Source organism: Dermacentor variabilis, chromosome 9 (assembly GCF_050947875.1).
Source record: "Dermacentor variabilis isolate Ectoservices chromosome 9, ASM5094787v1, whole genome shotgun sequence".
Taxonomy (NCBI): Eukaryota; Metazoa; Arthropoda; class Arachnida; order Ixodida; family Ixodidae; genus Dermacentor; species Dermacentor variabilis.
Genome location: NC_134576.1, coordinates 76,766,334 through 76,910,512, shown reverse-complemented (window position 1 = coordinate 76,910,512; position 144,179 = coordinate 76,766,334). Strand labels below are relative to the sequence as shown.

The following is a 144,179-nucleotide window of genomic DNA, read 5'->3' as shown; positions in this document are numbered from 1 at the left end:
ATTTTTTGACATCCCTGGGGCAAAATTTTAGTGGGCTATAGCGTTACTTTTTTTCATTTTTTCACGCAAGCCAATCAATGCGTATCCGTTTCAACTTCGCGTCAGTGGGCATGATTACGCTCAAAGGAAGTTATCTATGCGACGTGCCACCGATTTTGAAAAAATCTTTCGACATCCCCTCGGCAAAATTTCAGTGGGCTATAGCCTTACCTTTTTTTGTATTTTTTCACGCAAGACAATCGATGCGTATCCGTTTCAACTTCGCGTCAATGGGCATGAATACGCTCAAAGGAAGTTATCTATGCGACGAGCCACCGATTTTGAAAAAATCTTTCGACATCCCTGGGCAAAATTTTAGTGGGCTATAGCCTTACCTTTTTATTTCATTTTTCTCGCAAGCCAATCGATGCCTATCCGTTTCAACTTCGCATCAATGGGCATGAATACGCTCAAAGGAAGTTATCTATGCGACGTGCCACCGATTTTGAAAAAATCTTTCGACATCCCTGGGGCAAAATTTTAGTGGGCTATAGCCTTACCTTTTTATTTCATTTTTCTCGCAAGCCAATCGATGCGTATCCGTCTCAACTTCGCATCAATGGGCATGAATACGCTCAAAGGAAGTTATCAATGCGACGTGCCACCGATTTTGAAAAAATCTTTCGACATCCCCTCGGCAAAATTTCAGTGGGCTATAGCCTTACCTTTTTTTGTATTTTTTCACGCAAGACAATCGATGCGTATCCGTTTCAACTTCGCGTCAATGGGCATGAATACGCTCAAAGGAAGTTGTCTATGCGACGTGCCACCGATTTTGAAAAAATCTTTCGACATCCCTGGGGCAAAATTTTAGTGGGCTATAGCCTTACCTTTTTTTCATTTTTTCTCGCAAGCCAATCGATGCATATTCGTTTCTACTTCGCGTCAGTGGGCATGACTACGCTCAAAGGAAGTTTTTTATGCGACGTGCGCCGATTTTGAAAAAATCTTTCGACATCCCTGGGGCAAAATTTTAGTGGGCTATAGCCTTACCTTTTTTTTCTTTTTTTTCTCGCAAGCCAATCAATGCGTATCCGTTTCAACTTCGCGTCAATGGGCATGAATACGCTCAAAGGAAGTTTTTTATGCGACGTGCGCCGATTTTGAAAAAATCTTTCGACATCCCTGGGGCAAAATTTTACTGGGCTATAGCCTTACCTTTTTTTTTCATTTTTTCACGCTAGCCAATCGATGCGTATCCGTTTCTATTTCGCGTCAATGGGCATGGATACGCTCAAAATAAGTTATCTATGCGACGTGCCACCGATTTTGAAAAAATCTTTCGACATCCCTGGGGCAAAATTTTAGTGGGCTATAGCCTTACCTTTTTTAATTTTTTCTCGCAAGCCAATCGATGCGTATCCGTTTCAACTTCGCATCAATGGGCATGAATACGCTCAAAGGAAGTTATCTATGCGACGTGCCACCGATTTTGAAAAAATCTTTCGACATCCCTGGGGCAAAATTTTAGTGGGCTATAGCATTAACTTCTTTTTCATTTTTTCTCGCAAGGAAATCAATGCGTATCCGTTTCTACATCGCGTCACTGGGCATGATTACGCTCAAAGGAAGTTATCTATGCGACGTGCCACCGATATTGAAAAAATTTTTTGACATCCCTGGGGCAAAATTTTAGTGGGCTATAGCGTTACTTTTTTTCATTTTTTCACGCAAGCCAATCAATGCGTATCCGTTTCAACTTCGCGTCAGTGGGCATGATTACGCTCAAAGGAAGTTATCTATGCGACGTGCCACCGATTTTGAAAAAATCTTTCGACATCCCTGCGGCAAAATTTTAGTGGGCTATAGCCTTACCTTCTCTTTATTTTTTCACCGACGCCAATCAATGCGTATCCGTTTCAACTTCGCGTCAATGGGCATGAGTACGCACAAAGGAAGTTATCTATGCGACGTGCCACCGATTTTGAAAAAATCTTTCGACATCCTCTCGGCAGAATTTCAGTGGGCTATAGCCTTACCTTTTTTGTATTTTTTCACGCAAGACAATCGATGCGTATCCGTTTCTACTTCGCGTCAATGGGCATGAATACGCTCAAAGGAAGTTATCTATGCGACGTGCCACCGATTTTGAAAAAATCTTTCGACATCCCTGGGGCAAAATTTTAGTGGGCTATAGCATTAACTTTTTTTTTCATTTTTTCTCGCAAGCCAATCAATGCGTATCCGTTTCTACTTCGCGTCAGTGGGCATGATTACGCTCAAAGGAAGTTATCTATGCGACGTGCCACCGATATTGAAAAAATTTTTTGACATCCCTGGGGCAAAATTTTAGTGGGCTATAGCGTTACTTTTTTTCATTTTTTCACGCAAGCCAATCAATGCGTATCCGTTTCAACTTCGCGTCAGTGGGCATGATTACGCTCAAAGGAAGTTATCTATGCGACGTGCCACCGATTTTGAAAAAATCTTTCGACATCCCCTCGGCAAAATTTCAGTGGGCTATAGCCTTACCTTTTTTTGTATTTTTTCACGCAAGACAATCGATGCGTATCCGTTTCAACTTCGCGTCAATGGGCATGAATACGCTCAAAGGAAGTTATCTATGCGACGAGCCACCGATTTTGAAAAAATCTTTCGACATCCCTGGGGCAAAATTTTAGTGGGCTATAGCCTTACCTTTTTATTTCATTTTTCTCGCAAGCCAATCGATGCCTATCCGTTTCAACTTCGCATCAATGGGCATGAATACGCTCAAAGGAAGTTATCTATGCGACGTGCCACCGATTTTGAAAAAATCTTTCGACATCCCTGGGGCAAAATTTTAGTGGGCTATAGCCTTACCTTTTTATTTCATTTTTCTCGCAAGCCAATCGATGCGTATCCGTCTCAACTTCGCATCAATGGGCATGAATACGCTCAAAGGAAGTTATCAATGCGACGTGCCACCGATTTTGAAAAAATCTTTCGACATCCCCTCGGCAAAATTTCAGTGGGCTATAGCCTTACCTTTTTTTGTATTTTTTCACGCAAGACAATCGATGCGTATCCGTTTCAACTTCGCGTCAATGGGCATGAATACGCTCAAAGGAAGTTGTCTATGCGACGTGCCACCGATTTTGAAAAAATCTTTCGACATCCCTGGGGCAAAATTTTAGTGGGCTATAGCCTTACCTTTTTTTCATTTTTTCTCGCAAGCCAATCGATGCATATTCGTTTCTACTTCGCGTCAGTGGGCATGACTGCGCTCAAAGGAAGTTTTTTATGCGACGTGCGCCGATTTTGAAAAAATCTTTCGACATCCCTGGGGCAAAATTTTAGTGGGCTATAGCCTTACCTTTTTTTTCTTTTTTTTCTCGCAAGCCAATCAATGCGTATTCGTTTCAACTTCGCGTCAATGGGCATGAATACGCTCAAAGGAAGTTTTTTATGCGACGTGCGCCGATTTTGAAAAAATCTTTCGACATCCCTGGGGCAAAATTTTACTGGGCTATAGCCTTACCTTTTTTTTCATTTTTTCACGCTAGCCAATCGATGCGTATCCGTTTCTATTTCGCGTCAATGGGCATGGATACGCTCAAAATAAGTTATCTATGCGACGTGCCACCGATTTTGAAAAAATCTTTCGACATCCCTGGGGCAAAATTTTAGTGGGCTATAGCCTTACCTTTTTTAATTTTTTCACGCAAGACAATCGATGCGTATCCGTTTCAACTTCGCGTCAATGGGCATGAATACGCTCAAAGGAAGTTATCTATGCGACGAGCCACCGATTTTGAAAAAATCTTTCGACATCCCTGGGCAAAATTTTAGTGGGCTATAGCCTTACCTTTTTATTTCATTTTTCTCGCAAGCCAATCGATGCCTATCCGTTTCAACTTCGCATCAATGGGCATGAATACGCTCAAAGGAAGTTATCTATGCGACGTGCCACCGATTTTGAAAAAATCTTTCGACATCCCTGGGGCAAAATTTTAGTGGGCTATAGCCTTACCTTTTTATTTCATTTTTCTCGCAAGCCAATCGATGCGTATCCGTCTCAACTTCGCATCAATGGGCATGAATACGCTCAAAGGAAGTTATCAATGCGACGTGCCACCGATTTTGAAAAAATCTTTCGACATCCCCTCGGCAAAATTTCAGTGGGCTATAGCCTTACCTTTTTTTGTATTTTTTCACGCAAGACAATCGATGCGTATCCGTTTCAACTTCGCGTCAATGGGCATGAATACGCTCAAAGGAAGTTGTCTATGCGACGTGCCACCGATTTTGAAAAAATCTTTCGACATCCCTGGGGCAAAATTTTAGTGGGCTATAGCCTTACCTTTTTTTCATTTTTTCTCGCAAGCCAATCGATGCATATTCGTTTCTACTTCGCGTCAGTGGGCATGACTACGCTCAAAGGAAGTTTTTTATGCGACGTGCGCCGATTTTGAAAAAATCTTTCGACATCCCTGGGGCAAAATTTTAGTGGGCTATAGCCTTACCTTTTTTTTTCTTTTTTTTCTCGCAAGCCAATCAATGCGTATCCGTTTCAACTTCGCGTCAATGGGCATGAATACGCTCAAAGGAAGTTTTTTATGCGACGTGCGCCGATTTTGAAAAAATCTTTCGACATCCCTGGGGCAAAATTTTACTGGGCTATAGCCTTACCTTTTTTTTCATTTTTTCACGCTAGCCAATCGATGCGTATCCGTTTCTATTTCGCGTCAATGGGCATGGATACGCTCAAAATAAGTTATCTATGCGACGTGCCACCGATTTTGAAAAAATCTTTCGACATCCCTGGGGCAAAATTTTAGTGGGCTATAGCCTTACCTTTTTTAATTTTTTCTCGCAAGCCAATCGATGCGTATCCGTTTCAACTTCGCATCAATGGGCATGAATACGCTCAAAGGAAGTTATCTATGCGACGTGCCACCGATTTTGAAAAAATCTTTCGACATCCCTGGGGCAAAATTTTAGTGGGCTATAGCATTAACTTCTTTTTCATTTTTTCTCGCAAGCCAATCAATGCGTATCCGTTTCTACATCGCGTCACTGGGCATGATTACGCTCAAAGGAAGTTATCTATGCGACGTGCCACCGATATTGAAAAAATTTTTTGACATCCCTGGGGCAAAATTTTAGTGGGCTATAGCGTTACTTTTTTTCATTTTTTCACGCAAGCCAATCAATGCGTATCCGTTTCAACTTCGCGTCAGTGGGCATGATTACGCTCAAAGGAAGTTATCTATGCGACGTGCCACCGATTTTGAAAAAATCTTTCGACATCCCTGCGGCAAAATTTTAGTGGGCTATAGCCTTACCTTTTCTTTATTTTTTCACCGAAGCCAATCAATGCGTATCCGTTTCAACTTCGCGTCAATGGGCATGAGTACGCACAAAGGAAGTTATCTATGCGACGTGCCACCGATTTTGAAAAAATCTTTCGACATCCTCTCGGCAGAATTTCAGTGGGCTATAGCCTTACCTTTTTTGTATTTTTTCACGCAAGACAATCGATGCGTATCCGTTTCTACTTCGCGTCAATGGGCATGAATACGCTCAAAGGAAGTTATCTATGCGACGTGCCACCGATTTTGAAGAAATCTTTCGACATCCCTGGGGCAAAATTTTAGTGGGCTATAGCATTAACTTTTTTTTCATTTTTTCTCGCAAGCCAATCAATGCGTATCCGTTTCTACTTCGCGTCAGTGGGCATGATTACGCTCAAAGGAAGTTATCTATGCGACGTGCCACCGATATTGAAAAAATTTTTTGGCATCCCTGGGGCAAAATTTTAGTGGGCTATAGCGTTACTTTTTTTCATTTTTTCACGCAAGCCAATCAATGCGTATCCGTTTCAACTTCGCGTCAGTGGGCATGATTACGCTCAAAGGAAGTTATCTATGCGACGTGCCACCGATTTTGAAAAAATCTTTCGACATCCCCTCGGCAAAATTTCAGTGGGCTATAGCCTTACCTTTTTTTGTATTTTTTCACGCAAGACAATCGATGCGTATCCGTTTCAACTTCGCGTCAATGGGCATGAATACGCTCAAAGGAAGTTATCAATGCGACGTGCCACCGATTTTGAAGAAATCTTTCGACATCCCTGGGGCAAAATTTTACTGGGCAATAGCCTTACCTTTTTTTTCATTTTTTCACGCTAGCCAATCGATGCGTATCCGTTTCTATTTCGCGTCAATGGGCATGGATACGCTCAAAATAAGTTATCTATGCGACGTGCCACCGATTTTGAAAAAATCTTTCGACATCCCTGGGGCAAAATTTTAGTGGGCTATAGCCTTACCTTTTTTAATTTTTTCTCGCAAGCCAATCGATGCGTATCCGTTTCAACTTCGCATCAATGGGCATGAATACGCTCAAAGGAAGTTATCTATGCGACGTGCCACCAATTTTGAAAAAATCTTTCGACATCCCTGGGGCAAAATTTTAGTGGGCTATAGCATTAACTTTTTTTTCATTTTTTCTCGCAAGCCAATCAATGCGTATCCGTTTCTACTTCGCGTCAGTGGGCATGATTACGCTCAAAGGAAGTTATCTATGCGACGTGCCACCGATATTGAAAAAATTTTTTGACATCCCTGGGGCAAAATTTTAGTGGGCTATAGCGTTACTTTTTTTCATTTTTTCACGCAAGCCAATCAATGCGTATCCGTTTCAACTTCGCGTCAGTGGGCATGATTACGCTCAAAGGAAGTTATCTATGCGACGTGCCACCGATTTTGAAAAAATCTTTCGACATCCCTGCGGCAAAATTTTAGTGGGCTATAGCCTTACCTTTTTTTTTATTTTTTCACCGAAGCCAATCAATGCGTATCCGTTTCAACTTCGCGTCAATGGGCATGAGTACGCACAAAGGAAGTTATCTATGCGACGTGCCACCGATTTTGAAAAAATCTTTCGACATCCCCTCGGCAAAATTTCAGTGGGCTATAGCCTTACCTTTTTTTGTATTTTTTCACGCAAGACAATCGATGCGTATCCGTTTCTACTTCGCGTCAATGGGCATGAATACGCTCAAAGGAAGTTATCTATGCGACGTGCCACCAATTTTGAAAAAATCTTTCGACATCCCTGGGGCAAAATTTTAGTGGGCTATAGCATTAACTTTTTTTTCATTTTTTCTCGCAAGCCAATCAATGCGTATCCGTTTCTACTTCGCGTCAGTGGGCATGATTACGCTCAAAGGAAGTTATCTATGCGACGTGCCACCGATATTGAAAAAATTTTTTGACATCCCTGGGGCAAAATTTTAGTGGGCTATAGCGTTACTTTTTTTCATTTTTTCACGCAACCCAATCAATGCGTATCCGTTTCAACTTCGCGTCAGTGGGCATGATTACGCTCAAAGGAAGTTATCTATGCGACGTGCCACCGATTTTGAAAAAATCTTTCGACATCCCTGCGGCAAAATTTTAGTGGGCAATAGCCTTACCTTTTTATTTCATTTTTCTCGCAAGCCAATCGATGCGTATCCGTTTCAACTTCGCATCAATGGGCATGAATACGCTCAAAGGAAGTTATCTATGCGACGTGCCACCGATTTTGAAAAAATCTTTCGACATCCCTGGGGCAAAATTTTAGTGGGCTATAGCATTAACTTTTTTTTTCATTTTTTCTCGCAAGCCAATCAATGCGTATCCGTTTCTACATCGCGTCAGTGGGCATGATTACGCTCAAAGGAAGTTATCTATGCGACGTGCCACCGATTTTGAAAAAATCTTTCGACATCCCTGGGGCAAAAGTTTAGTGGGCTATAGTGTTACCTTTTTTTCATTTTTTCACGCAAGTCAGTCAATGCGTATCCGTTTCTACTTCGCGTCAGTGGGCATGATTACGCTCAAAGGAAGTTATCTATGCGACGTGCCACCGATATTGAAAAAATTTTTTGACATCCCTGGGGCAAAATTTTAGTGGGCTATAGCGTTACTTTTTTTCATTTTTTCACGCAACCCAATCAATGCGTATCCGTTTCAACTTCGCGTCAGTGGGCATGATTACGCTCAAAGGAAGTTATCTATGCGACGTGCCACCGATTTTGAAAAAATCTTTCGACATCCCTGCGGCAAAATTTTAGTGGGCAATAGCCTTACCTTTTTATTTCATTTTTCTCGCAAGCCAATCGATGCGTATCCGTTTCAACTTCGCATCAATGGGCATGAATACGCTCAAAGGAAGTTATCTATGCGACGTGCCACCGATTTTGAAAAAATCTTTGGACATCCCTGGGGCAAAATTTTAGTGGGCTATAGCATTAACTTTTTTTTCATTTTTTCTCGCAAGCCATTCAATGCGTATCCGTTTCTACATCGCGTCAGTGGGCATGATTACGCTCAAAGGAAGTTATCTATGCAACGTGCCACCGATATTGAAAAAATTTTTTGACATCCCTGGGGCAAAATTTTAGTGGGCTATAGCGTTACTTTTTTTCATTTTTTCACGCAAGCCAATCAATGCGTATCCGTTTCAACTTCGCGTCAGTGGGCATGATTACGCTCAAAGGAAGTTATCTATGCGACGTGCCACCGATTTTGAAAAAATCTTTCGACATCCCTGCGGCAAAATTTTAGTGGGCTATAGCCTTACCTTTTTTTTTATTTTTTCACCGAAGCCAATCAATGCGTATCCGTTTCAACTTCGCGTCAATGGGCATGAGTACGCACAAAGGAAGTTATCTATGCGACGTGCCACCGATTTTGAAAAAATCTTTCGACATCCCCTCGGCAAAATTTCAGTGGGCTATAGCCTTACCTTTTTTTGTATTTTTTCACGCAAGACAATCGATGCGTATCCGTTTCTACTTCGCGTCAATGGGCATGAATACGCTCAAAGGAAGTTATCTATGCGACGTGCCACCAATTTTGAAAAAATCTTTCGACATCCCTGGGGCAAAATTTTAGTGGGCTATAGCATTAACTTTTTTTTCATTTTTTCTCGCAAGCCAATCAATGCGTATCCGTTTCTACTTCGCGTCAGTGGGCATGATTACGCTCAAAGGAAGTTATCTATGCGACGTGCCACCGATATTGAAAAAATTTTTTGACATCCCTGGGGCAAAATTTTAGTGGGCTATAGCGTTACTTTTTTTCATTTTTTCACGCAACCCAATCAATGCGTATCCGTTTCAACTTCGCGTCAGTGGGCATGATTACGCTCAAAGGAAGTTATCTATGCGACGTGCCACCGATTTTGAAAAAATCTTTCGACATCCCTGCGGCAAAATTTTAGTGGGCAATAGCCTTACCTTTTTATTTCATTTTTCTCGCAAGCCAATCGATGCGTATCCGTTTCAACTTCGCATCAATGGGCATGAATACGCTCAAAGGAAGTTATCTATGCGACGTGCCACCGATTTTGAAAAAATCTTTCGACATCCCTGGGGCAAAATTTTAGTGGGCTATAGCATTAACTTTTTTTTTTCATTTTTTCTCGCAAGCCAATCAATGCGTATCCGTTTCTACATCGCGTCAGTGGGCATGATTACGCTCAAAGGAAGTTATCTATGCAACGTGCCACCGATATTGAAAAAATTTTTTGACATCCCTGGGGCAAAATTTTAGTGGGCTATAGCGTTACTTTTTTTCATTTTTTCACGCAAGCCAATCAATGCGTATCCGTTTTAACTTCGCGTCAGTGGGCATGATTACGCTCAAAGGAAGTTATCTATGCGACGTGCCACCGATTTTGAAAAAATCTTTCGACATCCCTGCGGCAAAATTTTAGTAGGCTATAGCCTTACCTTCTTTTTATTTTTTCACCGAAGCCAATCAATGCGTATCCGTTTCAACTTCGCGTCAATGGGCATGAGTACGCACAAAGGAAGTTATCTATGCGACGTGCCACCGATTTTGAAAAAATCTTTCGACATCCCCTCGGCAAAATTTCAGTGGGCTATAGCCTTACCTTTTTTTGTATTTTTTCACGCAAGACAATCGATGCGTATCCGTTTCAACTTCGCGTCAATGGGCATGAATACGCTCAAAGGAAGTTATCTATGCGACGAGCCACCGATTTTGAAAAAATCTTTCGACATCCCTGGGGCAAAATTTTAGTGGGCTATAGCCTTACCTTTTTATTTCATTTTTCTCGCAAGCCAATCGATGCCTATCCGTTTCAACTTCGCATCAAAGGGCATGAATACGCTCAAAGGAAGTTATCTATGCGACGTGCCACCGATTTTGAAAAAATCTTTCGACATCCCTGGGGCAAAATTTTAGTGGGCTATAGCCTTACCTTTTTATTTCATTTTTCTCGCAAGCCAATCGATGCGTATCCGTCTCAACTTCGCATCAATGGGCATGAATACGCTCAAAGGAAGTTATCTATGCGACGTGCCACCGATTTTGAAAAAATCTTTCGACATCCCTGGGGCAAAATTTTAATGGGCTATAGCTTTACCTTTTTTTCATTTTTTCTCGGAAGCCAATCAATGCGTATCCGTTTCTACTTCGCGTCAGTGGGCATGAATACGCTCAAAGGAAGTTATCTATGCGACGTGCCACCGATTTTGAAAAAATCTTTCGACATCCCCTCGGCAAAATTTCAGTGGGCTATAGCCTTACCTTTTTTTGTATTTTTTCACGCAAGACAATCGATGCGTATCCGTTTCAACTTCGCGTCAATGGGCATGAATACGCTCAAAGGAAGTTATCTATGCGACGTGCCACCGATTTTGAAAAAATCTTTCGACATCCCTGGGGCAAAATTTTAGTGGGCTATAGCCTTACCTTTTTTTTTTTCATTTTTTCACGCAAGCCAATCGATGCGTATCCGTTTCTATTTCGCGTCAATGGGCATGGATACGCTCAAAGGAAGTTATCTATGCGAATGCCACCTTTTGAAAAAATCTTTCGACATCCCTGGGGCAAAATTTTAGTGGGCTATAGCCTTACCTTTTTAAATTTTTTCACGCAAGCCAATCAATGCGTATCCGTTTCAACTTCACCTCAATGGGCATGAATACGCTCAAAGGAAGTTATCTATGCGACGTGCCACCGATTTTGAAAAAATCTTTCGACATCCCTGGGGCAAAATTTTAGTGGGCTATAGCCTTACCTTTTTTTCATTTTTTCTCGCAAGCCAATCGATGCGTATTCGTTTCTACTTCGCGTCAGTGGGCATGACTACGCTCAAAGGAAGTTTTTTATGCGACGTGCGCCGATTTTGAAAAAATCTTTCGACATCCCTGGGGCAAAATTTTAGTGGGCTATAGCCTTACCTTTTTTTTTCATTTTTTCACGCTAGCCAATCGATGCGTATCCGTTTCTATTTCGCGTCAATGGGCATGGACACGCTCAAAATAAGTTATCTATGCGACGTGCCACCGATTTTGAAAAAATCTTTCGACATCCCTGGGGCAAAATTTTAGTGGGCTATAGCCTTACCTTTTTTAATTTTTTCTCGCAAGCCAATCGATGCGTATCCGTTTCAACTTCGCATCAATGGGCATGAATACGCTCAAAGGAAGTTATCTATGCGACGTGCCACCGATTTTGAAAAAATCTTTCGACATCCCTGGGGCAAAATTTTAGTGGGCTATAGCATTAACTTTTTTTTCATTTTTTCTCGCAAGCCAATCAATGCGTATCCGTTTCTACATCGCGTCAGTGGGCATGATTACGCTCAAAGGAAGTTATCTATGCGACGTGCCACCGATATTGAAAAAATTTTTTGACATCCCTGGGGCAAAATTTTAGTGGGCTATAGCGTTACTTTTTTTCATTTTTTCACGCAAGCCAATCAATGCGTATCCGTTTCAACTTCGCGTCAGTGGGCATGATTACGCCAAAGGAAGTTATCTATGCGACGTGCCACCGATTTTGAAAAAATCTTTCGACATCCCTGCGGCAAAATTTTAGTGGGCTATAGCCTTACCTTTTTTTTATTTTTTCACCGAAGCCAATCAATGCGTATCCGTTTCAACTTCGCGTCAATGGGCATGAGTACGCACAAAGGAAGTTATCTATGCGACGTGCCACCGATTTTGAAAAAATCTTTCGACATCCCCTCGGCAAAATTTCAGTGGGCTATAGCCTTACCTTTTTTTGTATTTTTTCACGCAAGACAATCGATGCGTATCCGTTTCAACTTCGCGTCAATGGGCATGAATACGCTCAAAGGAAGTTATCTATGCGACTAGCCACCGATTTTGAAAAAATCTTTCGACATCCCTGGGGCAAAATTTTAGTGGGCTATAGCCTTACCTTTTTGTTTCATTTCTCTCGCAAGCCAATCGATGCCTATCCGTTTCAACTTCGCATCAATGGGCATGAATACGCTCAAAGGAAGTTATCTATGCGACGTGCCACCGATTTTGAAAAAATCTTTCGACATCCCTGGGGCAAACTTTTAGTGGGCTATAGCCTTACCTTTTTATTTCATTTTTCTCGCAAGCCAATCGATGCGTATCCGTCTCAACTTCGCATCAATGGGCATGAATACGCTCAAAGGAAGTTATCTATGCGACGTGCCACCGATTTTGAAAAAATCTTTCGACATCCCTGGGGCAAAATTTTAATGGGCTATAGCTTTACCTTTTTTACATTTTTTCTCGGAAGCCAATCAATGCGTATCCGTTTCTACTTCGCGTCAGTGGGCATGAATACGCTCAAAGGAAGTTATCTATGCGACGTGCCACCGATTTTGAAAAAATCTTTCGACATCCCCTCGGCAAAATTTCAGTGGGCTATAGCCTTACCTTTTTTTGTATTTTTCCACGCATGACAATCGATGCGTATCCGTTTCAACTTCGCGTCAATGGGCATGAATACGCTCAAAGGAAGTTATCTATGCGACGTGCCACCGATTTTGAAAAAATCTTTCGACATCCCTGGGGCAAAATTTTATTGAGCTATAGCCTTACCTTCTTTTTTCATTTTTTCACGCAAGCCAATCGATGCGTATCCGTTTCTATTTCGCGTCAATGGGCATGGATACGCTCAAAGGAAGTTATCTATGCGAATGCCACCTTTTGAAAAAATCTTTCGACATCCCTGGGGCAAAATTTTAGTGGGCTATAGCCTTACCTTTTTAAATTTTTTCACGCAAGCCAATCAATGCGTATCCGTTTCAACTTCACCTCAATGGGCATGAATACGCTCAAAGGAAGTTATCTATGCGACGTGCCACCGATTTTGAAAAAATCTTTCGACATCCCTGGGGCAAAATTTTAGTGGGCTATAGCCTTACCTTTTTTTCATTTTTTCTCGCAAGCCAATCGATGCGTATTCGTTTCTACTTCGCGTCAGTGGGCATGACTACGCTCAAAGGAAGTTTTTTATGCGACGTGCGCCGATTTTGAAAAAATCTTTCGACATCCCTGGGGCAAAATTTTAGTGGGCTATAGCCTTACCTTTTTTTTTATTTTTTTCTCGCAAGCCAATCAATGCGTATCCGTTTCAACTTCGCGTCAATGGGCATGAATACGCTCAAAGGAAGTTTTTTATGCGACGTGCGCCGATTTTGAAAAAATCTTTCGACATCCCTGGGGCAAAATTTTAGTGGGCTATAGCCCTACCTTCTTTTTTTCATTTTTTCACGCTAGCCAATCGATGCGTATCCGTTTCTATTTCGCGTCAATGGGCATGGATACGCTCAAAATAAGTTATCTATGCGACGTGCCACCGATTTTGAAAAAATCTTTCGACATCCCTGGGGCATAATTTTAGTGGGCTATAGCCTTACCTTTTTTAATTTTTTCTCGCAAGCCAATCGATGCGTATCCGTTTCAACTTCGCATCAATGGGCATGAATACGCTCAAAGGAAGTTATCTATGCGACGTGCCACCGATTTTGAAAAAATCTTTCGACATCCCTGGGGCAAAATTTTAGTGGGCTATAGCATTAACTTTTTTTTCATTTTTTCTCGCAAGCCAATCAATGCGTATCCGTTTCTACATCGCGTCAGTGGGCATGATTACGCTCAAAGGAAGTTATCTATGCGACGTGCCACCGATATTGAAAAAATTTTTTGACATCCCTGGGGCAAAATTTTAGTGGGCTATAGCGTTACTTTTTTTCATTTTTTCACGCAAGCCAATCAATGCGTATCCGTTTCAACTTCGCGTCAGTGGGCATGATTACGCTCAAAGGAAGTTATCTATGCGACGTGCCACCGATTTTGAAAAAATCTTTCGACATCCCTGCGGCAAAATTTTAGTGGGCTATAGCCTCACCTTTTTTTTTATTTTTTCACCGAAGCCAATCAATGCGTATCCGTTTCAACTTTGCGTCAATGGGCATGAGTACGCACAAAGGAAGTTATCTATGCGACGTGCCACCGATTTTGAAAAAATCTTTCGACATCCCCTCGGCAAAATTTCAGTGGGCTATAGCCTTACCTTTTTTTGTATTTTTTCACGCAAGACAATCGATGCGTATCCGTTTCAACTTCGCGTCAATGGGCATGAATACGCTCAAAGGAAGTTATCTATGCGACTAGCCACCGATTTTGAAAAAATCTTTCGACATCCCTGGGGCAAAATTTTAGTGGGCTATAGCCTTACCTTTTTATTTCATTTTTCTCGCAAGCCAATCGATGCCTATCCCTTTCAACTTCGCATCAATGGGCATGAATACGCTCAAAGGATGTTATCTATGCGACGTGCCACCGATTTTGAAAAAATCTTTCGACATCCCTGGGGCAAAATTTTAGTGGGCTATAGCCTTACCTTTTTATTTCATTTTTCTCGCAAGCCAATCGATGCGTATCCGTCTCAACTTCGCATCAATGGGCATGAATACGCTCAAAGGAAGTTATCTATGCGACGTGCCACCGATTTTGAAAAAATCTTTCGACATCCCTGGGGCAAAATTTTAATGGGCTATAGCTTTACCTTTTTTACATTTTTTCTCGGAAGCCAATCAATGCGTATCCGTTTCTACTTCGCGTCAGTGGGCATGAATACGCTCAAAGGAAGTTATCTATGCGACGTGCCACCGATTTTGAAAAAATCTTTCGACATCCCCTCGGCAAAATTTCAGTGGGCTATAGCCTTACCTTTTTTTGTATTTTTTCACGCAAGACAATCGATGCGTATCCGTTTCAACTTCGCGTCAATGGGCATGAATACGCTCAAAGGAAGTTATCTATGCGACGTGCCACCGATTTTGAAAAAATCTTTCGACATCCCTGGGGCAAAATTTTAGTGGGCTATAGCCTTACCTTTTTTTTCATTTTTTCACGCAAGCCAATCGATGCGTATCCGTTTCTATTTCGCGTCAATGGGCATGGATACGCTCAAAGGAAGATATCTATGCGAATGCCACCTTTTGAAAAAATCTTTCGACATCCCTGGGGCAAACTTTTAGTGGGCTATAGCCTTACCTTTTTAAATTTTTTCACGCAAGCCACTCAATGCGTATCCGTTTCAACTTCACCTCAATGGGCATGAATACGCTCAAAGGAAGTTATCTATGCGACGTGCCACCGATTTTGAAAAAATCTTTCGACATCCCTGGGGCAAAATTTTAGTGGGCTATAGCCTTACCTTTTTTTCATTTTTTCTCGCAAGCCAATCGATGCGTATTCGTTTCTACTTCGCGTCAGTGGGCATGATTACGCTCAAAGTAAGTTATCTATGCGACGTGCCACCGATATTGAAAAAATCTTTCGACATCCCTGGGGCAAAATTTTAGTGGGCTATAGCCTTACCTTTTTTAATTTTTTCACTCAAGCCAATCAATGCGTATCCGTTTCAACTTCACGTCAATGGGCATGAATACGCTCAAAGGAAGTTATCTATGCGACGTGCCACCGATTTTGAAAAAATCTTTCGACATCCCTGGGGCAAAATTTTAGTGGGCTATAGCCTTACCTTTTTTTCTTTTTTTCTCGCAAGCCAATCGATGCATATTCGTTTCTACTTCGCGTCAGTGGGCATGACTACGCTCAAAGGAAGTTTTTTATGCGACGTGCGCCGATTTTGAAAAAATCTTTCGACATCCCTGGGGCAAAATTTTAGTGGGCTATAGCCTTACCTTTTTTTTTCATTTTTTTCTCGCAAGCCAATCAATGCGTATCCGTTTCAACTTCGCGTCAATGGGCATGAATACGCTCAAAGGAAGTTTTTTATGCGACGTGCGCCGATTTTGAAAAAATCTTTCGACATCCCTGGGGCAAAATTTTAGTGGGCTATAGCCTTACCTTTTTTTTCATTTTTTCACGCTAGCCAATCGATGCGTATCCGTTTCTATTTCGCGTCAATGGGCATGGATACGCTCAAAATAAGTTATCTATACGACGTGCCACCGATTTTGAAAAAATCTTTCGACATCCCTGGGGCAAAATTTTAGTGGGCTATAGCCTTACCTTTTTTAATTTTTTCACGCAAGCCAATCAATGCGTATCCGTTTCAACTTCACGTCAATGGGCATGAATACGCTCAAAGGAAGTTATCTATGCGACGTGCCACCGATTTTGAAAAAATCTTTCGACATCCCTGGGGCAAAATTTTAGTGGGCTTTAGCCTTACCTTTTTTTCATTTTTTCTCGCAAGCCAATCGATGCATATTCGTTTCTACTTCGCGTCAGTGGGCATGACTACGCTCAAAGGAAGTTTTTTATGCGACGTGCGCCGATCTTGAAAAAATCTTTCGACATCCCTGGGGCAAAATTTTAGTGGGCTATAGCCTTACCTTTTCTTCATTTTTTCTCGCAAGCCAATCGATGCATATTCGTTTCTACTTCGCGTCAGTGGGCATGACTACGCTCAAAGGAAGTTTTTTATGCGACGTGCGCCGATCTTGAAAAAATCTTTCGACATCCCTGGGGCAAAATTTTAGTGGGCTATAGCCTTACCTTTTTTTTCATTTTTTCTCGCAAGCCAATCAATGCGTATCCGTTTCTACTTCGCGTCAATGGGCATGAATACGCTCAAAGGAAGTTTTTTATGCGACGTTCGCCGATTTTGAAAAAATCTTTCGACATCCCTGGGGCAAAATTTTAGTGGGCTATAGCTTTACCTTTTTTTAATTTTTTCTCGCAAGCCAATCAATGCGTATCCGTTTCTACTTCGCGTCAGTGGGCATGATTACGCTCAAATGAAGTTATCTATGCGACGTGCCACCGATTTTGAAAAAATCTTTCGACATCCCTGGGGCAAAAGTTTAGTGGGCTATATAGCCTTACCTTTTTTTCATTTTTTCTCGCAAGCCAATCAATGCGTATCCGTTTCTACTTCGCGTCAATGGGCATGAATACGCTCAAAGGAAGTTATCTATGCGACTTGCCACCGCTTTTGAAAAAATCTTTCGACATCCCTGGGGCAAAATTTTAATGGGCTATAGCATTAACTTCTTTTTCATTTTTTCTCGCAAGCCAATCAATGCGTATCCGTTTCTATATCGCGTCACTGGGCATGATTACGCTCAAAGGAAGTTATCTATGCGACGTGCCACCGATATTGAAAAAATTTTTTGACATCCCTGGGGCAAAATTTTAGTGGGCTATAGCGTTACTTTTTTTCATTTTTTCACGCAAGCCAATCAATGCGTATCCGTTTCAACTTCGCGTCAGTGGGCATGATTACGCTCAAAGGAAGTTATCTATGCGACGTGCCACCGATTTTGAAAAAATCTTTCGACATCCCTGCGGCAAAATTTTAGTGGGCTATAGCCTTACCTTTTCTTTATTTTTTCACCGAAGCCATTCAATGCGTATCCGTTTCAACTTCGCGTCAATGGGCATGAGTACGCACAAAGGAAGTTATCTATGCGACGTGCCACCGATTTTGAAAAAATCTTTCGACATCCTCTCGGCAGAATTTCAGTGGGCTATAGCCTTACCTTTTTTGTATTTTTTCACGCAAGACAATCGATGCGTATCCGTTTCTACTTCGCGTCAATGGGCATGAATACGCTCAAAGGAAGTTATCTATGCGACGTGCCACCGATTTTGAAAAAATCTTTCGACATCCCTGGGGCAAAATTTTAGTGGGCTATAGCATTAACTTTTTTTTCATTTTTTCTCGCAAGCCAATCAATGCGTATCCGTTTCTACTTCGCGTCAGTGGGCATGATTACGCTCAAAGGAAGTTATCTATGCGACGTGCCACCGATATTGAAAAAATTTTTTGACATCCCTGGGGCAAAATTTTAGTGGGCTATAGCGTTACTTTTTTTCATTTTTTCACGCAACCCAATCAATGCGTATCCGTTTCAACTTCGCGTCAGTGGGCATGATTACGCTCAAAGGAAGTTATCTATGCGACGTGCCACCGATTTTGAAAAAATCTTTCGACATCCCTGCGGCAAAATTTTAGTGGGCAATAGCCTTACCTTTTTATTTCATTTTTCTCGCAAGCCAATCGATGCGTATCCGTTTCAACTTCGCATCAATGGGCATGAATACGCTCAAAGGAAGTTATGTATGCGACGTGCCACCGATTTTGAAAAAATCTTTGGACATCCCTGGGGCAAAATTTTAGTGGGCTATAGCATTAACTTTTTTTTCATTTTTTCTCGCAAGCCAATCAATGCGTATCCGTTTCTACATCGCGTCAGTGGGCATGATTACGCTCAAAGGAAGTTATCTATGCAACGTGCCACCGATATTGAAAAAATTTTTTGACATCCCTGGGGCAAAATTTTAGTGGGCTATAGCGTTACTTTTTTTCATTTTTTCACGCAAGCCAATCAATGCGTATCCGTTTCAACTTCGCGTCAGTGGGCATGATTACGCTCAAAGGAAGTTATCTATGCGACGTGCCACCGATTTTGAAAAAATCTTTCGACATCCCTGCGGCAAAATTTTAGTGGGCTATAGCCTTACCTTTTTTTTTATTTTTTCACCGAAGCCAATCAATGCGTATCCGTTTCAACTTCGCGTCAATGGGCATGAGTACGCACAAAGGAAGTTATCTATGCGACGTGCCACCGATATTGAAAAAATCTTTCGACATCCCCTCGGCAAAATTTCAGTGGGCTATAGCCTTACCTTTTTTGTATTTTTTCACGCAAGACAATCGATGCGTATCCGTTTCTACTTCGCGTCAATGGGCATGAATGCGCTCAAAGGAAGTTATCTATGTGACGTGCCACCGATTTTGAAAAAATCTTTCGACATCCCTGGGGCAAAATTTTAGTGGGCTATAGCATTAACTTTTTTTTCATTTTTTCTCGCAAGCCAATCAATGCGTATCCGTTTCTACTTCGCGTCAGTGGGCATGATTACGCTCAAAGGAAGTTATCTATGCGACGTGCCACCGATATTGAAAAAATTTTTTGACATCCCTGGGGCAAAATTTTAGTGGGCTATAGCGTTACTTTTTTTCATTTTTTGACGCAACCCAATCAATGCGTATCCGTTTCAACTTCGCGTCAGTGGGCATGATTACGCTCAAAGGAAGTTATCTATGCGACGTGCCACCGATTTTGAAAAAATCTTTCGACATCCCTGCGGCAAAATTTTAGTGGGCAATAGCCTTACCTTTTTATTTCATTTTTCTCGCAAGCGAATCGATGCGTATCCGTTTCAACTTCGCATCAATGGGCATGAATACGCTCAAAGGAAGTTATCTATGCAACGTGCCACCGATGTTGAAAAAATCTTTCGACATCCCTGGGGCAAAATTTTAGTGGGCTATAGCCTTACGTTTTTATTTCATTTTTCTCGCAAGCCAATCGATGCGTATCCATCTCAACTTCGCATCAATGGGCATGAATACGCTCAAAGGAAGTTATCTATGCGACGTGCCACCGATTTTGAAAAAATCTTTCGACATCCCTGGGGCAAAATTTTAATGGGCTATAGCTTTACCTTTTTTTCATTTTTTCTCGGAAGCCAATCAATGCGTATCCGTTTCTACTTCGCGTCAGTGGGCATGAATACGCTCAAAGGAAGTTATCTATGCGACGTGCCACCGATTTTGAAAAAATCTTTCGACATCCCCTCGGCAAAATTTCAGTGGGCTATAGCCTTACCTTTTTTTGTATTTTTTCACGCAAGACAATCGATGCGTATCCGTTTCAACTTCGCGTCAATGGGCATGAATACGCTCAAAGGAAGTTATCTATGCGACGTGCCACCGATTTTGAAAAAATCTTTCGACATCCCTGGGGCAAAATTTCAGTGGGCTATAGCCTTACCTTTTTTTTTCATTTTTTCACGCAAGCCAATCGATGCGTATCCGTTTCTATTTCGCGTCAATGGGCATGGATACGCTCAAAGGAAGTTATCTATGCGAATGCCACCTTTTGAAAAAATCTTTCGACATCCCTGGGGCAAAATTTTAGTGGGCTATAGCCTTACCTTTTTAAATGTTTTCACGCAAGCCAATCAATGCGTATCCGTTTCAACTTCACCTCAATGGGCATGAATACGCTCAAAGGAAGTTATCTATGTGACGTGCCACCGATTTTGAAAAAATCTTTCGACATCCCTGGGGCAAAATTTTAGTGGGCTATAGCCTTACCTTTTTTTCATTTTTTCTCGCAAGCCAATCGATGCGTATTCGTTTCTACTTCGCGTCAGTGGGCATGACTACGCTCAAAGGAAGTTTTTTATGCGACGTGCGCCGATTTTGAAAAAATCTTTCGACATCCCTGGGGCAAAATTTTAGTGGGCTATAGCCTTACCTTTTTTTTTCATTTTTTTCTCGCAAGCCAATCAATGCGTATCCGTTTCAACTTCGCGTCAATGGGCATGAATACGCTCAAAGGAAGTTTTTTATGCGACGTGCGCCGATTTTGAAAAAATCTTTCGACATCCCTGGGGCAAAATTTTAGTGGGCTATAGCCTTACCTTTTTTTTTTCATTTTTTCACGCTAGCCAATCGATGCGTATCCGTTTCTATTTCGCGTCAATGGGCATGGATACGCTCAAAATAAGTTATCTATGCGACGTGCCACCGATTTTGAAAAAATCTTTCGACATCCCTGGGGCAAAATTTTAGTGGGCTATAGCGTTACTTTTTTTCATTTTTTCACGCAAGCCAATCAATGCGTATCCGTTTCAACTTCGCGTCAGTGGGCATGATTACGCTCAAAGGAAGTTATCTATGCGACGCGCCACCGATTTTGAAAAAATCTTTCGACATCCCTGCGGCAAAATTTTAGTGGGCTATAGCCTTACCTTTTTTTTTATTTTTTCACCGAAGCCAATCAATGCGTATCCGTTTCAACTTCGCGTCAATGGGCATGAGTACGCACAAAGGAAGTTATCTATGCGACGTGCCACCGATTTTCAAAAAATCTTTCGACATCACCTCGGCAAAATTTCAGTGGGCTATAGCCTTACCTTCTTTTGTATTTTTTCACGCAAGACAATCGATGCGTATCCGTTTCAACTTCGCGTCAATGGGCATGAATACGCTCAAAGGAAGTTATCTATGCGACTAGCCACCGATTTTGAAAAAATCTTTCGACATCCCTGGGGCAAAATTTTAGTGGGCTATAGCCTTACCTTTTTGTTTCATTTTTCTCGCAAGCCAATCGATGCCTATCCGTTTCAACTTCGCATCAATGGGCATGAATACGCTCAAAGGAAGTTATCTATGCGACGTGCCACCGATTTTGAAAAAATCTTTCGACATCCCTGGGGCAAAATTTTAGTGGGCTATAGCCTTACCTTTTTATTTCATTTTTCTCGCAAGCCAATCGATGCGTATCCGTCTCAACTTCGCATCAATGGGCATGAATACGCTCAAAGGAAGTTATCTATGCGACGTGCCACCGATTTTGAAAAAATCTTTCGACATCCCTGGGGCAAAATTTTAATGGGCTATAGCTTTACCTTTTTTTGTATTTTTTCACGCAAGCCAATCGATGCGTATCCGTTTCTATTTCGCGTCAATGGGCATGGATACGCTCAAAGGAAGTTATCTATGCGAATGCCACCTTTTGAAAAAATCTTTCGACATCCCTGGGGCAAAATTTTAGTGGGCTATAGCCTTACCTTTTTAAATTTTTTCACGCAAGCCAATCAATGCGTATCCGTTTCAACTTCACCTCAATGGGCATGAATACGCTCAAAGGAAGTTATCTATGCGACGTGCCACCGATTTTGAAAAAATCTTTCGACATCCCTGGGGCAAAATTTTAGTGGGCTATAGCCTTACCTTTTTTTCATTTTTTCTCGCAAGCCAATCGATGCGTATTCGTTTCTACTTCGCGTCAGTGGGCATGATTACGCTCAAAGTAAGTTATCTATGCGACGTGCCACCGATTTTGAAAAAATCTTTCGACATCCCTGGGGCAAAATTTTAGTGCGCTATAGCCTTACCTTTTTTAATTTTTTCACTCAAGCCAATCAATGCGTATCCGTTTCAACTTCACGTCAATGGGCATGAATACGCTCAAAGGAAGTTATCTATGCGACGTACCACCGATTTTGAAAAAATCTTTCGACATCCCTGGGGCAAAATTTTAGTGGGCTTATAGCCTTACCTTTTTTTCATTTTTTCTCGCAAGCCAATCGATGCATATTCGTTTCTACTTCGCGTCAGTGGGCATGACTACGCTCAAAGGAAGTTTTTTATGCGACGTGCGCCGATTTTGAAAAAATCTTTCGACATCCCTGGGGCAAAATTTTAGTGGGCTATAGCCTTACCTTTTTTTTTATTTTTTTCTCGCAAGCCAATCAATGCGTATCCGTTTCAACTTCGCGTCAATGGGCATGGATACGCTCAAAATAAGTTATCTATACGACGTGCCACCGATTTTGAAAAAATCTTTCGACATCCCTGGGGCAAAATTTTAGTGGGCTATAGCCTTACCTTTTTTAATTTTTTCACGCAAGCCAATCAATGCGTATCCGTTTCAACTTCACGTCAATGGGCATGAATACGCTCAAAGGAAGTTATCTATGCGACGAGCCACCGATTTTGAAAAAATCTTTCGACATCCCTGGGGCAAAATTTTAGTGGGCTTTAGCCTTACCTTTTTTTCATTTTTTCTCGCAAGCCAATCGATGCATATTCGTTTCTACTTCGCGTCAGTGGGCATGACTACGCTCAAAGGAAGTTTTTTATGCGACGTGCGCCGATTTTGAAAAAATCTTTCGACATCCCTGGGGCAAAATTTTAGTGGGCTTTAGCCTTACCTTTTCTTCATTTTTTCTCGCAAGCCAATCGATGCATATTCGTTTCTACTTCGCGTCAGTGGGCATGACTACGCTCAAAGGAAGTTTTTTATGCGACGTGCGCCGATCTTGAAAAAATCTTTCGACATCCCTGGGGCAAAATTTTAGTGGGCTATAGCCTTACCTTTTTTTTCATTTTTTCTCGCAAGCCAATCAATGCGTATCCGTTTCTACTTCGCGTCAATGGGCATGAATACGCTCAAAGGAAGTTTTTTATGCGACGTTCGCCGATTTTGAAAAAATCTTTCGACATCCCTGGGGCAAAATTTTAGTGGGCTATAGCTTTACCTTTTTTTAATTTTTTCTCGCAAGCCAATCAATGCGTATCCGTTTCTACTTCGCGTCAGTGGGCATGATTACGCTCAAATGAAGTTATCTATGCGACGTGCCACCGATTTTGAAAAAATCTTTCGACATCCCTGGGGCAAAAGTTTAGTGGGCTATATAGCCTTACCTTTTTTTCATTTTTTCTCGCAAGCCAATCAATGCGTATCCGTTTCTACTTCGCGTCAATGGGCATGAATACGCTCAAAGGAAGTTATCTATGCGACTTGCCACCGCTTTTGAAAAAATCTTTCGACATCCCTGGGGCAAAATTTTAATGGGCTATAGCATTACCTTTTTCATTTTTTCTCGCAAGCCAATCAATGCGTATCCGTTTCTACATCGCGTCACTGGGCATGATTACGCTCAAAGGAAGTTATCTATGCGACGTGCCACCGATATTGAAAAAATTTTTTGACATCCCTGGGGCAAAATTTTAGTGGGCTATAGCGTTACTTTTTCATTTTTTCACGCAAGCCAATCAATGCGTATCCGTTTCAACTTCGCGTCAGTGGGCATGATTACGCTCAAAGGAAGTTATCTATGCGACGTGCCACCGATTTTGAAAAAATCTTTCGACATCCCTGCGGCAAAATTTTAGTGGGCTATAGCCTTACCTTTTCTTTATTTTTTCACCGAAGCCAATCAATGCGTACCCGTTTCAACTTCGCGTCAATGGGCATGAATACGCTCAAAGGAAGTTATCTATGCGACGTGCCACCGATTTTGAAAAAATCTTTCGACATCCCTGGGGCAAAATTTTAGTGGGCTATAGCATTAACTTTTTTTTCATTTTTTCTCGCAAGCCAATCAATGCGTATCCGTTTCTACTTCGCGTCAGTGGGCATGATTACGCTCAAAGGAAGTTATCTATGCGACGTGCCACCGATATTGAAAAAATTTTTTGACATCCCTGGGGCAAAATTTTAGTGGGCTATAGCGTTACTTTTTTTCATTTTTTCACGCAACCCAATCAATGCGTATCCGTTTCAACCTCGCGTCAGTGGGCATGATTACGCTCAAAGGAAGTTATCTATGCGACGTGCCACCGATTTTGAAAAAATCTTTCGACATCCCTGCGGCAAAATTTTAGTGGGCAATAGCCTTACCTTTTTATTTCATTTTTCTCGCAAGCCAATCGATGCGTATCCGTTTCAACTTCGCATCAATGGGCATGAATACGCTCAAAGGAAGTTATCTATGCGACGTGCCACCGATTTTGAAAAAATCTTTGGACATCCCTGGGGCAAAATTTTAGTGGGCTATAGCATTAACTTTTTTTTCATTTTTTCTCGCAAGCCAATCAATGCGTATCCGTTTCTACATCGCGTCAGTGGGCATGATTACGCTCAAAGGAAGTTATCTATGCAACGTGCCACCGATATTGAAAAAATTTTTTGACATCCCTGGGGCAAAATTTTAGTGGGCTATAGCGTTACTTTTTTTCATTTTTTCACGCAAGCCAATCAATGCGTATCCGTTTCAACTTCGCGTCAGTGGGCATGATTACGCTCAAAGGAAGTTATCTATGCGACGTGCCACCGATTTTGAAAAAATCTTTCGACATCCCTGCGGCAAAATTTTAGTGGGCTATAGCCTTACCTTTTTTTTTATTTTTTCACCGAAGCCAATCAATGCGTATCCGTTTCAACTTCGCGTCAATGGGCATGAGTACGCACAAAGGAAGTTATCTATGCGACGTGCCACCGATTTTGAAAAAATCTTTCGACATCCCCTCGGCAAAATTTCAGTGGGCTATAGCCTTACCTTTTTTTGTATTTTTTCACGCAAGACAATCGATGCGTATCCGTTTCTACTTCGCGTCAATGGGCATGATTACGCTCAAAAGGAAGTTATCTATGCGACGTGCCACCGATTTTGAAAAAATCTTTCGACATCCCTGCGGCAAAATTTTAGTGGGCTATAGCCTTACCTTTTCTTTATTTTTTCACCGAAGCCAATCAATGCGTACCCGTTTCAACTTCGCGTCAATGGGCATGAATACGCTCAAAGGAAGTTATCTATGCGACGTGCCACCGATTTTGAAAAAATCTTACGACATCCCTGGGGCAAAATTTTAGTGGGCTATAGCATTAACTTTTTTTTCATTTTTTCTCGCAAGCCAATCAATGCGTATCCGTTTCTACTTCGCGTCAGTGGGCATGATTACGCTCAAAGGAAGTTATCTATGCGACGTGCCACCGATATTGAAAAAATTTTTTGACATCCCTGGGGCAAAATTTTAGTGGGCTATAGCGTTACTTTTTTTCATTTTTTCACGCAACCCAATCGATGCGTATCCGTTTCAACCTCGCGTCAGTGGGCATGATTACGCTCAAAGGAAGTTATCTATGCGACGTGCCACCGATTTTGAAAAAATCTTTCGACATCCCTGCGGCAAAATTTTAGTGGGCAATAGCCTTACCTTTTTATTTCATTTTTCTCGCAAGCCAATCGATGCGTATCCGTTTCAACTTCGCATCAATGGGCATGAATACGCTCAAAGGAAGTTATCTATGCGACGTGCCACCGATTTTGAAAAAATCTTTGGACATCCCTGGGGCAAAATTTTAGTGGGCTATAGCATTAACTTTTTTTTCATTTTTTCTCGCAAGCCAATCAATGCGTATCCGTTTCTACATCGCGTCAGTGGGCATGATTACGCTCAAAGGAAGTTATCTATGCAACGTGCCACCGATATTGAAAAAATTTTTTGACATCCCTGGGGCAAAATTTTAGTGGGCTATAGCGTTACTTTTTTTCATTTTTTCACGCAAGCCAATCAATGCGTATCCGTTTCAACTTCGCGTCAGTGGGCATGATTACGCTCAAAGGAAGTTATCTATGCGACGTGCCACCGATTTTGAAAAAATCTTTCGACATCCCTGCGGCAAAATTTTAGTGGGCTATAGCCTTACCTTTTTTTTTATTTTTTCACCGAAGCCAATCAATGCGTATCCGTTTCAACTTCGCGTCAATGGGCATGAGTACGCACAAAGGAAGTTATCTATGCGACGTGCCACCGATTTTGAAAAAATCTTTCGACATCCCCTCGGCAAAATTTCAGTGGGCTATAGCCTTACCTTTTTTTGTATTTTTTCACGCAAGACAATCGATGCGTATCCGTTTCTACTTCGCGTCAATGGGCATGAATACGCTCAAAGGAAGTTATCTATGCGACGTGCCACCGATTTTGAAAAAATCTTTCGACATCCCTGGGGCAAAATTTTAGTGGGCTATAGCATTAACTTTTTTTTTCATTTTTTCTCGCAAGCCAATCAATGCGTATTCGTTTCTACTTCGCGTCAGTGGGCATGATTACGCTCAAAGGAAGTTATCTATGCGACGTGCCACCGATATTGAAAAAATTTTTTGACATCCCTGGGGCAAAATTTTAGTGGGCTATAGCGTTACTTTTTTTCATTTTTTCACGCAACCCAATCAATGCGTATCCGTTTCAACTTCGCGTCAGTGGGCATGATTACGCTCAAAGGAAGTTATCTATGCGACGTGCCACCGATTTTGAAAAAATCTTTCGACATACCTGCGGCAAAATTTTAGTGGGCAATAGCCTTACCTTTTTATTTCATTTTTCTCGCAAGCCAATCGATGCGTATCCGTTTCAACTTCGCATCAATGGGCATGAATACGCTCAAAGGAAGTTATCTATGCGACGTGCCACCGATTTTGAAAAAATCTTTCGACATCCCTGGGGCAAAATTTTAGTGGGCTATAGCATTAACTTTTTTTTCATTTTTTCTCGCAAGCCAATCAATGCGTATCCGTTTCTACATCGCGTCAGTGGGCATGATTACGCTCAAAGGAAGTTATCTATGCGACGTGCCACCGATATTGAAAAAATTTTTTGACATCCCTGGGGCAAAATTTTAGTGGGCTATAGCGTTACTTTTTTTCATTTTTTCACGCAAGCCAATCAATGCGTATCCGTTTCAACTTCGCGTCAGTGGGCATGATTACGCTCAAAGGAAGTTATCTATGCGACGTGCCACCGATTTTGAAAAAATCTTTCGACATCCCTGCGGCAAAATTTTAGTGGGCAATAGCCTTACCTTTTTATTTCATTTTTCTCGCAAGCCAATCGATGCATATCCGTTTCAACTTCGCATCAATGGGCATGAATACGCTCAAAGGAAGTTATCTATGCGACGAGCCACCGATTTTGATAAAATCTTTCGACATCCCTGGGGCAAAATTTTAGTGGGCTATAGCCTTACCTTTTTATTTCATTTTTCTCGCAAGCCAATCGATGCCTATCCGTTTCAACTTCGCATCAATGGGCATGAATACGCTCAAAGGAAGTTATCTATGCGACGTGCCACCGATTTTGAAAAAATCTTTCGACATCCCTGGGGCAAAATTTTAGTGGGCTATAGCCTTACCTTTTTATTTCATTTTTCTCGCTAGCCAATCGATGCGTATCCGTCTCAACTTCGCATCAATGGGCATGAATACGCTCAAAGGAAGTTATCTATGCGACGTGCCACCGATTTTGAAAAAATCTTTCGACATCCCTGGGGCAAAATTTTAATGGGCTATAGCTTTACCTTTTTTTCATTTTTTCTCGGAAGCCAATCAATGCGTATCCGTTTCTACTTCGCGTCAGTGGGCATGAATACGCTCAAAGGAAGTTATCTATGCGACGTGCCACCGATTTTGAAAAAATCTTTCGACATCCCCTCGGCAAAATTTCAGTGGGCTATAGCCTTACCTTTTTTTGTATTTTTTCACGCAAGACAATCGATGCGTATCCGTTTCAACTTCGCGTCAATGGGCATGAATACGCTCAAAGTCAGTTATCTATGCGACGTGCCACCGATTTTGAAAAAATCTTTCGACATCCCTGGGGCAAAATTTTAGTGGGCTATAGCCTTACCTTTTTTTTTTCATTTTTTCACGCAAGCCAATCGATGCGTATCCGTTTCTATTTCGCGTCAATGGGCATGGATACGCTCAAAGGAAGTTATCTATGCGAATGCCACCTTTTGAAAAAATCTTTCGACATCCCTGGGGCAAAATTTTAGTGGGCTATAGCCTTACCTTTTTAAATTTTTTCACGCAAGCCAATCAATGCGTATCCGTTTCAACTTCACCTCAATGGGCATGAATACGCTCAAAGGAAGTTATCTATGCGACGTGCCACCGATTTTGAAAAAATCTTTCGACATCCCTGGGGCAAAATTTTAGTGGGCTATAGCCTTACCTTTTTTTCATTTTTTCTCGCAAGCCAATCGATGCGTATTCGTTTCTACTTCGCGTCAGTGGGCATGACTACGCTCAAAGGAAGTTTTTTATGCGACGAGCGCCGATTTTGAAAAAATCTTTCGACATCCCTGGGGCAAAATTTTAGTGGGCTATAGCCTTACCTTTTTTTTCATTTTTTTCTCGCAAGCCAATCAATGCGTATCCGTTTCAACTTCGCGTCAATGGGCATGAATACGCTCAAAGGAAGTTTTTTATGCGACGTGCCACCGATTTTGAAAAAATCTTTCGACATCCCTGGGGCAAAATTTTAGTGGGCTATAGCCTTACCTTTTTTAATTTTTTCTCGCAAGCCAATCGATGCGTATCCGTTTCAACTTCGCATCAATGGGCATGAATACGCTCAAAGGAAGTTATCTATGCGACGTGCCACCGATTTTGAAAAAATCTTTCGACATCCCTGGGGCAAAATTGTAGTGGGCTATAGCATTAACTTTTTTTTCATTTTTTCTCGCAAGCCAATCAATGCGTATCCGTTTCTACATCGCGTCAGTGGGCATGATTACGCTCAAAGGAAGTTATCTATGCGACGTGCCACCGATCTTGAAAAAATTTTTTGACATCCCTGGGGCAAAATTTTAGTGGGCTATAGCGTTACTTTTTTTCATTTTTTCACGCAAGCCAATCAATGAGTATCCGTTTCAACTTCGCGTCAGTGGGCATGATTACGCTCAAAGGAAGTTATCTATGCGACGTGCCACCGATTTTGAAAAAATCTTTCGACATCCCTGCGGCAAAATTTTAGTGGGCTATAGCCTTACCTTTTTTTTATTTTTTCACCGAAGCCAATCAATGCGTATCCGTTTCAACTTCGCGTCAATGGGCATGAGTACGCACAAAGGAAGTTATCTATGCGACGTGCCACCAATTTTGAAAAAATCTTTCGACATCCCCTCGGCAAAATTTCAGTGGGCTATAGCCTTACATTTTTTTGTATTTTTTCACGCAAGACAATCGATGCATATCCGTTTCAACTTCGCGTCAATGGGCATCAATACGCTCAAAGGAAGTTATCTATGCGACTAGCCACCGATTTTGAAAAAATATTTCGACATCCCTGGGGCAAAATTTTAGTGGGCTATAGCCTTACCTTTTTGTTTCATTTTTCTCGCAAGCCAATCGATGCCTATCCGTTTCAACTTCGCATCAATGGGCATGAATACGCTCAAAGGAAGTTATCTATGCGACGTGCCACCGATTTTGAAAAAATCTTTCGACATCCCTGGGGCAAAATTTTAGTGGGCTATAGCCTTACCTTTTTATTTCATTTTTCTCGCAAGCCAATCGATGCGTATCCGTCTCAACTTCGCATCAATGGGCATGAATAAGCTCAAAGGAAGTTATCTATGCGACGTGCCACCGATTTTGAAAAAATCTTTCGACATCCCTGGGGCAAAATTTTAATGGGCTATAGCTTTACCTTTTTTACATTTTTTCTCGGAAGCCAATCAATGCGTATCCGTTTCTACTTCGCGTCAGTGGGCATGAATACGCTCAAAGGAAGTTATCTATGCGACGTGCCACCGATTTTGAAAAAATCTTTCGACATCCCCTCGGCAAAATTTCAATGGGCTATAGCCTTACCTTTTTTTGTATTTTTTCACGCAAGACAATCGATGCGTATCCGTTTCAACTTCGCGTCAATGGGCATGAATACGCTCAAAGGAAGTTATCTATGCGACGTGCCACCGATTTTGAAAAAATCTTTCGACATCCCTGGGGCAAAATTTTAGTGGGCTATAGCCTTACCTTTTTTTCATTTTTTCTCGCAAGCCAATCGATGCGTATTCGTTTCTACTTCGCGTCAGTGGGCATGATTACGCTCAAAGTAAGTTATCTATGCGACGTGCCACCGATTTTGAAAAAATCTTTCGACATCCCTGGGGCAAAATTTTAGTGCGCTATAGCCTTACCATTTTTAATTTTTTCACTCAAGCCAATCAATGCGTATCCGTTTCAACTTCACGTCAATGGGCATGAATACGCTCAAAGGAAGTTATCTATGCGACGTGCCACCGATTTTGAAAAAATCTTTCGACATCCCTGGGGCAAAATTTTAGTGGGCTTATAGCCTTACCTTTTTTTCATTTTTTCTCGCAAGCCAATCGATGCATATTCGTTTCTACTTCGCGTCAGTGGGCATGACTACGCTCAAAGGAAGTTTTTTATGCGACGTGCGCCGATTTTGGAAAAATCTTTCGACATCCCTGGGGCAAAATTTTAGTGGGCTATAGCCTTACCTTTTTTTTATTTTTTTCTCGCAAGCCAATCAATGCGTATCCGTTTCAACTTCGCGTCAATGGGCATGAATACGCTCAAAGGAAGTTTTTTATGCGACGTGCGCCGATTTTGAAAAAATCTTTCGACATCCCTGGGGCAAAATTTTAGTGGGCTATATAGCATTAACTTTTTTTTCATTTTTTCTCGCAAGCCAATCAATGCGTATCCGTTTCTACTTCGCGTCAGTGGGCATGATTACGCTCAAAGGAAGTTATCTATGCGACGTGCCACCGATATTGAAAAAATTTTTTGACATCCCTGGGGCAAAATTTTAGTGGGCTATAGCGTTACTTTTTTTCATTTTTTCACGCAACCCAATCAATGCGTATCCGTTTCAACTTCGCGTCAGTGGGCATGATTACGCTCAAAGGAAGTTATCTATGCGACGTGCCACCGATTTTGAAAAAATCTTTCGACATCCCTGCGGCAAAATTTTAGTGGGCAATAGCCTTACCTTTTTATTTCATTTTTCTCGCAAGCCAATCGATGCGTATCCGTTTCAACTTCGCATCAATGGGCATGAATACGCTCAAAGGAAGTTATCTATGCGACGTGCCACCGATTTTGAAAAAATCTTTGGACATCCCTGGGGCAAAATTTTAGTGGGCTATAGCATTAACTTTTTTTTCATTTTTTCTCGCAAGCCAATCAATGCGTATCCGTTTCTACATCGCGTCAGTGGGCATGATTACGCTCAAAGGAAGTTATCTATGCAACGTGCCACCGATATTGAAAAAATTTTTTGACATCCCTGGGGCAAAATTTTAGTGGGCTATAGCGTTACTTTTTTTCATTTTTTCACGCAAGCCAATCAATGCGTATCCGTTTCAACTTCGCGTCAGTGGGCATGATTACGCTCAAAGGAAGTTATCTATGCGACGTGCCACCGATTTTGAAAAAATCTTTCGACATCCCTGCGGCAAAATTTTAGTGGGCTATAGCCTTACCTTTTTTTTTATTTTTTCACCGAAGCCAATCAATGCGTATCCGTTTCAACTTCGCGTCAATGGGCATGAGTACGCACAAAGGAAGTTATCTATGCGACGTGCCACCGATTTTGAAAAAATCTTTCGACATCCCCTCGGCAAAATTTCAGTGGGCTATAGCCTTACCTTTTTTTGTATTTTTTCACGCAAGACAATCGATGCGTATCCGTTTCTACTTCGCGTCAATGGGCATGAATACGCTCAAAGGAATTTATCTATGCGACGTGCCACCGATTTTGAAAAAATCTTTCGACATCCCTGGGGCAAAATTTTAGTGGGCTATAGCATTAACTTTTTTTTCATTTTTTCTCGCAAGCCAATCAATGCGTATCCGTTTCAACTTCGCGTCAGTGGGCATGATTACGCTCAAAGGAAGTTATCTATGCGACGTGCCACCGATTTTGAAAAAATCTTTCGACATCCCTGCGGCAAAATTTTAGTGGGCAATAGCCTTACCTTTTTATTTCATTTTTCTCGCAAGCCAATCGATGCGTATCCGTTTCAACTTCGCATCAATGGGCATGAATACGCTCAAAGGAAGTTATCTATGCGACGTGCCACCGATTTTGAAAAAATCTTTCGACATCCCTGGGGCAAAATTTTAGTGGGCTATAGCATTAACTTTTTTTTCATTTTTTCTCGCAAGCCAATCAATGCGTATCCGTTTCTACATCGCGTCAGTGGGCATGATTACGCTCAAAGGAAGTTATCTATGCGACGTGCCACCGATATTGAAAAAATTTTTTGACATCCCTGGGGCAAAATTTTAGTGGGCTATAGCGTTACTTCTTTTCATTTTTTCACGCAAGCCAATCAATGCGTATCCGTTTCAACTTCGCGTCAGTGGGCATGATTACGCTCAAAGGAAGTTATCTATGCGACGTGCCACCGATTTTGAAAAAATCTTTCGACATCCCTGCGGCAAAATTTTAGTGGGCAATAGCCTTACCTTTTTATTTCATTTTTCTCGCAAGCCAATCGATGCGTATCCGTTTCAACTTCGCATCAATGGGCATGAATACGCTCAAAGGAAGTTATCTATGCGACGTGCCACCGATTTTGAAAAAATCTTTCGACATCCCTGGGGCAAAATTTTAGTGGGCTATAGCATTAAGTTTTTTTTTCATTTTTTCTCGCAAGCCAATCAATGCGTATCCGTTTCTACATCGCGTCAGTGGGCATGATTACGCTCAAAGGAAGTTATCTATGCAACGTGCCACCGATATTGAAAAAATTTTTTGACATCCCTGGGGCAAAATTTTAGTGGGCTATAGCGTTACTTTTTTTCATTTTTTCACGCAAGCCAATCAATGCGTATCCGTTTCAACTTCGCGTCAGTGGGCATGATTACGCTCAAAGGAAGTTATCTATGCGACGTGCCACCGATTTTGAAAAAATCTTTCGACATCCCTGCGGCAAAATTTTAGTAGGCTATAGCCTTACCTTTTTTTTATTTTTTCACCGAAGCCAATCAATGCGTATCCGTTTCAACTTCGCGTCAATGGGCATGAGTACGCACAAAGGAAGTTATCTATGCGACGTGCCACCGATTTTGAAAAAATCTTTCGACATCCCCTCGGCAAAATTTCAGTGGGCTATAGCCTTACCTTTTTTTGTATTTTTTCACGCAAGACAATCGATGCGTATCCGTTTCAACTTCGCGTCAATGGGCATGAATACGCTCAAAGGAAGTTATCTATGCGACGAGCCACCGATTTTGAAAAAATCTTTCGACATCCCTGGGGCAAAATTTTAGTGGGCTATAGCCTTACCTTTTTATTTCATTTTTCTCGCAAGCCAATCGATGCCTATCCGTTTCAACTTCGCATCAATGGGCATGAATACGCTCAAAGGAAGTTATCTATGCGACGTGCCACCGATTTTGAAAAAATCTCTCGACATCCCTGGGGCAAAATTTTAGTGGGCTATAGCCTTACCTTTTTATTTCATTTTTCTCGCAAGCCAATCGATGCGTATCCGTCTCAACTTCGCATCAATGGGCATGAATACGCTCAAAGGAAGTTATCTATGCGACGTGCCACCGATTTTGAAAAAATCTTTCGACATCCCTGGGGCAAAATTTTAATGGGCTATAGCTTTACCTTTTTTTCATTTTTTCTCGGAAGCCAATCAATGCGTATCCGTTTCTACTTCGCGTCAGTGGGCATGAATACGCTCAAAGGAAGTTATCTATGCGACGTGCCACCGATTTTGAAAAAATCTTTCGACATCCCCTCGGCAAAATTTCAGTGGGCTATAGCCTTACCTTTTTTTGTATTTTTTCACGCAAGACAATCGATGCGTATCCGTTTCAACTTCGCGTCAATGGGCATGAATACGCTCAAAGGAAGTTATCTATGCGACGTGCCACCGATTTTGAAAAAATCTTTCGACATCCCTGGGGCAAAATTTTAGTGGGCTATAGCCTTACCTTTTTTTTTTCATTTTTTCACGCAAGCCAATCGATGCGTATCCGTTTCTATTTCGCGTCAATGGGCATGGATACGCTCAAAGGAAGTTATCTATGCGAATGCCACCTTTTGAAAAAATCTTTCGACATCCCTGGGGCAAAATTTTAGTGCGCTATAGCCTTACCTTTTTAAATTTTTTCACGCAAGCCAATCAATGCGTATCCGTTTCCACTTCACCTCAATGGGCATGAATACGCTCAAAGGAAGTTATCTATGCGACGTGCCACCGATTTTGAAAAAATCTTTCGACATCCCTGGGGCAAAATTTTAGTGGGCTATAGCCTTACCTTTTTTTCATTTTTTCTCGCAAGCCAATCGATGCGTATTCGTTTCTACTTCGCGTCAGTGGGCATGACTACGCTCAAAGGAAGTTTTTTATGCGACGTGCGCCGATTTTGAAAAAATCTTTCGACATCCCTGGGGCAAAATTTTTGTGGGCTATAGCCTTACCTTTTTTTTCATTTTTTTTCTCGCAAGCCAATCAATGCGTATCCGTTTCAACTTCGCGTCAATGGGCATGAATACGCTCAAAGGAAGTTTTTTATGCGACGTGCGCCGATTTTGAAAAAATCTTTCGACATCCCTGGGGCAAAATTTTAGTGGGCTATAGCCTTACCTTTTTTTTTTCATTTTTTCACGCTAGCCAATCGATGCGTATCCGTTTCTATTTCGCGTCAATGGGCATGGATACGCTCAAAATAAGTTATCTATGCGACGTGCCACCGATTTTGAAAAAATCTTTCGACATCCCTGGGGCAAAATTTTAGTGGGCTATAGCCTTACCTTTTTTAATTTTTTCTCGCAAGCCAATCGATGCGTATCCGTTTCAACTTCGCATCAATGGGCATGAATACGCTCAAAGGAAGTTATCTATGCGACGTGCCACCGATTTTGAAAAAATCTTTCGACATCCCTGGGGCAAAATTTTAGTGGGCTATAGCATTAACTTTTTTTTCATTTTTTCTCGCAAGCCAATCAATGAGTATCCGTTTCTACATCGCGTCAGTGGGCATGATTACGCTCAAAGGAAGTTATCTATGCGACGTGCCACCGATATTGAAAAAATTTTTTGACATCCCTGGGGCAAAATTTTAGTGGGCTATAGCGTTACTTTTTTTCATTTTTTCACGCAAGCCAATCAATGCGTATCCGTTTCAACTTCGCGTCAGTGGGCATGATTACGCTCAAAGGAAGTTATCTATGCGACGTGCCACCGATTTTGAAAAAATCTTTCGACATCCCTGCGGCAAAATTTTAGTGGGCTATAGCCTTACCTTTTTTTTTATTTTTTCACCGAAGCCAATCAATGCGTATCCGTTTCAACTTCGCGTCAATGGGCATGAGTACGCACAAAGGAAGTTATCTATGCGACGTGCCACCGATTTTGAAAAAATCTTTCGACATCCCCTCGGCAAAATTTCAGTGGGCTATAGCCTTACCTTTTTTTGTATTTTTTCACGCAAGACAATCGATGCGTATCCGTTTCAACTTCGCGTCAATGGGCATGAATACGCTCAAAGGAAGTTATCTATGCGACTAGCCACCGATTTTGAAAAAATCTTTCGACATCCCTGGGGCAAAATTTTAGTGGGCTATAGCCTTACCTTTTTGTTTCATTTTTCTCGCAAGCCAATCGATGCCTATCCGTTTCAACTTCGCATCAATGGGCATGAATACGCTCAAAGGAAGTTATCTATGCGACGTGCCACCGATTTTGAAAAAATCTTTCGACATCCCTGGGGCAAAATTTTAGTGGGCTATAGCCTTACCTTTTTTTTATTTTTTTCTCGCAAGCCAATCAATGCGTATCCGTTTCAACTTCGCGTCAATGGGCATGAATACGCTCAAAGGAAGTTTTTTATGCGACGTGCGCCGATTTTGAAAAAATCTTTCGACATCCCTGGGGCAAAATTTTAGTGGGCTATAGCCTTACCTTCTTTTTTTCATTTTTTCACGCTAGCCAATCGATGCGTATCCGTTTCTATTTCGCGTCAATGGGCATGGATACGCTCAAAATAAGTTATCTATGCGACGTGCCACCGATTTTGAAAAAATCTTTCGACATCCCTGGGGCAAAATTTTAGTGGGCTATAGCCTTACCTTTTTTAATTTTTTCTCGCAAGCCAATCGATGCGTATCCGTTTCAACTTCGCATCAATGGGCATGAATACGCTCAAAGGAAGTTATCTATGCGACGTGCCACCGATTTTGAAAAAATCTTTCGACATCCCTGGGGCAAAATTTTAGTGGGCTATAGCATTACCTTTTTTTTCATTTTTTCTCGCAAGCCAATCAATGCGTATCCTTTCTACATCGCGTCAGTGGGCATGATTACGCTCAAAGGAAGTTATCTATGCGACGTGCCACCGATATTGAAAAAATTTTTTGACATCCCTGGGGCAAAATTTTAGTGGGCTATAGCGTTACTTTTTTTCATTTTTTCACGCAAGCCAATCAATGCGTATCCGTTTCAACTTCGCGTCAGTGGGCATGATTACGCTCAAAGGAAGTTATCTATGCGACGTGCCATCGATTTTGAAAAAATCTTTCGACATCCCTGCGGCAAAATTTTAGTGGGCTATAGCCTTACCTTTTTTTTTATTTTTTCACCGAAGCCAATCAATGCGTATCCGTTTCAACTTCGCGTCAATGGGCATGAGTACGCACAGAGGAAGTTATCTATGCGACGTGCCACCGATTTTGAAAAAATCTTTCGACATCCCCTCGGCAAAATTTCAGTGGGCTATAGCCTTACCTTTTTTTGTATTTTTTCACGCAAGACAATCGATGCGTATCCGTTTCAACTTCGCGTCAATGGGCATGAATACGCTCAAAGGAAGTTATCTATGCGACTAGCCACCGATTTTGAAAAAATCTTTCGACATCCCTGGGGCAAAATTTTAGTGGGCTATAGCCTTACCTTTTTATTTCATTTTTCTCGCAAGCCAATCGATGCCTATCCCTTTCAACTTCGCATCAATGGGCATGAATACGCTCAAAGGAAGTTATCTATGCGACGTGCCACCGATTTTGAAAAAATCTTTCGACATCCCTGGGGCAAAATTTTAGTGGGCTATAGCCTTACCTTTTTATTTCATTTTTCTCGCAAGCCAATCGATGCCTATCCCTTTCAACTTCGCATCAGTGGGCATGAATACGCTCAAAGGAAGTTATCTATGCGACGTGCCACCGATTTTGAAAAAATCTTTCGACATCCCTGGGGCAAAATTTTAATGGGCTATAGCTTTACGTTTTTTACATTTTTTCTCGGAAGCCAATCAATGCGTATCCGTTTCTACTTCGCGTCAGTGGGCATGAATACGCTCAAAGGAAGTTATCTATGCGACGTGCCACCGATTTTGAAAAAATCTTTCGACATCCCCTCGGCAAAATTTCAGGGGGGGTTAGCCTTACCTTTTTTTGTATTTTTTCACGCAAGACAATCGATGCGTATCCGTTTCAACTTCGCGTCAATTGGCATGAATACGCTCAAAGGAAGTTATCTATGCGACGTGCCACCGATTTTGAAAAAATCTTTCGACATCCCTGGGGCAAAATTTTAGTGGGCTATAGCCTTACCTTTTTAAATTTTTTCACGCAAGCCAATCGATGCGTATTCGTTTCTACTTCGCGTCAGTGGGCATGATTACGCTCAAAGTAAGTTATCTATGCGACGTGCCACCGATATTGAAAAAATCTTTCGACATCCCTGGGGCAAAATTTTAGTGGGCTATAGCCTTACCTTTTTTAATTTTTTCACTCAAGCCAATCAATGCGTATCCGTTTCAACTTCACGTCAATGGGCATGAATACGCTCAAAGGAAGTTATCTATGCGACGTGCCACCGATTTTGAAAAAATCTTTCGACATCCCTGGGGCAAAATTTTAGTGGGCTATAGCCTTACCTTTTTTTCATTTTTTCTCGCAAGCCAATCGACGCATATTCGTTTCTACTTCGCGTCAGTGGGCATGACTACGCTCAAAGGAAGTTTTTTATGCGACGTACGCCGATTTTGAAAAAATCTTTCGACATCCCTGGGGCAAAATTTTAGTGGGCTATAGCCTTACCTTTTTTTTCATTTTTTTCTCGCAAGCCAATCAATGCGTATCCGTTTCAACTTCGCGTCAATGGGCATGAATACGCTCAAAGGAAGTTTTTTATGCGACGTGCGCCGATTTTGAAAAAATCTTTCGACATCCCTGGGGCAAAATTTTAGTGGGCTATAGCCTTACCTTTTTTTTCATTTTTTCACGCTAGCCAATCGATGCGTATCCGTTTCTATTTCGCGTCAATGGGCATGGATACGCTCAAAATAAGTTATCTATACGACGTGCCACCGATTTTGAAAAAATCTTTCGACATCCCTGGGGCAAAATTTTAGTGGGCTATAGCCTTACCTTTTTTAATTTTTTCACGCAAGCCAATCAATGCGTATCCGTTTCAACTTCACGTCAATGGGCATGAATACGCTCAAAGGAAGTTATCTATGCGACGTGCCACCGATTTTGAAAAAATCTTTCGACATCCCTGGGGCAAAATTTTAGTGGGCTTTAGCCTTACCTTTTTTTTCATTTTTTCTCGCAAGCCAATCGATGCATATTCGTTTCTACTTCGCGTCAGTGGGCATGACTACGCTCAAAGGAAGTTTTTTTATGCGACGTGCGCCGATTTTGAAAAAATCTTTCGACATCCCTGGGGCAAAATTTTAGTGGGCTTTAGCCTTACCTTTTCTTCATTTTTTCTCGCAAGCCAATCGATGCATATTCGTTTCTACTTCGCGTCAGTGGGCATGACTACGCTCAAAGGAAGTTTTTTATGCGACGTGCGCCGATCTTGAAAAAATCTTTCGACATCCCTGGGGCAAAATTTTAGTGGGCTATAGCCTTACCTTTTTTTTCATTTTTTCTCGCAAGCCAATCAATGCGTATCCGTTTCTACTTCGCGTCAATGGGCATGAATACGCTCAAAGGAAGTTTTTTATGCGACGTTCGCCGATTTTGAAAAAATCTTTCGACATCCCTGGGGCAAAATTTTAGTGGGCTATAGCTTTACCTTTTTTTAATTTTTTCTCGCAAGCCAATCAATGCGTATCCGTTTCTACTTCGCGTCAGTGGGCATGATTACGCTCAAATGAAGTTATCTATGCGACGTGCCACCGATTTTGAAAAAATCTTTCGACATCCCTGGGGCAAAAGTTTAGTGGGCTATATAGCCTTACCTTTTTTTCATTTTTTCTCGCAAGCCAATCAATGCGTATCCGTTTCTACTTCGCGTCAATGGGCATGAATACGCTCAAAGGAAGTTATCTATGCGACTTGCCACCGCTTTTGAAAAAATCTTTCGACATCCCTGGGGCAAAATTTTAATGGGCTATAGCCTTACCTTTTTTTCATTTTTTCTCGCAAGCCAATCAATGCGTATTCGTTTCTACTTCGCGTCAGTGGCCATGAGTACGCTGAAAGGAAGTTATCTATGCGACGTGCCACCGATTTTGAAAGAATCTTTCGACAACCCTGGGGCAAAAGTTTAGTGGGCTATAGCCTTACCTTTTTTTCATTTTTTCTCGCAAGCCAATCAATGAGTATCCGTTACTACTTCGCGTCAATGGGCATGAATACGCACAAAGGAAGTTATCTATGCGACGTGCCACCGATTTTGAAAAAATCTTTCGACATCCCTGGGGCAAAATTTTAGTGGGCTATAGCCTTACTTTTTTTTCATTTTTTCACCCAAGCCAATCAATGCGTATCCGTTTCAACTTCGCGTCAATGGGCATGAATACGCTCAAAGGAAGTTATCTATGCGACGTGCCACCGATTTTGAAAAAATCTTTCGACATCCCTGCGGCAAAATTTTAGTGGGCTATAGCCTTACCTTTTTTTTTTCACCCAAGCCAATCAATGCGTATCCGTTTCAACTTCGCGTCAATGGGCATGAATACGCTCAAAGGAAGCTATCTATGCGACGTGCCACATATTTTGAAAAAATCTTTCGACATCCCCTCGGCAAAATTTCAGTGGGCTATAGCCTTACCTTTTTTTGTATTTTTTCACGCAAGACAATCGATGCGTATCCGTTTCAACTTCGCGTCAATGGGCATGAATACGCTCAAAGGAAGTTATCTATGCGATGTGCCACCGATTTTGAAAAAATCTTTCGACATCCCTGGGGCAAAATTTTAGTGGGCTATAGCCTTACCTTTTTATTTCATTTTTCTCGCAAGCCAATCGATGCCTATTCGTTTCAACTTCGCGTCAATGGGCATGAGTACGCTCAAATGAAGTTATCTATGCGACGTGTCACCGATTTTGAAAAAATCTTTCGACATCCCTGGGGCAAAATTTTAGTGGGCTATAGCCTTACCTTTTTTTATTTTTTCTCGCAAGCCTATCAATGCGTATCCGTTTCAACTTCGCGTCAATGGGCATGATTACGCTCAAAGGAAGTTATCTATGCGACGTGCCACCGATTTTGAAAAAATCTTTCGACATCCCTGGGGCAAAATTTTAGTGGGCTATAGCCTTACCTTTTTTTTTTACCCAAGCCAATCAATGCGTATCCGTTTCAACTTCGCGTCAATGGGCATGAATACGCTCAAAGGAAGCTATCTATGCGACGTGCCACATATTTTGAAAAAATCTTTCGACATCCCCTCGGCAAAATTTCAGTGGGCTATAGCCTTACCTTTTTTTGTATTTTTTCACGCAAGACAATCGATGCGTATCCGTTTCAACTTCGCGTCAATGGGCATGAATACGCTCAAAGGAAGTTATCTATGCGATGTGCCACCGATTTTGAAAAAATCTTTCGACATCCCTGGGGCAAAATTTTAGTGGGCTATAGCCTTACCTTTTTATTTCATTTTTCTCGCAAGCCAATCGATGCCTATTCGTTTCAACTTCGCGTCAATGGGCATGAGTACGCTCAAATGAAGTTATCTATGCGACGTGCCACCGACTTTGAAAAACTCTTTCGACATGCCTGGGGCAAAATTTTAGTGGGCTATAGCCTTACCTTTTTTCATTTTTTCACGCAAGCCAATCAATGCGTATCCGTTTCAACTTCACGTCAATGGGCATGAATACACTCAAAGGAAGTTATCTATGCGACATGCCACCGATTTTGAAAAAATCTTTCGACATCCCTGGGGCAAAATTTTAGTGGGCTACAGCCTTACCTTTTTTTTCATTCTTTCACGCAAGCCAATCAATGCGTATCCGTTTCAACTTCGCGTCAATGCGCATGAATACGCTAAAAGGAAGTTATCTATGCGACATGTCACCGATTTTTAAAAAATCTTTCGACATCCCTGGGGCAAAATTTTAGTGGGCTATAGCCTTACCTTTTTTATTTTTTCTCGTAAGCCAATCGATGCGTATCCGTTTCTACTTCGCGTCAGTGGGCATGATTACGCTCAAAGGAAGTTATCTATGCGACGTGCCACCAATTTTGAAAAACTCTTTCGACATCCCTGGGGCAAAATTTTAGTGGGCTATAGCCTTACCTTTTTTTTTATTTTTTCACGCGAGCCAATCAATGCGTATCCGTTTCAACTTTGCGTCAATGGGCATGATTACGCTCAAAGCAAGTTATCTATGCGACGTGCACCGATTTTGAAAAAATCTTTCGACATCCATGGGGCAAAATTTTAGTGGGCAATAGCCTTACCTTTTTTTCATTTTTTCACGCTAGCCAATCGATGCGTATCCGTTTCTATTTCGCGTCAATGGGCATGGATACGCTCAAAGGAAGTTATCTATGCGACGTGCCACCGATTTTGAAAAAATCTTTCGACATCCCTGGGGCAAAATTTTAGTGGGCTATAGCCTTACCTTTTTTAATTTTTTCACGCAAGCCAATCAATGCGTATCCGTTTCAACTTCACCTTAATAGGCATGAATACGCTCAAAGCAAGTTATCTATGCGTCGCGCCACCGATTTTGAAAAAATCTTTCAACATCCCTGGGGCAAAATTTTAGTGGGCTATAGCCTTACCTTTTTTCATTTTTTCTCGCAAGCCAATCGATGCGTATTCGTTTCTACTTCGCGTCAGTGGGCATAATTACGCTCAAAGGAAGTTTTTTATGCGACGTGCGCCGATTTTGAAAAAATCTTTCGACATCCCTGGGGCAAAATTGTAGTGGGCTATAGCCTTACCTTTTTTTTCATTTTTTCTCGCAAGCCAATCAATGCGTATCCGTTTCAACTTCGCGTCAATGGGCATGAATACGCTCAAAGGAAGTTTTTTATGCGACGTGCGCCGATTTTGAAAAAATCTTTCGACATCCCTGGGGCAAAATTTTAGTGGGCTATAGCCTTACCTTTTTTTAGTTTTTTCACGCAAGCCAATCAATGCGTATCCGTTTCAACTTCGTGTCAATGGGCATGAATACGCTCAAAGGAAGTTATCTATGCGACGTGGCACCGATTTTGAAAAAATCTTTCGACATCCCTGGGTCTAAATTTTAGTGGCCTATATTCATTACCTTTTTTTTTCATTTTTTCTCGCAAGCCAATGAATGCGTATCCGTTTCTAATTCGCGTCAACCTGCATGATTACGCTCAAAGGAAGTTATCTATGCGACGTGCCACCGATTTGAAAAAATCTTTCGACATCCCTGGGGCAAAATTTTAGTGGGCTATAGCCTTTCCTTTTTTTAATTTTTTCACGCAAGCCAATCAATGCGTATCCGTTTCTCCTTCGCGTCAGTGGGCATGATTACGCTCAGAGGAAGTTATCTATGCGACGTGTCACCGATTTTGAAAAAATCTTTCGACATCCCTGGGGCAAAATTTTATTGGGCTATAGCCTTACCTTTTTTTATTTTTTCACGCTAGCCAATCGATGCGTATCCGTTTCTATTTCGCGTCAATGGGCATGGATATGCTCAAAGGAAGTTATCTATGCGTCGTGTCACCGATTTTGAAAAAATCTTTCGACATCCCTGGGGCAAAATTTTAGTGGGCTATAGCCTTACCTTTTTTTTTCATTTTTTCACGCGAGCCAATCAATTCGTATCCGTTTCAACTTCGCGTCACTGAGCATGATTACGCTCAAAGCAAGTTATCTATGCGACGTGCCACCGATTTTGAAAAAATCTTTCGACATCCCTGGGGCAAAATTTTAGTGGGCTATAGCCTTACCTTTTTTTAATTTTTTCACGCAAGCCAATCAATGCGGATCCGTTTCAACTTCGCGTCAGTGGGCAAGATCACGCTCGAAGGAAGTTATCTATGCGACGTGTCACCGATTTTGAAAAAATCTTTCGACATCCCTGGGGCAAAATTTTAGTGGGCTATAGCCTTACCTTTTTTTATTTTTTCTCGCAAGCCAATCGATGCGTATCCGTTTCTACTTCGCGTCAGTGAGCATGATTACGCTCAAAGGAAGTTATCTATGCGACGTGCACCGAATTTGAAAAAATCTTCAGACATCCCTGGGGCAAAATTTTAGTGGGCTATAGCCTTACCTTTTTTTTTATTTTTTCACGCAAGCCAGTCAATGCGTATCTGTTTCAACTTCGCGTCAATGGGCATGAATACGCTCAAATGAAGTTATCTATGCGACGTGTCACCGATTTTGAAAAAATCTTTCGACATCCCTGGGGCAAAATTTTAGTGGGCTATAGCCTTACCTTTTTTTTCATTTTTTCACGCGAGCCAATCAATGCGTATCCGTTTCAACTTTGCGTCAATGGGCATGATTACGCTCAAAGCAAGTTATCTATGCGACGTGCACCGATTTTGAAAAAATCTTTCGACATCCCTGGGGCAAAATTTTAGTGGGCTATAGCCTTACCTTTTTTTAATTTTTTCACGCAAGCCAATCGATGCGTATCCGTTTCTACTTCGCGTCACTGGGCATGATTACGCTCAAAGCAAGTTATCTATGCGACGTGTCACCGATTTTGAAATAATCTTTCGACATCCCTTCGTCAAAATTTTAGTGGGCTATAGCCTTACCTTTTTTTTATTTTTTCTCGCAAGCGAAACGATGCGTATCCGTTTCTACTTCGCGTCAGTGGGCATGATTACGCTCAAAGGAAGTTATCTATGCGACGTGCCACCGATTTTGAACAAATCTTTCGACATCCCTGGGGCAAACCTTTAGTGGGCTATAGCCTTACCTTTTTTTTCATTTTTTCTCGCAAACCAATCAATGCGTATCCGTTTCAACTTCGCGTCAATGGGCATGAATACGCTCAAAGGAAGTTTTTTATGCGACGTGTGCCGATTTTGAAAAAATCTTTCGACATCCCTGGGGCAAAATTTTAGTGGGCTATAGCCTTACCTTTTTTAATTTTTTCACGCAAGCCAATCAATGCGTATCCGTTTCAACTTCCTGTCAATGGGCATGAATACGCTCAAAGGAAGTTATCTATGCGACGTGCCACCGATTTTGAAAAAATCTTTCGACATCCCTGGGGCAAAATTTCAGTGGGCTATAGCCTTACCTTTTTTTAATTTTTTCACGCAAGCCAATCAATGCGTATCCGTTTCTCCTTCGCGTCAGTCGGCATGAATACGCTCAAAAGAAGTTATCTATGCGACGTGCACCGAATTTGAAAAAATCTTTCGACATCCCTGGGGCAAAATTTTAGTGGGCTATAGCCTTACCTTTTTTTTCATTTTTTCACGCAAGCCAATCAATGCGTATCCGTTTCAACTTCGCGTCACTGGGCATGATTACGCTCAAAGGAAGTTATCTATGCGACGTGTCACCGATTTTGAAAAAATCTTTCGACATCCCTGGGGCAAAATTTTAGTGGGCTATAGCCTTACCTTTTTTTAATTTTTTCACGCAAGCCAATCAATGCGTATCCGTTTCAACTTCGCGTCACTGGGCATGATTACGCTCAAAGGAAGTTATCTATGCGACGTGTCACCGATTTTGAAAAAATCTTTCGACATCCCTGGGGCAAAATTTTAGTGGGCTATAGCCTTACCTTTTTTTAATTTTTTCACGCAAGCCAATCAATGCGTATCCGTTTCCACTTCGCGTCAGTGGGCAAGATTACGCGCGAAGGAAGTTATCTATGCGACGTGTCACCGATTTTGAAAAAATCTTTCGACATCCCTGGGGCAAAATTTTAGTGGGCTATAGCCTTACCTTTTTTTATTTTTTCTCGCAAGCCAATCGATGCGTATCCGTTTCTACTTCGCGTCAGTGAGCATGATTACGCTCAAAGGAAGTTATCTATGCGACGTGCACCGAATTTGAAAAAATCTTTCGACATCCCTGGGGCAAAATTTTAGTGGGCTATAGCCTTACCTTTTTTTTCATTTTTTCACGCAAGCCAATCAATGCGTATCTGTTTCAACTTCGCGTCAATGGGCATGAATACGCTCAAATGAAGTTATCTATGCGACGTGTCACCGATTTTGAAAAAATCTTTCGACATCCCTGGGGCAAAATTTTAGTGGGCTATAGCCTTACCTTTTTTTATTTTTTCTCGCAAGCCTATCAATGCGTATCCGTTTCAACTTCGCGTCAATGGGCATGATTACGCTCAAAGGAAGTTATCTATGCGACGTGCCACCGATTTTGAAAAAATCTTTCGACATCCCTGAGGCAAAACTTTAGTGGGCTATAGCCTTACCTTTTTTTTTATTTTTTCACGCGAGCCAATCAATGCGTATCCGTTTCAACTTTGCGTCAATGGGCATGATTACGCTCAAAGCAAGTTATCTATGCGACGTGCACCGATTTTGAAAAAATCTTTCGACAGCCCTAGGGCAAAATTTTAGTGGGCTATAGCCTTACCTTTTTTTAATTTTTTCACGCAAGCCAATCGATGCGCATCCGTTTCTACTTCGCGTCACTGGGCATGATTACGCTCAAAGCAAGTTATCTATGCGACGTGTCACCGATTTTGAAATAATCTTTCGATATCCCTGGGTCAAAATTTTAGTGGGCTATAGCCTTACCTTTTTTTATTTTTTCTCGCAAGCCAAACGATGCGTATCCGTTTCTACTTCGCGTCAGTGGGCATGATTACGCTCAAACGAAGTTATCTATGCGACGTGCCACCGATTTTGAAAAAATCTTTCGACATCCCTGGGGCAAAATTTTAGTATAGCCTTACCTTTTTTTTCATTTTTTCACGCGAGCCAATCAATGGGTATCCGTTTCAACTTTGCGTCAATGGGCATGATTACGCTCAAAGCAAGTTATCTATGCGACGTGCACCGATTTTGAAAAAATCTTTCGACATCCATGGGGCAAAATTTTAGTGGGCTATAGCCTTACCTTTCCTTAATTTTTTCACGAAAGCCAATCAATGCGTATCCGTTTCTCCTTCGCGTCAGTGGGCATGAATACGCTCAAAAGAAGTTATCTATGCGACGTGAACCGAATTTGAAAAAATCTTTCGACATCCCTGGGGCAAAATTTTAGTGGGCTATAGCCTTACCTTTTTTTTCACTTTTTCACGCAAGCCAATCAATGCGTATCTGTTTCAACTTCGCGTCAATGGGCATGAATACGCTCAAAGGAAGTTATCTATGCGACGTGTCACCGATTTTGAAAAAATCTTTCGACATCCCTGGGGCAAAATTTTAGTGGGCTATAGCCTTACCTTTTTTTATTTTTTCTCGCAAGCCAATCGATGCGTATCCGTTTCTACTTCGCGTCAGTGGGCATGATTACGCTCAAAGGAAGTTATCTATGCGACGTGCCACCGATTTTGAAAAAATCTTTCGACATCCCTGGGGCAAAATTTTAGTGAGCTATAGCCTTACCTTTTTTTTTCATTTTTTCACGCGAGCCAATCAATGCGTATCCGTTTCAACTTTGCGTCAATGGGTATGATTACGCTCAAAGCAAGTTATCTATGCGACGTGCACCGATTTTGAAAAAATCTTTCGACATCCATGCGGCAAAATTTTAGTGGGCTATAGCCTTACCTTTTTTTTCATTTTTTCACGCTAGCCAATCGATGCGTATCCGTTTCTATTTCGCGTCAATGGGCATGGATACGCTAAAAGGAAGTTATCTATGCGACGTGCCACCGATTTTGAAAAAATCTTTCGACATCCCTGGGGCAAAATTTTAGTGGGCTATAGCCTTACCTTTTTTTATTTTTTCTCGCAAGCCAATCGATGTGTATCCGTTTCTACTTCGCGTCAGTGGGCATGATTACGCTCAAAGGAAGTTATCTATGCGACGTGCCACCGATTTTGAAAAAATCTTTCGACATCCCTGGGGCAAAATTTTAGTGAGCTATAGCCTTACCTTTTTTTTTCATTTTTTCACGCGAGCCAATCAATGCGTATCCGTTTCAACTTTGCGTCAATGGGCATGATTACGCTCAAAGCAAGTTATCTATGCGACGTGCACCGATTTTGAAAAAATCTTTCGACATCCCTGGGGCAAAATTTTAGTGGGCTATAGCCTTACCTTTTTTTTATTTTTTCTCGCAAGCCAATGAATGCGTATCCGTTTCTACTTCGCGTCAGTGGGCATGAATACGCTCAAAGGAAGTTATCTATGCGACGTGCCACCGATTTTGAAAAAATCTTTCGACATCCCTGGGGCAAAATTTTAGTGGGCTATAGCCTTACCTTTTTTTAATTTTTTCACGCAAGCCAATCAATGCGTATCCGTTTCGCCTTCGCGTTAGTGGGCATGATTACGCTCAAAGGAAGTTATCTATGCGACGTGCCACCGATTTTGAAAAAATCTTTCGACATCCCTGGGGCAAAATTTTAGTGGGCTATAGCCTTACCTTTTTTAGAGCGCAGCTCTTTTGCGTCCGTTCCTGGGTTTCGCGTCGTCGTCGTCGTCGGCGTCGTCGTCGGCGTCGTCGTCGGCGTCGTCGTCGGCCTCGTAACCAGCTCCGCCCCCCTTTCATCCCCCCAGCGCTAGCAGCGACCGACTGATACCGCTGGATGCCGCTGACGCCGCTAGAGAGTCAAGATAACGTGACTACATAGAACACCGTCGCCGCCATGCAGAAAGAGGAGGAAAGGGTCCCCCCCCTGTTCTTATGTGGCGGATAGCTGGGGTTGACTCACTATCGCCGTCAGCGGCATCAGTCAGTCGCTGCTATCTCTTCCCTCCTCCCTTTATCGTTTTGTCCGCTTGCTGCGCGCGCTTCTGCCCCCATCGTTTGCCGCTGGGTGTACACGCCGCCCCCCTCCGCTTCCGCTTACTGCTGGTTGCTCTCGACGGCGGCGATGAGCCTCCGCTTCGGCGGCGCGAACTGCAGGGTCTTCTCGGCGGCGGCGATGAGCTTCTGCTTCAGCCTCGCTTACGGCTGGTTGCTCTCGACGGCGGCGATGAGCCTCCGCTTCGGCGGCGCGAACGGCAGGGTCTTCTCGGCGGCGGCGCTTAGCCTCTGCTTCCCCCACGGCTGTGACAACCTCGCGAGGCACTTGTATAGATTTCGTCTTTGAGAATCAAGCATTGGTGTACCAAGTCGAACATATATCAGCCTATTTCTCCGACCACAAAGCTTCCTTCATGACTGTCAAGAACTGTTAGTGGAGTCTTTGTTAAAGGAATACGTGTGAAAAATAAAAAAAAAATTATGTGATAGCGCATACATGTGTTGCTCGATTTCTTTGCCTCAATCTATCCAAAAGGTGAAACAGCTTATTTGCTGCGCTCACATTTCGCATTAGGAAGTAACGTAATCGTCGGTAATTTTTTTAATTTTTTCACGCAAGCCAATCAATGCGTATCCGTTTCTCCTTCGCGTCAGTGGGCATGATTACGCTCAAAGGAAGTTATCTATGCGACGTGCACCGAATTTGAAAAAATCTTTCGACATCCCTGGGGCAAAATTTTAGTGGGCTATAGCCTTACCTTTTTTTTCATTTTTTCACGCAAGCCAATCAATGCGTATCTGTTTCAACTTCGCGTCAATGGGCATGAATACGCTCAAATGAAGTTATCTATGCGACGTGTCACCGATTTTGAAAAAATCTTTCGACATCCCTGGGGCAAAATTTTAGTGGGCTATAGCCTTACATTTTTTATTTTTTCTCGCAAGCCTATCAATGCGTATCCGTTTCAACTTCGCGTCAATGAGCATGAATACGCTCAAAGGAAGTTATCTATGCGACGTGCCACCGATTTTGAAAAAATCTTTCGACATCCCTGAGGCAAAATTTTAGTGGGCTATAGCCTTACCTTTTTTTTCATTTTTTCACGCGAGCCAATCAATGCGTATCCGTTTCAACTTTGCGTCAATGGGCATGATTACGCTCAAAGCAAGTTATCTATGCGACGTGCACCGATTTTGAAAAAATCTTTCGACATCCCTGGGGCAAAATTTTAGTGGGCTATAGCCTTACCTTTTTTTAATTTTTTCACGCAAGCCAATCGATGCGTATCCGTTTCTACTTCGCGTCACTGGGCATGATTACGCTCAAAGTAAGTTATCTATGTGACGTGTCACCGATTTTGAAATAATCTTTCGACATCCCTGGGTCAAAATTTTAGTGGGCTATAGCCTTACCTTTTTTTATTTTTTCTCGCAAGCCAAACGATGCGTATCCGTTTCTACTTCGCGTCAGTGGGCATGATTACGCTCAAAGGAAGTTATCTATGCGACGTGCCACCGATTTTGAAAAAATCTTTCGACATCCCTGGGGCAAAATTTTAGTATAGCCTTACCTTTTTTTTCATTTTTTCACGCGAGCCAATCAATGCGTATCCGTTTCAACTTTGCGTCAATGGGCATGATTACGCTCAAAGCAAGTTATCTATGCGACGTGCCACCGATTTTGAAAAAATCTTTCGACATGCCTGGGGCAAAATTTTAGTGGGCTATAGCCTTACCTTTTTTCATTTTTTCACGCAAGCCAATCAATGCGTATCCGTTTCAACTTCACGTCAATGGGCATGAATACGCTCAAAGGAAGTTATCTATGCGACGTGCCACCGATTTTGAAAAAATCTTTCGACATCCCTGGGGCAAAATTTTAGTGGGCTATAGCCTTACCTTTTTTTCATTTTTTCTCGCAAGCCAATCTATGCGTATTCGTTTCTACTTCGTGTCAGTGGGCATGATTACGCTCAAAGGAAGTTTTTTATGCGACGTGCGCCGATATTGAAAAAATCTTTCGACATCCCTGGGGCAAAATTTTAGTGGGCTATTATAGCCTTACCTTTTTTTTCATTTTTTCTCGCAAGCCAATCAATGCGTATACGTTTCAACTTCGCGTCAATGGGCATGAATACGCTCAAAGGAAGTTTTTTATGCGACGTGTGCCGATTTTGAAAAAATCTTTCGACATCCCTGGGGCAAAATTTTAGTGGGCTATAGCCTTACTTTTTTTTAATTTTTTCACGCAAGCCAATCAATGCGTATCCGTTTCAACTTCGTGTCAATGGGCATGAATACGCTCAAAGGAAGTTATCTATGCGACGTGCCACCGATTTTGAAAAAATCTTTCGACATCCCTGGGGCAAAATTTTAGTGGGCTATAGCCTTACCTTTTTTTAATTTTTTCACGCAAGCCAATCAATGCGTATCCGTTTCTCCTTCGCGTCAGTGGGCATGAATACGCTCAAAAGAAGTTATCTATGCAACGTGCACAGAATTTGAAAAAATCTTTCGACATCCCTGGGGCAAAATTTTAGTGGGCTACAGCCTTACCTTTTTTTTTATTTTTTCACGCAAGCCAATCAATGCGTATCCGTTTCAACTTCGCGTCAATGCGCATGAATACGCTAAAAGGAAGTTATCTATGCGACGTGTCACCGATTTTGAAAAAATCTTTCGACATCCCTGGGGCAAAATTTTAGTGGGCTATAGCCTTACCTTTTCTTATTTTTTCTCGTAAGCCAATCGATGCGTATCCGTTTCTACTTCGCGTCAGTGGGCATGATTACGCTCAAAGGAAGTTATCTATGCGACGTGCCACCGATTTTGAAAAAATCTTTCGACATCCCTGGGGCAAAATTTTAGTGGGCTATAGCCTTACCTTTTTTTTATTTTTTCACGCGAGCCAATCAATGCGTATCCGTTTCAACTTTGCGTCAATGGGCATGATTACGCTCAAAGCAAGTTATCTATGCGACGTGCACCGATTTTGAAAAAATCCTTCGACATCCATGGGGCAAAATTTTAGTGGGCTATAGCCTTACCTTTTTTTCATTTTTTCACGCTAGCCAATCGATGCGTATCCGTTTCTATTTCGCGTCAATGGGCATGGATACGCTCAAAGGAAGTTATCTATGCGACGTGCCACCGATTTTGAAAAAATCTTTCGACATCCCTGGGGCAAAATTTTAGTGGGCTATAGCCTTACCTTTTTTAATTTATTCATGCAAGCCAATCAATGCGTATCCGTTTCAACTTCACCTTAATGGGCATGAATACGCTCAAAGGAAGTTATCTATGCGACGCGCCACCGATTTTGAAAAAATCTTTCAACATCCCTGGGGCAAAATTTTAGTGGGCTATAGCCTTACCTTTTTTCATTTTTTCTCGCAAGCCAATCGATGCGTATTCGTTTCTACTTCGCGTCAGGGGGCATAATTACGCTCAAAGGAAGTTTTTTATGCGACGTGCGCCAATTTTGAAAAAATCTTTCGACATCCCTGGGGCAAAATTTTAGTGGGCTATAGCCTTACCTTTTTTTTTCATTTTTTCTCGCAAGCCAATCAATGCGTAACCGTTTCAACTTCGCGTCAATGGGCATGAATACGCTCAAAGGAAGTTTTTTATGCGACTTGCGCCGAATTTGAAAAAATCTTTCGACATCCCTGGGGCAAAATTTTAGTGGGCTAAAGCCTTACCTTTTTTTTTCATTTTTTCTCGCAAGCCAATCAATGCGTATCCGTTTCAACTTTGCGTCAATGGGCATGATTACGCTCAAAGCAAGTTATCTATGCGACGTGCACCGATTTTGAAAAAATCTTTCGACATCCCTGGGGCAAAATTTTAGTGGGCTATAGCCTTACCTTTTTTTAATTTTTTCACGCAAGCCAATCGATGCGTATCCGTTTCTACTTCGCGTCACTGGGCATGATTACGCTCAAAGCAAGTTATCTATGCGACGTGTCACCGATGTTGAAATAATCTTTCGACATCCCTGGGTCAAAATTTTAGTGGGCTATAGCCTTACCTTTTTTTATTTTTTCTCGCAAGCCAAACGATGCGTATCCGTTTCTACTTCGCGTCAATGGGCATGATTACGCTCAAAGCAAGTTATCTATGCGACGTGCACCGATTTTGAAAAAATCTTTCGACATCCATGGGGCAAAATTTTAGTGGGCTATAGCCTTACCTTTTTTTTCATTTTTTCACGCTAGCCAATCGATGCGTATCCGTTTCTATTTCGCGTCAATGGGCATGGATACGCTCAAAGGAAGTTATCTATGCGACGTGCCACCTATTTTGAAAAAATCTTTCGACATCCCTGGGGCAAAATTTTAGTGGGCTATAGACTTACCTTTTTTAATTTTTTCACGCAAGCCAATCAATGCGTATCCGTTTCAACTTCACGTCAGTGGGCATGATTACGCTCAAAGGAAGTTATCTATGCGACGTGCCACCGATTTTGAAAAAATCTTTCGACATCCCTGGGGCAAAATTTTAGTGGGCTATAGGCTTACCTTTCTTCAGTTTTTCGGGCAAGCCAATCGATGCGTATCCGTTTCTATTTCGCGTCAATGGGCATGGATACGCTCAAAGGAAGTTATCTATGCGACGTGCCACCGATTTTGAAAAAATCTTTCGACATGCCTGGGGCAAAATTTTAGTGGGGCTATAGCCTTACCTTTTTTCATTTTTTCACGCAAACCAATCAATGCGTATCCGTTTCAACTTCACGTCAATGGGCATGAATACGCTCAAAGGAAGTTTTTATGCGACGTGCGCCGATATTCAAAAAATCTTTCGACATCCCTGGGGCAAAATTTTAGTGGGCTATAGCCTTACCTTTTTTTTCATTTTTTCTCGCAAGCCAATCAATGCGTATCCGTTTCAACTTCGCGTCAATGGGCATGAATACGCTCAAAGGAAGTTTTTTATGCGACGTGCGCCAATTTTGAAAAAGTCTTTCGACATCCCTGGGGCAAAATTTTAGTGGGCTATAGCCTTACCTTTTTTTAATTTTTTCACGCAAGCCAATCAATGCGTATCCGTTTCGCCTTCGCGTTAGTGGGCATGATTACGCTCAAAGGAAGTTATCTATGCGACGTGCCACCGATTTTGAAAAAATCTTTCGACATCCCTGGGGCAAAATTTTAGTGGTCTATAGCCTTACCTTTTTTTCATTTTTTCTCGCAAGCCAATCTATGCGTATTCGTTTCTACTTCGTGTCAGTGGGCATGATTACGCTCAAAGGAAGTTTTTATGCGACGTGCGCCGATATTCAAAAAATCTTTCGACATCCCTGGGGCAAAATTTTAGTGGGCTATAGCCTTACCTTTTTTTTCATTTTTTCTCGCAAGCCAATCAATGCGTATCCGTTTCAACTTCGCGTCAATGGGCATGAATACGCTCAAAGGAAGTTTTTTATGCGACGTGCGCCAATTTTGAAAAAGTCTTTCGTCATCCCTGGGGCAAAATTTTAGTGGGCTATAGCGCTACCTTTTTTTAATTTTTTCACGCAAGCCAATCAATGCGTATCCGTTTCGCCTTCGCGTTAGTGGGCATGATTACGCTCAAAGGAAGTTATCTATGCGACGTGCCACCGATTTTGAAAAAATCTTTCGACATCCCTGGGGCAAAATTTTAGTGGGCTATAGCCTTACCTTTTTTTAATTTTTTCACGCAAGCCAATCAATGCGTATCCGTTTCTCCTTCGCGTCAGTGGGCATGAATAGGCTCAAAAGAAGTTATCTATGCGACGTGCACCGAATTTGAAAAAATCTTTCGACATCCCTGGGGCAAAATTTTAGTGGGCTATAGCCTTACCTTTTTTTTCATTTTTTCACGCAAGCCAATCAATGCGTATCCGTTTCAACTTCGCGTCAATGGGCATGAATACGATCAAAGGAAGTTATCTATGTGACGTGTCACCAATTTTGAAAAAATCTTTCGACATCCCTGGGGCAAAATTTTAGTGGGCTATAGCCTTACCTTTTTTTATTTTTTCTCGCAAGCCAATCGATGCGTATCCGTTTCTACTTCGCGTCAGTGGGCATGATTACGCTCAAAGGAAGTTATCTATGCGACGTGCCACCGATTTTGAAAAAATCTTTCGACATCCCTGGGGCAAAATTTTAGTGGGCTATAGCCTTACCTTTTTTTTTATTTTTTCACGCGAGCCAATCAATGCGTATCCGTTTCAACTTTGCGTCAATGGGCATGGATACGCTCAAAGGAAGTTATCTATGCGACGTGCCACCGATTTTGAAAAAATCTTTCGACATGCCTGGGGCAAAATTTTAGTGGGGCTATAGCCTTACCTTTTTTCATTTTTTCACGCAAACCAATCAATGCGTATCCGTTTCAACTTCACGTCAATGGGCATGAATACGCTCAAAGGAAGTTATCTACGTGACGTGCCACCGATTTTGAAAAAATCTTTCGACATCCCTGGGGCAAAATTTTAGTGGTCTATAGCCTTACCTTTTTTTCATTTTTTCTCGCAAGCCAATCTATGCGTATTCGTTTCTACTTCGTGTCAGTGGGCATGATTGCGCTCAAAGGAAGTTTTTATGCGACGTGCGCCGATATTCAAAAAATCTTTCGACATCCCTGGGGCAAAATTTTAGTGGGCTATAGCCTTACCTTTTTTTTCATTTTTTCTCGCAAGCCAATCAATGCGTATCCGTTTCAACTTCGCGTCAATGGGCATGAATACGCTCAAAGGAAGTTATCTATGCGACGTGCCACCGATTTTGAAAAAATCTTACGACATCCCTGGGGCAAAATTTTAGTGGGCTATAGCCTTACCTTTTTTTTTCATTTTTTCTCGCAAGCCAATCAATGCGTAACCGTTTCAACTTCGCGTCAATGGGCATCAATACGCTCAAAGGAAGTTTTTTGTGCGACGTGCGCCGAATTTGAAAAAATCTTTCGACATCCCTAGGCAAAATTTTAGTGGCCTATAGCCTTACCTTTTTTTTCATTTTTTCTCGCAAGCCAATCAATGCGTATCCGTTTCAACTTTGCGTCAATGGGCATGATTACGCTCAAAGCAAGTTATCTATGCGACGTGCACCGATGTTGAAAAAATCTTTCGACATCCTTGGGGCAAAATTTTAGTGGGCTATAGCCTTACCTTTTTTTTATTTTTTCTCGCAAGCCAAACGATGCGTATCCGTTTCTACTTCGCGTCAGTGGGCATGATTACGCTCAAAGGAAGTTATCTATGCGACGTGCCACCGATTTTGAAAAAATCTTTCGACATCCCTGGGGCAAAATTTTAGTATAGCCTTACCTTTTTTTTCATTTTTTCACGCGAGCCAATCAATGCGTATCCGTTTCAACTTTGCGTCAATGGGCATGATTACGCTCAAAGCAAGTTATCTATGCGACGTGCACGGATTTTGAAAAAATCTTTCGACATCCATGGGGCAAAATTTTAGTGGGCTATAGCCTTACCTTTTTTTTTCATTTTTTCACGCTAGCCAATCGATGCGTATCCGTTTCTATTTCGCGTCAATGGGCATGGATACGCTCAAAGGAAGTTATCTATGCGACGTGCCACCGATTTTGAAAAAATCTTTCGACATCCCTGGGGCAAAATTTTAGTGGGCTATAGCCTTACCTTTTTTTTCATTTTTTCTCGCAAGCCAATCAATGCGTATCCGTTTCAACTTCGCGTCAATGGGCATGAATACGCTCAAAGGAAGTTTTTTATGCGACGTGCGCCAATTTTGAAAAAGTCTTTCGACATCCCTGGGGCAAAATTTTAGTGGGCTATAGCCTTACCTTTTTTTAATTTTTTCACGCAAGCCAATCAATGCGTATCCGTTTCGCCTTCGCGTTAGTGGGCATGATTACGCTCAAAGGAAGTTATCTATGCGACGTGCCACCGATTTTGAAAAAATCTTTCGACATCCCTGGGGCAAAATTTTAGTATAGCCTTACCTTTTTTTTCATTTTTTCACGCGAGCCAATCAATGCGTATCCGTTTCAACTTTGCGTCAATGGGCATGGATACGCTCAAAGGAAGTTATCTATGCGACGTGCCACCGATTTTGAAAAAATCTTTCGACATGCCTGGGGCAAAATTTTAGTGGGGCTATAGCCTTACCTTTTTTCATTTTTTCACGCAAACCAATCAATGCGTATCCGTTTCAACTTCACGTCAATGGGCATGAATACGCTCAAAGGAAGTTATCTACGTGACGTGCCACCGATTTTGAAAAAATCTTTCGACATCCCTGGGGCAAAATTTTAGTGGTCTACAGCCTTACCTTTTTTTCATTTTTTCTCGCAAGCCAATCTATGCGTATTCGTTTCTACTTCGTGTCAGTGGGCATGATTACGCTCAAAGGAAGTTTTTATGCGACGTGCGCCGATATTCAAAAAATCTTTCGACATCCCTGGGGCAAAATTTTAGTGGGCTATAGCCTTACCTTTTTTTTCATTTTTTCTCGCAAGCCAATCAATGCGTATCCGTTTCAACTTCGCGTCAATGGGCATGAATACGCTCAAAGGATGTTTTTTATGCGACGTGCGCCAATTTTGAAAAAGTCTTTCGACATCCCTGGGGCAAAATTTTAGTGGGCTATAGCCTTACCTTTTTTTAATTTTTTCACGCAAGCCAATCAATGCGTATCCGTTTCGCCTTCGCGTTAGTGGGCATGATTACGCTCAAAGGAAGTTATCTATGCGACGTGCCACCGATTTTGAAAAAATCTTTCGACATCCCTGGGGCAAAATTTTAGTATAGCCTTACCTTTTTTTTCATTTTTTCACGCGAGCCAATCAATGCGTATCCGTTTCAACTTTGCGTCAATGGGCATGGATACGCTCAAAGGAAGTTATCTATGCGACGTGCCACCGATTTTGAAAAAATCTTTCGACATGCCTGGGGCAAAATTTTAGTGGGGCTATAGCCTTACCTTTTTTCATTTTTTCACGCAAACCAATCAATGCGTTTCCGTTTCAACTTCACGTCAATGGGCATGAATACGCTCAAAGGAAGTTATCTACGTGACGTGCCACCGATTTTGAAAAAATCTTTCGACATCCCTGGGGCAAAATTTTAGTGGGGCTATAGCCTTACCTTTTTTCATTTTTTCACGCAAACCAATCAATGCGTATCCGTTTCAACTTCACGTCAATGGGCATGAATACGCTCAAAGGAAGTTATCTATGCGACGTGCCACCGATTTTGAAAAAATCTTTCGACATCCCTGGGGCAAAATTTTAGTGGGCTATAGCCTTACCTTTTTTTTCATTTTTTCACGCGAGCCAATCAATGCGTATCCGTTTCAACTTTGCGTCAATGGGCATGATTACGCTCAAAGCAAGTTATCTATGCGACGTGCACGGATTTTGAAAAAATCTTTCGACATCCATGGGGCAAAATTTTAGTGGGCTATAGCCTTACCTTTTTTTTTTCATTTTTTCACGCTAGCCAATCGATGCGTATCCGTTTCTATTTCGCGTCAATGGGCATGGATACGCTCAAAGGAAGTTATCTATGCGACGTGCCACCGATTTTGAAAAAATCTTTCAACATCCCTGGGGCAAAATTTTAGTGGGCTATAGACTTACCTTTTTTAATTTTTTCACGCAAGCCAATCAATGCGTATCCGTTTCAACTTCACGTCAATGGGCATGAATACGCTCAAAGGAATTTATCTATGCGACGTGCAGCGATTTTGAAAAAATCTTTCGACATCCCTGGGGCAAAATTTTACCTTTTTTTCATTTTTTCACGCGAGCCAATCAATGCGTATCCGTTTCTACTTCGCGTCAGTGGGCATGATTACGCTCAAAGGAAGTTATCTATGCGACGTGCCACCGATTTTGAAAAAATCTTTCGACATCCCTGGGGCAAAATTTTAGTGGGCTATAGGCTTACCTTTCTTCAGTTTTTCGGGCAAGCCAATCGGTGCGTATCCGTTTCAACTTTGCGTCAATGGGCATGATTACGCTCAAAGCAAGTTATCTATGCGACGTGCACCGATTTTGAAAAAATCTTTCGACATCCATGGGGCAAAATTTTAGTGGGCTATAGCCTTACCTTTTTTTTTTCACGCTAGCCAATCGATGCGTATCCGTTTCTATTTCGCGTCAATGGGCATGGATACGCTCAAAGGAAGTTTTTATGCGACGTGCGCCGATATTCAAAAAATCTTTCGACATCCTTGGGGCAAAATTTTAGTGGGCTATAGCCTTACCTTTTTTTTTCATTTTTTCTCGCAAGCCAATCAATGCGTATCCGTTTCAACTTCGCGTCAATGGGCATGAATACGCTCAAAGGAAGTTTTTTATGCGACGTGCGCCAATTTTGAAAAAGTCTTTCGACATCCCTGGGGCAAAATTTTAGTGGGCTATAGCCTTACCTTTTTTTAATTTTTTCACGCAAGCCAATCAATGCGTATCCGTTTCGCCTTCGCGTTAGTGGGCATGATTACGCTCAAAGGAAGTTATCTATGCGACGTGCCACCGATTTTGAAAAAATCTTTCGACATCCCTGGGGCAAAATTTTAGTGGGCTATAGCCTTACCTTTTTTTAATTTTTTCACGCAAGCCATTCAATGCCTATCCGTTTCTCCTTCGCGTCAGTGGGCATGAATACGCTCAAAAGAAGTTATCTATGCGACGTGCACCGAATTTGAAAAAATCTTTCGACATCCCTGGGGCAAAATTTTAGTGGGCTATAGCCTTACCTTTTTTTTTCATTTTTTCACGCAAGCCAATCAATGCGTATCCGTTTCAACTTCGCGTCAATGGGCATGAATACGATCAAAGGAAGTTATCTATGTGACGTGTCACCAATTTTGAAAAAATCTTTCGACATCCCTGGGGCAAAATTATAGTGGGCTATAGCCTTACCTTTTTTTATTTTTTCTCGCAAGCCAATCGATGCGTATCCGTTTCTACTTCGCGTCAGTGGGCATGATTACGCTCAAAGGAAGTTATCTATGCGACGTGCCACCGATTTTGAAAAAATCTTTCGACATCCCTGGGGCAAAATTTTAGTGGGCTATAGCCTTACCTTTTTTTAATTTTTTCACGCAAGCCAATCAATGCGTATCCGTTTCAACTTCCCGTCAATGGGCATGAATACGCTCAAAGGAAGTTATCTATGCGAGGTGCACCGATTTTGAAAAAAATCTTTCGACATCGCTGGGGCAAAATTTTAGTGGGCTATAGCACTACCTTTTTTTAATTTTTTCACGCTAGCCAATCGATGCGTATCCGTTTCTATTTCGCGTCAATGGGCATGGATACGCTCAAAGGAAGTTATCTATGCGACGTGCAGCGATTTTGAAAAAATCTTTCGACATCCCTGGGGCAAAATTTTAGTGGGCTATAGCCTTACCTTTTTTTCATTTTTTCACGCGAGCCAATCAATGCGTATCCGTTTCTACTTCGCGTCAGTGGGCATGATTACGCTCAAAGGAAGTTATCTATGCGACGTGCCACCGATTTTGAAAAAATCTTTCGACATCCCTGGGGCAAAATTTTCGTGGGCTATAGCCTTACCTTCTTTTTTCATTTTTTCTCGCAAGCCAATCAATGCGTATCCGTTTCAACTTCGCGTCAATGGGCATGAATACGCTCAAAGGAAGTTATCTATGCGACGTACCACAGATTTTGAAAAAGTCTTGCGACATCCCTGGGGCAAAATTTCAGTGGGCTATAAGCTTACCTTTCTTCAGTTTTTCGGGCAAGCCAATCGGTGCGTATCCGTTTCTTCTTCGCGTCAATGGGCATGAATAAGCTCAAAGGAAGTTATCTATGGGACGTGCCACTGATTTTGAAAAAATATTGCGACATCCCTGGGGCAAAATTTCAGTGGGCTATAGGCTTACCTTTCTTCAGTTTTTCGGGCAATCCCGTCGTTCGTATCCGTTTCTACTTCGCGTCAATGGGCATGAATACGCTCAAAGGAAGTTATCTATGCGACGTGCCACTGATTTTGAAAAAATATTGCGACATCCCTGGGGCAAAATTTCAGTGGGCTATAGGCTTACCTTTCTTCAGTTTTTCGGGCAATCCCGTCGTTCGTATCCGTTTCTACTTCGCGTCAATGGGCATGAATACGCTCAAAGGAAGTTATCTATGCGACGTGCCACTGATCTTGAAAAAATATTGCGACATCCCTGGGGCAAAATTTCAATGGGCTATAGCCTTACCTTTTTTTTCATTTTTTCTCGCAAGCCAATCGATGCGTATCCGTTTTTACTTCGTGTACATGGGCGTGCGTATGCTCAAAAGAAGTGGTCTATGCGATGTACCATCAATATTGAGAAAAATATTTGGACATCTCTGGGACATGATTTGAGTGGGTTATAGCTTTACCCTTTTTCAGTTTTTCGGGCAAGTGAATCGGTGCGCGTGTTTCTACTTCGCGTAAATAGGTGTGAGCAGGCTTATAGAAATATATTTATGCCACGTACCATCTATATTGAGAAAAATGTTTGGACAACTCTGGAACAAAATTTTAGTGGCCTGTAGCCTTACCTTTTTTTTCACTTTTTCGGGCAAGAAATTCGGCGCGTATCCGTTTCTACTTCGCAATAAACCAGCATGAGCACGCTTGTGGGGAGCGAGCCATGCGCCAAATCAGTGATTTTGAGAAAATTGTTTCATGTCTGAGGCAAAAATTTTTTGGGCCATTGACTTACCTTTTTTTCGTCTTTTTCGGGCAAGCCAATCGGCGCGTATCCGTTTCTACTTTCAGTAAATCTACGTGAGCACGCTCATAGGGTGCCATCTATGTGACGAACCAGCAATTTTTGAAAATTGTTTGGACATGTCTGGTGCAGGGTTTTGGGGGCTATAAACTTACCTTTATATTTTTGTGTTTCAGGCAAGGCAGTCGGCGCATATGCGTTTCAACTTACGCTAAGTCTGTGTGAGCAAGGTCATAGGAAGTGGTTTTTGATCGGATCCATCGATTTCGAGAAAAAAGCTTGGACCTGTCTGGGCCAAAATTTTAATGTGCTGTACTCCTACTAGTTGAATTAGGAAGGAACAGCGCCAGCTAGGACGATCACGAGAAGGATAACCACACAGAACAAGCGCCAACTTCATATATCTTTATTCAGCGAAAAATAAGAAAATATAAGGAAAATCACAGACATGCGCACAATGACCATAATGCATCATCTTCCAAACCGTTCTGTTCCTCCCTAATTCAAGTATGCACCATCTAGCCCAAATGAATGTTGTCCTACCCTTCTACCTTACCACTTACCGCGTGCTCGCTTACAACGCTACCACTTTCTTCATTTTTTCGGACAAGCCAATCTGCGTGTATCCGTTTCTACTTCACGTAAATCTGTGTGACCACGCTCACAGGAAGTGATTTATGTGCCAAAACATCACTATTGAGAAAAATGTTTGAACCTGCCTTGGCCAAAATTTTAATGCTCTAAAGCTTTACTCTTTCTTTTTCTGTCAAGCCAATCGGCGCGTATCGGTTTCTACTTCGCGTAAGTCTGCGTGATGACCCTCATGGGAAGTGATTTATGTGCCGATCGATCGATGTCGAGAAAAATGTTTGGACCTGTCGGCGGCAAAATTGTAATGGGCCTTACCTTTTTTTCATTTTTTCGGACAAGTCAATCTGCGCGTATTCCTTTCTACTTCGCGTAAATCTCTGTGAGGAGGCTCATATGGTGTCATGTAAGCGCCGTGGCATCGATTTTGAGAAAAATGTTTGACCGTCTCGGTAAAAATTTTTATAGATTTAGAAGAAAGTGGAAGAACGATGCAATCGATGCGTGTACATCGTTTTCTTTTTTTTATTGTGCCCACGCTACTTCCTTTTTCTTCTTCCATATGTGACATTCCTCGGCTGATAAAGAACATCTCTTGCATAGCGCGTAGTCGCTTTATTTTAAGGGCGTTTTCTTAACTCGAACGCTCCTCCGTGGTGTTGGGGCGGTCTGTTTTCATGCGGTGAAGAGGGCCCTGGACTTGATTCACTGTTGTGCGCTTGTGTTATCTCTTGCCATGATGTAAATGGATAGTCAGCAGGCTGCTCAGCCGGAGGCAAGGCGCTACCTTGAAGAGGCGGGTCGAGCAGAAGGGTCGAGCCCACTCTAAGAAACCAGGACGGTTCGTTGTGAACTTGACAGCTTCTGTGTGTAATTCTAGAAACCTGGAAGCATTCCATGCTCGACCATCTTCCAAAAGAAAGGACGCTGGTCCTCGTTGATGGATAATCCTCTTGGGGTGCGAAGAAATCTTTCCCCGAACAGAAGGTTTTCTGATTTTTTTAATGCGAGTGTTAATACCTCAGGGCATACAGGGGTATGGGATCCGGGCGAATAAGGATGATTACATGAATAAAAAAAATTGCGGATCTAATGCAGTCCAGGAGGGATCGATAATGTGGTCCATGCGTCCAAGCAGTGTCATCATTATCAACATCATCCTGGTTACGCCCACTGCAGGGCAAAGGACTCTCCTATACTTCTCCAACTACCCCCGCCATGTACTAATTGTGGCCATGCTGTCCCTGCAAACTTCTTAATTTCATCCGCCCACCTAACTTTGTGCCGCCCCCTGCTACGCTTCCCTTCCTTTGGAATCCAGTCCGTAACCCTTAATGACCATCGGTTATCTTCCCTCCTCATTACATGTCCTGCCCATGCCCATTTCTTTTTCTTGATTTCAACTAAGATGTCATTAATTCGCGTTTGTTCCTTCACCCAATCTGCTCTTTTCTTATCCCTTAACGTTACACGTATCATTCTTCTTTGCATAGCTCGTTGCGTCGTCCTCAATTTAAGTAGAACCAGGTTTCTGCCCCGTACGTGAGTACTGGTAAGACACAGCTGTTATATACTTTTCTCTTGAGGGATAATTGCAACCTGCTGTTCATGATCTGAGAATGCCTGCCAAATGCATCCCAGCCCATTCTTATTCTTCTGATTGTTTCAGTCTCATGATCTGGATCCGCAGTCACTACCTGTCCTAAGTAGATGTATTCCCCCGCACCTATCGTAAACTGATGTTCTCTTCCGAGACTGTTAAACATTACTTTAGTTTTCTGCAGATTAATTTTTAGACCCACACTTCGCCTTTGCCTCTCCAGGTCAGTGAGAATGCATTGCAGTTGGTCCCCTGAGTTACTAAGCGAGGCAATATCATCAGCAGTGTCAATATCATCCAAGCAGTGTAGTGGCTAGAATTATGCGGCGAAAGTCCCTTGCTCCGAGGTGCCGGAGCCTCGTCGGTTTCAACGCAGGGCAAAAAAAAGCAGCTGTTGGATGTAAACTTCAGCACTGCGTGACTTGCAGACTGGACACCCAGGGCGGGGATAAAACTGGCGAAAGTGCGGCCGCTTCCGAGTCGTGGCAGGAGTGAGGACAACCCCGACCCGGATCCTCCGAAACGCAACCTCCTCTGCACGGGTAAGACCGCGGGGCAGGGGAACGTACACGGAGGTATTATAGCACGTGTGCGGCGCCGGAGGTGCTCATTCTTGTTAAAAGGAAAGTAACATCATCTAGGTGAAAGAGTTGGGGCAATGACGATGTAGAGGTCGCTAGAGGAGTCGCCGAATCCGCACGCCTTTTGAAGCTCAGAATGTCGCGTGGGATCCACTCGATAGACATTAAGTGCGAGATGCGTGCTGCCAGAAGATGGATCTGCTGACAGATTTCAGGGCTGTGACTGATGCGTAGCAGGATCCGCGTCACCTGAAGGGCATCAGTGCTGATGACGATGCGGGCCGTGGGGACCATGGAACGGCGGCCAGAGAACACAGCGCTTCTGGAACAGCAAGGAGCTCAGCACAAAAGGTGGCTCTTGGATTTGAAACCGGCACGTCTGATTCAGGGCGGGTGCGCAAGGGCAATAAAGTGCAGTGGTCGTTTCGCAGTCCTGGATGCTTGCATCAAAGTAAATAACAATGGGGCAAAGCGCTAGGTAGGCGGCTTGAGATATGTCACGTAGCAACGCCGCCGCCTGAGTTGATGTCGGGCGACGTGTATCTGTTGGCTTGTTATCGCTCAGCTGTACAAAAACTCCAGCGAGGAAGAACTGGCAATGGCGGTGGTAGAAGGGAGTGCGATGAAGCGTAAGCCCTGAGAGCGCACGTTGCGTGCGAAAGGCTGGCGTTAAGCCTTCGAGCACCACGTTGCTGCTGCACCAGCTCATCTAGTGTGTTCAGCTGTGCATTCTCTTGGAGAGCCACGATCAGGGTGATGCGAGGAAGGCAAGTGATGACCCTCATTGCCTCATGATTAACAGCTTCAAGGAGATCCCATTGTGCCCTCGTCAAATGCTGGAATTGGGCTTGATAAACAAGGCGTCGTTGCACTACCGCCTTCACCAACTGTCGCGCAACATATGAGCGGGCGCCACCCGTTTTAGAAGCAATGCGTCTAATCAGACCCAAAGTGTGAATCGCCTGCTGCTTAGCGCTGGAGAGCAAAGCCGTTCCACTTCCCGACTCGTGGACCATCAAGCCCAGAATGCTTATAGTTGACCATTGTTGAAGTCGGGTTCCGGATAGATGAAGACGAATGGGTGTCGCAGAGAGTTTACGCCGGCCCCAGCGGTTGGCGACTGACATGTGAGCAGGTTTGCTGACGGAAAGCTTAAGGTCGACCGAAGAAGCGTAAGTCGAAGTGATATCTAAAGCCGATTGAAGGGCAGCGGCTCGAGTCTGCAGGTCACGATGAGTGTTCCAAACCATGATGTCATCAGCGTACAACAAGAACGTTATGTCAGGCACATCGTGTAAGCGCCATGCGAGCGGGATGAAATCGACATTGAATAATGTGGGCGACAATACCAATCCCTGAGGTACGCTGCGAAGAGGGACAAATGGGCCGATGGCGTCACCACTGAGGCGGACTGCAAAGTATCGGTCTTCAAGGAAGGATTTCACAAAATTCCGTACTCTAGGGGGAAAATGCACCATGTCAATTGAAGCCAATATGGTAGCATGACTGATGTTATCGTACGTCTTTCGACGTCCACAGCGAGGACAGTACGGAGAAGGTGGCTGTGAGTTGACGATAAAACTGAGGATGCCAAGTCAGTCAGCCCATCTTCAGTACCTATGGCTGGACGGAAGCCAATTTGAGCAGGGTGGTAGAAACCGTGGTGTTCTAGCCCCCACGACAGTCGTGCGGCTACCATTTTCTGAGCAAACTTGTACATTGTTGATGTTAGGGAAATGGGTCGGAAGTTGCCAAGCTCGGTCGGTGGCTTGCCCGGTTTCGGAATCGGGATCACCACAGCCGATTTCCAGCCCGGAGGGAGAATGACATCTAGCCCTACCTTGTTAATGGTGTCGAGGAGTTGAGGCAGTACAGCGCAACTCAGGTTCTTGTAAACCTCCTAAGTAATAGAGTCTGGACCGGGTGCTGTCTTGCGAATGGTGCCATTTATCGCTGCAAGCAACTCAGGCAAGGTGAAAGAGTTTGCAATTCCCTCCGCATCGGCTGTAGATGGTAACTTCTAGACATGTGCTGGAATGCCGGCCAAGAAAGCAGCATTGGTTGTTTGAGGCAACACGTCGTACTGGGGAGAAAACTGCCGGGCTGCTTCTCTGGCGAAATCAACCCGCGATAAGCAGGCAGCGAACAAGGCTGTGGCTGCCGCGTCGGGATGGCGCAAACCGTGTTCCATGGCACGGAACGTTCGCCGGAGAGACGCATTGGATGTCTTCGATGAAAACCGCTCGCACTACATATGCCATTGCCGCCGTGAGAGGTCGCGTTTATATGCGGGCCTTAGCAGCAACACGATTCAGTCTTGTACGTGCTTGTGCAGCAGTGGGGTCTCGGGATGCTGCCAGCTCAGTTTGCCTGGGAGCAGCCCGCAAGTTGAGCAGGCCGACATCCGTTGCCGGTAGATCGACGTCCACGCAGTTGATGATTGTAGTTTCATTGAGCGCACTTCGTGTGCGGTAAACAAGTAGTGGTGACGAGTCCACAGAGATGTCTTGGACAATGGCGCGAAAGGTGTCCCAGTTGACCAAAGTACACTTGCGGCGTAATCGGCGGGCCTGCGACGGATAAAGACCCATGATGATAGGGTGGTGGTCACTACCCCAGCAGTCAGGTTCCAGGTGCCAAGTGGGAGTGCCGGGACCCGACCACCACGTAAGATCCTGTGCGCATGCTGTACGTCGAGCTGGAGGCACAGGCCGCATTGCGGAATCAGGATGGTTCAGTAGAACAAACAACGCGTCCGCGAAGGCGTCCCTCACGCGCCTACCTCGTGGGCTAGAAGTGGGGTACCCCCATTCTTGGTGAGAGGCGTTGAAGTCAGCACCAACTAAAATAGCACACCTTGAGTATTGACGACGGACATTCAATAACCAGCCCAGCCACCGGCTGGCCTTACGTAGTACGACACTACTACAACAGTTGCCTTGGGCAACTTCACAGCTGCTTCCACTACGTCCTGATATGAGTTACACCAGGTTTCAAGAGAAAGGCGGACCTGAGGATAACACGTATCCACATACACTGCCGCCTTTCCTGCGGGACAGCCGTGAGCAGGCGACGGTCGCTCATCGAAGGAGACACGTATCCGCTGAAGCCCGGAATGGCAGACAAGGTGTTGGTCTCCTGCAGTAACAACGTCCACACCTGCTGCTTGTTCATGCGAAGACGGGATTCAAGCTCCCCCACTTTCGTGGTAAGGTCTCTACAGTCCCCCGGCAGCACACCGCAAATACCTGTACCCGCCATTTCTATTACGAGCCCAGGCGTTTTAATTCACAGATGTCAGGTTGGATAACTGGCTGACCATGAACCGCAGAAGGGATCTTGTGGAGTTATCCGGCAACGGAGCAGAAGACCTGATAGAATCGGTGAACGATACAGTGCGGCGCAACAGAGACGATGATGCAGCGGAATCTATATTTGAGGCGGCCGTGTGAGATACCACTGCTCGTCTGCGACGCGCAATTTGTTCACGGTGTTGTCGGAGCTTGGACGCCTCCGCTAAAAGGCGGGCAATTTGATTGTAAACTGCTGCGATATCATCACGCGGATGTTCCTGCGTGCTCTCCAGCGTAACCAGCTGGCGATGGCGGTCTTTGCGAGCTTTGTCATTGTAAGTCTGTAAGGCTTTCTTATGCGGACGTAGTCGCCGACGGCAAATTATCTTGCTCGAGCTCCGCGACGTCCATCTGTGTAAAGCTTTGAAGAAGCTTGTTCATGTCTGGCATGCTGACGCGGCAGTTTCGCTGCCTCTGCTGGATTTTCATGAAAAGAGTTATCCGGCAGGTCAACGATGTTTAATCGCGTTCGTAGTAGTCGTCCAATGCAACAAAACGGTGCGTGCAACTCCCGTTGTGGCCTCAGGTGTGCAGCGGTAGCCCCCAAGTAATCTGTGACGACGACGCGAATATCGCGCCGCTCATATACTGTCATCTGCACAACAGACTTCAGAACTCTGCTGAACCTTTCGACAAGACCGTTTGCATGGATGTGGTACACAGGCGAGAAACAATGGCGTATACCTCGTTCCTGAAGGAACTCTTCAAATTCAGCCGAGCCGAACTGCGGTCCACGGTCGGGAACTATCTCATTGGGGGTAGCCTTTACGAGCAAACACTTGTACCAGAAAATTCTTGACGTCGCTGTAGAAACTTGTCCTGAAAAATTAAATTCCAGCCATTTGCTGTGATAATCAATGTCACTGCATAAAGACAGTCGACGGGAGCTTGTTCAAAGGGTCCAATAATAATAATAATAATTGGGGTTTTACGTGCCAAAACCACTTTCTGATTATGAGGCACGCCGTAGTGGAGGACTCCGGAAATTTTGACCACCTGGGGTTCTTTAACGTGCACCTAAATCTAAGCACACGGGTGTTTTCGCATTTCACCCCCATCGAAATGCGGCCGCCGTGGCCGGGATTCGATCCCGCGACCTCGTGCTCAGCAGCCCAACACTATAGCCACTGAGCAACCACGGCGGGTAAAGGGTCCAATAATATCAATGCCAATCTTCTCCCAAGGTTTGTCCGGGAACGCTACTGGCTGCGTAGGCACTGCAGCTGGCCTCGTGGACTTATCACAGGAATGACAAACAAGACAGGTTTTAGTTGTTCAACGTGTTCATCCATTCGAGGCCGCCAGTACAACTCCCGCAGCCTACTTTTCATACGATTGACCCCCGGATGGGACTCGTGTGCAACTCCCATCAAACAACGAGTAAGTATGTTTGGAACCACTATCCTTTCACCATGGTAAAGTAAGTTGTGTGCAATCCACAGTTCTGCACATCGATAAAAATATGGTATTAGCGCCGCTTCCAGATCTTTTTTATGAGGCCATGGAGGATGACAAAGTCCATAAATTTTGCAATAGTACTGTCAGTTGCACCCGCTGCTTGGAGTTCTCTGATCGTTAGCATCGGAGAAAGAACGCCAATTCATCTTCAACAGCAAACCATCAGGTTATCCTTGCAAAGGAGTCGAGAGAGTGCATCAGCCACCGTATTGTCACTTCCCTTGCGGTATTGTATGGTGTAGTTACAACAAAGTAGGTGCGCTGACCAATGTGAAATACACATAGACCGATGTGCAGTACCTTTTGGTGGCAACAAGGTGACGAGAGCACTGTGGTCAGTTCGCAAGAGACGGCCCCAAGGATAGACATGCCAATATTCAGAGGCCCAAAGGCATGCTAAGGCTTCACGTTCGCCTGCAAAATATCTTCGTTCTTGTGGGCTCAATGTGTGGGAGACAAATAGTTCCCTTGTTATCTTGTTACAGCACCGCGCCGAGTCGTAATGATGACAGGAAGATTCGGATTAAAGAAATGTTGGATTTCGCAAGTTGTCAGTAGTGATTTCAAACATACAAAACTCTGTTCAGCAACTGGCATCCAAACAAATGGTTCGTTGCCTCGAAGAAATGCCCGTATAGGTTCCACAACATCTGAAAAATGCAGAACAAACCTCGAGTAAAATCCCCCCAGTCCTAGCAGAGAATGAAGTTCATTTACGCTTCAAGGTGTAGGAGCTTCTTTTTCTCTTGAAAAGATGACAGTGGAAAAAGCCGTTTGCCGTTCACAACATGCCCCAGAAATGCGACTTCTGTGACGTCAAAAACTCGCTTCTAGGCGAGTTTGAGGCCTGCTTTAGAAAGCCGTTGCAAGACGGTGCGGAAATTCGAGAGATGATCTTCTCGAGAATGGCCATAAGTAATAATGTCGGCTATGTTGAAAAGTACACCTTTGCATCCTCCAAGTATGAAATGCATTATCTTGTGAAATGCTGATAAAGCTGAAGCGAAGCCAAAGCACACTCTCTTAAAACGAAAGAGCCCATCATGCGTAATAAAGGTTGTCAGATCACGGCTCTCAGGATTGAGTTCCACTTGGTGGTAAGCAGACACTAAATCCAGCTTCGAAAAGCGCTGGGCGCCAGTTAAGCTATGCAGCAGTTCTTCTGTCTGTGGAAGTGGAAAGGTATCAACAATTTTAGCTTGATTTGGCTCTCGCAGATAATGCACATTCAAATTGATCCATCCTTTTTCCGAACCACTACTATTGGAGAAACCCACCGAAAGGCGTCAACGTGCTCAATAATGTATTGTGCTTCAAGTTTCTGTAATTCACCTGACACTTGCTCAAAAACAGTAAAGGGCAACCTTCGCAGCTTGCTGGCAACGGGTGAAACGGACTCGCGAACGTTAACTCTCTTTAAATCCATTGGCAAATCCAAGCTATTTGTCAAACAGATGTTTGTACTATGAACGTAGCTCAGATGGCAATACAGGAGTGATAGACGCCAATGCAAAACATTGAAACGATGTACATTCAATCTTCATTTGTAGTGCCGCGATGGCATTTAGGCCTGGAATAGTGGTGCCCTCAGACAACATACAGAAGAATGCAAGCATTTCTGTCGTGGAACGCAGCTGATGCAATAAAGCATCCTTGAACTCCTATTTCTGACTTGGAGTAGTCGAAAAGCTATACTGAGGTAGGCTTCAATAGGCAAGTACTTGCGAAATAATGGCGATGGAGTTCTGCTCGGATAGTGACAGACGATCCCGTATTAACCAGAAGCGAGATAGCCTCACTTTCCACGCAGACGGATGCGTAAATGCCGTGTTTGTGTCACTTAAAGGGACACTACAGGTTACTATGAAGTCAAGTTAAAGCAATGCTCTAGAACGTCTAAGGCATCAGTATAATCGTGAACAGAGCTTTAATAACCGAGAAATTGAGGTAAATGCATAACACGATTTGAGACCCCCCAGCGACATTCCGGTACTAGCCCGATGACGAAGGCACTCATCATAATTTGTCACTAGTACTGAACTACTCATATTAAAAAAATAATTTCATTAGGTTATAAGACGGAAGAAAATGCTACTTGTCTACCTCTGTTTGATTCTAAGAAAAAATAACATTTTGACGTTACCCTTCAGTAGTATGGGTGGTCGAAAGGTTTCGTTTTCACTCGACTCTGCGCGCTCGACTCTGCGCCGCGTGCGCTTTGGAGTTTCAGTTGTTTCGTTATCGCGTTGTGCTGCGCTGGTTCTGCTGGCTCGCGAATCTTGCACTTGGAACAAGCAGCAAGAATGCCAAGTCCATGTGATGATGTGGGATGCACGAACGGTGCTGAACGAATGCTGAGCAACAAAGAATGCCACATATGATACGTTCTTAGAACATTTAATGCAAAAAAGTTGCAGTAAGAAAGCTTACAGGTAAAAAAATATGGTATAAAAAATGAAAAACGCGTTGCAATCACATGATGATCTGCGGCTCTGTGACAGAGTCAGAGATGGCTTTGTGAGGCAGCACTTTGCCACCGTTTATGTAGATCTCGTCTTTGACGAACACATCTTCCCCTAGAACGGAGGTGTTCTCCATTCGAACCTGTGGGCAGGAAATGAAAGCAATTACTGTGAGCACGCATTCCCACAGGAACTGTAGCACACGTGACATGTGGCTAGAGCTTAGCATCTACAGTCTATTGTTGAACTGATGGCAACCTTATGTGCGAATAAAGGCTACGTAGAGAGCATTGTAAAAAACATACTGTAAGAGCACACTGACAAGTGTTACGTTAACCAGATTATGTGCATTTCTTTCCCTGCTATTTCACCTGGGTTATAAAATTCTATTACAGCTGTGAAAAGGAAAGAAAAGCAGCTTGCTTTTTTTTTTTTTTTTTTTTGCAACACATCTTTAAAGACAGCTGACATGAGAATGTGTACGAGGAGCGAAATTTAACACTTGACTTACAAGAATTTCCACTTGACTATAAATGCAGAGAATGCCGATTCCCAATTTTCACAGAACTATAAGTCTTGCCACTCATGTAGTACCAGTGATGAAAAGCAAAAACTTCTTGACAAACTGGCTGATGTAGGTCGGCAGGCTCACTTATGAGTCGACTCACTCAGACAAACTTCCGCTAATCTTCATCTTACCGCCTACCAGAGGCAATTAGATATCGCGAGTCTCCCCGAAAAAAAAGGAAACGCATGCACGCCGGCATCCTTCCTATGCACACCCCTGTGAGCACTAAACGAGTGAGAAACAGGCGGCCGCCCTTTGAGCAATTAGTAACAAGATAGCCACCAGTTTTGCGAGTGCAAGAAGCCGAAACAGCCTGCGGAACGAAACCGAAACCGTCGCCTGCCCGGTTCACCTTGCACACGAGATCGAATGTACGGGAAGGCAAAAAAGTTGCTCATGGTTGCCGTCTTTGCAACACACCGTATGGCGGCCTCTTGTTCCTGACGCCATGCTTAGATGCACATATTTTTGTAGCCTCGAGTCCCCCTTCACAAGACTATCTTTGGATTTAGGCGGCACATAAGTGTGATACGACTAAGGTGCACTGAACATTGGGCAGCAAGCATTTGCACGGATGGCAGATGGACGGGAGGGAGAAGGAAGCTGCCGATTTCAGAATATTTGACATGTGGCTAATCACACTCTGAACACGACAATCAAACGGCACCTGCTCTTTACCGTCGGTGCCAACCACAGTAGACCTGCACAGCGCCAACAATGGTTACACGCGGAGCGGTGGTTGAGTCGCATCATGCACAGTGCACGCTTTGGTCTGTTGTGTAGATTGACCTTAAGAGATGACCCAGCTGACATAAAGTTGAAATAGCCCTTCTGTATCTTGAAGAAAATGGAAAGCAAAATTTTCTATGCAACAAACCTTTATATACTAGAACTGAGCTGTAATCAGTGCTGGCATGCTAAGTACACTGTACTGTATACCTTCATTTCAATGTACCCAAGTTACTGATCACTTGTTACATTCACGTTGTGCAATGCTAGAAGATTCCCGAGCACCTGAAGTGCTTTCTTGGGCAATATCTGTAAGCATTAAATTTCTTGAAACGTCTTTTGATATTAGATTCGATATGCAGCTTTTCTTTTTTTATTGATTCAATTCGAAATCAAATTTGAAATCTTCTATTGGGTATTCACTCGCCCCTCATAAAGCCAGCAATGTTAAAGTGGGTTCTACTGTGCTTCTTTCTGTCTAAAAATGTCAATGTTCGTCCCCTAGGCTTTATTTTTGTGCAACCCAGTTGTAACAATTATTGGTTAAAAAAATGGGATCTTCTTGGCATTTGAATACTGTTATAAGTGAGTTCAACTGCAGCAACTCTTCCTCCAAGAGCTTGCGTAGACTGGAACCACCTTCCCAGCACCGTTGCTGCCATTCCAGACACTTCTCTAACTACAAGGCCGCTGTAGAAAATGTTCTTTATGTTGTCTCTATATGGTTTAGTTGTCTGTTGTTTCACTGTTTTTCTTGTGCACACTGTTGCACCAATGTTCACCAATGCAATTATGTATAATGCTGCTTCAGTGCATAATGTTGCACCATTGTCTACTTGATTAAAGTTTGTTGTTTCCTGCACTTACAAGAATGCCTTACTACTCCTTTTTGTAATGCCTGCAAGGGCCTTGAAGATATTTATATATAACGAAATAAATAAAATTCTACTGCTTATAGAATTGTCCATTCGTGTCATGGATGAGTTTGTTATAGTGAGGGTTTAAAACATCATGTAATCCTGACCAACTACCTCGGCTTCCCATCATCTTATGTTCTCTGCCCTTAATTAAGGTACAACACTGCAGGATAGCCAGCCCATTGTTCACAGCTTTGAAGCACTTTCCACACACGGTGCCACTGACAACTGTGGTCGCATGGAACTAAGGCGGCGAGAGGAGGACAGAAGCATCACTGACCCATTGTCCAACAGTGCAACGCCAACCAATGATGCAGGAGTCAAGCCACGAATGGGACTTGATCGTCGCCCCGTTGAGCAAAGTACATCGCTTAATGCATGCCCCGTCTTCAACCACCACGTTGGGTCCTATGGCGACGTTGGGACCAATGCGGCAGTTCTTGCCAATCTTGGCTGTTGGGTCCTGAAGCAGAAAATTGGAAGAGCAATGATATTTGGCTCCGAGGACTAGCTGGTCGTGGCATGCGAACTATGCATACACAGCTGAACCTCGATACAACTAAAACAGACATAACAAATGACCAACAACAAAGTAAATTTAAAAGTTCTCACCAAGATTAGAATGTATGAATATATGTTTATAACTAATATTGAATAAATTGAAGGTATTTTCATGATGAATGCGACTTTGTTGTAACAAGGTGTGACTGTACAAATTCCTGATGAACTGCTCAACTTGAGAAATGTCTCACTCACATAAGGCTCAACACTACTCAAGAACAGCCCTGCTGGAGTTTTACAGTGCAGTTCTTACATGCCCGTTTCTGCGGCAAGTGTCATTGGCATAACCGAGTTAACGAGCACAGTGAAAGATTAAAGCGAATGCAAAGTGCAGCGGGGGATGAAAGACGCAAGGAGGAAGGTGGTGGGATGGTGCAGGGGAACCACAAGGCAGAAAGCAAAGGAGGGTATGGCAAAAACGTGAGAAGAAAAACGCAATGCAGCAACGATGGTTATGAGATGGTGCCAGAGTAGCGCGTGTCATCTGGGAGGCCTGTCGGTGGCGGCAGCTGTAAATCGCACTGACATTTAACCCACACGCTGGCTCTCGGAATCTTCAGATTAGCAAGACAGTTGCGCCGCGCTTCGCACCATTTGTAACATGCCACACGAGACAGATTGTCCGCACCAGCCAATACAAAGTGAAATGAAAGCACGTATAGAGCTGCGCTCAAATTTTGCGGTCGAGAGTATCGTAATCATTAATCATTTGTCCAAGGGGGGACCCGGGTCTTTGGGACCGAAATAAAGGCCAAAATTCTTATCTTCAATTTTTATTTTCCATGTTCCTGACGCGAATCCGCACCTATCTCCGAAATTTGGTTACAAAATACCACTTAGTTCATTCATTATCGTGATCTAATGAGGAGAATTTGGAAGCGTTGTACTTTAAATTGGGGACAAATCACAGCCAATTTGCGTTGTGCACAACTCTATAACTATGTGCTCTGCCAGCACCGGTTTAGTATCATTCGAAAGCTCACGTTTCTGGTTTACTTTATTTGTCAGTTAGCAACATTGCCGCCACTGCGGTCATGAAAAAAACAACAGAAAAAGAAATTTGCGACGCATGCTGTTATTGGCCAGCTTGAGCATGTGACCAAGATGGCGAGTTGTGATTGGCTCCAAGGACCATGAGCACTCAAACGTAGAAAACATCTGCCATTTTATCTTAGTCTCGCGACTGCAACGCTGAATATACTGCGTTACGGGTGGAAACGTACAAGACGCAATAAACTTCCGAAAGCAAGTCCGTTGTCACAGTGAGCACAGAATACCCGGCAGCTCGCCGCTAAATTCGTACTGCTGCCGAACGTTGATGCCTCAACTGTTTTTCCGGATCACACATATCCACATGCCGGTTACACTCGCGTAAGAATTGAACATGGCTGTCATAACTGAAGAGGAAGTGGATAAGAGCACATGAGAAGGCTACTCTCGACAAGATCGCATTTACGACGACCGCAGAGCAAAAGATTCAGCGTTTTGTAAAGCCGACCGCCGATAGTGCAACAGCCTCAGTCGCAATACTACTCCATATGTTGTCATCCGACTTGCAGCAGTAAACAATCTTCTCGGTGTTTTCTCGTGTAATACTTGCATTAATTCTGCGTAGCTGGTGCGGAGCGATCAGGATTACAGCCTCACTACTAAACTGACTGGTTTGCAAGATCTGCAGTGAAGTTGTGTTAGGATGGAGCTCAGAGGGCCCGAAAACGTGTAATTCTTTTGAAGTGAACGTATTCGCAGTGCATGCTATGTCGCCAGCCGGCAACGGCCAAACAGCCATGAATTATGCCTAGTGCCTACTGATGGCCTTTGGTGCCATTTTTTCAAACTTTCTTTCAATATATTAGTAGCAAAATGTTTTTTGTTTTCTCAAAACCACAATTTTGATGATGCCATATTGGAGGTGCATTATCTCTGCTTCTAATTGTGCTATCACTTTTTCATTTTTCACTTTATCATTTTTTTTCAGAAAGGCAAAGCAGCGTAGAGTGCAAATATACGAAATAACAATTTATTTATCTTAAAAATTTTAACAATTTTTCTTTTTTTTTAGCAGTTAGATGGATTTCTCTCACTGAAGTTTGCAATGTTCTCATTTGATATAAAATTGGATTAGAACACCACACTTGCTTATTTGCTCTCTTCCACATCATTTTCGTATGTCGATATTTATAATGCCATGCATAGTTTGGTAGATAGCTCACCTCCAAGCAAATTATGCACTAAAGCTGAATTTCTTCAATTTCTGGAAAGTTATTTACTCTGCAAGAAAACTGGATGTATATTTAGAACTAGCACTTTGAAATACACAAACTCAACAAGTTTCATTAAATTAACAAAGAATTTAAAACAAAGTTTTCAGGCACAGGATCACCCCCTTATTGGAGCAAATAAACCCTCCAAGTGGATAGATACAGTGCAGTCCACTTATAACAACATCAAAAAGAATAAAAAATTCATTAGTTATAATCGATGGTCACTATGTCTGGACTGCCATAAAAAAAAAAGCTGTCAAACATACCTACGTAGCTCCGAACCCAAATTTGCCACTTGCGCTAAACAATAGACTTACTAGAAAGTATGCTTTGAAAAATAAAATTTTTATTTATACCTGTAAACAGCGTGTCAAGCGTTGGACGCGCTGAAATAGTCTGAAATCTGCATTCGCTTTTGCGGCATTTTCAGGTTTACAACCAGTGTGCGTCGCGTCCATCTACTGCGTGAACACTGGAGGCAATCCTTTAGCGTGCACGAAATCAATGAGAAACTCGATCGACAACAACGCACTTTGCGTGTACATCGGGTTCAGTGCCAAAGACTGGCTATTGTCAATCTCGTTACCACTTCCGCCGCTGCCATCGCCTCCATTGCTCAACGCTGCCGTCTGTCGCAACAATGATCACCTCATTGAAGGATGAGGCAGCACTATCTGCATTCAAGAAACTCCACCATCAAAGCACCAACCCTTTCATCGAGAGTAGCAATGTGCTCCCAGAGCTTGGTTAATACCAGCGGCTTCCACCCTGTTGGTTTCACTATCATGGAGGGTTTCGCCTTGGTGCACAAAGCCCACCTTTCCCGTTGATCAGCATGGCCATTGGTTCCAGCCGTCATGATCGTGAGACTCCTGGTTTTCAGAATTGTCGAAATCATTGACTGCACGAGCTCATACTTTAGTCTTGCAAAATTTGCAGCTTCATCTCAAGCAACTTTACACTTCGTCGGTGCCATCTTCTAAAACTGGGCTGTCTGCTGCTTTGGGACTGCTTCCACAGCATATTTCCACACCAGCTGAGAGAGAGAGATTGCAGAAAAAGCACGCAGCCACTGCCCCCTCTTGCTTTTCACTTCTTGCTTTCTCTAGACGATCATGCTCGTCCAGAGAAAGCATCGGAGAGCATCACATGTGGCGCGCTGCGCCAGCTTGCGATGCTCTCCCATGGGTTTCACAATTGGCGCACAAGTAGGACACGCTGCGCGGTAATGGTGGCTATGGCAACAATCACAGGAAATCTTGTCATCCCATCTCAGAATCATTTGTTTAAGGGGGAACTTAGCAACACAAATGTCATGCTCAGTCTGCATGGAAAACGCCATACAGAAGGCAAAATTATGATTATTGTATCCGATATGCGGTCAGAACATATAGTTTTATATGGTGTTTTTTTTTTCTCATAGCCCTAAAGTTCATGATATGTCAACTCATTGTTATAAAAGATATCATCACTATATGTGGTTTCATTGTAAGTGGACTGCACTTTAATGCTCTCAATTTGACAGCCTTGCAGTGTGGCAAGGTTGAGATGAATGAACTTGGTGACTGAAAATTCCAACAGTTTTAAAGGGACACCAAAGAGAAACAAAGAGAAACACCAATAAAGTATTCATTCAAAATTCAAGTATACCTTAATTTTGTGGCAACATGTTAATTCTTAGAACAGAAAATGCAAGTCAAAGTTCCATTTCTTCAATTTCACACCAACGACAAGAGCCGTTATGTTGGGGTGACATCATGAATTTCAAGGTGTTCTTCCGTATTTAGGTTGCTGTGAATCAGTAAAAGCTCTTGAAACTTGCTTAGTTCACTCTTTGGCTCCTTGAAAGTACAACAAAAAATTACCTAGGCCCTCGCAAATGCTGTCGAAATTCATGACATTACAGCGAGCTGGGGCAGAAACTTCAAGGCAGTGCCCACACTTGTCACTCATTTTCGAGTCTTTTATAGCTTACCAGGCCTCATCTCACAGTAAAAGTGACATTTCTGTTATCTTGGGTGGATAACCTACAACGATAGCTCAAATTATTGTTCTCTTTAGAGCCCCTCTAGACCAGCTAAGATTCAGTGCTGTCCTCATCTCTAACATTGTCTGAAGTCTAGTCTATGCGTTTTTATTTGTAATTGCTGTCAAGTGTTCCAAGACGTGCGGCCCCTTCGGAAAGACACCCACCATGAGCACATTACCAACGATGCCTGGCCCCTGCGGCAGCAAACTTCCGGGGCTCTTGACCCGCAGCGACTGCAGGTACATGCACATGCCGGTGAGAAAGTCCTTGGGCTGTCCCACGTCCATCCAGAAGCCCTGCAGCTCCATGGCGTACAGCTGGCCCTCTGCCACCATAGCAGGGAACACCTCTTTCTCTATGGACGTTGGCTTCACCTGAGAGGAAAGTACAAGGTCACCAGGCATAAAAATGTGTCTGCGCATTTCTATGGAGAAGCTGCGGCAGAAAAGCCTCCAAACATCTCTCAGCTCGTCAAACCTCCACCACAAATTAAATAAGCTCTGCTGCCAGATACTCAAGCTGAAAGCCATGGTACACTAAAAGGCCACGCAACATCTCAGTAAACTAAATTTACATGCAATTTACCGCACAAATGACCACATGTCTCCAGTGCACAGCAGTTGATGATGTCTTAGTGCTGTATTCTGTGTACCAGGTGGTACAGTCAAGTTCCGTTAATTCGATCTTCACAGGACCGACGAAGTTCATCAATTATCCAGTGGGGCGAATATAACCATAGGCGAAAAAATGGCAAAATACACCCCCAATCCATTCGGAAGTATTTGTCCAATTCTAACACACCCTCGAGTGAAACAAGCAACTCCTTTTTATGTGTTCAAAGTAGAACACAAACATAGAAATGGCAATACAGCTCATAAACGAAGTATGGACCTAATGCAAGAAAAATTTGCTAGCATGCATCCGATTCTGGCAACAAGAAAAACACGGTGTAGAAATTCATTTACACCAAATGTCGATCATCATTCTCAGACAGCACTTTACAGCTGTCTATGAACCACTACATGCCCTCTTTACAGTCATTGCATGTTTGATATTCTGCCCCTATCCAACGACTCCACATCACAAACGAAATGGTGATCCATGCTTAATTTAACCACTTCAATAGTCTGTTTAGCAATGCCTGCAATTGGTTGCTGTTGCTGCTGATGAAGACTATGTTGTTGTTAGGCTGTTTCAAACGCCGCAAAGACGGTTTTGGTTTCGTATTCAATGGCACCACACAGGCAATTTATTGACCAGTTCCTTTGGAAAAATTTCACTGACGGTTACAATACTCCCAAGTGTGAAATCTATGTGTTTTCATTTTGCGTGTCAATATTTTGTATTGTCATTATATAGGTACATTGTTCATATCAGGAAGAGAACACTACGAGTAGCGTAGCTGGCGCAGACAACCCGTCTCATGTGGCCCATTGCAAATGGAGCAAAGAATGGCACGAGTGCCTCGCTAACTGGGAGATCGCGAGAGGCAGCACATGGGGGACGCGCGGGCGCGATTCACAGCAGCCGGCGCAGACACAACCCATCTTGTGCGGCACTACACTTCTCACGCTTTCATTCCACCAACGACGATAGCGGCCCTTCGTTGCGGGGAAATCGTGCCAGCAGTGTCAGAGACAACAACAACAACCAAGGGAGTATCACATCAAGCCGCTCCACTCCACATCGCCCCCTGCAGGAGCAGTGATCACTGTCACACACGCTCGTACCGCGGACTGACTTCAACAGCTGGTGCCACGGACCAAGCGTAGCCCTCCCCACATCATGCCACCTCCCCACTCTGGAAGCGCAGATGAGATCGCCCACATGGCTGCGGATACCGTGGCTGCCAGCAACTCCTTGCGTACGCAGGCCATCTCCCCTCCGCTTCTCCTCCGCTTTCTGCCTCGTGGTTCTGCTGCACCCTCTTCCTGCCCAATCGCCTTTCTTCCATCTCCTGCTGTGCTCCACGTTCAGTTTCATTTTTCGCTGCGCTCAGTGCGAGGTACAACGCCAAGGCGCGCCGACACTCAACACAGAAATGGCCGCCCAAGAGCTGCACTCTAAAAAAGATGCATGCTAGGAATAGGGTAAATATTGTAATAACTCATGGTGAGATACCATTTCCACTTGAAGATCTGCCTAGGGCCAGCCGAAGAAAGGTGTTTTCGGGAGGAGACGACGTGTGTCCAAGGTATTTGCTGTCCCCTAAGCGCAGCCAAGACAAACGCCGCCTCTATAGGTGTCATTATTGGATCACCAATTGGGTCACCAATAAGGTCACGATAGGAGACTGGCGTGCGCATTGATGAGTCAAGTTCAAGTTACACGGCCAAGGTAAATTTTAAATCAGGATAATAAAACCTTGGGTTTGTATGGCCCAACCTTTCCTTGCCTGTGTGTGGCTGCTGGCCTAGACCACCAGCCGAAGTAACTGAGACATCTAATAAACCAGAATAAAGTTCCGAACACTACTTTAGAGAGCTTTCCAGGTCTAATTGTTTACTTGAGATGGAGAAATATCCAAAAACAGCATAATTTCAGCAGTGAAAAAAAGTCGCAGTTTTGTCCGAAAGTCCAAGTATCCATTGCGATTGCGAATCATTAAACAACTACACGAAGTAAGGATAGTAGCTTTATCAGCCATATCAACTTATAAACATTGGCTTACTAACTACATTAACAAGCATGGTGTTATGCGTGCACAGGCAAACATGAACACCTCTCACTTAAAGACCGCTGACACTCGCTGTCAAAACTATGGTGTGAGCAAACACAGCAGCAGCAGCGAGTGAAATGACCTTCATGCTACCTTCCACTTCAACGCGAGCTAAGAGGCGAGAACACAAGCACATGAAGCCCTCAGCGCACCTAAACTGTCCCCATCGCAGATCACTTTTAAGATAGGGCCCATGCCATAGGCAGCCACCGGCGGAGTAGGACTCCACTCCCCATCAGTGCCTTGCACGCAATGGAAGACTGAACACTTCCTCTCTTGTGAGCGCGAAATCAAGCCACCACCCTCAGCTCACCCTTGCACGCTTTCACTCGCACACACAGCATACAGCGTGCGGCCACGATGTTATTGCACTTGGACTTTATACGAAACTTCACAGAGGTGCTGACGATGGCTGTGTCCACATATTTGCTACCGCAATAAAGAAAGTACTAGTCATAACTGCAGTCACCCAACTTCGCACCATCATTTTTAAAACACAAAGAACCCAGACTTCAGCTTTGTCTTTGCGAACTGTGAAAAAGTATAGTAGTAAGTTTTCAGGGATGCTGGCACCATCTAGTTGCACACCATCCACACCAAAGTCGCAAAACTGCCACTTGTCTGCGGCATTCAGTAGATGAAATGAAATCACTAGACAAGTCAGACTCATCCTTGGCACTGAAGCGGTTAACGTCCTAAACCAACACTGGTGTTACCAGAGAGATGTTGTAGTAACGGGCTCTGGTTTATTTTTAACTACCCGTGGTTCTTCAAAATGTGCCTCTCAGCAAATGCAAAATCACACAAGCGTTTTGCATTTTGCTCCGTCAAAATGCAGCCACTGCATCTGGGAATCAAACCTGCAACCTTATGTTCAGCAGCAGAAAACTACAGCCACTGAGCCACCGCAGCAGATAAACCAGCCGTGAGGTGAAAGAGTATTCAACAAAACTGTCAACTGTTCCCAGTCTATGATATGCATGGCATTTTGCTGGCGAAAGTTGCACAAATTTACCCAAGGTTCTTTTTTTTTTTTGATAAGCTGGGCATTTTTGATAAGTTAGCAGGCCTCCAAGGCTTCTTGACACTCATCTTAATTAGAAGCTTTAGCTCGCGGTCAACTCCGACTTCCCAATTCAAGTACTGCACATGATATACATAAATGTCATGAGAAAACCTCTTGGCCGATCCGAATAAAATTTGTTAAATTTGAGAGAGAAAGTAAAACTGTAGCACCTGTAGCAGTGGTGGTACTGGCCGTGAGTAGTGTGGAGCAGAGAGGAGGAAAATTATTGTTTGTAGCAGCTGCCCCTAGTTTATTAGCAGGTTGCCAAAGAAGGAACACAGAGGACAAGAACCATGTTTATTGCATTTGTGAGACATATAAGAAAAATTTAAATATTGTCTAGGATGAATAAATGCTAGCTTGTCATTAGAGCTGTGCTGAAATAACAAAAAGAGCACACTAACTCTAGCGCACTGCTTTTTCTTCTTGACAAGCAGCAAACAGCCAGACACCAAAACGATACCGCACAGAAGGCATGAAACAAACTGATTGGCAAAACTCTGCCACTCTGATCGGACTTCAGTCAGCAGCAGAGAAACTATATATATGACACAGCATACAAGGCAATATAAAATTACAGCACCCAGTACTTTGCTGTCATAAATGAAGATGTATCTTTCATAAGCACAACATATGCAATGCTGTATAGTGCATAAAAAGTTGCAGTTTCGCCAGAAATGCAGAGAGCTGAAAGCGATAGCAAAGTATTACACAACTACACAAAGTAGGGCTCATAGTTTTATCAGCTGCATAAAACATTCACTTACTTATTAAATTAAAAAAGTATGGTGTCACGCAAGCACAGGTATACATGAACATATTTTACTCTATGATTACGAACACTTGCTGTCACAACACTTCTGTGATGAAGACTGCACAGGTGGGAGCAAACACTTTTGCTGCCGCTCACTTCAATGTGCCAGCAAAGCTTGAGATTACGCAACCTCCAGCACCAGGGGCCCAGGAAGAGAGCACACATGCGGCCACCAGCCATCTCGGCGCACTCAACCTTGCACTCACCAGAGATTACCTCTGAGATAGGGCACGGACAGCCATGCGCAGCCATGGCCAGGCTAGCAAAGTCGACAAGTGCTCTCTTGTGCCCCTAGCGCATGCTTGTTCACAAGTACCTCGCACTCACCTCGCCCCCAATTCCGCATCTTGCACACATTTCATTATGTGACCTCTAAATTGAGCATGTATCAAAAACATGCATCGAGCTCAGCTCACCCTTGCACACTCCCTCGCACCGACAGCATGCGGCACGCAGGGTGCAATGGGATCCTATCGCCCTTGAACTTCATACAGAACCTCATGGCAACAGTGAAGACTCACCTGGAGTATAGTTATATAACTGCTGTCGCAATAAAGCATCGGACTTCATACAGAACCTCATGAGTGAAGACTTGCCCGAAGTGTAGTTATACAACTGCCGTCGCAATGAAGCACAGAAACCGATTCATATACCTATTACTTCTGTAGTACCAGGGTTGCAAGAAGGGCATCAACGTGGCCTTTAGATGCAGCAATAACCATGATATAGAAAAGAATCGCGAAATAAAACACGACTAACATGAATGCTACAATGCAAAGTGCACATTGTCGGACACCTCTCCCAACGCCACCAGTAGGAACTGCAAATGTGGGGCACGCCGACAATGCAGAACAGGCCACATGCGCAATATAAGACACAATAGAACATCATCTATGCACAACCACGAATATGGTGTACCGTGAACATGCGTGAGCATTCACTGGATTTGATTGAATTAATTGATTAGCAAAGTCAACCTTTAGCACGTTTAGCTTAATGAATGACAGGAGATGTGACAGCATTGTTGGCATAGGTTGGTGGTGACCACCACCTAGCATTGCCAACTTCTCTTCACAGTATCCTCCGTGACTGCGTGGTGCGGCTTGTCTTGGAGCAGCTTTAGAACAGTTTCTCTCATTTGTAGAATGGATGTAACAGATCGCAGCAATTGGAGTGGAACAATTTCAGAACGTCAGACCTATGGCCTCTAGGCGCAAATTGGAAATAAAAATGCAAAGGGACAAAGTGAAGACTAACTTTTGACTGAGTTACAGCTGGAAGTTAGCCTGCATCTTGTCCCCTCGCCTTTTAATTTCCAGTGGCCATAGATCTTATGCTCTGAAATTGTACTGTACGAACCGACTAGACAGCAACAGATAATACCAAATTGTAGCAGTATTCTAACCACTGCTGTTAACGCTTTCCTGTTCATGTCTCCCGATTGTCTATGATGTCTATCAAAGATTGCAAATGTGTCTTTTGCCACTTTCCAAGAGCTTGCGGACAGCTAGCGCCATTTATCAGGCTATTTAGAAACTGTTTAGTCAATTTTGGATATCTTTTTCTGCCGTGCACAGATCTTTAAGGCGCCTCCGGAGAAGGGATATGGTCAACGTGATGGGCACCCTTAGGTTCCAAAATGGCATAAACACCACGCGCCGCTCATGCATGGAAACGTCGCATTTCCACCTATTTCAATGAATCTACATGAGAGTTTTTGGAATTTTAAAGCAGCACTGACACGGAAGACAACTTCGGTTTGCAAGACTTCACGACAGAGTTTAGTTTTATTTGCCAAACTGTTTCAAAGCTGCCGTGCACTGATATAAAGATATTCTGCATGTGCCAAAGATCACGGTTCTTATCTGACCCCCCCCCCCCCTTCCCGGCAATACTTCCTCGTAAAAGGTGCCTCCTGTGCTTTGAACCACTTTGGCTCACATTGATCCATTTTTGCCAGATAAGCCCAAACAAGCATGCAGCTTTCCTTACCTCAATTCGTTTCAGTATGTCCGGTGTGAAAATGTACAGGCCAGCATTGATCTTGTTGGACACAAACTCTTGCGGCTTCTCCACAAACCGCTCGATGCAGCCCATCTCATCGTACACAACCACACCGTACTTGGAAGGCTCCTCGACTCGTGTGACCTACGCAAAGGGCAAGCCATCTGCCAATTGCACACAAATGTCGTCTGTTGCCGAGAAAAACGAGAAAGAGGCATAGTGGAGATACAAACAGATGAATCGAGCAACAACTGACAAGCTAAGAAGATTGCTGTTGCATAGAAGACCCATGTATGTAGTATCACAGACGTACATATGAAATGCAAGCAGGGCACTAATGTAAAGATGTGAGAATTACATTCAACAGTTTTCTATATGGGTGGATTGTGGCTACTAAAAGAATATGCTGTTGCAAATATTCAAGTTCTAGCAAGACGTACTAATATATGTCCTTAGAGGGTCCCTGAAACGGTTTGTAGAAATTTTGTAGATGCCGTAGGGTACAGCTACAATAAAACATTCACGCCACAATTTCCGTGAAGCGTCTCGTAGAAAAAGAGCTACGGACGATTACAAGCTACTCTCCTCCATTGCCATGCTTTTTCTCCTCAACTCGTTCACAGAGTGACTGGGGCTAATTGCCACCTTCATTAGCTCTGTCATGATGGAATGTTGTGTCACCTACTTCTAGCTGTCTTGGAGTCAGTGCGCGAAGTCTCTCCTACCTCTATGCCAGCTGCCTGAAAGTCGATGCCAAGCGAGAGCTATCAAAGCAGCGTACGCTGTGAGCAAGCTGTCACAGTACTGAGCATGTCCGGTATTCCGGCAACCAAAGGCAAGCTGGGTGTTTTGATGCAAGGGTGGAGTCAAACTAAAGCCCCTCCATAGTGCTATTCTGTGATGAAGGAGCTTTAGCACAGACGTACATGAGTGGCCTCATCGGTCTGCACAGTCAAGCCACCTTGTGGCGCAGAGTTTAACCAGCCAAGCAGAGAGCTAATATTGCTGTAACCAGGTGCAAAACAGTTTATACATTTAGAAAAACAATGCCAAAAATTTACACCAGCAGCAAAGCAGGTGGCTGCACCGTGCAGACCATTCACGTCTGCGCCTCCACTCATCCCGTAAAATGCCTAAGCCCAGTCCGCTTGCGCTTGCATTTACCCAAATACCCGACACGTGAAATACTACTCTGGTAGTAATATTTTGGCGTGAGGTTACGGCCACGCATGCGTAGATGCCGGTGCCGATCAGATATCGACAACCAGCACTGCAGTCACTCTGCTTGCATGACTGCCTTGCAGAGGGACACGATGTCGCAGCCTGACCTGTAGCCGATCACTACACTTGTGGCTCACAACGCAAGGGTGAACCATGTTGCCCACAAAAAAAACGGATCGAGACCAACACAGACCGTGCAGCTTGCGTCAACACAGAGTACATTTTAAATCAAGCATACAGCACTTGCTGTGGGCCAGAATTGCTCGAGTGTAGTGAGAAATTGTCCTTGTGCATTCTCTTTCTGTTACATACTTTTTTTATAGAAACAAATTAACTAACAGTCCAACTACTAAAAACAACATCTGTTCCCCATCAAGTTGAAAAAATGATCGAAAGTGCACCCTGGGCAGCCAATCGAATAGCTCGCCCGACTGACATCATATGGTCATCACACGCGTCACTTGGTCAGAGTTGGCTGAAAATTCGGGGTAGCGTTGCCACTGCAAATGGCAGCGATGTACATCTTTAAAACCTCATAATAAATTACAAGTTTTATGCGGAGCGCTTAAATGCATCACCTAATGATCAGAAGGGCCAACGCTAACGACTCAATGCGTTTGTACCAAATAGTCGAAATTGTTTCACGCTCCCTTTAATATCAAAGCGAATTCAGGCTGTTTATGTTCCAATATAAATTTTGCTGTTAGGGTTTAATCTGTCCAATGCAGCACAAGTACCCACATGGGCTTTAATGGCACAGCAGCACTGAAATTGCTAAGTGCCTCTGCAGCCTAACCATGCAGACAAAAGCTTAAGGGTGCTCTCATGATGCTTAGTTGGCTGCTTGGTTAAACGATTTGACACAGGCAAGGTTCGACTGGCAGTCTCCATGGCAGAAAACCCATGTGATGAGCAAGACGGATAAGAGGATCCAAGGACCCCATTACTTTTGTTAGCTATAACTATATGAAATAACAGACAATGAAGCCAAAAGAAGCATAGAGAAAGTTAATTTATATATTTAATTGAAATGTAGAAATAATCAGGTAAAAAGATAACTTGCAGCAGGTGGGGACCCAATCCACATATTCCGCATTATGCATACAGTGCTTTACCGACTACATTAGTGTGACGGTCATGCTCACATCTACTTTCTCAGGGTACTTGTGCAAAAAAAAAAAAAAAAAAAACTTGAGAATTTAACTGAGGTTCTACATTTGCTGCCATAACTTCAAGCGGCACTGTATCGCACTCCCAGGGCTAGGTTATTAACCAATAAACACATCAGGAAAGTCTATAGAAACACAGGCGTTTCCACCACTCAACTGGAAAGGCATCGCATGCATCACATGGAGATTGAAAGGCCAGCTCTCACCATTGGCAAAATTGTCTTTTCAAGAACTTTCATTTCTAGTTTTCTTCGTTATTATAAAGAAGTTTATTGCATGCTAAACATTCAACAATGTTTTGTTATATCATTCAATTTAAATAATTCTGGTGTTGTAGATGCTGAAATCAGTCACATTACGAAATTGAATTTTTAATATATCTTTTGGGCCTCACGTACACTTCCCCTTTTCGCTTCCCTTTAGCTTATTTATTACACAACATGCAAAACACTGTCATCAGCTACCCCTATGTCTCTGCAAATGATATGTGAAAGGGGAGCTCAACAAGCCGTTGATTGATTAATGGGTTTTATTGGAGCAAGGGCCAGGTATGACCAAATAGCAGCAGGGACATGGTAATGAGTTGTCAGCAGGCCATGAACATTTAGTGTAACGTAACTGTAAAAGGGTCCAAAATGCATCGGCTGCAATGTGCACAAAATATATATGTATTATGTATATGACCATGCATGTGATGATGCACGCAATGACCAAAAGACATTGTGCAAATTTATGGTAAATTGAAAAGCTAAAATTTGGTGCATTCTTTATCCTTTTTAGACATCAATACTGCCTCTTCAGAAGCACTGGACAAAAGGACTATCGCGGTAATGGCCTCTGAAGGGAGGCTATGCTATGAATAGCCTCAGTGGATAACTTGTAATGTTATCGACTTCATTTAAAGGGACACTAAAGTGAAAAACGATTTCTTCTGCATCAGTAAATTACCTTTCTACAACACCAAAAACACCACTCTTACAACAATAAGACGTTTGGTAAGCCAGAAAAAGCGCAAGAACGAAATACAGGTGGCGACGCCTATTTATGTTCCCACACCTGGTGGCTGTGATGTCATGGATTTTTATGGCATCTTCTAGGGTCTACTAATTATATATAGCGGTACAGACTGGCTACATAGTGTTCTAAAGGAACCAAATATTCAACATGGCAAGTTTCGGGAACCTTTACTCAGCCAACGCGACCCAAATGCGAAAACATACTTTGGAATTCCTGACGTCACGCTGACGTACAGGCGCTGGGGTTTTGGCGCGAAATTCAAATACTGATACTTGGACTTCATTTTCTCAACTAATAATCAAACTATCTTTTGCTAAATGAATGCTTGCAGGGTTTTGAAACAATGCTTCATTAGTCTAAACTGATTTATTGTTTCACTTTATAGTCCCTTTAAACACTGCATGGAAGACTTGTCGCCAAAGAGTGCTTCTGAGGTGAGCAACAAAACAGGGTGAAGAGGGATGACTCACAACAACCGTGCCTTCCTTGCCGTGGTGCTTGTGAAACTGCACCATCTCCTTGAGGGGAAAGTCGCAGATGACGTCGCTGTTCAGGACGAAGAAGGGCTCACTTTCGTCCGCAAGGAGGTCCTTGGCAAGGGCCAGAGGGCCAGCCGTTCCCAAAGGCTCGTCCTCTTGGGAAAGTGTTATCCTCACCCCCAGCTACGAGGAAAAAAAATGGAAAAGAAAATTTTCAAGAAAGGTCTCCCCAATCGAGGTCTATGCGAATTGCAGACAGGGCTTCCAGGTCCCAAACAAAAAAGTCAACCCTGAACAGATTTATTTTGCAGGTTTTTTTTCACACATGCAGAGGCCTCCATTAATGCGAACCCAGTGAAGCAAGATTTTTGGATATGTGGAACAATGCGTGAGAAATCGGTTCTGCACAGACTCGATGAAAAAAACGTTCCACTTAACATGAACCAAGAATTTTGTCAAGCTCAACTCTGGCAGTTGCTAATGATGGTCTGCTACTCAGCTTGGCAGAAGCCTGGATCATAAGTCTTGGAGGAGGCATCTATGCTAGCTTCACAGGAACCAAATGATGCATTTATGGATATAAACAACTATTCCAGGGTCGACAATAACGTGAGAACCTGTAAGCATGACACCACAGAGACAATAAGAGAGGAAGTCTGAAGTTCTCCTTCAGGCTGATAATGATGGTGAGGTCACTGCCTAGGGGTCACCAAGAACCAGCAGTGTTCATACATGATGCACCTAACAATTGCTTGAGTACTACACTAGTGTTTTCCCCCCTGAATGCAATGCCAAACTAACAACCCAGCTAAGTGAAATTTTGTCATTTGTGACAGCTCACAGGTTTTCAGAGAACAAGCAAAATATTGCTCTATAATTTAAACAAAAGTGCACAATATAACGCTTAGTCTCATGAAAATATAGTAAATGTATCTTTTTACATCTATCTCTTGGTTTCAATGATGTTCCATTTATTGTTCTATTATGAATATTTGGGTTCACCAGGAAGAGGAAATGTTTAGTTTTGTGGATCGAGTATGTTACGGCAACTTTCTGATTGCACAAACTTATTTTCACGATCCCTTTGAGTTCAACTGAATAGGTGTCTACTACAATGTCTTCATAAAAAATATTAATTGTACCAGTTTATCTCTCATATTCAATAGAAACACTCAAATATCAGCGAAGAGTGCCTCTCAAAGTACACGAAAGTCTACAATAATATTCCCTACACCCATGACAGCAAAGCAAGTGTAAACTACCAAATGATATGCAAGGAAACGACAGCCACTTGACCTTGTCTTATCTGTGTGATGCATGTTAGTCTCCATCGCTGCCTTACTCTGCCTCTGCGATGTTTAGCTGTCAATACGCAGTTGGCCTATCTCCAGTTGTAATGTTTGGCTGCCATGCACTTGAACTATCTCCAGTCACCTCTACTTCTCATAGCTGTGAACAATACAGATACAAGAGAGCACTCACTGATGCTGGCTCACCTACTCTGTCCTGTGTTAAGCTCTAGGCAAAAATCTCACTTAGGTGCCGCACCTTCCGGGCCACAGTTTGTAGGCTGTACACATACGAATGGACACTGAAAAGGATCTAGCTAGAGAGATAGATCACAGCCATGAGAATCTCCGACAGTTTGTTCTGTGCCAATGGAAGGCATAACCACTGGGAAAGCCCCATCAACAGTCAACACGTCTGTTTTTCTGTTGCTTGGGAAAATGGCCGCTAGTACATCACTCGTACATCAACGCCACCAGTCTCATATGCCTTGCTGTAATTAGACACTACCACCCTCACTTCAGTCAGAAATGGTGCCACCCATGCATCCAATGAATGAATTTGCAAAGTATTGCTGGTGGAAGTGCGCAAACCAGTAGAACAACCTTGGAAGGTAAAGGTATTGTAAACTGTTTTTGCCAGAGCAAGGCTGCATTGAAAAAAACAATCAGAGAGAGGGAGACAACGATAAGCCTTTTGTAAATGCAACAACAATATAACATTTGCACTCGCAGCTCGGGTAATTATGACTTGAAAAATTTGCAAACAGATGGTTGCTATTTTGCATAGTCTCGCTTCTACCCACTTCCCCTTTAGCCTTGTGTGTTGGCAAGGCAGCTAGTATAATCTCCTCTTCAGTACCTGCGAACCCAAATGGGAGGGGATATTGGTTTAAGCGTGAATAATTAGTTCAGACAGGGTACCTTTTTTGAAATTTCAATAGGCCACAATTTTAAGTTCTATTTTGTGCACTGCGCACAAGCTCCTGCTTCCAGTCAAGCGACACCAGTTGCATTCATAGATGGCCTCCACCAACAAAAGAGCCTGCCTTCATCTTCGAGTTGAGTAACTAATTCTCTCTTAACAGCCTACTTTGCAACATGTTTTTTTATGTGACGCAAATTTTTTCAAAAGGTCATAAACGAGACATGTACAATTTGTATGAAGAAGCTAGGCTGCAATTTGCAGCTCACGAGACTAATCTGGAAGTCCCCAATTGGGGCCCATGGATCTCAATTACTACTTTATGGCTTACAACGAAATATTTTACCAACGAAAAGATTCAGACGGTTTTGCAAGAAAGCGGTGCCAATCTGTCGGATCCGAAAAAATTTTCAAACTTTTGTTGACGATGCCAAGGGCTGTGAAGATGGAGAGAATGGGAATGAACACAGTGATGATGACGTTGGAAGTCAACACACATGACCTGCAACCAGTAGCGAGCACACATTCCAAGTGGAGAAACAACTTACTTTGGAGGAGCTTGGCTAATCAATGCTACAAATTCAACATTCAATTCAACATTGGCTTCCGTTTTGTTCCTATCAGGTTTTCAAACATCACCGTTGATACTTATGATGAATTCCAATGCCGATTGACGCCATCAGATGTGACAGGGAAGGACACTTGCAAGACCACATGAAGCTTGAATCCCGTAAAAAATGTAGAAATCCTGGCTGTGACTGCAAATCCTCGAGTGAAATGCCTCGTGTAGAGTGTTTGTCTGCAGAACTGCAACTGCTTTGTTGAGTTTCATACCTGTCGTGTCCCACAAGACTCAACTGGGGACAAGCAGGCTTCAACACTCTGTTCCATTGTTGGAACTTAATTTTTATTTTGGTCTTTTTGTATGCTTAAGCATCAAATAAGTTTAAAGCAAATCCTACAAAAAGTTTAGGTTTGGAACTGAAGAGGATGTACACATGCGGACGGTTTCTTATGCCCAAATTACAGATTTCACCAGGTGCCAGACAATTAGAGGCTCATTAGAGCTGCAACTAACCCCTGTAGGCTACACACGTCAGCAACAGTACTCTACAAATTATGTGGTACTCTCCTATGAAGTTTTGTTTGTTTTTGCAAGGTCTATGTAAAGCAGATTTGCTGTTTTGTTTAAGCAAGCCACTCTCAATTTTGCAATATCTCAAGTATCAACCAGTGTGACTTGATGAACATGGTTAGAAAGCATTCTGAAAAAAAAAAATAAGCTCAAATGTTGTGGTATGCCTTGCTCGAAAGTAGCCCGAAACAAGCCCAACATATCGTTCAAGGAATTTCTTTTAAATGGGGCATGCCATTTCAAGTTAAAGAAACCTTTCTAAATAATACTCTCACTTTATGGAAAGCCACTGAAAGTGATAAAACGCTAAAGGCAATCAAAAATCAGTTGTGAGTATTGATCACAAAGATATCTTTTTTTAACCAATTATGGCAATGAGAAATTAGCCCGAAACAAGCCCAACATATCGTTCAAGGAATTTCTTTTAAATGGGGCATGCCATTTCAAGTTAAAGAAACCTTTGTAAACAATACTCTCACTTTATGGAAAGCCACTGAAAGTGATAAAACGTTAAAGGCAATCAAAAATCAGTTGTGAGTATTGATCACAAAGATATAATTTTTTAACCAATTATGGCAATGAGATTTAGGTTGCACTGATCACAAAGATATCTTTTTTAACCAATTATGGCAATGAGATTTAGGTTGCACTCCTCCTTTGCAGCAAGGATTATGTGTGCAAGTGAGTGCTCTAGTCCAAACCAAACGGGAACGTTGTTATGCCAAGTGACTGAAGTGCACGATTATGAATAAAACTGACATTTTATGAATTAAGGCACTTCAAACGTCAACCAACCACCGAAAAGACCTGCAATAAGCCACTGGAGAATTTGGCAAGCGACTCATTAACAGTGACAAGCCTAGTAGATCAGGTCACACAGAAGTGGTCACTACGGCACTGGCATTTCCATTGAATGTCGCAACAAAATGCAACAGAACACAAAAATTTCTTTTAGGTATTTGTTGTGTGCTGAGAAGCAAACAGAGTATAAATAAGAAAAATAAGCTTTGTGCCAACAAAGAATACAAGACTGTGATTCAAGAATATTCCAAGAATAGTAAAAAGCAGCGCTGAACCTGGGATTCTTGCATAAGGCTACGCACGTTATAAAAAAAAAAGGAAATCTAATCTAAATTGCTTGTGGTGTAGACATATGGGATTGAGGCTGAGAAAAAAACGGAAGCAGGTGTGAAAAAAAATGAGAACTTGAATAATAGCATTGGTGCGCAGCCTACTACTGTTTCAATACTGCAATTCTACACACATTTTGCCTCAGGCTTGCCTTCGGCCACACGAAGTACGGCACAAAACAAGTCTGAGGCAGCCAAAGTGTCCGTAAGACGTATTCCTCTGCTTCTCAAGATGTTCGCATTGCCTTTAACGTTACGCATACATTGCTTTACATAATAAAACAGCCCATCCGCCCATCTTTAGCTCCTAACAGTGGATACGAATGCGCAACATTACGCCAAGCTGGCGATTTCCTAAATCGCTGTCATTGCTCAACATTTGACAAACAAAAAAAAACTTCATACCTTGTCCCCTTCAGCCTTGACTTCCTTCTCAAGCAGCTCGGCGCGGTAGCTGACGGCCAAAATGACATGGCTCACACCGGCCTGGAGCGGGTCAGGGAACGGCAAGCGGTTGGTAGATGTTCGCCAGTCCGGCAACTCGCGAACAGAGAACTCACCTCGACGAGGGCCTCAATCTGGTGCATCATCATGGGTTTGTTGCAGAACTCGACCAGCGGCTTTGGCCTGCTCAGCGTCAGGGGCCGTAGCCGCGTCCCGTAGCCTCCGACTAATATGAGGGCCTTCATCTCTCACCTCTAGTGACCTCTGGAAAAGAGCAGGGCAGAAAACCATGCACACGCCAGGCAAAAGAGTACCACCGGGCGCACGCAACTTGAGGGGCACGTGGTGCGATACCGACGAACGGTTCGCGAGTTGCACGCGTCTGTCTGCACAGTGCCGCGCATCATCCCAATAATATGCACGCCTTATCTTTCTACTTCGCCAGAGATAACTGAAGAGTAACCCTATGCTAACCATGCATAGAAAAGACAGTGTACACATCTTAACTAATAACTATCTATGCGTGTAAAGCTAAGGCGCTGCGCGTCTGCTCAGCTTTCTACTTAACTAATAGATAATAAAACAGGGCGATAAACACACTCAACAAACCTACAACAGAAGACAGGGCACGCGGGTTACTTCGCCGACGGTGCTCGCGTGACAACTGTCACGTCAGCGAAGGCGCCGGTTTCGAGACACATCACCTGCGCACGTCAACGGCTTCCACGTTCACGTCGCCGGTGTAATGTAACGCAAGGATCAGACATTGTCGCGGGCGGGCAACTTTCAATATAGTCGAAACTGTCAGAGACCGAAAGTTGCATCACCGTCCGCGACGGGAGGCCGACGTTACGGCACGATTGCAGCGACAAGAACGTGAGATTCGGTACTCACCGGAAGCCGTGCTCAACTCAGCATTTTTCTCAGCGTGCCACGACGGCGATCCACGTGTGAACAAGAGGGGGCGAGGTCGAGCGCAATATCGCCGACAGCTTGCCGCCTTCCCAGCTGCGGGTGACGGATAAAAAACATCGGCGATGACGCCATGTTCCTGATAACGATGCCTCCTTCGCTACGTCGCGGAGGGATTTGCTTTATTTTGTCCGATGCGCTCCGTTGTATCAGCTCAGCCCTCACAGAAAAATTAAGAAAGCCAAACAAGATGTTATGTAATGAGAAACTATTGCTCGAGAGAATTTAAGCTTGCGCGGTCACAATGCACGACGAACCTGCTGTTACTGCACGCTGTGCGCGCGCACTACTGGCACAAATTTAACTATTAACTAAATTATATGCGTGTAAATTCTCAGTTATTAATATTCTAAGGCAATGTCAGCGCCATACAGTGCCGTAAATCCCTGCCGCTGTGCAGGGTGCTATGTGACTCGTGACACGCATTGCAATACTTGAAATCTGCCACCGCAAAACAGCGACCAGAGAAAGTTCGGCCGCACGACCGCGGTCCCCTCGCCCCCCAAGTGTTTCAACCAAGGTCTCGGTTTTAATTTTCAGTGTGCACGCGGCAACATCACCACGCTGGCTGGTTTTAACGTGGCCGATTCTATTCCCGTACGACTTGAAGTTGCGCTGCTACCATGACAGAGGTCGCAGCGCTCGTCCTTTAACTCCAATGTTTGGAGCCGTACCATGGCCGTACGACTATAATTTTTGAATAACGTACAGTCGCGATCAATATGAGCTGCATGGAGTCCATGAAAGAAGGGGCTAAAAGACTGCACGGCAGCGCTAACATACGAAAAATTGGACAACTGATCATCGTTCCTATTCATAATGAGCCTATTTATGTAAACTGCAAGGCGAAAACCTTTCAGCTGACCCCATCCTAAGAGTGCGAATTCCCAAGTTTCACCCCATGATATCTAATTTTCTGCCGTCATCGACCACACTTCCATTCTCTTGACATGCATTCTGTAACTGTAGTAGCCCACCTGCAGATTAGCATTATGAAACATCGTGATACCTGATCATCGTGATCATGAAACACCTGCAGATATCTGCCCTAAGCATTACAAGGGCCGCACTGGCCGCACAGCTAGAATATTGGCTACCCCTGTTTGCCCTTCAATCCACATTGCTGTTGCTGGGTGCTAAACATTCTCTCAAACGTTTTTGTTAACCTCCAAATAATTAAGTTTATGGCCCACGTGTTAGTACCGGTATGCCACCATAGTACCAGTAGAGTGCAATGATTGTGCACTTTTCTGCCATGATTGTACACCACTCAAAATAATGGTATTTATTTAAACCAATTTATAATATGCTAGTGCCTTCATGCAGTATTGCAGCCCTTTCTACCAAGGGGCCTCTTCGATTTTTGGAGTTCTGGCAGCTCGCTGGTAACCAAGTGGCAGCCAGCTAGTTTCGGTTCTGATAGGAAGTCACATGGGCTGGGATCCCAACCGAACGTGCCCGAAGTTTGCAAAATCGAACGCCGGGACAGCTGGCCAAATGTAAACAAGGTGCCAGTATTACAGCGCCCGGCGCGCGCTCGGCGTAGTCGGCCCATTTATGCGTTGCCAGCTTGAAAATATATTGTTGCATTCAGGAATACGATCACTTTCGTGCGATTTCGCGCAACTCGGCGCAGGACGCACACTGGGCCAACCTCACGTACCTTGCGCGCAGCGCAACAGATGGCCTTCGACGAGGCGGATGACAAGACGCGAAATCGCGCGTAAGTGATTGTATACTCGAAAGCGATAGCTCGAGGATCCCTGCTCGCAACGATCACTTCGCACACCGGCGACGTTGATGAGTTGGCGTTGTGTCATCACAAGACATGAAAAAGCAGGTTATCGGGTACGTCGCATACGCATAAAATGTCATGCCGACCTGCTTGGGCTTCGATTTCAGAAAGTTTGTTGTGGCTGATTCTGCTTCTCAATTTAAGAAGCTGGGGACGCGGCTGGCGCATGAAAATGTACGCCGCCTATGACAGCGAAACGATTCACACATTGGTCGCGATCATGAGAGCAATATAGCCAACGTACGTGTGTCTAATGTACCGATTGCAATCGGTGCATTCTTAGATCAACTGCCTGCAGGCGAACACATACGGTTTCGAGCTGCCACCAAAGCATACGACGGAGAGAACACTGGCTAGCTTGCAAAGCTTTCGCTAACTGCAGAAGGTGATATATACATACGCGAGACATGTAAAAAGGAAAGTCACCAGAGAAAGACGAACCCAAAATGTACCGCAATGTGTGAATGAGCGTCTACAACTTGCGTGGAACACGATGCAGATAACATGCACGCATGAGAGCGCGGTGCGCTGATCACCGCCGCGAAGAAGCCTTCCGGACACACTCACACACAAAAGCTTCAAACGGTTCACCACTGCTCGTGTCACACCGCTTCGCAATGCGGAACGGAGCGTTAGCACCTAAAAAGATAATGCTAGAAGTAAGGAAATCCGAAGATGACCATAGACAGTTGGCTGGGCAGCAGCAGCAGCAGCAAACGACTTCATTTGGGTCCTGAGGAGCTAAGTGGGGGCCTGCAGGTCCCTACCCAGCCATTGGCTAGTCCCATGTCGGAACAGAGAGGCCATGCCTATCCGCTCGTTCACGGGCCCTCTAGACAGCCAGGAGCTGGACGTCTTGTTTTGGGTCTGTGATGGCCTTCGTCCAGTCTTCTTCTCGGTTAAAATCCTGTGACACAGGGCACTGCCAGAACATGTGGTTTAATGAGCTAAATTCAGTGCCACAATCTGGGAAAAGTGGATCAATGTCCAGGTGCAGCATGTTCAGAAAGCCCCTAGAGGGGTAGGTACCAGTCTGGAGCATGCGGAGCATGCTAGCTTGTGGCCTGTTGAGCTTATGATGGGGGAAAGGAAAACTCTGCCTATTCCCTCTGTAATGAGAGGTGATTTCATGAAGAGCAACTAGTGGATCACTGTGGACGAGCTCTCCCGAACTCACCCGAGACACCATCCCGTCACGGCATACGAAACCTTGCGCACGGTCGTGGACTATCTCATTGGGGTTCAGGTGACCCGGTAATACGTCTGGTCCCATGTGAGCTGGGAACCAGACTATGTGGTGAACAATGTCAGAGGGGTGTTTGCCATTTAGAATCCTGGCTGCTTCTTTGGCTATCAATCCCGATGCGAATGCTCCACAGCTGCTCGGGAGTCCGTGTTGGCTGGGCGAGGTAAATTTAAGTCCTCGAGCCCCCGCGTTGCAATCTGTGAAGTCCCCGCAAAGGTGGCGGCATGCGCCCATCGCCTCTTTTAGTCATCTGCTAGCCAGAGAACTTCCAGAAAGCAGCCAGACCAAAATCGTCCTGGCAGGTTCTGGCAGCCCGCGGGTAGCCAGAACTGCCCAGCCCGAGCAACACGAACGCCCGGCGGAAGGGCGTAGCGCGGTGGGCGGAGCAACTGGAGAAAAACGAAGACGCTCTTGGCTCTGGCAGCCGGCGGGTAGCCAGAAGTGGAAAATCGAAGAAGCCCCATGTTTGAACGTGACTGTAATAGTCTGGATGCCTTAATTTGTCATGCCTCACTGCCAGGCAGTGACGGTGCTCATGTGGCTGTTTGCGAACTCATGCTCCAAGCTCCCCCATGCGATGAGGCGACTACACCAGACAGGGACACTCTCCCAATGACACACTGACACATTACACAACACTACACAACAAACCGCACCCTATACTCATTACCCCCACCATCTTTCACAAGATCGAGGCCACACACCTTTGACAACTCCAGACCTCCTCTGCCCCACACGGTACACGGACACCTGCTCGATGTGCGGAGCCTCGCCAACGACGTTTCACATCCCGATGGAGTGTTTCACCTCCATCTTCTCTTCCTACTCACCGATACCCACCCTCACCATGGAGCAGTGGGAGATGACCCTTCATGGTGGGACTCCTGCGGCATGGCGGGCAATTATGCACCAGGGCAAGGCCATTGCCAAAGACATCATAGGAGCGTTGGACTAAGGGCTCTTCCCCTGTACCACCTTCTCCAAAGTTAAAGCTTTTACCATCACGCTCCCTCATTCTCTGGCAATTTAAGCAGAGTGGTAGTACGGCTAGTTCCACTATGTCAACGCGGCTGCGAATGGTTTCACTAAGGCAGTCCTTAGCAGACTGAATGGCGACTGTGGTTGAAAGCATTTTCTTTTCTTGTTCCAATGACAACTTTATCCTCAACTAAGTCATGTCTTGCAAAAAGCAAGCAATATGAAGTTTTCAATAGCACTGTCTAGCCCTTATGACATTAATTGTGGTGGCATTTATAGCATGAGAAATACAGTTTTAATCCCACAATTAGCAATGTGCTCAGTGAAAATCCGTCAGTCTGTGCTCTTGGGAAAGGAAGACACTGTAAGGGCTAAGACCACGCATGTGGCAGGAGGCGACAGAAAAGCTCAGTAGAACCCTTCCACAGAGGCAAGCTGTTGCACCTGCCATTCTAAAGGAAGTACTACAAGAAATGCCATAGCTGTGGTGTGCACCCATACTGTGGCAGGACGAGACGCTTGTAGAATAAGTGGTCGCAAAACATGGCACGTGTTGCTTTCTCTAATGCATTAAATTTTATAATCTTGCTTTTCCTCCCCGCATATCATAAAAAGAGCCACACCCTTTCAAAGGCAGCGGTTTCTTTCTCCAAGCTGACATTGTCATTTGCCCCACCCAGGCAATGCTCTCTGGGAATTGGACTCCTTATGTCACAGGTCTGCAAAGGAAGCATCCTCCAGGAAGGCCAAAAAAGGTTGCGCAACCCATCTAACAAAGGTTAATAAGTCAAGACCCTCTGGATCTTGACAGAATAACCTCTCCGACATGTGACACGCATGTCTTTCTCCCTCCATTCCCCCCCTTCCCTCGCATCACGCAAACTGATATCAATAAAGTGGTGCCGAGTGCAAGGTAGTATGCTTGATTTCCAACCATGGCAGCCATGTTCCAATGGGAGCCGATTGAAAAAACTCTTGTTTACTGTGCTCCAAGTGGGCATTCAAAACACCACTTCATCAAACTCAGTCCGAAATCCTGCAAGAATGCAGCCACCGTGGGCAGGAATCAAACCTGCAACCTTAGGCTCAGCATCAGAATGCAATAGCCACAGAGCCACCATGGCAGGTTTGTCAGTTTGGTCAGTCCATAGGATGGTGGTTGTTGGAATCTCATCTCTAGTAGCCCTTGTTCCCGAGCAGAGGCACAGCAGATGAATGTATGCTGCAGATGCTGGGGCATAACACTGCACACACCTCACAGTCTCTCGAAGTGTTGATCTCAGGCTCACGCGACAGAAGGTGTATGGGACACCCCGGGCTGCAGTCCTGGGAGAGACTTCCTACACGCGAGCGATATTGCAGGGAAGCAAGGAAACACACGGAGTGATTGAGGTGTGTGTGTCCAAATGGAAAAACGCTTTGTCAGCTAAAATCTGCTACGTACCTACTACACATAAACTTGCGACCCTAAAGAGTGACAGGCAAATTACTTATTCCCCAGACATAACAAGAGCACTGCTCATCATCATCATAAAAACTTTATTTTCGCACTGCTCAGAGACTTTTGGCTTGGCAGCTGCCCTTCTCTCCACTGACCTGGACTGAGGTTTCATGTTCAGTAATGTTCTCTCTGGTGAGCCTGAAGTCTGAAGGTAGGGAAGTCGGTTGATATTTCCGGTGTGGAGATAAAAGTGAGTACAGTAGAAACTTAATACATTCCCGTTACAATGACCCAATAGAGCTATGCTAATTTTTTACCGGTTCATATGTTCCCGAGAAACACGATTTTCCGGCACCAACGTTCAGTACGTTGCCAAAGTGTGATTGTATGATACGTTTTCCAGCTGCTAGATACCATGTTAACAAGAAAATGCGCGAGGCACGCAAAATCGAGAACAGTATTGCAATGACGCTGCCCGCCACAGCATCTTCACCGAAATACTCACCCACCCGTCTCGCGTGAAAACGCTGGTGCGCATTCAGTTTCTCATTTCGTTACCAGCAAATCTTCTCCGGGGTCGTCACATGCGGCATTTACAGCTATCCTCGCCAATCCTATTGCGACAAGCATCTTCGCCTATCTGTTTCACAGCACCCGATGCCGTTAGAAGCGTAGCGTACGTTTTTAATGGGCGACAACTGAAATGCGCCACCCTTCCTTGCTGCAGACTGTGATCGTATACATTTTCCGGCAGCTAGATCCCATGTGAACAAGAACAGGTGCAAGGCGAGTGCAATCGAGAATGGCTCACGTGAGAACAATGGCGCGCGTAGTTTCTTATTCCGGTACCAGCAAATTTCTGCCCGGGTCGTCACACGCTGCATTCACAGCTATTGCTGCTGAACCTATTGCCATCAGGATCTTCACCTATCTGTTTTATAGCACATGGTGCGTAGTGCCATTGGTAGCGCACTGCAAGCTTTCAGCAGGCGATAATCTAAGTGCACCGCCATTCCCTGCTGCAGGCGGCGTGATGTGGGCATCACGTTTCGCTTCGGCAGCATCCAGCGTCGCCCACCAGCTCGATTTCGCTTCGGTTTCCCGTCGAGCTCTTAAAACAACACGCAATAGGAAAACAAAACGCGTCGTGGGCCGCCGGAGCACCACCAGCTTGACGCGCGTCGGCGTCGCGCGCGAGGCTTCGCATTACGTAGATGTCAAGAATAGTTGAGCCTGTCAAATTCTTTATAGTTACTTCGGATCGTACGCTTTCCCGGTTAGTACGTTTCTCACGGTTTTTCAAAACGTATGAACGAGGTTCTACTGTACTTCTGTCAGCCGGATCACTGCACTGATTCTGACCAAGTCCCCACACACAGTGTACACTGATGATGAATGGGAAAGCCCCATTGCTGCTTTGCAATGTGAAACTCTACAAACCAATCAGCAAATCTCCCAAAATCTTGTAGGTGACACCATGTAGTGAAACGGAAATGGCCAGTCTTGTCCAATGATTGGGGCATTTTAGCTTGTCCATTTACGTCACCCTTCACAGAGTACCGAGATCCCGGACATGTGGACGGGGAGTAACAATGCTGGTAGCTACATCTCGCGATACTTTCTCGCAATGCGTTAGAAACATTGTTGAGCTACACAAGTGTTGCTGATGAACTTGATGTGGCCGACACTTTACAGCAGCAGCTAAGAAAGCGGCCAGTCAATGCAATGGCTTTAGCACTATGCCGTCTCCGTTTACCACTCGACACAATAAGATGGCACCATCAACATGGCTTCTCACAGTATACCCCCAGCAACATGGCATTCCACGAAGAGCACCATATACAGTGGAATCTCGCCGAATTGAAACCCTTTATTTCAAATTTTCAGCTTACTAGAAGTGACGCTGTGGTCTTGTCCAAATAATGTGTACATCAATGTGCAAGAACGCCTGGCGGTTCAAACATACTGTGCTGCCAACCGTGCTCTCAGCAACTCGCATGGTGGCACTTCCGACCCAGCAGTGCAAGGGACTTCAGACAGTGCGGCAACCGGCTGGTGTTTCCGTCCCGTTGCAAGTACCGTAGCTTGGCACGTATAACCCGCAACAAAATTTAAAGAAATGAAACAGCAATGCTGAAGCGAGAGTTACTATATGCAAATTTTGCCTTGGAGGTGCGACTTCACAGCAGCGAATATACTGCCTATAACTGACTTTACGGCAGCGTGCACGACCTTCCCGTGAAGCCACACTTCCGGAACTTGTCACTCGGGTGTTTTCTCATTGTGCATGCGCCGCCTAATGCAGCATTGCACTCAGGTCCACCATTCAATAAGCTTCATTTAATTCGAACTCCATTTAATCCGAATAAATTTATGAGCCCCTCCTAGTTCAAACTAGCGAGATTCAATTGTATAAGGACAAGCTACTCTTATAAGTGTAAAACTCTTTCTGGTGCATTTCACATGTTCTTTTTCCAAGTCAAAGAAACAAATGCCTCACTGACATGCAAAGTCGCCAACAGGTGTGAAAGATCTTTTATTCTCTTTGGCCGGAAAGCACACAACCAAAAAAGACAAGTGGTACCATCACCCTCTTTTTTTCTTACAAAATCAAGTAATAAGACAACAATGTTCATCAATTATTCCAACCGCTGGTTTCATTTAGACTCTGGACTGAGGTACAAAAATATTCTGTTCCACAACGAAATCGTATTTTATTTATGAATGGTAAACACGATGCACCGAAAACACAAATTCGACCTCGTGATGACGGACTTGTCAAAATACTCATGTTTCGATGGAACACATTGTTTATGAAATGAATGCTTTCACAGACATGTAAACAAGCCAAATTCATTATGGAATTTATTTTCACTGAGCCTGAATGTCGTAATAAATTATCTTATGAGCCAAATGCATTTTCAGCAGTGTTCAGGCTTTGCAACCTGCCTCCTTAGCTTCAGATATGGCTCGGCTTATAACAGCTTCTCATCAGCTGCTAGGTCAACAGAATGGTGTAAAACAGAACACACAAACAGTTGTCGAGACCGGGCCTTACACAGCATAGAATCTTCCAGAACACGAAAAAAAAAAAGAATGCAAATAAGGATACAACTAACTAAGGCAAAGATTGCCACACGTTTCCAAATCGTTTAACCAAATGCCAGGACCTTTCAGCTAAAACGAACCCCTCTTAAGGGCAATTTCAGCTTCACAAGTTGGTTCCACAACCAATGATTTCACAAAACTGCCATGCACAGGGACACTTGCTGCATGTGGCATCCTGTCTGCATCGTAGCACGTGCTCCCACGTGTCCATGGAAACAAATCTGGTCGTATGAACTGAATCCCCAAATTATTACTACTGCAACCGCTCAGCAAACTTTAGTCTCGGTTCCCTTTCCTCTGTGATTTGAAATGTGTCAGCACGACAACTTGCGGTGGCCGCACTTCCTGCACCGCTGAAACTTTGAAGAGTGTCCTCAATTAAATACAGCTTCCAAAGCGTTTTCCATGGCCCTGTTTTCCTAGTTCGATGATCCACTTTACTTGTCTTTCCTAGTATTTTTTTTTGCAGACACTGGCGAAGCCTTGGGTGTTTTCTGGTCGCTGTCACTTTCAGTTTCGTGTTCCCGCCGCTCATCAGTGCCCGAAGCCTTTTCCTCGGCAGGGTGGTCTTCATACCTGCCAAAAAAAGAAAAATCAAATTTCAGGGAATTTAGGATTAAAGATAGTAGCCGGCTGGCAGTAGCACAATTAGGCCTAAGTGTAACAGGCTGTGCAGAGCGAAATATTGGTGCCAATGCTATAGAGAAAATAAAAAAGGAAAGCTGTCAGAGAAAAATGAGAAACAATTTTCAGACTGACAGCACAGCAGTTACAGCTGTGTTTGGAGTAGGTAAACCAGGGGTCATGTAACTTCACTGGGCGGCAGGTCACACGCCTAAGTGAAACCTGACTACTATACCAAACCCAGTTAAATAGAATTGTCTCCTGTGTCAAACAACTTTTGAACAGTTTGCGAAGCTGCAGCAAAAATACACATTAAAACTCTTGGCTACATCGAATGAAAAAAGTAGGGGTGTGTGAATACTGAACAGTAGATTTTGAATCAAATATAGAAACGAATCAAGAAAAAAAAAAAGCCAAATATCAAATTGAACATCAGTAAACTTGACACAAACTTTAATGCTTCTAAATTTTGTGCAAGAATACTGCCCCGGTTGGTTGGCGGGAGATTTGAATTTCGAAAGCGGTATTCGGACCCTTCAGATGCTATTTACTCGTAAACTAAGTCGTTTCTTGGCATGAAACAAGCTTTGAGAAGTTTCTGGAATGGTATTTAAACATTCCGTGTCGACTTAGTATTTGCTTTTGGTGTCCCTTTAATTGTGACGAGACAGGCCTATTCTTCAAGATGCTGCCGGGCCGTTCACTTTCCTTTTCTAATGAGGCCTTACCGCTGAATACAAAAAGCGTGCTCCAGCCAATGGACCAAGGGGTCATTAAAAACCTCAAGATGAACCACTGGGCCTGTTTACTTGGCCAGGCACTCACATGCTTTCATGATGCGAAGACGTACTCCGTTAACCCGTTCTCAGCACTCTGCATGCTAGTGGATGCCTAGAAGGCTGGTCAGGCTTCAACGATTGGAAATTGTTTTAGGCATGCTGGATTTTACAACTCTGAAGAGACCGTGACCGAAGAAGCAAACGGCACCGCTGAAGACATCGACACCGGCGAGCCGCTGATTGCTGACTTGCGCAGCAGGCGGATAGACCTTCCCGCTGCTGTTACTTTTCACGAGTTTGCTGCAATCGACAACAACAGAGTTGCGCACGAAGCTTACTAACAATGAGATTGTGTGCCAGGTGACCGCACCGCAGCAAAGCGACTCGGACTCCGACGATGACACCTCTGGCCGCCCGCAACCATCAACGCAAGACATTGTCAATGCTCCAATATTGGTGTCTAGTGCATATGAAGAGAACATGATGCTTGCACAGATGCAAGCAGATGTCGTTACAAAAAGCAGGAATTTAAAACAAGAGACGATCCGCGACTTTTTCCAGTCCAGTTTAGCTGGAATAAAGTTCGGTTTTGCGACTCGCGGGTTTTTCGGACTGTTCTTTTATACGGACTATTTTTCGGTCCCCTCCAGGTCCGGAAAATCAGTCGCCTACTATACAACGATCCCAAATGTAACAATCTATGATTTTAACAACCGCATTTCAGTGCATTTATGATTTTCCGACTCTCCCCATGGAAACTGCTACCAGTTTTAACAATTTTTTTTTTAATCGCCGTATTGCCACAACGAATGCTTCAAATTTGGTCACAGTAAAAAGAGCACACGCAAAGTGCCAAAGCGAGAACACTGCATGACGCGCTACCTCCACGCAATGTTGCAAAGGTTCAGCGGTTATTATGTCATTATCAGGAGACTGCGGCTCAGTGGCACTTCGTTTACGCATTTGCCGGTTACTGATAAAGGTTTGTGGTGACATTTTACCTTTTGAACATCACATTTTTTTTTTCTCGCCAGAAGCAACATATATAGGGCAATTTCACGGCACTTGTTCGGTTGACGCATAGTCGTAATGCCGAGACCATGTCAAAGACCTTCAAAGAATGGCTGCACGCTGCAGTAGCTTCCGAAGTTTATGCTTCCAGCCAACTAGAATGCTTCGCTCTCATGTGCCAGTCATGTTCTGCTGATAGTAAAATATATCGCAAGCTCTGAAAAAAAATGGCAGCTGCCCTTGCAGTTTTGAAACGACAGGTGATCGGAATCGGGCGCTGTCCTAAAAGAGCTACACGATGCCGCATTTCATTCTTTAGATGGTCGTTTCTAATGGAAGTTTGCAGCCAGGTGCCGGAATGCACTGGGAACAAATATGACACTGAAAATTTGGTTTTCGGACCAAAGTGCTGGTGAACTGCAGCTACTGACATCAGTTTCAGTGCGGTTAATTTTCGAGCACCTTGAAGGGCAAGTCGATAGAGAACGAACTACTGATATAATGTCCAGTTTTCGCGGAACAATCGAGTTCGTTATAAACGGGTTCGACTGTATAACGAATGCTTGCAGCCGGCTCAGTCATGCATGTTTTACCTTACATCGGGTGAATCAGCATTTTCCTGAATGCACATTAAGAATGATGTACACTGATCCCAGAGATTATTCAAGATTAGAGTGATATACCCTCCAATTAGAGTGATAATTTGAATAGAAACTTCATTGTAATGAAGCTTTACTGTACATTAGCATTTTTCATAGTCACTGTACTGAGAGACATGAAGTCTTACGCATTCATCTTACCCGAAGTCGTGGACAAAGCTGCAGAAAAGAGCACTCCAAATTATGTCTTCCTCTAGGTATACGGAACTCACAGGACCTTTATTAAAAAAAATTAAACATTGCGCTATCTGTCATTGCCAGGGGCTTCAAAAGAGCGTGTTCAGTTCATGATATAGCATTGGACACTAACACCCTTGGCAAGTACCATTATCACGACGCCACTTGGACCCATGAGGACACAGACGGACAACAATGTTAGCATTCCACCTCTTAACATACTGTACTGTAGACGCAGGCAGCCTACATCGGAACAAAGATATGGAATAACTTTCCAAAGATGAGAAAAGAGAGCCTAAATTTTCACATGTTCTCAAAACGGTATTAACATGACGGACTTCTTTCAAGGACAATGGGCAGGGCCGTAAATAACACTGTTTCCGGCAAGTTGCATCTCCCTCCCCTGCGAGCCCCAAGGCTGGGCGCTTCCCCCCAGGAACCCCCCCCGCCCTTTTGCCCCTTCTAGGTGGGGATGGGGGAGCATTTGTAGCACTCAAACAAACGCTCCCCTGCCGTCAAGGGGAGCTTCGAGGGCCGCACCGCGCTGTGAAGGCATGATGCAGTGGTCACATGGTGAGCTCTCCTTACAGTGGCGAGGCGGATTTCTCTCTCGTGTGAATACCGCAAGCTACAATTCACAAGAAACATGCTTCAATGGTGTAACACTTGTGCTTTTGCTATTTGCTGGTTTCTTCCCTTTGTGGAACAACAACTTTGTGCCATTTGAATCTGTGCTTTCAACTCATACTGCCTTTCAACCTGAGTTGCACCATGTTTTGTATTAATTGCATAGGCCCAGAGCAAACGGTATTGCTGAGGGCCCCGGCAGTTTTGCAGCAATGCTTTTGTAAACATATCCAAATAAACTGAACTGATTTGATTTAGACATGGGACTAAAACCTTTCCACAGCAGTCGCTCTATCATCTGATCTAACCAGGGGGCCAGCAGATTGCAAAGCGAGGCCGAACTATTCAAGAACTCTGAATGCAGGGATGCTGAAATATGGCGAATAAGTTCTGCGGTAATCCACAAGGTGAAGAAGTCTCATGAAATCATAATAAAATAAAATTACGGTGCTTATTATGCCCCAAAGCAACAAGTAGACTATGAGCAATGCCATAATGGAGGGAGGGGGGCTCTGTAACAATTTTGATCACCTGGGGGGTTCTTCAAGGTGCATCTAAAAGCATGCCAGCATTTCTGTATTCTGTCCAAATCTGCTCCAAATTTGGCCGTGACGGTATGAAGTTTAACCCGTGACTACATGCTCAGAGCAGAAGGCCACAGACAGCCCCTTGGCTACCGTGGAAGGTAAAAGGAAAGACAGTCAGCTCCTCAAGAGTAGTATGAGGCTATGTCCTTTCTCCACCTTGCGTATTCCCGCAGTGCTGGTTTATCGTATTTGTATGAAAGTACCGTTTCAACTACAGTGGACTTCCGTTAATTCGACTCCAGTTATTTCCACTTTTCAGTTGATACAATCCTGACAAGAGGCCCCCTTGTGCCCATGCATTTCTATGGGCCTAAACATTCACTATTTTGTTCCTAAAATTGACATTGGCCGCATAATTTGAACTTGACCAGTACGCACACATGTGCTTAACACCATATGGTGACCGCAATAACAATCCATTAAGTGGTAGTCTTTCTCGATAGAGCTTATAGGACAGTGAATGTGTTGAACTAACATCTCCTGTCAAAAACGCCTATATTTGCCCCCCCCCCCCCAGGAAGATTTTCAAGCAATAACAGTAGCTCACAATTGTCCAATTAAGGTATTTACCCAATTCCAACGGGCGGCTTTTGTTCTCCAAAGAAAATGGGCCGAAAATTGCCTGCGCTATGCAATCTGATACGGAACCAAAACCACCTCCGCAGCTTTACTGCTTTGTGTGGCTGTATAACAGCAAAGACACATTATAAGCCGTGCAGTGAAGCAGACTTTAGAAAACTGGCTATCATACAAAAAGAAATTTAGTGCGAGATTTTTTTTATTATTCATGTACCCTAAAGGCCCTTTTACAGGCATTACATAGGGGGCTACATTACATTGCATGACTTATCACAGTGAATAAATAATGAAAATATAGAAGCAAAACGAGCGCCATTTGATAACATAACTTGATAAAACATACTGAAAAATACACTACAAACATTGAGAACATACTGGAAAAGTATAACTACAAGGTAGTGATAATAATAGAGAATAATACAATTCTAAGCAGTCGGCACAATACAATTCTAACAGTCGGCACGCAATAAGCACTTCAGTTCACCACTTTGCTTTAAGCTGTTTCTACATTACTTTTCTAAGTTACGTGGTTTTACGTGCCACAACCACTTTCCGATTATGAGGCAAGCCGTAGTGCAGGACTCCGGAAATTTCGACCACCTGGGGTTCTTTAACGGGCACCTAAATCTAATTACATGGGTTTTTTCGCATTTCGCCCCCATCGAAATGTGGCCATCGTGGCCGGGATTCGAACCCGCGACCTCGTGCTACATTACTTTTCTACTTTAGACACACAGAAATTTGGCGCACGTTTGATTTAGAAGTGTGTTAAGCACGAGCAAATACTGCAAAATGAATCATTGTTGTGTTCTGGCATTTTTTTCTGCACGTTCTTTGATTTGACCAGCCGAATAATTTGATCAATTTCGACAGTGCTGTCAGGGTCGAAGTAATGGAAGTCTACTGCATAAAATATACGAGCCGAGTGTGGTTGTCATCGACGAGTCGCCTCAAAATACTCACTTGAACATGGCCGTGATGTCACCCATGACGAGTGCAACGCTCAGTGGCACGCCTATGCACGCTGGTACCAGGTACAGGAGCGCTGGCTGTAAGCAACAGGCAACCAGGTAAGTCCTCACCCCACACTGTAGCACCATACCTTCAACCACGCGGGGGTCGAGTTAGGCGAGGTTACAAAATCTCTGCGGACACAACGGCGCAACAAAAGCAGTCTTTGGAGTTAAATCGAGGGGAACACTGCTCAAGCTGGGGTGGCATTCTTGGACAATTACTTTCAAGAGGTACGTTTGATTTCATGTGGCTTGCACCAGACATGTTGGTGCCAATGTGCAACAGCTTTCCCGGCACTGTGATAAGACGGTCTCTGCTTGGCACTGTGCTATTGTCGCTTGTAGATGCCGATGCATCTTGTACCAGTCACGCAAAGATATTGCGCGACACTATCCCTGAAAGTGATTATCAGAGAATATGACCTCTGTATTCATACGATGAAGCAAATTGCTGATTCATTGCATGGAAAAGCATGATGTGGCTCAGTGCCACCGAATTCTGTGCAAGAAAGCAGCGGAGGAGGCTAGCCACTTGCAGGGCAGTTTGCTGCCATTCAGCCGTGCCAGGCTTGTTCGTGAAGTGAAAGAAGGGCGGAAATGCAGAAGGAGGTGGTAAACCAACCATTTTCACATATTCAGGTTTACTCATTACACCCAGCTAATCCTGACAAGGGACCCAAGATTTATCAGGAACTACAGTCAAACACTGCAATAATGAAATTAGCAACGAAAAATCTCACTTCTGCAAGAATTTCCTTGCTATGAAAAGAGACAGCACAGATGGGGAATGAGCTGAGAAGCAAAAGCTTACTGCAAAAATTTCGTTAGCCTACTTTGGTGAGCCTTGCTCAAGGCTATTCAGAAACGCATTGTTGGTAGCAGTTGTGTGTCAGTTGGCGAATGCGGCACTAGCATAGAGTGGCATTCTGAATCACTTTCGGGGATACGGTGAAACCTCGTTAAACCGTAGATGGCTGGAGCTTGGAAAAAGTACGTACTAAACGGTAGTACTGTTTAACCCAAATAGCATGAGATTGCCCACTTACCTGTCTAAAACGAAACTCGGAGAGAGTGCGATGAAAGCGGAAAAAAACATGAAATATTTATTCACTTCGCGCGACAAAAGTGTTATTTTTGTTTGATGCGACGGGAGCCTAGCATGACGACAACAGCGGCCTCAAACTTACTGAAGCTGCGAGCCAGCTTTTCAGCCCAGCCCCCTCCTCTCGGCAAACATTTGCATGGCAGATTCCTCGTTGGCGTTACGTATTCTCCGTGCACGTGCGTAGTAGTGCTGCAGGAGTCCCGGGGGCGCCTTTTTCATTGCCGGGTGCCGGAGTTGGAATACTTTTCATTTGGAATAATGTTACGTTATCGCGCCCCTGTTCTCGTTGCGACGATTGAATTCATGAGGCTGACGTAACGCGCAGCTTATGCCACTGTCGGGCCTGAATCGCCCGTGCTGTCACTTTCCATGTCGTCCTCATCACTGTCACTAGTCCACACTTCGGCAATAACACAGGCAACGATGGCAAAAAGTCGAACCTCGTAGTCGACATCTCTTTGCGGTCGCAGCAACACAGCCGAGCAACTTCTTCGCATTCCAAATGCCACACACTGTAGTCAACAGCAGATCACTGTTGCGTGCCAGCGCCGACTTCTTCGTGTCACGTTCGATAGCACAGACGATGTCTAATTTTTCTTCTATGCTGAGCACCTGGCGTCTTCTTTATCTGAGCTTAGGAACAACGCGAGTCCTCGCTTGCACGACGCCATAACATGCCATAACGCTCTCTGGCACGGCGTCGAAATGATGTTGATGTTGATGTGGCTTCACGCGCAAACGCACAGGGCACTTGGAGGCCATTTTTCCGATCTCTGAGGCTTGTTGTTCTGCCAGGCTGCCCGACGGAGATGGCGCACCGTCATGTTTGCGCGCCGAAAAGTTGAAACGCTACGTTTTAACCGATGCATACGCAATAAGCTGGTACGGTTTATGCAGATACAACACACATTATGTTCAATGGCCGCTGAGTCGGGGATTTGACTTTACTACTTTTAAAATGAAACTACTGTTTAAGCGGGTACAGTTTAACGAGGTTTTACTGTAAAACCATTTTTGCAAGAGTTCACATGACTGTTTGTCGTACTGAGGCATTGTTAACATGACACAGAAGCTGAACAATGATCATTATTCTGAAAAGTTCGGTATTCTGAAATTCGTAGCAGTGAAATATTCTTACATTGGAAACTATAAGCAGTCAGCAGGGGATTTTGGAAGAGTTTGTTATTAAAGTGGTGTCCATAGCAACAAGGTCTCACTGTATGTCATTTGCACTTTTTAATTAAATGAAAGTTCCACAACAATGTACTTAGCCCCCTAAACTTGCAGAGCGCATTCCATGCAAAAATGAAAGCACCCTAACACGGATGATGTACAGAAGCCAAAAAGAAAAAAAAAAGACCTTGTAACAATTATGTGGAAGTGGTAAACGAGATGCAGAGGTTTCAGAAATGGTCTTAAATTCTGAGCAAGCTCTTTACCTCTAACGCTGCAACTGTACCACCACTGACATAGAAAAAGTGTTCTCAAAGAGTTCGGCACCTTACACAAATGAGAATCGTTGCTTGAGCTGGCTTGCACAATAAAAATAACAAGTGCACTGGTGTTTTCGTGAACCACAGTAACCCTCACCTGCGCATGGTTGAAATAGATCATGATGAAGATGGTCAACGCCAGACCCAGCACGTACGCGACGAAGCTGCTCACAAAGTAAAGATTCCTTTGCCTTTTGAGGCTGCAAAAGAAAGAAGAGATGGAAGAATGTAGAGATGGCATAGCAAAGCTGGCACTACATTACCGAAAGGAAAGCTGTCACCCAACTTCAAGTAGCACAAACATACAACGTATAAACAGGTTCTGGATTAACTCAGAAAGACTCGGAGTCAAAATAGAATTCATCCTGGTCCAAGTCTGAAGACTGCACCATGACCTTGCATGGTAGCACAAGAGCAAATTCATCGACAGCTCAAGGCATTTAATAAGGCTCTGCAGAAATCGACGATATAGAGGACAATTTCTGAAAGAAGTACAAAGCTACAAAGGAAAGCCAGGTTATAAGTTTAACCTTATAACCTGGCTATAACCTGCCAGTGTGGCAGGTTGTATTGACACTAAAACTGTTTTCCTGGTGGTAATGCAAGCAAGTGACCCATATGAACTCAAACTCTTTGGGCTCACGAATTTCCATCTGAATTGCATGAGAACGGTTTCACAGACGAGTGTTGAAATCGGGCAGTGAAGATTAACCTGATGAGCTGCACTACGGCGCTCATCATGGCCCACTCGGCAGCAGTTCTGGGGCCCAAAACCTAACCAATTAGTAAGGTGTTACAGGGAATTTGCAGCCACGAGCACCCAACACTCGACTCTGCAAACAACACTGTCATTTTGCAATGCACGTCTCGGCTGAAGGAGAAAAATGGAAAGGTAAACAGGGGTCACACTGGAAGCGGATAGTACAGGAGTAAGAAACTCCCCACGAACACAGAAAACTTCACTGAAACCCTGCCTCAAGCACACCTGTAGTCAAACCGCAACAGCAGGGCAATGAAGATGCCAGGAATGACGATGTCGCCCAGGCCAAGCATGGCAAAGTGTCTGCCTGCAAACCCGCTCTCCAGGAAATCTTGGGGGAACACCACTGGAAGTGAACAGATACAAAAACGTCGCTTATTTTCACATAAAGGATACTCCTGCACAAGAGCTGTGCCCCCTTTTGCACAAAGAACCTTATACCGGTAAGCAACCCCTCTAGCGGCTGCCACTTCACCTAAATTTGAGGGGAAACGTGGGCATGATCCTGCCCCTACCCACCTTTCCACAGTAGTAGTGTCTGACCGAGCAGTCTCTCACGACGTCATTGCATTTGCTAATCTTGTGTCAGTTGGGTTGTTGAACTAGCTTCTCACCGTACCTGCTCTAGCGTGCGCACATTTTCTCACGTGTGGCAATAACACGTTTGCCACGTACCGATGCGAAGGCAGCATGCCAAATGCAACGTCCGAGTCGTTCTTCTACAGTGGCATAGCCAGGGGGTGGCACACTGGGCCTTCCCCCGACCTGAAATTTCAGTGCTGATATGCAGCTTTCCCAGACTCCTCCCTCTCTTTGTCCCCAGTTAAGTGGGTGGAACTTTCTTCAGGATAAGCATGTCCCGCTCTTGGAGTGCCTCAATGCACCCAAATGCGGCAAGTGCTTGCCCTCAGTGAGAAGCAGGTGCTACAAGAAACTCATCATGCTGAACAAACAACCTGCACAAGTTGTGTGTGCACCGCTGCCAGCGCACGGCACGGTAAGTGATGTCTGTTTCGAGATGTAACATACGGCATGGTATGTGGGGGATGAAGGGGAAGGGAAGCAGCACATTTTTCAGGCATGTAAAGGATCATTTGCCTGCCAAATAAAGCTCTGTTTAATGCGACACCGTGTGTGTGTCACTCTGGTTTCGTACAATGCATTCCAATCGGCTGTGTTGTGACTCTTTTTTGTTTGGCCGAAAGTGATCGTGCCACTACTTCCGCTGTGCACGTGGCAACAAGTTTGTTAGCCCATGGTATGAACCCTGCAATATACATATGAGTAGGTTAAAATAAAACTGTGATACCCGAGGCTGCCGTCTTGCTGGGTGACTGGGATGCCGTTGCTACAAACATTCCCTAACAGTCTCACTTTTGCAGGCGATCAAAACTCACACTAAGGAGAACAAAAAAAAAATTTAGCTGAATTTTTATTCCTGCTGTCAGTCAATTTATTGAAGCCTCACAACACTAGCAAACGGAGGAGGTTCCCGGTAAACAAGCTCTCATCTCACAGACAGAGACAGCTCTTCTTCCTCACACTGCTTTCAATTTTAACACCAAGGGAGCATTTAGGGCCTCTTTAGAGCCAAACAACAGCGAAACGAACAGGGCTAACGTGAAATTGAACACATGCACAGTTCGTGGGTCTCCTAGCCATTTCTACTCAGCGTGCCTACATGTAGGAGACTTTCAAATCAAGTGAGCATATTGTGAAGGACACTCTATACCGCATGTAGACACTCTAGAACAGCTTTGCTGTCAAACCATGTAGGTATGAGAAGCCAATGCAGAGCTGGTGACACCACAATGATTTCACTGGTTCCAAGTTTTGGGTGAGATTAGAAAAAAGTAATGCACACCTTTCACTTTCTCAGCTGATAAATGCCACTTCTTGGCATGGAAATACAGAGTTTTGAAAGAATATTCTACCGCTATTGAGTGATTTGACTTTCTGTTTTAGCATATGTTTAAGAGATGACAATGTTTTAACAACTATTATGTTCTGTCTTTCTACAAGCACCATAACCTCGCTCAACATTGCAATCACGCAGTCATTCCCTCTAATACTGGAGCCAAAAGATAACTCACATTTGATGGGTGCTTCGAAAGACTTGGCAACGGTTACCATGACGTCAGTGCCAAAGACCTGCGCACGAAAAGAAGCCCACGAAAGAAAGAGAAAGAAAAAAAAAAAAGGTTTTAGCGAGCGCACGTGGCAGCCAAATGAGCACACAGGGAGGAGTCGACCCCGACCTTCACAGAGGCAAGGTCTTTCCCGGTCTCCCGGCCCAGAGCCCGCTCACCCAGAAGATGTCGTAGACAAAGAGGCCACCCAGCAACGTGCAGCCAGTGGACACTGTGTTGATGTGCAGCAGCTCTACGCCGTTGATGGCAAAGGCCAGGCCGAAGAGGTTGTTGGCCACCCAGTGCTGCAAGGTTGAGTGGATGGGCAACAAGGAAAATGCTGCTGAGCGTCTTTCTCGCCAGCCCGTAATGCACGTAATGACAAACATGCGATCAAAAAGTAGTAACCGAAGGCCTGGCATATATATGACGAGATGGAAATCTCCCTTGGATTTGCCCCACAAACATTATACGTGCTATAGAAGCAACCAGGTTCATTTTCAAACTCGACCTGAATACAGAAAACAGTGCAAGAGAGACATGGGTAAGGAAGCAGACAACACAAATGCCTGTGTCATTCGCTGATTTGTCTGTGTCTTCCGAGCCGTTTCCAGCATGAAACATATCCAACTAGCCCAAGTCAGTGCCTTGAAGCTCGTTTTCCTTTATTTGTAGCCAGCAGCTTCTCGTGATTGAAAGTCCATTATGTATCGTGCATCCCTTAGTGCCCTTGTTCACCCCTGTGAAGTTTTCTTAGGCATAAATTTCTCAATTTTCTTTTAATTTTCGTTGCAGTTTCATTCCTTATGACAAAGCCATCAGGTGGGGTTTTATTTGACCAGTGTCTGGATGACTATAAAAGTATATAGAGCCCTCACATGCTCTTCAACTTGGTAGGATTTCTTCTTGAAACAGGCTGCATAAGCAAAGCAGTGAATGCGAAGCCGGAGTGCTCCTTAAGCATGTCCATGTACGAGCAGCTAACATCATAAATGATTGACATCGGAAGCATGTACTGGTATCCGTGACACTGCTGTCAACCTCTGTTCTAGTTGTGCATAAGGTTGCATGGTGGGAGTAAAACACTGGTTCTATTTCAGGGTGTCTACCAAGCTGACCTTTCCAAATTCCCCGAGTTTTCTAGGTTTTCTCCCGAGTGCCTTTGTAATACTCCCCGAGTGACACAGAACTTTGTTTTATGTCAAGAAGGGCTCCCTACATCATGTCACCCGATGGTGTCACTCTCTAGTAAGCAGGTTAAAAAATAAAAGAACAACTTAATCCAGTTTGAATAGTAAGGGGTAGTGTTTATTTTATTCAAAAAGAAAACATAATGGAGGGGTTATGAAAAATGCACAGCGAATAAAATATCTTCGAAAGAAATAGTAAAACCCATTGCAAATCGAGTCAAACATTTTCGAATACGGATAAGAAAGAGATGCATATAGAATATTTTCGAATATGAGCTATTTCTATCAACTGATAGCAAGCTAACTGGTTTGAAGCCCAAACTTTATCACAAGTGAGATTCTCTCGCAACAGCTGGTAAGTCAACCTCAACTGTCCTTACACTCTCAGCCCCATACACAACGCCTCAGTGTTGCGTTTCACTGTTTTAAAGAGTTTTTTTTTTTTCTTTGCACTTAGAGTGCAAGCTCCTTCAAAAGAGCGGAGGCATGCCTCATGTCCCATTCATTTCTCAATGTGTACGTCCTTTGTCTTCTTGTTCTCCTTCGGCTGCGCATTCGCCATAGGACTATTTGAAGCATCCTCTTGGACAGTTGTACAGTCAGCGTCCGATTTTCCGGACTCCCTATGGGCCGCAAAAGCGTCCAAAAAATGAATGCATGTCTTTTACATCCCTTAAGGGCTCAAATTGCCACAGGCACGTCTGAAAAACCTCTGAAGGCCTGCCAGTACACTTATTAGGCATATCGGTACTCCTACTGTGATGGGAGATGACGGGTGCACGCACGCATAATTAAGGAATACATACTGTGTTCCGTGACAGTTGCCCCTTCCCACACTTGTTATGCTTCACAGCGTAACATTAGTGTAATGAGGCAAAGCTAACTTTCGCGAACCGGCATTATGCAACATTTCGTGCTTTCTGAACTTCGAAGCCAATCGCAATGACCACAAAGGTGGTGTCAGTGTTATTGCTGACCGCAGCGAATTCTTTCGATGAAAAACATGGCACAGAATGGCAAAAAGCTTAATACTGAACCTCAAAGCAGCTAGGCCTAGCATTGCCGCGGTGGTGGCTATGGCTGCCAGCGGATCTGCGTGCGAGTGTGCCGGTTCGAGGCGGCGAGGTTATAAAAATGGCAGAGGTTGTGGCTTTTATTAATGCCGTTTCAGACCTGCGGTCATGGTAAAAAGTTCAGAAAATCGGACGGCGAATGGTTCTTATGTCTGAAATTTCAGACGTTCTTATACATTGATTTTTAAGGCAGAAAGCTGGGCTAGTTGGCAGACTAGCATTCGGAGTTTTTTTTTTTTTTCATATTCCTGTCCGTGTCCTTTTTTACGCGCTAATGCAATGTCCCCTTATACATTGACCTTATGGGGTATGTAGTGGTGCCGCGAAGCTGTCCGTCTGGAAAGTCGCTCCTTGACTGTACTCTGGCAACTTCTCCAGCCAACGACGCAGCATCAAAGACCATTTCTTATGAACTCCCTCCGTTACTCGAGCCAGCATTACCATGACTTTCGTTCCCTTTCAATAAAATTACAGCAAGTTTTCCCTGATAGAGGCATAAATTCCCTGAGTTTTCCCTGAGTGTTTCCATACTACTCAATATCTCTGAGAATTCCCAGTTGGTAGACACCCTGTATTTGCAAAATTGCTTGCCTAGACCTCAATCCTCTCTAAGTAAGTACCACCTCCAGCTGAAACTATCACCTCTCCCAGAGTGGTGAACGCCTACCTTTTTCCAGAGATACCAGACTCCAAATAAGCAGCAGAAGATCCAACAGGCTATGTCGTCGTAGCTGAAGCGGTAGTCAAAGTACTCTGCGCAACGTCAACAGAGATGGCACCAGCTAACACTTAGTAATTGAAATTGATTTATTCATTATAGATTACAGGTTATACAAAAGAATAATATGCCGAAGGAAAACAACACAATGTCAAAAACGACTGCCACGAACTTTTCCTGCGAGTTCATAGTAGATTATGACGATTGGCTTTAACTCAACTATAGTCAACTGATGATTACCAAACAGAAAAAGCAAAAGAAAAACACAACATAGCAAAGAAAAAAAATGGTAAACGAGCCTTATGAACTTTTAATGCAATAAGAAGCCTGAAATCAGAGAGAAGACTGATGCGAAATTGAGATATTACATAATGACATCTTTGGTGCCTCAGGCCAAGGTGTGAGAAAAATTTTATGGAGGGAAGTTTTTTGCTTCAACTGTCATTTCCTTTATTGGTGAAATTGTACTATGTAACACCAACACAGGATGACATACGGAAAGCCTGCTTCACAATCCTACCGTATTTACTCGCATAATAGGCACACTCGCATAATAGGCGCTCCCCAGTTTGGTCGTGGAAAATCTGATTTTTTAATTTCCGTGCATAATAGGCGCACCCTGAACTTGGCACTGTGATCAGTACCACATTTACACGATTGCAAGCCGATGTCCTCCTCCCCCTCCATCTCGGGTGAAAAAAAAAAAAAAATGCACGCACATTCCACAACCCAAGCTTATTAACGTATTTGCTGGACTACTAGTTCTCATTGTGTTGCTGCTGTCGCAGCTGCTGAGGACCCACAGCACATACAACATTGCGAAAACCAGTTCTTCCGTTAACCATCGTTGACTACCAACAGCCCCCTCCCCGAACCGCCGCGAAGCCAGCGAGCACGATGACCTAACGCGGCCATAGAAACCTAACAATAATTAAAAAAAAAAAAAAAAACGCATCAACAAGCGAAAAATAGTTCTTCCATCAACTATCGATAACACCCCCCTCCCCTCCAAACCGCCGATGTGTAAGCTTTTCGCTGCCTTCGCTGAGGCAGCTCGGAAAGCTAGGTGACTCTCGGAGGCCGGGTGACTCGACACAAGCAACAGTGCCATCGCCATCAATGCTCCACACAGGCTGACACAGGCAAAGAAAAGAAAAAAATGCCACACCTCGCCATTTTGCAAGCGGCGTGCAGTTCGTGTGGTCGCGTGTTCCGCAATGGGGAAGTACGCCAGCTACACGGCTGCATTCAAACTGAAAGCTGTGCAGTACGAATTCGAGCATGGGAACCGTGCTGCAGGCAAACATTTCAGTGTCGGAGAAACAAGCATTCGCTACTGGCAAGGTCAGCAAGAAAAACTTCAGGCCACAAAGAAGTCGCTATGGGCCTTCCGCGGTGCAAAGTCCGGAGAGTACCCACAAGTGGAAGAGCAACTTGTTCAACACATATGGGGCCTTCGACAGGACGGTTGTGCAGTCTCTCAACATAGTGCAGACTGAGGCGCGCAGAATTGCTAGAGTGCAGGGCATCGAAGCGAAAGATTTCAAAGCAAGCTCCAGATGGACAACGCACTTCATGCGACGCCATGGACTTACCCTGAGAAGGCGCACAACGTTGTGCCAGCGCTTGCCCTCAGCATACAAGGACAAGGTACTGGAGTTTCACCGTTTTGTTATACGGCTCCGGCAGCAAAAAAACTTCATTTTGTCCCAATGCAGATAAGACCCCTCTCTGTTTCAACATGCCGAGAAATACAACTGTAGAGGAGAAAGGTGCATCTGGCGCAGAACATCTGGCGCAGAAAAACACAGGTCTAGTGTTATGTTGGCAGTGGCTGCGGATGGTCGCAAACTACCGCCTTATGTTATTTTTAAGAGAAAGACTCTCCCAAAGGGAAATTTCCCTCGAGACACCTACGTCAGGGTCCAGGAGAAAGGTTAGATGTCCGCGGAGTTGATGGTGGACTGGATCAAGACCATCTGGGGCCGGCAGTCGGGCAGCCTGTTGTATCCGGCCATGCTCATTTTGGACAGTTTTCGCGGGCACCTTGCAGAATGTACGAGAGAAATTGTTAGAGCTGCGTACAGATATTGCCATGATTCCAGGAAGCCTTACTTCCGTGCTGCAACCGTTGGACGTGTCCTTAAATAAGCCTTTTAAGGACAACGTTCGAAGGCTGTACACTAACTGGATGGCTGGAGGACAGCGTCAACTCCTGGTGGCAAAATTAAGAGGCCGCCTATGGAAATGTGCGGATGAATCGTGGAAGCTTGGTGATATCTCCGATGACGTTGTCAGGAAAAGTTTCAAGAAAACTGGGATCTCCAACGCACTGGATGCGAGCGAAGACGACATGTTGTGGAGCTCAGACAAAGAAGACGAGTCTCCACCCGGCGGTGATGAGTATGTTCTCTCCTACTCAGACTCGGACTCTGAATAGTCTTAATAAATTTTATGTGTGTGTGCAGTCAATGTGTCTCGCCTGTTCATTAAAAGGTAAGTAGGTAGCTTTTATTTTTCCTTTTATACTAGATCAATTGGTAAATTATGTGACAGTAGCCATATTCCTGACATATGTCCAAATTCAAAGCGCGAGAATGCGAGTTGAAAAAATTTCGTAAATTTTACCCCGCGTAATAGTCGCACCCCAAACTTTGAGCCGCATTTTCTGAAAAAAAAAAAGTGCGCCTTTTATGCGAGTAAATACGGTAGCCTGCCTTTTTTGTGCAGCAGAGGAATTTTATTTGTTAATGATGCCTCTGCAATAGCAAAGCAGCCATGCTTAATGTGAGGAGAGGCTTCCCAAGCTCGAAAAAAAAAATGCAAGAAGGAAGGGCTAGTGGCTACATCACTCCGAAGCTCATGCTCCAGTACCTCTTGGTGTCACGCATTTAAGGCATCTGGTCAGCTCTAGTTAATTGTTTATTGTCAATGAACTACTGCTTTTCATTCTAAAGGAATCAGTCAGCCTTTTGGAACCTTAAGTGCACCAAAGAAGCCAAAATACAAAAAGAAAATACTTGTAGGCACATGACATCACACCTACATACCAATGATGAGGCTTCAAAGCAATGTTCAACAAAGTTAAGTTTAGCAGAATGCGTTGTTGGGCAAGTTGGTTCATTGTAATTGGAAACGTTGGTTGCGCTTTTTTAGACAATCACAAGGAAGGGAGACAGGACAGTTAAGTTTGGTCTTCGTTTTCTTCCGTAATAGTGAATGCAAACTGAACATGAATGAAAGGAGTTCTGAAAGATTGATTCGCCAACGTAAACTGATGTAGTACAACTCTTTAGCATCCATTTGACCTGCTACTTCTTCAGTCGGAATAAAAGGTAAAACCCTTCTGCACTTTCTCACAGCCCTCAATCACGTCTCACCTTCGCACTCATCAGTCTGTGTCGTCGACCACCGCTGGAAGGAGATCCTGTACTCCCAGCGATAAAAGTGACTGGGCAGCAGACTTCGCAGGACGCGGCTGAATGCCGGGCTGCACAAGCAAGTCGTCCAAGGTTAACAAGAACGCATGGAAAATACGCAGACACCAAGTGACACTGCCTATAGCTGCTTCAGTGCTACAAGTGCCCCTTTTGAAATCTCTGTACCCACATTCAGGGCGAACTGAAGTTTTATATGCTATTAAACAATGATTTCATTGTGGAGCAAAACAAAGCCAGATGAAATGACCAAGCCAGACCACCACTTTATTGCTTTGCTTGTTGGTTCACACCACAGCCACTGCGGCTCAATTTGCGAACCCTGGTCGTTGGAAGTGCCTAATGGAAAGTAAGTTTCAGCCTCTTTGCTTTAACACGAGTACCTTTGGCTGAAATCTGACACTTCTAACCATGGGGACACATCAGCTGGCCTTCGTTCAGCTCAGTTTCAAACCTGTTCATGTTTCTTGTACAGGTTAGTAAACCTACTTCCCCCTTTAAATCCAGCAATCCCTACTTGTTCCAGCTGACGTGCCCAAAGTGTATGTGTACATTGTGTACCACTGTTTCCAGCTTTGTTTATTCGTTACTAATGCTTTGCAGTGATGTTGAGCCTAACACGGGCCCATCACCTGAGCAGCTACTAGGTGAACTGCTGCAGGGGCAGAAAGAGATAAAAACTAGGCTAGATGAAATTGAATCATGGTTTAAAATGTTTGAAGACTCGGCTTCAGCTATAACTGGAGCGTGTTCTATAGCTTGCAGAAGAAGGTGCAGAACTTATAACTTAAACTTGCCGATTTAGAGGACTGCAGTCGGCGTAATAATCTTTCTGTGTTTGGTGTTGAGGAGAAAGCAAAATTTTAAAAATTTAATTATAGGGTTTTACGTGCCAAAACCACTTTCTGATTATGAGGCACGCCGTAGTGGAGGACTATAGAAATTTCGACCACCTGGGGTTTTTTAATGTGCAGCTAAATCTAAGTACACGGGTGTTTTCGCATTTCGCCCCCATCGAAATGTGGCGGCCGTGGCCGGGATTCGATCCCGCGACCTCGTGCTCAGTTGCCCAACACCATAGCCAATGAGCAACCACAGTAGGTAGGAGAAAGCAAATGAGACACATAAAGATGTCAAAGAATCTTCCCTCAAAGGTATTTCGACAGAAATGCTGGGTGCACATGCCAGCTCGGCTGAACGGATAGAAAGAATTAGATGAAAACAAACTGACAAAGTGTGACCAGTAATCGTAAAATTATATGATCACAGAGAAAATTAATATTCTATAAAACTGCTTCAAGACAAAAACAAAAACATATCTGCTTCTGAGGATTTTTCCATAAGCACAAGAAAGAGAAGGAAACAACTCTGGGACAGTGCCGCTTCTGACAAAAAGAATGGCCATAAAGTCAACTTAAGATAGACAATGACATGTTCGAATAGGATGAGGAATGAAACATCTGGGTTTCGCTTCACCAGCAAGATAAAAGCTGTCCGTGAATTACACCCCCCGAGAATAAGCCATTCGTGTGCATTCAGTTAAATGTGCCAAACATCGTTAAAATAGCTGACCTGGAACAGACTTTGCTCACACACAAGCCACATATCATGTGCTTAAACAAGCCTGTCGTTTGTGGCTGTGGACATGCCACATTGCACTTGTTTAGCGACACTCTCTAAAGAAAACATCTAGGATTGTTTGCTTACAGACAGCGCTCGTGGCATAGCCATTACACGAAGTTTGTTACTTTGAATGTTGAAAAGTCGCCCCGAACCCCAGTTTTTATGGATTTCAAGGAGCACATGTATTTTAAAGGAGCGTTAAAGGACCTTGAATCTCCTTTTCCAAATTCAAGGGTTTTCAAGGCTTTCAAGGAGGTTTACTAACCCTGGTCATGACATCCCCAACAATGTTGATGACGCCAGGTCTGGCGTATCAAGACCAACTTCAAATAAAATTACCTTATGTTGCTAATTTTCGTACTAGCACAGTGCCATCTATTTACATGCAAGAGGAGTTTAGTAGAGTTTCTATAACTTCAAGAAGGTGCTTCAGTACTCCTTTAAAGAAAATAAACTTAAGACAACATGACCAACACTCACCTCAATATGTGAGCAAGAGCTAATACTCCAAGTAAGAAGAAGTATCCCGTAAGCAGGAGGTTGATGTATTCTTTTGAGAAGAGCTGCACACAAAAAGATCCACAAAAATACTGCTTGTTACGTGAACACCCCACATATTGCCTTAAAGAAGAGAAGATAAAAGCACTGCTTAAGAGGAAGCTTTAGCTCGGGTGCTCCTATCTAAATACATGTGAAAAGAGAATTCGTTTTTCTCGTCAACCACTGCACCAAATTTGACGAAGTTTGTTGCATTTAAAAGAAAAACTTGAAATCTAGTGACTGTTCATTTCGAATTTTTGATTTAGATCGTCAATGTTTTATAAAAAATTGGCAAAAATAGAAAATTTTCAGAAAACGAAACTATCGAGTCTACATCTCTAACTCAGCAATGAAAAGCGATATCGCAATTATGTGAATTACGTCTTATAATACATTTAAAGGGGAAAAAATTGATATGTCACACATGAATGTAAAAAAATTTAGTAATATGGAAATAAAGCTTTTGCAGAACCATCGTCTGCAACGTAACAAACTCTTGCAAGATATAGTATGACATGTCAAATTTATCTGCTTTCAATGAGCTAGTGGATGCCATTTATAGAACCGCGATATCTGTCGTTGATGCTGAGCTATTAATTTGTAAACTTCGTGCTTCTATTTCTTTCGAACTTTCAAATTTTTGAAGATGGTTTTCACGAAATCCAGGCCCTAAATCGAAATTCCGCTTCCAACAGTCACTAGAATTTAACTTTCTCTTTCAAATACAAAAAGCTTCTTAAAAATCAGTCCAGGGGTTTTCTCAGAAAAACGTTTTTGCGTTTTACATGTCTTCGAATAGGCTGCGTCGGAGTTGGGCCCGAGCTAAAGCTTCCTCTTAAAAGACAAATGACAACATCTCGCAGAAGTTTTCGCTAGTCATACTCACTCATCAGCTGCATGTCCTTCACAGCCAAATGCAAAGCGCTGCAATGCATTTAGCAGTGCATGCACCGTAGTTACGTAAACTTGTGCACTGAACCTCAATGCCAGCAGGGCACATTAGCCAACCAACAGAGCATACCACCAATGGCTTTTTTTTTTTTGCATTCTGCTACCAGGTGTCCCAGTTTACACAGAGCAAGTTTTAAAAGAAAGCTGAAGCCTTCAGTGCAGGTGAAACCAACTGCATACTGTAAGACAGAGTTTTATAGCACAGAAGTTTAGAAAAGGAAAAACCAGTGAATGGAAAGAGCTCATAGAAGGACATCCACTACTACTAGTATAGTAGTAGTAGTAGTGCCCGTCTTTCTGTCTGCTCTTTCCCTCTTTTCTCCTTTTCAAAATTTTTTCGCTACGAAATCGTGTCTCACAGTAAGCACCAGTGCACCCCAAAAAAGTTATCTTGCAAACCTACTGTATGTTGTGATTTCAGAAACTTCCTGGATAAGCCTGCAGCAAATGTCTGTTCTTATCAGTAGAGTAATCAGTACTAATTAACAAACTTTAGCTGCTGTCCTTATAATTTCGAATTGTTTGCAACATAACTTTTTTGCAGCTGTCATTTCCTGCATTTAAAGGGAAGCCACAAGTGTGCGCAAGCTATGGACCGCATGATCTATTTAAAGGTATTGCAGGCTTTCCTTTAAGCACAGGAAAACAAGGTAATTGAACAGGAAACAGCGCAGCAATTTAACTTGCTGTTCGCTGTTGTGTGCAGCTGCATTAATCCCAAGAGTGGCATGCATTTGTCCACATGGCTGCATACAAAAACTACATCTAGGCTGCCATTCTCACTAATGGGCACAGAGTATACTGTATCGCAGGCACAGCTCATGGGGAGTGCTTTATAAGAAATGAGCATGTTTTGTAAGCTCCTACACTACTGGAAAGCAGTCACGAAGCAGTCAAGCTGACTTACATGTGCACCTAAAGCATTGAAGTGATGAAATTACTGTTAACTAGCTGGCTGTGTGCACGGGGCAGAAACTGTTACACGAATAGATATGTGTTAACTTGTGTCAACTAAGGCAATAGTCAAATTTATTCATAAAATTCACCACATTCCTGTCAATCCGTATCAGCTGTTGGAGAATCAACATTGCACAATATAGAATTCGGCACCTCGAGGCACAAGAAACGGCCCCAACTGCACGGCTATTAAACGTTTAAAGGCGCAATTGAGTACTCGAACGCTTTCATCGTACCTTGAAGAATATGTACAAGCCAAACAGTGCTCCGCTGGCTATGACTGGAAACATGGCAGCATCCTTCCTCGTCATGGTTTCGGGCTTCTCGCCAGACTCCTGTAAAATAGAATGATGTCGCGAAAGGGCCCAACGTGACCGACGGAAGAGCTTCAGCGTTTCATTCAAGACACGATAAACGTACAGAAACAAGAGAAACGGGGAGCAAGTTCGCATTGACGTAAGACCGCACGAACGTTTAAAGCAATTTCAACTTGCCAAAGAGAAAAGCGGCAATGTTTCCTGCGAGCAGTTCGGTCGTTTACTGTGCGTCACATGTTTCGGTTTTCGCACATGGTATCATTTAGGGTGCGTTCGCGTGCGAACAAGCAATTGAATTCGGCAAAAGACTGTTTTGCCGGCAGTTCTATCAAGTGTTGAAAACAGTGAAAGCAATAAGAAACCCGTAACGATGTGTCGCAAGGCATGAGCCCAACTGACACGTCTCCTTAGCACCACGACAGCTATTTAGAGTACGGCGCGCTATTACTAGCGGAAAATCCTGACCGATGTCAGAGCCACGCGAGAGAAAACGTATCAAGTTCAAGCGCATACAGACGCTGTCGCCGGCGCGAAATGACGCCAGTTTCGCTGCTTACGTGTAACACACGGCGCTGACATATGTTGCGGAGAGCAAGGGGCGAGCATACTGGCCTTTTGTTTCCGCTGGTGTGTGACGGATTTGAAAGCGCCCAAGACGATGGGGAAGAAAGCCATAAGCATGATGCTGGTGTAGGCGACTGCCTGACCTGCGGGAGTCGGCTGGAACTTGGTAGTTTCATTTTTGACGGCTTCTTTGAGCGTCTCGTTGACCTGAGCTATCACGTCGTCCGCTGCGCCCGCCATGTCTGCACTAGAGAGGTCGCTACCAGCGCGACCAATGTTCAAGAAGCACGCAAACTAGTGGAGTGAAAAATTAGTGGTGTCATGGTGACGACAGATTGCACGAAGTCGTTCCTCTTATACCGCCATCATCGGCCACTGGGAAAATATTTTTATTAAACAAGATTCTTGGTGCATTTTTGTTTAATGTTCTTGCATATGCACTCAAGTGCACTTCATTTAACTTTGTCGTAATCACAACAGTGCACAAACAAAAAGAACCGACAGAGTATTGCTCATCCGCATATACCGTCTTTTATTGTTATAGGGTTAATATCATAAAAACTCTATGGTTAATATAAACAACTCTATGCATAGCTCTATCCCCAGTCTTTCCCAATCTTCCCTGTCCCCTCTTGCTTTACGTCACGCATGCGCGATTGGTTCTTACTTCGTGCTGCGGTGCTGCGGCCGCGGCCACCAGCACCACGGAGCTAACAGAGCCAGCGCCTCCTAGCCCCATTAGCCTTATGTCCTCCCATCGGCCTGTGGCTGGCGCCTAGTCCTGGGCTGGCCAACGTTGCGTCGTGCAGACCGCTTTTGCTCGCTGTTTACTTGATGCAGTACTTTCGGTGCTTCTAAATTGTTTTGCAGACTAGTCATCTGCGTGTCTTCCTTGCGGAAGTGAGTAGTGCCGACCTCGTAGCAAAGTGCCGGCTCCGGGATTGCGTTTTTGGTGCTGTGCTGCTGTTGTGGAGCGTCGTCACTGGGAAGCAACTGCGGTTTGTCGCGTTGTGTCCTGCTGATGCCCGAGTAAGCGCACATTCGGCACCCAGCCAACCTGCGTTTCTCATTTAGAGCACCTCTGCATGTTGGTGATGAGCACGCGCCTGTGGCACTGCGCGCTTTCATGAATGATTTTTAAAGAAACGCACATGGCTTCTCGTTGACCCTTTTTTGTGCCGCGCGCGTTCCTCTGGTGCGCTTCGCGCAGCGGTCTGTCATTTCGCTCGTGCTCTGTGCAACCGCAGGCCATGGAGAACCACGGACGCGACGCGGACGCCGACAGCGTCGTCGATTTCGCTCGCCACCGAGGAAGCAACGAGTACGACTCCAACTTTGAGACTGACTCGGAGTCGGTGGTCGCGGGCGACGAACGCTCTCGCAAGGACCTGCTGGTCGCGGCGTCTCCGCCGCGACGCGAGCCCAAGGCTCACCGTGATGTCGTGGTCAAGGAATACAGCCTCGAGGAGAAGCGACGTGAGCGCAACTGCTTCCTGGCGCTGGACGCCTACACGAGGCACAAGAAGCTCATCAACGACTACCTGCTCTGCTACCCGGGCGCTACGTCCAAGCTGAAACGAGACACGAGCCGCGATCGCACCGACTTTGACATCATCCGCGAGAACCACCAGTTCCTGTGGGACGAGTCGGACGACGAGGAGCCGCCCACCTGGGAGAAGCAGCTGGCGAAGCGCTACTACGACAAACTGTTCAAGGAGTACTGCATCTGCGACTTGACGTACTACCAGGCAAACAAGATCGCCATGCGCTGGCGCACAGAGCAGGAGGTGATCGCGGGCAAAGGGCAGTTCAGCTGCGGCGACCGGCAGTGCAAAGAGCCCTCGGGGCTGCGTACGTGGGAAGTCAACTTCGCCTACTTCGAGAAGAACGAAAAGAAAAACGCCCTGGTGAAGCTCAGGCTGTGTGCGGAGTGCTCGTTCAAGCTCAACTATCGGTTCCAGAGGAAGGAGCTCACCAAGAATGTGACGAAGAGGTCGTCATCTAAGCATGACGGTGGCTCGGAGAGGAAGAAGGGCAAGATGGATCAGACTGAGGGCGAGAAAGCTGGCGGAGAACCCACAGTAGACGAGAAAGAAGTGGCCAAAGATGCAGAAGAGTCCATCTGGAGCAAGCCGAGCACTGCCGAAGAAGAAAAGAGCCAGGAGGAAGAGTTTGATTCCTACCTGGCCGACATGTTCCTTTAGGAAAATAATCTTAATGGATTGCTCTTTTGAGCTCTCTGCTCTTTTTACTTCATCTGTGAATGTTGCTCGCTTACCTGTGATGATGCCAACAGGACAACCTGGGAGTATGCCATTTTTCCACGCTGGTAGGCAGTAGAAGGACAAGTGTAACAACTTTTGTGCTTGTTAGGACGTGGTGGCGCAAACCATTGCTGCTGACTGGTTGTCATTCAGTGGCTTGGGACCATGAGGATAATGATAAGCAGTTTTGCTCAATTACCAAGTGCTCAGCGAGTTGTTTCAGACTAGCGTATGCAATGGCAAGATTCTTGTTTCTTTCTAAAAACATTTTTTTGATTTCCCTCTATAATAGCATGAGCATAGGGAGGGATTGCGAGGCATAAGCAGTGTTGCTCCATTATCAAGTCCTCTGCAAAAGGCTTCGTGTGAATAGTTTCAAACTAGCATTTGCAACAGCAGTTGCGTCCATGAAGTTTTTTTTTTTTTTCTACACATGCCACCAAATGGTGTGACACAAAAAGTAGAGGATTGTGAGACAATTAAGCGGCATCAAGTAGCACAAAGTGCTCTGTGAAAGGATATGTGGATTGTTTCATTCTAGAATTTACAGTAGCAAGTGTTTTGTTTATTTCTATAGGCTTTCCCAAAATGTCACCAAACAGCATGATAGAAATAGTGGTTTGTATAATTTTACACTTGCAGGGTGCCCTAGAGGATGCTGCAACAGCAAATTGAATTTGGAGAGGTAACGTGTTTACAAGAAGTGGAATTGCAGTGGGGTAGCCATGTTCCATGTGGTGGATGGAGTGTGTTAATATGCAAAACCTGCCAGGGCACTTTCACAGGGGTAGAAAGCGGGCTGGAATTGACAATTTGAAAAATAGTGAGCACCCTCCGCTTGGTGTTCTCCAACCAAGAACTCTCATCAGAGACTGCATTTCACCCTCGAAGTGTGCACCCCTCCCCATTAGTCCAGTTCTCCAATGACCATGGCGATGTTGCAGGTTCACCGGACCAGCACTTGCTGAACCTGCATGCTTACATTTCTTGGTAAAGCCTCCTAGCTCTTCCAAGGAGGAAGTGTGAGCGCAAAGGCTTTTCAAAAATTACTGCAAGAGTTTCATGCTCTCATAATTATTCCATATCCTATGGCTGGTCACCAAGTATATGCTGCTATTCAATAGGCACAGCCAAACTCTGGCAGAGTATATATATATATACATATATATATATATATATATATATATATATATATATATATATATATATATATATATAGAAATTAAAAAAAGGGCAGCAAGGTTTTTGCCAGCCTAGAGGTGCATAAGGGGTTTGGCAGAAGTAAAGGCAAGCTGTTTAGTGGGAAGAATAGTTTGTTCTGCTATCCTGTAGTTGAGGTTATTGGTTGGAAAATGCCCTTGCTCATGCATGCGCAGTGCCATTTTTAAAACTGGCCAAATATGTGTTATGCCCTTGAAAGGCATAGCAAAGGGAAGTCATATGTAATGTAAGGATCAGTGCAGTTGGTTGGAGACTGGCCACAATTCAAGTTGGGGCAGTGCTGTACACGTGTTTCTAGCAAGAGTGCTAAGCTGCCCACACTTCTCAAATTTAGGAGTACTACATCGCACAGGTGCCATGTTTCAGCAGGGTCACTTTCAGTGAGTGCTGATTGGTCGAGCCGGCGGCTGGAATGCCCATTGCTTTGGCCTCTACGGCAAGCAAAAGCAAAACGTCCTCGAAAGTGATCATTCAAGGCAATGATCACTGTTGCAATGTGCAAAGAGCTTTCCTTTTTTTTTTCTTTTTTTCAAGTGGCTTGCATCTCATGGTGAAAAATCAAGCTCACAACTACTTATTTGTGTGCGCACTGTTTTCGGAAACATCCTGAAGATTGAAGGCTGGCAAAGGCCTGGTGCTCATTTGCTGCATGTGGCTTAATTAACTACACTATGTTGTCATCTTGGCTGCTTCAGTCATTGGTCGCCTGTGCTGTAGATTTTAGCACTGCCTGTTCTGTTTTACATCTAAAGAGAGTGAATCTCTCCAGCAAGCATTATTTAAATACACGTGTCCAAGCTTTCAGTTTGGCCGTTCAGGCATTGCTGAAGTGCAAGGGCTTGTACTGCCTTTGGTACAAGAGGAGTTTATGTCGGTACTGATTTTAAACGGCCTAGAAGATATGTTCATTTGTTTATTTTTTTCGTACAATCATTTATGTGCATTGCTTGGCAGCCTATCAGACATGTTTGCAAACTTGGTGCGTGAAGCATTTGATGCTAGCATGGTGAAATTATGCTTGTATATTTGTGTACCTCCACATAGCAGCAGCAGCTTCAGTGTTGTCTGATGCCATTGATTGCGTGTTTTAAATTTGTGCCCAACTTCAGCTGCACTTCGGGACAAAGCAGCCATACGTGATGCATTGCTTATCGATTATTATTTATCTCTGTGAAGCAAGAGCACTTATGCAAGTATGGATGCACTTTACCTGTTTTATTTATTCTTGTAAAGGTGTTTTATTTTTATTTTAGCATACTGAGGTGATGTGCCAGGCTCATTGTGAGCCTGTATTTTTCAGTTTTTAGTAAACGCCATTTTTCTCGGTAGTAGAAGATAAGCACAAGCAAATCGGGTGGCAGAGTTTATCATGTTTTCATTTGCTCATTGTGCTCTGTAGCTGCATGCATTGCATGAAAACTGATATGTTTAATTTTAATCTTTTCACAATAAGTTTATCACATTTTCATTTGCTCATTGTGCTCTGTAGCAGCATGCATCGCATAAAAGCTGATATGTTTAATTTTATTCTTTTCACAAAATTGTGAAGGTCTCTATGTATTAAGTGACAATTTTGTGTACTTTTTGCATTGCATTAAACTTGTCATTACGATCCAGTTATCTTTGCTCTGCTAGTGCATGTGAAATGATCAAAGAACAAGATGTAGGTTTGGGCTAGCTTGCAGTCCATTTTGCTATTCACAACAGCATAACCAGCACAAAAGTAACGGGGGCCTAGCTGATGCCATCACATAGTCAAGCATTGATTTTGATGTGAATTATATATAACACTGAAGACATATTTAAAAGGTCATTTGGCAAACTGTACAGTCTGAAGCAAAAAACGCAAGAGAACATAGGAAAGATGTAACTTGTCAACGAAACTCCGCAGTCATGGTTCCTGTGAAATCGATCCTGGCTCCTTGTTTAGGCAATGATGAAGCAATCATCATTGAGGCTTAAGCTTTCACCTAGTTCCTTCATGTCAGGTACAGTGTAAAAGTGAACAGTAGTTGCTGCACCTATTCGCCTCCGTTTCTGAAGGCATTCTGAAGACTCTAAAGCAGGTTAACAGATCTAGATAGGATCACGTGTGGCTTAGGAGAAAGAGAAAAGGTGACATTCACTTTAGCATGCACAAAAGAGGATGAAGATGAAAGCCTGCATGCTGACGAGACATTCATTAAATTGACATTCTCATTCATAAGCATTGTTCCTATTGTTTCCTCCCACCAAATGTTGTGGGTTCAGGTTCCTTATTTACCTCGATCTTAATTCGCCTTAACAGCAAAGGTCGTTGGTTCTACCATCAATGGTGGTGCCATCAGTTTCTGTGCCATCGTATTTTGGTCCCACCAAACGTTGAGGGTTCGACTCCCATCGAATGCCGTGGGTTCAACTTCCCCCAATGGTCGCAGGTTCGACCATCAATTGTGGCACCATCAATTTTGGTGCCCTATAAATTTGATGTCACCAAAGTTCAAGGGTTTGACACCCACCAAGGTCATGGGTTTGAGTGCCTTAATTCGCTTTAGCACCAAGGGTCGTGTGTTCCGACTCCCACCAATGGTGGCACCATCAACTTTGGTGCCATTGAATTTTGGTCCCATCTAAAGTGAAAGATTCGACTCCTACCAAAGATCACGGGTTCGAGTGCCTTAATTCGCCTTAACACCAATGGCCGTGGGTTTGACCATCAATCTGGTGCCACTGAATTTTGGTCTCAGCAAAGGTCAAGGGTTTGACTGCCACCAATGGTCGTAGATTAGAGAGCCATAATTCGCGTTAATGCCAAGGGTTGTGTGTTCGACTCCCATCGATGCTCGTGGGCTCGACCATCAAATGTGGCACCATCAATTTTGCTGCAATTGAATTTTGGTCCCGCCAAAGGTCAAGGGTTCGACCAGGAATGGTGGCACGATCTATTTTGGTCTCACCAAACATCGATCGTGGGTTCGAGTCCCACAATGGTCGTGGGTGGCACCATCAATTTTGGTGCGATAACGCCAGACAGTCAATTTTTCGATAACGCCGGACAACAGATTTTTCGATGCATGAACAATTTAAGGCTTTCACTTTAAAAAGTAGCCATAATATATCTGTATACCTACTCACATAGGCTCAAAAGTGTTGGACAGAAGACAAGCATATATACCTGCACGTGGGAGTATTGGCACTTGTGAAGCTTTCACGCCTGTGGTAGGGCTATCAAACATTTGACGCAGTTACTGGACATGTCCCGACAATAAATCCTCGCCTTATTTACACCGCCCTTGCCTTCTGGCCCGTTTTTTGCCTTTTATGGACATGTTTGACCACTTGACCCAAACAGAAGCCAATCCTCTGAAAACTCATGGACTTTCCGAACCCCAACGTACCACATGACTTGTTACAAGTGCCAACAGCTTGGACTACAATGCATTGGTGCCATTGTGACCACGGCTTGGCGCCACGATGATCGAGTTTACTTGGCGAGTTGCATATCTTTCCGGTGTATTTCAGATTTGTCCCTTCAGCCACATAATTTCTGCTATACTCATGGAAAGCTTTATCTGGCAATGTTGCGAAAACTGCGGCGGCAAAAAAATGCTCGTGAAACAATGCAGACATTCTCATCCACACCAGCTCAAGCTGGGAAGCAAAAACACGAACAAGTTGTTTAAGCTACAATATAAGACAAAATACATTACTCAGTGTTAAATTCCGTTGAATTTTATGCTTTCCGATTCCGCGATTGTGCAAAATCGAAATCGTCGCACATGTAAGCTACGCTGATTCTGTATCTGTTCCAAGTAAACCCAAAACGCTTTCAAATGCTGCCGAAATATTTGGCACGGTAACACGTGCTCAAGCTATACGCTCTGTAGCTTTCTCTTCACTGCCAGCGGTGGCAATAGGAACGCATGCAAGAACTTGTAATAATATTCATTTGGCAGTCGGCAATTCTCCTGGCTACAGAACATATCTTTTGACCCGATTGTTAGCCGGTAAGCTACGGCTAGTGTACCGCTCCAGAAGGTTAACTCGTGTACCGATTTACATGCTAGGAATGCATTTGAACGTTGCAGTGGTCTACCAATCCGAGAAGCTAAACATTCTAATGTAATCAGAATCATGCCCTGGATTCCTGCTCCATGTCACACAATGGCTGCTGCAGCACCGAGGCCAACGGCGCATACAGTGCCGGGACGTCACGTACCGCCAGTGCAGTTTTCGCGCGATATTCAAGGAGCAAATACTTTGCTTTGATTTTCTCCGCTAATAACCAGACCTTTTACACCAAATAAATGAAACCAAAATGTTGAAAGCATTCTTGAAGGAGCGCTAAAGAGACAAATTATTTGAACTGTGTTTATAAATTAGACTTATAGTAAACTAAAAAAGGCGCCACTCTTACCTCGAGAAAACGGTTGGTAAGCCAGAAAAGACGCAAAGGCGGTTGGATGAATGGATGGACGGACGGACGGACGGACGGACGGATGAATGGATGGATGGATGCATATATGGGTAAGTGGGTGGGTGCTATGAGCATCCCGTTTGGAACGCAGCGGCGGGTTGCGCCACCAAGAGATTGTTCTTACTTAGCCTATTAATGTCCCACCTCTCTTAAGAAACCCATACACAAACAAACCATTCCCAGCATCAAGCTTTCTGAACCACTACTGGGAACAGTTTTTTTTTTTTGTGCCTTCGTTGTTTGTGGTCCCCCTGCTATTCTGCCACAAAACCTCCAATTGCGAGAGATGGGTGACGACGCCTCCTTGAATTTCCTGCACCGACTTGCTGTGACGTCGTAGGTTTTGACGGCATCTGCTTGGTCCTGCTCAGTTCTTTACAGTTGAAAATAGACTTCATTGTGTAAAAAAAAAAAAATATGGGGTTTTACGTTCCAAAACCACGATCTGGTTATGAGGCACGCCGCAGTGGGGGACTCCGAAAATTTGGACCACCTGGAGTTCTTTAACGTGCACCCAAATCTAAGTACACGGGTGTTCTCACTCTCATCGATATGCGGCCGGGATTCGATCCCGCGACCGCTTGCTTACCAGCCCAACACCATAGCCGCTAGGCAACCACGACGGGTAGTTTGCCCTAAAACCAAAGAAAAGCCCAAAGAAAAGCTGAAGAAAAGCTTAATTTTGGCCACAAAGACACAAATGAAAAAGAAAAGCAAATGAAATGCGCAATGTCACACTGACATACCATTCCTAGGATTCCGGTGCGAAATCTGATAAAGCGGAACTTCTACCTTCACTTTCTCTACTGATATTCAACCTATATTACCGCGAAATGAACACAAAATGAGTGTCTTAAATGATTCATTATCAGTTAAACTTATTTGTGTTTCATATTAGTGTCCGGCTGACGTACGTCCAAAAGCAGGGTACGCGGGCGTGCTTGCATTCCGCCCCCCATCGAAATGGGGCCGCCTCGATCGGGAATCGAACCCGGGACCTCGTGCCCAGCAGTGCAACGCCATGAGCAACGCTTCCCCAGCGGCGGGTTTACAATTAAGCCACTGGGGCATACCGTAGGTACAGTGCGCTGTATTTTTTCTTTGATTTGGCACGGGTTGATCGAGTTAGCCTGTTTGTAACTTCCTTTATTGCTTCTTGCGGTTCAGCCACATAACGCACGAGCGCCGATGCTAGCACTGTAGTTGCAGCTATAGTTGTAATAGATTCGCGATTAAAGCGTACTACCGAGTGATTTACACGTGCACAATTAAATCGCAGCGCTTGTCGGTACGCGTATTATTAAATCGAGAGATGACATCATGGAGGTAACACTGACCGACCGTGCACTATACTTTAGTGATGGTTACTTCTATGGGGCGAATCAGCTAGCAATAAATAAATAAATAAATAAATAAATAAATCAATGTGGTTGACTCCCTGATTTTTATTTTAACATTTGCGGCTTAATACTAAACTCAGAGAAATTCTTTTTAAGTATATTTTTCGGCAAGTCTTTTTTTTTCTGTCCGCTTGTGCGCTAATTGAATTTTACAATAAATGGGAAGACATGGTATAGAAAAACAACAACAAGAAATAGGTAAGAAAAGTTATGCATAATCGCGTGAGTGCGGAAACTTTTCGTTGGTAATTAGTAATCACTTAGGTAAAAAACACGTGACGGGCCTGCAAGTGCTCTGAGTACCTGCGAACATTGTAGAAGAGGCTATTATGTCGGTTTCTGCTGAATGAACATTTCGTCGTAATTGTCCGTCGTCTCTGCAGCGCTGTCGTGATTATAATCTACTGATCATGATAATATAACTGGGATAGTGACGCTTACAAAGTCTTATAGTCAATAACCACGCCCCATTACAAACGGCTATATACTGCTTTTTTCTAGTTAAACACTTTACTCATGCTACCGTTACTAACTGCTGTTGCGAACGCATTGCCGGCATACGAGACAAGCTTTTCCTGCGCTATTGTCAGCCCAATTTATCCTACAATGGCAGTGACCGCCAGGTTTACCGATGTGACTGGCCCTATGTTGGTGGTCAAACGTTGGCAAACGCTAGGATGATGCCAGCGGCCCACGCTTGGTCCTCGCATGGCAGCTTACTTTGAGCCAAGTTCGATTAAGTCAGGCAGCAACTTAAACACGGTGTTGCTGCGAACGTTTCGTGTGCCTGGAAGTTCATAATAATGGTGCAGATACAGTGCAAGATATTTTTCAGGCAGTGACTGATGAGGGCCTGCATTTTTCCCTTGCGTAGGTGGACAGCGTTAAGCTCATACTCACTCACCAACATTTTCGCAGGCTATGTAATCACTCACGTGTACCCGCACTCGTCGGAACCTCGCTCACGTTCCCGCTAGAGCCCATTCGTATTCACCAACACTCACTTGCGTTCACCGTCACTTTCATTCACACTTACATGAACCAATAATTGACGCTCACGTCTCCATAGCCTCCATACTCCCGCTCACCGGCATTCTCTCAAATACGTACTCACACTCGCCGACAGTCACTAGCGTTCGGTCAACCTCACTCCCGTGGATACTGCTGTCCACAACTCACACCCTTTCTCGCCCACTCACGCCTGTGAAGTGACAGTGGAGCAAGAACGAGTCGGAGTGCACTTACCTACGACGTGTCTTGAAAGCTGCCTTAGGTGTCGGCGCTCCCCGAAGCTGGTTTCCCCACAATAAGAAGCTTTGAGGGGGAAAGCCCGCCTAAGTGATTGCATCTGTTCATGTTAAAGCGTGTGTTTCTTGATTTGCAGGTTCATGCGCACGTCACTCATACTGTTAACTAGGTGAGAGTGATTCATAAATTAAACCATCCGGCGTTATTTTTTCTTTAATTGAAGGCAAGGAAACCTTCTTTGCGAAACCTCCCGGCCTTTCCTGACCATGGCTGCTGGGTGCTACTATAGTCGGTGTCAACCTAAGAATTACGAAGATCTACCAACAAAAATGTAGCGCACCTGCTCTTCACCTGTGAAAGAGAGCTGAACCACCTGGAGCCCGCTCACAGCTTAAAAGTGTTGGTCGGCTAATGTAAATGCTACGCTATTTATGAAATAAGAGCTAATTGTTTTGAGCTACAATATTTTCTTCAGCTGACACTGACATGAGGATGCCCTATAAAATATGCCTAGACGTTAAGGTTTCAACCTGGAACAAGTGACACAATGATCGATTTGTACGGAGAAAACAGTTGTTTCAAGCGCGCAAAACTGCTTGATGTCGGCTAAATAAGCAAATCTAATTGGCTGGTACATCTGTGAAAATTTTGTTTCAGTTGGACAGTGTACATATAACCGTATAATTCCTTTCGTTGTCACTGAGTACAGATTTCTTACACAATACGTCTTATGCAGGACAGCACTGCTATCTTTACTACCCTTAACGATGTCGTGGTTGCTGGCCTTGTTTTCTACGGAATAACTCCGGGTTGAAACAAATGGCACCTAAATATTTTCAATGCAGTCAGTATGCGTAATCAAAAACACAATTCCTTTAATAAAGCAAACTCTTTTTATGTCTATTTTTCTTTGGTTTGTGGTTTGGCGCACTTCTCGGTTGGTCTTTCTGGTGGCGTGATCAGTGACAAAGTGCTATGCAACCGTACGCACCTGTGTCTATGTCATCTGTTTTGTGTTAGAACGGCGGTTGCATTTGTACACCGGCGAAGAAACGTTAAGACGTCATCAACCTGGATCGGTCATCAAGACGGTCAACGTCGCACAGTTTCTGCATAGCGTTACTTGCTACTAGGAGAGTACTGGGAACTGGGAAATGTGGGCCGATCCCGAAGACTGGGGTGCAACCTAGCACGACCTCTCAACACGGTGAGCTGTCACGAGGAAAGAACATGATAAACAGGCACGTGACACACGCGCCGAAAGTGTCAAGGAGGTGTACTGCATTTCAGACACCAGCTGCATCGATGTGGCAGCTATGCAAGAAGTTCGGTCATAAAATATATCACTCCGCTCGTTCCGTCCATGCTTCGCTGCGCGCAAACCGCGTTTACTCGTTCGAGCATGGACGTGAGGCCACCCGCGACAGCTGGAAGTAAAAATAAATAAATTAAGCAAAGTTAAAAACAACCAAAAGCAAAATGATCTAAAACAACGCATCAACAGTTTGCAATGTGTGCTTCTCAAGACTAAAATTTTAGAAATTCAATTTCATTCACAATTGCGGTCAAGAAACACGGGACTATTTACGAGCGCGAACGATGTCACTGCAAAAAGTCCCTCAAGCTTCCGCACTTGATGTCTGCAACAGAGCATAGTAGGCTTTGGAGCGAGAGGAATACCTTTGCGATCGAGGCCTAGTGGTTTGTGAAATAAGCTCTTAATTGTGCTTCAAGGCACGGGTTTGATTCCAATACCACCTATCTTGCCTAAAATGATAAAAAGAATGATTCGAAATAGTATTTAGCCGCGGAGAAACGTCACACAGCGCCACCACGTAGCTCAGCATCTAAATCTCCAGACTTCACAAAGCTCTTGCGTAAAAGCATGCGCGTCTTCTCGGCGTTCAGCGACGTACGCATTCAGCGATGGACGACAATGTTATGGGCATCATTAAGGACTGTCCAATAGAAGTCGGTGGTAACTCCGTCAGACAGTATACCAGTAAGCTATCGCAGGAGACGAAAGATCTGATCAAGGAATGGCAATGTATGAAAGCCTCTAACCCTACAGCTAGAATAGAACTGGCAGAACTTTCTAAGTTAATCAACAAGTGTAAGACAGCTGACATAAGGAACTATAATATGGAGAGAATTGAACATGCTTTCAGGAACGGATGAAGATTAAAAGCAGTGAAGAAGAAACTAGGAATTGGCAAGGATCAGATGCTTGCGTTAAGAGACAAAGCCGGCAGTATCATTACTAATATGGATGAGATAGTTCAAGTGGCGGAGGAGTTCTATAGAGATTTATACAGTAGCAGTGGCACCCACGACGATAATGGAAGAGAGAATAGTCTATAGGAATTTGACATCCCACAAGTATCGACGGAAGAAGTAAAGAAACCTTTGGGAGCTATGCAAAGGGGGAAGGCAGCTGGGGAGGATCTGGTAACAGCAGATTTGTTGAAGGAAGGGGGGCAGAGTGTTCTAGAAAAACTGGCCACCCTGTATCCGCAATGCCTCATGACCTCGAGCGTACCGGAATCTTGGAAGAACGCTAACATAATCCTAATCCATAAGAAAGGGGACACCAAAGACTTGAAAAATTATAGACCGATCAGCTTACTGTCAGTTGCCTAGAAACTATTTACTAAGGTAATCGCAAATAGAATCAGGAACACCTTAGACTTCTGTCAACCAAAGGACCAGGCAGGATTCCGTAAAGGCTACTCAACAATAGACCATATTAACACTATCAATCAGGTGATAAAGAAATGTACAGAATATAACCAACCCTTATATATAGCTTTCATTGATTACGAGAAAGCGCTTGATTCTTTCGAAACCTCAGCAGTCATGGAGGCATTACAGAATCAGGGTGTAGACGAGCTGTATGTAAGAATACTGAAAGATATCTATAGCGGCTCCACAGCCACCGTAGTCCTCCACAAAGAAAGCAACAAAATCCCTATAAAGAAAGGCGTCAGACAGGGAGATACGATATCTCCAATGCTATTCACAGCATGTTTACAGGAGGTATTCAGAGGCCTGGAGTGGGAAGAATTGGGGATAAAAGTTGATTGAGAATACCTTAGCAACTTGCGATTCGCTGATGATATTGCCTTGCTTAGTAACTCAGGAGACCAATTGCAATGCATGCTCACTGACCTGGAGAGGCAAAGCAGAAGAGTGCGTGTAAAAATTAATCTGCAGAAAATTAAAGTAATGTTTAACAGTCTCGGAAGAGAACAGTAGTTTACGATAGGTAGCGAGGCACTGGAATTGGTAAGGGAATACATTTACTTAGGGCACGTATAGTGACCGCGGATCCGGATCATGAGACTGGAATAGTCAGTAGAATAAGAATGGGCTGGGGTGCGTTTGGCAGGCATTCTCAGATCATGAACACCTGGTTGCCATTATCCCTCAAGAGAAAAGTGTATAACAGCTGTGTCTTACCAGTACTCATGTACGGGGCAGAAACCTGGAGGTTTACGAAAAGGGTTCTACTTAAATTGGGGACCACGCAACGAGCTATGGAAAGAAGAATGATGGGTGTAACGTTAAGGGATAAGAAAAAAGCAGATTGGGTGAGGGAACAAACGCGAGTTAATGACATCTTAGTTGAAATCAAGAAAAAGAAATGGGCATGGGCAGGACATGTAATGAGGAGGGAAGATAACCGATGGTCATTAAGGGTTACGGACTGGATTCCAAGGGAAGGGAAGCGTAGCAGGGGGCGGCAGAAAGTTAGGTGGGCGGATGAGATTAAGAAGTTTGCAGGGACGACATGGCCACAATCTGTACACGACTGGGGTAGTTGGAGAAGTGGCCTTTGCCCTGCGGTAGGCTTAAACAGGCGGCGGCGGCGGTGGCTGCTGCTTGCTGCTGCTGCTGCTGCTTACTGTTGCTGGTGCTGCTGCTGCTTGCTGCTGCTGCGGCTTGCTGCTTGTTGCTGCTGCTTGCTGCTGCTGCTGATGATGATGATGTGCAGGAACACTAGACGGTATCGCCCCGCGCTTCACCGTCGATCTTCGCGGTACACCTTGGCGCGCGCTGCGCACTCGTGTCGTGTTCTTGGGAGCTTACATACGATGCCCGTTTTTAGGATCTCTGTCGTGTTCACCTCAACCGTACGTGCGGCACCACTCGAGTGCACTGAAAACGGCACGAGTGGCGTCAGCTGAAGGTACCAACTGACTACGTCAGCTAAAGGCTACGATGCCTCGAGCATTTCGTTCTCTATGCCTCGAGTGTCTTGATAATATTTATCGCAATAAAACGCCGCACAAATGAGTTCTGCCCTGTAGGCGTGTTATATATTTAAAAGGATACCGAATAAAACTTTTGCCGCCGAGATTTTTAGGCCAAATGAAAGAATCGGTCGCAAGTTGGTTGACACAATCTTGTTTTCAGGCAGGAACTAGCGGAAAACAGTGAATTTCGTGCATTTTCGCAAAATACCACGTCTAGCGGCTGCGCCGTGAACCAGAGAAAGTGGCGTTTCTGTGCCGTTGTCTGTGCCGGATATCGGCGTGGCAGCCATCGCCACGAGACGTTCATTTGAGGGATCGCCAGCTGTTTGTGCGCAGGTGCGAGTAAGAGCAGGCGCTAGAGAGAAAATCTGGGGCCTTTTGCTCCTTGAATATATGACTCTGCCTACACTCTTAAGCAAAATTACACCCTTTTGCCACACAAAAATAATCGTCATCTGTCTTGTCCGCATTTCCTTTCTTTAACGCGGCGAGCCCGGTACTTTCCAGTAACAAACGGCATGCCCGTTATTAGCATGACATAGCATTCCCGACAGGAAAGTAGCGGGCGCGGCGTTTTCAAGAAAGCAAACGCAAGTAAGGCAGATGACGATTATTGTTGAGTGGCATAGATACACCCCAAAGGGTGTAACTTTGTCCAAGAGTGTAGGCACTACGGAGGAGATTTCTCCGTAGGCGTTTGCCCTAAGGCGTGCCGGCGATGCGGGCGGGGTCGTTTCTTTACGCTCGGACGCTGGCCGCCGGCGCCAGTAAAATAGGTGAAACAGCGGGCACTGACAGCCGATTTGGCGACCACTGTGTCGGAGAGACTGTCTCGCACCTGCGGCGCTCGTGCTAACTCAACCGTGGGGGATCATAACTTTCTCGCACCTTAATTACGGCAATGTACCTTGTAAATAACATCACAGATGTTTCTGTGGGAGCAGTAGCGACCGTAGTGGAGCCTGGGCCGCGTATATTGGAAATATAGAAGGCAGAGCGCCTTAGCAAACCGCGGTTGAACGCAAGTGGGTGAAAGGACGCCGGTGACGATGACTGACTCAGCACCAGCGCCGCAGGCGCGAGAAAGTCGTTCCGACGTACCTTCAGAGGCGAAGTTCTGACTGATGTTGCAGAAGTCGCGGGGTGCCGTAGTGCTGAACTCAGCGTCACAGGTTGGCGGCTGGGCGTAATTATATTTACTCGATCGTGTTTTTTTTACTAATTGTAACAACGTGTCATTATTTCGCATTATTGGCGGCGACTCCAAAACACCAAAGCGGCACCAAAGCTGACACCAAAGCTAGAAACCGGACTGGTCCGTGGGTTGGGGCCGCAGTGGCCTACGCGTGCCAGGGGTGTGTAAGATCGGCTGTCCACTATCGCGGAAGGCCAATTTTTTATGCGAACATTCTCTGGCACGCTTCGGCCTCCGCGGCCTGTTACGTTTCGCCTCCAACGTGCGGTATAGCCGGCGCGGATGCAAAGGACGCCGGGGCTTCGTTCAAAGCGGTGGACATTTTGGCCAGTTCAGCGCTGCCGCAACGCTTCCCGCCAAGCGCGTCCAGGCATGTTTCAATGCCACGTGTCTTCGTGTGTGTGTGTGAGTGTGTGTGCATGTTGGCGCCCACGCTTGTCAAAGCGCGGCAGCCGGGGAGAGGAGCTCCCCAACTGTGAAGCGAGGAGGTCTGATCGGCGCTGGGCCGGCGGATGCGTCACTTCTTGTCACATCGTGTCCGGGCGCCGCCATCACGTGCGCATCTTCCGAGCCGTTTCTTCTTGCCCTCGACTCCGAGAGTATAAAAGCAGCTTCCCCCGGACGCCAAGAGAGAGGCTTCGAATTCTTCCATCGAGTAACGTGCTCTCCCGTCTCTCCACTTCGGTCGGCCTGACCGGTCGCTCTTTTGCGATGCTATAATAAACAAGTTGTTCTGTTAGCAGTCGACTCATCCTTTGCCAGGACCTTCGGATGCTTCCAGCTATGCGCCAGGTCGCCAGGCCAACGCTACCCATGGGGCTTGCGACCCAGATGCAACAGGCCCCAACCCACGGGCCGCCATGCTGCCAGCTTTAACACTCCCGCTACCCCTTGGGTGGCCTGAATATCCTGCGCCGCCTGCCTTATTATAATCTCAGGTGCTCTCCTGAGGCATCCGTTTGCCGGTTACATGTGCCCTCCTCGAGCAGTGCTTGTAAATAATGCAATCTATCGTCGCGACTAAGAAATCGACCCGCGACTTATACAACACCAGTCAGAACCTTGCCCCCCGTGCCCACTGTCTCACCGCGCGGGCAGCGAGCGTCCGAGCGTAAACAAACTCGACCCCACTCCGCAATGCTGGCACGCCTAGGAACAAACGCCTACAACACGAGCTAAGAAACCTCCTCCATAGTGCCTAGGCAGAGTCATGTATTCAAGAAGCAAAAGACCCCAAATTTTCTCTCTCGCGCCCGCTCTTACTCGCGCCTGCGCACAAATGACTGGCGATCCCTCAAATGAACGTCTCGTGCCATTGCCCGCGTCTCTCCACTCGCTATAGGACGGCACCGGGCGGCAGCAAACGACGTCTGAACAGCGGAGTTGATCTCGGCCGCATACTTGTTTTAGCAAGTGGAGCTTGTGCCGAAGTCTTAAAAATCGCCATTTGTGTTGTGTGCTGCTTCGCAATGTGATCAATGAAGCACCTGGGCACAACGCGGGAAAATGCCTCTACGCTGCTGTGCGCAAGGGTGTGGGATAAGTATCGTCGGGCGAGACAAGCCGTGTCATACCTTTCCGGCAGAGCCGAAGCTTCCAAAGACATGGATTCGCGCTGCGCGCTCATCTCAGCCCTCATGGGCACCGTCAAAGCGTGGCTTTCTGTGCTCCGGACACTTCGAGCACAGTGACTGTCAGACTTTGCTGCAGAGTTGCGGCGTGTCAGCGATAGGGCAGCGCCCCTCCATTTTCTCCAGAAACCGGAAGGAAGAAAAAAAACGCAGGAAGTGCAGGTGCATTCCAGGAGACAAAACGAGTTATGCTTTTTAGTTCTTTATTGCACAGCGAAAAAAATGAAGACGAGATTGGCGGGCGATGAGGAAATGCATCGTACCGTCTTCCTACCGCTGCTCTCTCGGGCGGCGTTCACTATGTCATCATAGTAGCAGGGTTCTCGAATACTTTCCCTCCGGTCATGAAAATGATGATGATAAAAACATTCGTTATT

General features: G+C 44.2%; 3 protein-coding genes across 6 annotated transcripts; 1 reads left to right on the top strand and 2 right to left on the bottom strand.

The window, feature by feature from the left end:
- Nucleotides 1-71,120: 71,120 nt before the first annotated feature.
- On the bottom strand, nt 71,121-94,726 carry Gmppb (GDP-mannose pyrophosphorylase B). Of its 4 annotated transcripts, none has more exons than XM_075668520.1 (8): nt 94,573-94,726; nt 93,795-93,942; nt 93,640-93,720; nt 88,750-88,941; nt 84,861-85,016; nt 78,434-78,643; nt 73,696-73,878; nt 71,121-71,343 (listed from the first exon to the last, which is right to left on the bottom strand). In XM_075668520.1, exons 2-8 carry the CDS (start codon nt 93,921-93,923, stop codon nt 71,212-71,214), a joined length of 1,083 nt encoding a protein of 360 aa, XP_075524635.1. In that variant the 5' UTR covers nt 93,924-93,942; nt 94,573-94,726; the 3' UTR covers nt 71,121-71,211. The 4 variants fall into 4 exon arrangements, with proteins under 4 accessions (XP_075524635.1, XP_075524636.1, XP_075524637.1 ...); XM_075668521.1 differs by lacking the exon at nt 94,573-94,726 and adding an exon at nt 94,292-94,541; XM_075668522.1 differs by lacking the exon at nt 94,573-94,726 and adding an exon at nt 94,383-94,541.
- Nucleotides 94,727-102,629: 7,903 nt separating this feature from the next.
- Nucleotides 102,630-126,396, bottom strand: LOC142557003 (signal peptide peptidase). The gene is made up of 11 exons (XM_075668518.1): nt 126,180-126,396; nt 125,487-125,585; nt 123,283-123,365; nt 121,123-121,232; nt 117,692-117,777; nt 114,941-115,066; nt 114,726-114,783; nt 112,858-112,978; nt 111,970-112,072; nt 109,225-109,310; nt 102,630-103,794 (listed from the first exon to the last, which is right to left on the bottom strand). Exons 1-11 carry the CDS (start codon nt 126,369-126,371, stop codon nt 103,656-103,658), a joined length of 1,203 nt encoding a protein of 400 aa, XP_075524633.1. The 5' UTR covers nt 126,372-126,396; the 3' UTR covers nt 102,630-103,655.
- A 414-nt stretch (nt 126,397-126,810) lies between these two features.
- LOC142557002 (protein FRA10AC1 homolog) lies at nt 126,811-131,236 on the top strand. Its single transcript, XM_075668517.1, has 2 exons — nt 126,811-127,160; nt 127,379-131,236. The coding sequence occupies exon 2, from the start codon at nt 127,382-127,384 to the stop codon at nt 128,333-128,335; it is 954 nt and encodes a 317-aa protein (XP_075524632.1). The 5' UTR covers nt 126,811-127,160; nt 127,379-127,381; the 3' UTR covers nt 128,336-131,236.
- The last annotated feature ends 12,943 nt before the right edge of the window (nt 131,237-144,179 follow it).

Excerpts from the sequence above, each read along its gene's own strand:
- Gmppb (XM_075668520.1), bottom strand. The coding sequence starts at position 93,923 with ATGAAGGCCCTCATATTAGTCGGAGGCTACGGGACGCGGCTACGGCCC. Across the intron at positions 88,942-93,639 it reads TCAAGGCTGAAGGGGACAAG|CTGGGGGTGAGGATAACACT; the intron begins GTATGAAGTTTT and ends TTTTCCTCGTAG. Across the intron at positions 73,879-78,433 it reads TCGTTGGTAATGTGCTCATG|GACCCAACAGCCAAGATTGG; the intron begins GTGGGTGTCTTT and ends TTTCTGCTTCAG.
- LOC142557003 (XM_075668518.1), bottom strand. The coding sequence starts at position 126,371 with ATGGCGGGCGCAGCGGACGACGTGATAGCTCAGGTCAACGAGACGCTC. Across the intron at positions 117,778-121,122 it reads ACAGACTGATGAGTGCGAAG|AGTACTTTGACTACCGCTTC; the intron begins GTGAGACGTGAT and ends GACGTTGCGCAG. Across the intron at positions 115,067-117,691 it reads TCTGGTATCTCTGGAAAAAG|CACTGGGTGGCCAACAACCT; the intron begins GTAGGCGTTCAC and ends TCAACCTTGCAG.
- LOC142557002 (XM_075668517.1), top strand. The coding sequence starts at position 127,382 with ATGGAGAACCACGGACGCGACGCGGACGCCGACAGCGTCGTCGATTTC.